Genomic DNA, 142494 nt, shown 5'->3' with positions numbered 1-142494 from the left:
ATAAACATCATTGGCTCCACGTGTCAGGTAGCTTTGTGTTTTTTTTTTGTTTTTTTTTTGACTAAAATGGCCGCCACCTCCCACAATGCAATGCCAAGCAAAGGCTGCGCCGCATTGTGGGAGGCGGCGGCCATTTAGGGCTAGCAGTCGCCACAGTGAATGTAAACGTTTCGGCACTCTAAAAGGCTGAGACACTACACAGCAATTTGCTTTTTTCCCCCACGTATTTCTATATTGAAACAGTATTTATTTTTAAACACAAAACGATCAAAATAAGGTAAACATAACGTCGTTCTAATTGCACGGATGAGATCACGGAGCCCGCCCCGAGTCAATACGCAGCAAACGAGGAGGGCCTCGCTTTGCCTGTCGACAACAACGCCGACACACGAGCGCACAAAGACAGCACAAACACATTTTCAATTTTTTTTTTATTTTCATTTTTTTAAGGAAAGTGAACCAAACACATCATAGATAGACGTGGGGATCCTTTCCTATTTATGCGATGTATGAAAAGCATTTGAGGGGGCTGCATGTGGCCTATTCACGCTTATCATCCTAAAATCTGACATTTTACATCCAAATAATGTGACTTTTGAGGTTGAATTAAGGCAAAAAAAAAAAAAAAAAAAAAAAGATAGCATCAGATTGTCATGTTTTGAGGAGATTTTCAACTTCAAAAAGTACATGAAATCCAATTAGATCAAGAATGAAACTATTTACTTCCCAAAACTTGTATGGACGTTTTGAAGTGGGGCAAATGCATGTGCGAGTGCTGCCACCTGGTGGCAGCTGTGACAAACAGCAACAGCATGCAGTTGCCAGCCGGTGGCAGCACCTTCCAGTCAAGGGGCTCACAAAGTACTTCTACTAAATAAAATTAGCATTCAGACTAAAATATGTACACTATAATATTTTTCTTTAAAGCGCGGTAAACATAGTTAATAAAGGTAAAGAAATCAAAGCAATTTGAGCAACAAAGTTTTACTCTTTATAGATTTATTTACATTTTTTTTTTTTCAAGGTGGAAGAATTAAATGCCTCACAGCAATAACCCAATTTTTGCTGGGGTCTGCGTAAAAGAAAAAGCCAGATAAAATTAGTCCACTAGCTTAATGGTAATACATAATGAGAAACACCATAGATGGGCTAACAAATAGCATCTATGTGGGGGTGTTATAACCTTTGAGCAACGTGTAGACAGAAAACATAATTCTATATAATATACAATATAGTATATAGTAATATAATATAATACTATACTATATTCTTTATCCTCTGAGAAGAATGACTATCATTTGGAATATGAGTGTTTTGAGTTACAAGGGTGGTCACAAAACAAATGAAACTCATAACTTATATCACTGTATAAGAATTCAAGCCTTGCAGAAATATCCTATTTTTTATCTTGTGCTGCAAAAGCGGATAAATGCATTTTTTGATGCTATTTCTGTGCGAGAGGTTATGTTTTTTTTTTTTTTTTAAACAATAATGTAAGAATTAAAGCATGGCTGAGACAAAAAAATAATAATCCCACCAAAATGAGAGCAATATCAAAGTTTTATTCTTAAAATGTAGTACACAGAGGAACAGTAGTACATTTTTTTTTAAAACAGAGAGAAGAGAAACAAACCAGGAGAATGTTAAGTTCCATCTTTGAAAAGTTCTGGTAAAAACGTAAAAAGAGTAACCTGAATTTTGCTTTTTTTTGTGTTCGGAGGGCACCGAGTTTTGCATCGCTGTCAGAGCAAATAAGTTGAAAAATACAACTTTTTGTGTGTGTTTGAAAATCTTAAAAGCGTAAAAAAATACAGCTGGGAATAGATGCGTATGGTGTGTGTGTGTGTGTGGGGAAACAAAAATCTGTAGTGTGGTGTTTTTTTTGTTTTGCTTATTGATGTCCATAAAAGAAATACAGCATTAAAAATTTACAATAAAAATCAGTAGGATGGCGCGAATCATATATATATATATATATATTAAAAAAAGAGACAGGAAGTGACGGACAAGCAGCACACAGCAAAGCGGAAGGAAGTTAAATAATAGATTTTTTTAAATATATATATATATATATTCATATCTCATAGATTCTCCACGTATATATGTATATATATATATTTGTTATATCGTAGGCCCTACCCACAGTGATTTTTGAAAGTGACACGAGGAGGAAGATGAGGTGTCCCGTACAAACTGCATATGAACACACATACTGTATAATTGTGTGTGTGTATATATATACATATATATATATATATATATATATATATATATATATATTCACGCACACGCACACCCGCCCCACACGCACTATTAAGAAAAGCGATGTGCTGAAGTCACGGGAGGAAACAATCAAAAAGGGGGAGGAGTAAAGTGAATGGTCGCATTAACATGTTGCCCGGCTCCTCCCACCCTTAATAATAATAATAATAATTAACAACAATAACAATAATAGTAATAATAATTTTGGTTGAAAAAAAATAGAAATTAACAGTCTTGATTGCATTTTTTTGGAGTCAACATATATATTAAATAACAAAAAACGAAGAAAAAGTTCCATTCAGACCCGCTTTTTGGGGCAAACATTGAAAATAAGAAAAAATCGATCACAAAAAGTAAGTGCATGTCTATGATGGCGCCATAGAGCTTCACTCGTTTTTGTCTTGTGGAAACAAAGAAGTGTTTTTTTTCTTTTTTAAAAAAAAAACAAAAAAACAACCTGGCAGACCAAATTAAATGGAAATCAAATGACAAAAAACAACAAAAATGGAGTTACGCACCCCCCCCCCCCCCCAAAGAAAAATACGCTTTGGACGTCCTGTCACAATCAAATGATTCCAAATATATATATATATATAAACGGCGTATATAACTCGGTACCAAATATAAACAAAAAGACGTCCACTTAGGTCCTCATAACGCATAATTAACACGGAAAAGTACTGCAGGTAGTTAGACGGAAAAAAAAAAAAAAAAAAAAAAAACGCACACGTGTTAAGAGTTTAAAAAAAAAAAAAAAAAAAAGAATGGCAAAGATTACCTGATAGTCCACAGAAGCCCCTTTTACACCGGCATTTTTCCGCCTTTTTTTTTTTGCCATGACCCAGCAATTCTTCCGCCTTGGGTGGTAGCATCAGAGCCGTAACAGAGGCGGGACAACACCAGGGTGTGAAGTCTGAAACCCGGCAGGTTTTTTTTTTTTGCTCAGTATTTTTATTTGTTGTCGAATTATCCGATTACGGGATGCCGTGTCGCTGCATCAAATTTCCGCTAGGCTCAGTGGAAAAGGTAGGTCTTCTGTTACGGCTCTGATGCCAATTTTTCAATGCAGGTTTGGTGTTGCTGGGAGTCAAGGTTTTCACTGTTTGAGTAACGTCATAAGAATTAAAGCAATACTGTAGGTCCAGTATGTGAAGTTTAATACCAGACACCTGTTGGCAAGGCAAAGGCAGATGCAACCAAATCTGCGTGAAAGAGTCTTGTCGGAGGTGAAGCTTGTTATGTTGAATAACACCATAAGAATTAAAGCCGTACTGTAGGTCCAGTGTTCAACAATGCCAGGACAAGAAAGTGAAGTTTAACACCCAACTTCTCCTAACCTATTTTTGCAAGACTCTTTCTAAAAGAGGCGACTGTTGTTGAAAAGGGAGGTTTTAATGATGAGACATCATAAGAATTAAAGCTGTATTCTAGGTCCAGTATTACATGATGTTAGGCCAGGGATGTTAAGTTTAACACTCAACTTCTCCTACCCTATTTTGCAAGACTGCGTGAAAGAGGTTAGTGTTGTCAGAAGTAAAGGTTTTGACAATGAGAAATCATATGAATTAAACCCGTACTGCTGTAGGTCTAGTATTCCATGATTTTTGCAAATAGGCTAGTGTTGATAGAGGTAAAGATTTTAATGACGACAGACAATAAGAATTAAAGCCATATTCCGCAATGCCGAAACAGGGGTGTGAAGTTTAACACTCAGTTTCTCCGACCCATTTTTTGATGATGACAGAAATCATAAGAATTAAAACCATGCTGTAGGTCCAGTATTTTGCGACGAAGCCGCGTGTAAGGGTATTATTCTGTGATGAAGTTTAACACCAGACACGCTTCTGCGTGAAAGGCAGAGACGGATAAACTTCAGATCTTCGGTTACAGCTCTGATTCACTTGAAGCTTCTTATGACGACAAACATAAGAATTAAAGCCTGGCTTTTTGCTGGGGATGGCGTGACAGGCAAAGGCAGACAAATGCTGGGTCTTCGTTTTTTTTTTGGGGTGGGATCTCTGCGTGAAAGAGGCTATAGTGTTGTAGAGAGGAGGTGAAGCGTCAGTTATACCATTGAAGCTTATTTTTTTGTCTTTCATGACGACAGACATCATAAGAATTAAAGCCTCGCTTGTTTTGTAGGTCCAGTATTCTGCGACAAAGCATTACAGCACCAAACGTCGTCATTTGGCATAAAAAACAAAACAACAAACGATTCAAGCTTTAAGTGAAGGTCAAATGCTTTTTTAAAGTGTTAGCGTGACGCGGCGATTGGTATAAAGCTAGCTAGAACAGCCCCCTCCCTCGCGCTTTACTTCTTATACTTTTAAATATTTTTTTTTCGTAAAATTCTTTATTTAATTAAAAAAAAAAATCAAATAAAGGTGTCTTTTCATTGAAGCGTATTCAGTAGTTTTCCTGCTCCATCTTGGTGTGCGGTCTGTTTGGCACGACGTCGTCACAGCCCTCATTTTTTATTTTTATTTTTATTAATTTATCTTATAAATATGGCTGAGATAACAGTCACCAAACAGTTTTTTTGGTTCCAAGATTTGCGCAGGGGAAAAAAAAAGAAAAACGGAATAATATAGAATTTTAGCGCAACTAAACGCCATCTACACAGCAAGTTAAAAAAAAGGAAAAAATTAACGATAAAAATTAGATCTGTGATAAGACCATAAAATCTTCTTAAATTAAATAATTACATTTTTTTTTACGTCCAAATGATTGGCCTAGCTAGCCCTCCCCACCTATTTAAAAGAAAACATACATACCCCCCCCCAAAAAACCTGATTTTTCTTTCATATAATCTTTCTCTGGTGGGCATTAACAATAATAATAATAATAATTAAATCTGTACATGGCGGGATTCCCACACGACCAAAGCTTTTTTTTTGTTGTCGTCTCTAATATCTTTGTCAAACTCGCGCAATTAAGCAACCTCAGGGTTTTGATAGCACTTTTGGAGTTGATTGTTTACCAGCTTACATATATTTAAAAAACAAAAACCATGAGGCTAGAACTCCTTGTCGTCCACCGGAGGGGCAGCACAAGCGCTGCCCCCGCGGGTCCAGGCGGCTCGGTCGTGGTCGGCGGAGGCGGAGTCGTCGCCCTCCAGCAGGTCGTCGCCCTCGTCGCCCTCGAAGTCATCGTCCCGGGGGAACTCCATGGCCTCCAGGCCCTCCTGGGTGGTCTGGTGCGAGTCGGCGCAGTCCACGCAGACGCCGTAGCGCCGCGAGCCGTGGCGGATGCCCACGCTGGCCGCCAGCATGAAGATCTTCTTGCAAACCATGCACTTGTACTTCTTGTCCTTCTTGTGCACCTGCCGGGACGGGTATGGACGGGGCGGGAAAAGGCGGGATGGACACCGTCAATCCAGTTTCCGTCCGACAATTTCAGTTTCTTTCGCCGCCTTCATTTGGAATGGTCTAAGTCATTAGCTGCTAAATGTTATGCTCGCTGGGTTTAGGCCTGGTACACACAAAGATTTTACAAATCTTAAAAGATTTTTTCATCTGTTACAGACACCACACAAGAAGATAAAGTTGGTCAAGAAGGGGCAAAATCAGGACAAAAACAGTCCAATTGTGTGTACAGGGCCTTGGCGTCCCCGCAATGTGTTTTACAGCAGACGTAAGCAGTTAGCATGGTTTATTAGCTGCGCTGATTAACTAGTTCCTAGCTGGGTTTCGGGTCCCCCGCAGCCGATCAACAGATGGGTGGGGAGCAGCTGGCTAGTTTAACGGCTTCCTTTTAACAACGTTTAAGCTTGTGTGGTTATTTAGATGCTGATTGCTATGCTCGCAAACTAGTTGTTAGCTAGGTTGCCGACCAACGTAACGGTTAGCACATCGGACATGGCGACCAGGAGCAAGGTAGCCTTAACTGCAGCATTTTTGCAGAGAGAGTTGGCAATCATCCACTTCTTTAGTCGCTAAATGCTATGCTCTACAGCTAATTTCCAGACTTAGGGCCCCTCAATGCAAACAGCTTTGTGCTCGGGAGTGCACGAGAGTCTGCGATCATCTGTTTCTTTGGTAGCTAAGTGCTATGCTCAGCAGCTAGGTTTAGGGTCCCCAGAAAATGTTTCAAGGCAGATTTTTGCATTTGGATCATTAGCCGCGCGCCAACTGCTGTGTTCGCCAACTAGATGCTACTAAAGATCTGATATTTCTTAGTGATGAATGCGTGTACTGACCAGGGAATGTCTCTTGACGTGCTCGCGACGGGTGAACAGCTTCCCGCAAATGTCGCAGCTGAAGGAGCGCACGCCCGAGTGGATGACCAGGTGCCTCTTGAGGGTGCGCCGGTGCTTGGCGATGTAGTTGCAGTGCGGACACTTCAGCTTGTTGATGGCCAGCAGCGGCGACTCGCCTGTGACGGGACAAGGAGGGGGCAAAACCGTCTTATTGGGGACCTTAAATCAGAACAATACGTTTTAAAGACGATCGATCAAAAAGTTGACATCGTGGTGGCTAGCAGGTAGTTGGCTTAACTACGGCATTTTTACGCAGAGTCTGATAGTCTGTCTCTTTAGCCGCAAAATGGTCAATTGCTAGCTGTGTTTGGGCTCTCCATAAGACGGTTTAAGGTCAAGTGACGCAAAGGTTTGTACAAACAACCCGGCGAACATCAGCTCACGAGCTTAACTGCTGCATTTCTGTGAAGTTTATGATCAGCTAGTTATTTAGATCCTGCTAGTTGTAGTTGGGTTTAGGGTCCCCACAATACGTTTCAAAGACGATCAACACGAGGGTTAGTTAGCCTAACTATAGTGTTTTATCTTGTACTTTAATCACTAAATGCTCATCAGCTAGTTGGTAGCAAGGTTTAGGGTCCCCAAAGTACATTATAAAGCCAATCAATGCAACACGGTGGCCAGGAGCTCGTTAGATGGACTTCAGTGTTTTAACAGTCAGCGATCATCTGCTTCTTTAGCCGTTAAAAGCTTACCAGCTAGTTGCTAGCTGGGTTTAAGGTCCCCTCAATGTTTAAATACCTTCCAATGTGAGGGTTTGCACATCCAAGATGGCGGCCAGCAGCTACTTAGCTTAGCAGCATCTTAGTAACAAGACTAATAAGCTAAAGAACTAGAACTAAAGAACTAGATTGTATTTCTTGAGCTGCTAAATGCTCTCCAGCTAGTTGCTAGCGGGGTTTAGGGTTCCGGAAATATGTTTCAAAGCCGATCAATGTGAGGGTTGACGCATCCAACATGGCGGCCAGCAGCTAGTAAGTTGCATTTTTATGGAGTTTCAGGTACCTGCTTTTACATGGTCAAAGGGGCACAAGAGAAGGACGACAGCTGCTCTGTGCGTTAATGTTTGAAAAATGAAAACTGCACTCTCCCCGTGCCCACCACTCTCCACCCTCAGATGCTAACGAGCTACTGCGGACAGATGGTTTTGAGCGTAAATTAGTAGCCTATTGATTTTGAAAGCGCTTCAAAATGGAGCACGCAGGGGGGGGGGGGAGTGAAGAGTCACGGCCTTTTGTTTGAACTCACAACAGTGCTGTCGTCAAGGCAGGTTGCTAAGTGGGGGAGGAAGTAATGGTTTGGGGTGGGGGGGGGCGGCGTTGATGAATCCCAGGTTACCTGAGTGTGTGCGTGTGTGTGGGCTCAGGCGCACACACTTTTTTTTTTATGCGTGCGTGTTCCTTTAAGAGGCTGCTTTGGCCAGCATGCTCATTTCAAGTGACAACGGGGCGGCACACCTTATTCCTAATTTAGCAACCATTTTACATACAACCACACCGTTGCCAAGGCGATGACCTGGTTCCAGTGTGACATAATTGGGAAGTCCTAATTTGTGTGCAACGCATTCGTGAATTTTGTAGAAAATTGTACAAAAACTTGGAACAAATACACGAGCCAAAACACTCCAGTTTGCCACAACTAAGGGACTTGATAATTTCTAGGTAGAATTAGCAAATTACTCCATTTTTTAAAATACTAAATCCTACCAAATACTGTCATAAAACCACACAGCTATGTATTTTTTTAAATTAAAATGTTTACATTCAAGTGTGACATCCAAACAGTCATATGAATTTGTTAATTTTGTAGAAAATTGTACAAAAACACGCAGCACATGCCAGCATGGTTTTTATATTTGCTTAACAGCAAAACACTTTTTTGATATTCTGAGCAGCTGTCGAAAAAAACAACGTACATTTGTTACTACTCATGGTTCATTTTTTCGTACAAACTTGTACTAAAATCTTGAGAACAGGCTCACAGGTGTGTCAGTTTATGAATTTTAACGGAGGCGGTGAGTAACCAATTTCCTAAATTCCCCCCAAAAATAAATAAACCTATCCAATAATATACTGTGAGCATTTGTGGGTTAAATATTGCGGTTTTATTGTTGTATTTAGAACTGAAAGGGGAGCACCAATTTGGCCCACGTACCCGAGGTTGCCCACCCCTGATTTACGGTCACGTGTGTGAAAAGTTGCATCTGTGAAGAATGAGAAACTGCGGTAATTCTTGGAGCTTACCATTCTCCCAGGATTCCCCTGGCTGGATGATGCTATACTGGATCTGATTGGCCAGCTCTGGGAAAAGGGGGCGTGGTTTGGGGATTTGAGGAGAGAAGCGAGAGGGAGACATAAAAAAAAAAGAAAAAAAAAAGGGGTGAGGTGAGAGGTTTGACGGAGGGGAGGCGGGTGGTTTTTTGTTTTGTTTTGGGTGCGTGTACACAACTAACCAGTCCACACACACACACACGGAACAATGCGAACTTCACTTACACAAACACACCCACGTATGAGGCTCTATTGTATGTAAAGTAGCGTCGCGGGGGAGGGGGAGGGAGTGGGGCACACCTGCGGGTGCTCGTGTCCGGTTCCTCCATGTTGAGCCCTTACATCCCATTAAGGACATGGCCGCCACGCTCCCTCGGTCAATATTTGGAAACGGCCCTGCCGAGTGGCTTTGAAGGGCCGGGCCGCCTTTCGACCAGAAGTCGCCGAGCCAAAACGACTCAGACCCACTTGGAGCCATTTCTCACAGAAATGAAATCACTCTTTAGCGCTAACTCGTCGCTAATTAAGTTCCAACGGCTCTTCTTTTTTTAAACCAATTGGTGACGTTACACCCCACAGATAAACACAGAAATAAAACAGGTTATACAATGGTACCCTTGACTTATAAATGACCTACGTTTTTTCCCCGAGATAAGTATAATAAATAAAAATACAAAAATGCTTCAGGCTGTTTCTTGGCACTTTACTGTCAAATTAAACACAAAACAAAGAGAATTATACAGTCTATTTAAAACAACCACATAGCTTTATTGTTGCGTAGCTTAATGCTAACAAACAATGCAACACGCCTTAGCCTGGCTAATGAAACTAGCATCGCTTTTGCGGTAGTGCTAACCCTTTAAGCAACATATGTGACGCAAACGGTGCAGCAACACACATAGACCAACCATACAAAAATATTAATAGGCATATTGTTTGGTGTCGGACCTTCTATGTTCAAATTCCTACTTTAGACAATCCTGTAGGCTGGAGGCACTTGGCGACTCCAACCACAGCCTTCACTTTCAACTGTCACACCAAATGGTCTACCTTCACCACCAGCTGCCTCCATGCTCTTATATGTGGACAAAAAGGCGGTACCCACACTAGGTACCCAGCTATTTTTATGGTGCGTTTACATAAGCGCGACATCGTAGAAACCTGGAAAGTTCAGAAAAACAAAACAAAGCAAAAAAACCCAAAACAAAACAAAAAAACAACGCTTGTTTTGCTTAACTAAGCTGCACCGAAAATAGCAAATTTCTGCGAATAATGAATGCTCCCCGAAAAGATTATTGCCTATATTATTAGTTTATTGCTTAACTAACTCACTGGTAGTCGTTTTCAAAGCAGAGCTCAACATATCGCCAGCCATTCGAGAGCATTTTTACTGAACTTTCAAGACCCACAGAGTATCGTGTTCTGTGAAAAACCTTTCACCAGATGAATGTTCTTTCCTAGCTTTTTCCGTTGTTAGTTATTAGCTGTACAAAAGGGGTTAGTTTACCAAAAACACTGACAATAATGTTTGCTTTTGTGACACCTCAAACAATAAACCGAAGACTGAGAATAGGATTTTGATGCCCCCCCCAGAAAAAAAATCATTAATGTGACGCTGACTCACCGCACGGCTTGACATGAACTTCAGTTGATTTGTTTTTTACGTCTGCATCATATTTTCTCAAGATTGCAGCACACTTTCTCCTACTTACCACGAGAGACATACTCTCTTTATACCGTACATATTCATACTCAGCTCGTGTGTGAGACGGTGACTAAACTTGTCCAACTTCCAGCTTGTTGGCATTTTTCTCCCTCATAATCGATGTGACAAGCCGAGATTCAACACCTGATCATCTTCTACTCAAAAGCTGTGCTCCTTTCAAATCCACAGTGATGCCGCCATCTACAGGGATTGGTCTACACACCTGAATTTTACAGACAAGCTGGGTGAGAACCTCTTTCATAGGCAGTGACTTAATGGTGGAAATAACATTGAAATGATTAATCTTAGTCTCAAGAAAATTGGATTTTGAACAGGGGTGTGTAGACTTTTCATATTCTCATAGTGTATAGGCCCTCCACTGCATTTTGATACCGTCGTGGATTCGGCACTTCATTCCGAGTGCAGGCAGGGTTTATTAGCATAGTCGAATTCCCACAAAATCAATTGCACGCCGCTTTATGCTTTTCACGGGGACGACGCGGAAGCCATGTGATGCGCGCAACAAAACCCGGCACTGTGTAGCGCTTAATCGGGCGGGCACGGCCGCCAGACTGCAAGGAGAAGCCGATCCACTTTGCTGATAAGAAACATCAAAAGTGCACACATTTTTTTTCCCCCAACAGAGCTGCAAAAGACGCTCTGAGACGGCAGCGAACGTATACCGTACGCTAGCCCTTGGGCGCAGGCCATTAGCGCGTGCGCGCCCCCTCCCCACCCCCCAAAGGCATCACTTGTGGAGCGCATTAGAGGAGCTGGAGGCACTAAGAGCATTGCAGCGCATTTAGGGGGAGGCCTGAGGGAGAGAACCCACCCCGGCCGCCCCCGCGCTTTCTTCATTATCCTGCATTAGGGAGGGAACCAAATGTCGTAAAAAACACGTCCCGCGCTTCCGTCACGGTGGAGGAGCGCCGCTTTAATGGCCGAAGGAGAGATTACGGCCGACGAGAAAGGACGGCAGATTAAAAGGTTATTCGAGGATACAACCAGGGTGGAATAAACATGCAGGGAAGAACACAAAAGAGGATTTTAAAATGGAGCCATGCGGATTTTTTTTAATTATTATTATTATTATTATTGTGGAAGGGCAAGAGTGTGTGGTGTGGGGTTGTGTGGCCTCGGCACCCACAAAGCGGGCGTTAACGTGGGTATAAACCCCCCCAACACACACACACACACACACACACAGCTCTGGAGCGATTAGCAGGGGGATCATCAGGAGGAAACGCCAGGGCAGGTTGAGCCTGCGCACACACTGGCCTGCTGGGAGGTGCTACGCCCGCACTCGAGCCTTTGAAACACACACACACACAAATCCATGCACATAAACACCCACACACAAACGCACTTTCACATACACACACACACACACACACACACAAAAAGACATTTCCACACACGTACAAACACACGTTTATACATGCAGTTACCCACATTTACACACACACACACACACACACACACACACACACACACAGACGCCCGCTTTAGTCAGAATCGATGACTTGATTTGCGACCGCACACAGCCAGCAAATTAATTTTCGTTGTGCGTCATTTTTCAACCTACAAATTTCCCTCTTGCCCCAGTTATGAAGCAGGGCAAATTGACCCGTTTTGAAATGATTTATAAAAAAAAAAAAAAAAAAAAAAAAAAAGAGAGAGAGAGAAAAACAATTTTCGCAAATTTAAAACCAAAAACTGGATTGCGAGTTTTGTATGGTGTGTTCATTTTTTTTGTTTCTTCTCACAATTATTATTAAACTTGATTGTAAACCCTCCCCAGCTTGTCTGTGAAATACCGCTGTAAAGTAAACCGCTGTAATGACTAACAGATCCCTGTAGATAGCGCCGTTGCATCGCTTCGGGCTTGAGAGCAGCACAGCTTTTGAGTAGAAGATAACGTAACAGGAGGGGTTAAAGGTGGCGAATCTCGGCTTGTCACGACGTTGACGAGGGAGAGAAATTCCAAGATGTTGGAAGTCAGACAAGTTTAGGCACCTCAACTAACGGAGTGGATGTATGGTACAAACAGTATATGCCTTGCGGTAGAAAAGATGACACAGTTTATGGAGTGGATGGTGAACGACTCGAGCCAGGCTTCTTAGCTGTATTTCTGTAACTAAATTATGTGGTTTTTTTGTTGTTTTCTAGTGTGAGGTGTCACAAAAAAAATGTCCCGTTTGACATGTTTCTTTTCACAAAAAGAGCGAATCTTCTTAGCTTCTTGGTCAGAAACCGGTGTTTTGGTGAAACCAACCCATGTTCTACTGCTGATTACTAAAGAACAGAAAAAGCTACAAACAAACTTTTTGTCTGGTCAAAGGAGAGGACTTACTCTTCGTTTTGGTAGGTTCAGTGCTTATATCGTCATAGAACACGGTATCGTGTGGTTCTTGAAAGAGCGAGTTTAACGTCGACTTTAGATATTTTGAACGTGCTCCAGGAGGTGTGAACATGTTGAAAATTTGCCCTGTGACAGCTTACGTACAGATGTTGCACACGTGCATGCGTGTAGAAGTGGCAATAAATCAAACGTGAAGGGTATTTAAAGTCTGCAGATGTGCGTCCTACCGGCGTTTTCCGAGAGCGACGAGAAGTCCTCTCGGGGGTAGGAGGCGGACGGCTGGATGAACATGCCCTCGTCGAAGCCTTCTTCGGGCTCGGGCGGGAAGTTGTAGACGAACCTCCGCGTGGTGGCCTGCTTTTTCCGGCGCCCGCTGCCAGCGATGGCGGCGTCGGGGGGCTCGCGCTTGATGGCCGCCCCCGTGCCCGGCTCGTTCCAGACGAAAACCTGCGCGCGGGCCTCATTGTTGTCGGCCGAGTCGGAGGAATTGTCGTTGTGGTGGGTCCAGCTCCCCGAAGGGGCGCCGGGGGGACCGGCCCCGACCTGCGTCACCTCTACGTCGCTGGACTCCTCCTTCACCCTGCCGGCGTCCTCCTCGGCGTCCTCCTCAGCCTCCTTTCCTTGGTTGTTGCTGGCTTTGATGGACAGCTTGGAGAGGATGCTGGTGGCCCAGAAGTTGCTGGGCTTGCGGTCGGGGCGCCCCCGCTGCCCCTCCTTGGCCACCGTTTGCCGCTTGTTGTAGTCCACCACCACCGAGTCGGGCGCCTCCTGCTTGATGCTGATGTTAAGCGCGTCTTTGATGAACGCCCGGCACGACTGCACCACCTCGGTCATCTGCAGGTAGCTGGCCACCGACATGACCTCGATGGCGTTCTGGCTGGTGAGCAGCAGGTTGCCCGAGTAGAGGAAGTCCAGGATGACCGAGAAACCCTGCACGGCGGCCACGTCCAGGTGAGTCACGGTGGCCCGGTCCTGCGCCTCACTCTGCGTCAGGCAGTAAAGGGTCTTGAAGTAGCGGCTGCCCGCCACCAGGATGTTCTTGTGGGCGCGGAACACCTGGCCCGACACCACGATGCTGACGTCGCACAGGATGCCGCTTTTGCGCTGCTTGTCCAGCTCCTGCAGCAGCTGGTAGCAGTACGAGTTCTCGTTGGGCTTGTTGCGGTAGTCGTCCTCCGAGGAGTTGGTGGACGGGCTGGCGTTGTCTGAGGGCCTCCCAGACTCCTTTGTGGAGACACACAAAACAACACAGTTACAAGAGGAACGAGGATTCCCAAAATTAACGGTGTGGATAGTGATGGGAGTCGAAAACCGGTTCTCTTTCAAAAACAGCGGCTTAAAGCACCTTGTTCTGAAAGCTAGACGCGCTCCGTGCTTAAACTTTGTTGGATCAGTTGGTCTTGAAAACACAAATATTTCATTTTCTCAGGCCCAATAGGAGTGGAACTGGACAATTTCCTAAGACACTCTGATATCTATAAAACTGCGTTAGGTTTTTAGGGTCTCTTGACAGACACTGAGAAGTTAGTGCGCAAGATGAATAATGTAAAGCCTGTTTGGTATACTGGCTTTGTTTTGACACATTTTTGTTATTTAAAGGATGTGCGGCGGGTAGCGGGGGTGCGCCTACTTTTCTTGTTGAAGGGGACGCGTGACTTTGCTGTAGGACATTTTGAGCACACCATGTGCAAAATAAAAGTACAATTGTGTGTTTATACAAATACGACATTTCCCTGGCGGTAACCTCATCTTCGCTACACACTCTGGCGTCGGCAAACACCCCAAGGTTCCTGACACGCCTGCCGGAGGGCGAGAAACTGGTCCAACAGGCTTCCAAAAGGGGAGCGGGGATACAAATGAGGTACAATGGAGGGATGGGCTGCCTGGCCTGGAATCCATTATCATGTTGTACTTCCAAGCCGAGATGTAGCGCAATAGAAATCCTCCTGAAGAGTTTCTGGCTTAGTTGATTGTTGAATAAGCAGTGTGGCTGCCATCTTTGTGGAATTTTCTAAAAAACATGGCACGAGCACTTCAAAGGCCTCTAAAATTCTCCAGGACAAATAAATTCAAGAAAAAAAAAAAAACACACTTGATGAATTAAGTACAGGACCAATTTTGCTGCCCACACATAAGGTTCCATTTGCACTATTTAAGTAGAGTTTTTAGGGCAAGTGAAACCGTTTGAAAAATCTGGGTAATTTTGACATGCCGAGTTGGAGAACCCCCACGGAATTTCGGCCCGTACCAGCTTATTGGTGGATATTTTTAACTGAAACTTGGAATCAAATCGGGGGGGAGGTTTCCCAGAGTAGCTGACAAAACAAAAAGGTCCAGGAGATAGGTTGAGAAATAATCAAGTTATCGGTTTTACTCTAATCTGAAGGTGTTTTTTGACCAGATTTTCTCTGCGCGATATCACACAAAGACATTCAGAAAAGCCTAAAATGTTTTTCCATGCACACATTTTTTTTTTTAGCATTGCTCATCTGTCTACCCTGGAATTTGCCTGAAGTGCGTCCCCGTCAGGATGGAAATGTCCACTAAATTTAATCGGAGAAACAAATTTCCAGGCGGTTTAATTCAGTACGTTTTTGGGAGTTCATGTTCGGAACCCCTAAATACATACATTTTCACCAGGATACACACAATTTATGACTTTTTGCAAGGGGGAAGCCCCCCAAAAGCAGCGATTTCTAATAATAATCTAATCAAATAAACCAATTTGCTGTGGTAAAGGAACAAATCTGAAAGATTTGGACTCCTGAGACCAAAACAACCACAAATGGCACGCTGGCGGCCATTTTCCCCAAAGCTGTGTGTGTGAGATACAAGTGAGCTCTGGAGCGAAAAAATCAAATAGATTCTTTCTTTCTGAACCACAGAAGTCAAGTATTCAGCCCAAAACACAGAGAAATGTCCTGGAACGCCGGCTTCCTCCTGGTGTTTTGGTTTACACTTTACCACGAGGCAGCTTCGACATTGACATTGTTTTTAGTCAATCATTTATTACCACGTCTGTGGGAAACTTCGGGGGGAAAAAAGGTAGTGGCACACCTCCTAGCCTGCTGTATAAGTTAACAACAGTGCAGAAGAGTGTAAACAATCAAAATGAGCCAGCAAAGTTGCACAGTGGTTAAGAAAGTTTGTGTAGTAACGCCATAGATTATTGCAATTATTGCAATTGAAGTCATTCAGGTGACTATCACTATCAAATTATTATTATTATTTTTTTTTTAAAAGCCTCCGCCTTTTGTTAGCGATGTAAAATAGAAACGGCGGAAGTGATTTCTACTAAATTATCTGGATGTGCATGACATGGTTCAAAATTTTGGTGGACTCGAGTTGTTTGGCAATTTGTTAATTACTTTGCAAAGCACACTACAATCACCTACGAAAAAAATGGTGTGAAATATGATGAAATGGAAACAAACAACTTAAAATTTACAACCCAAGCATTTTTGTTTGGTAACGCAAACTCACATCTATCCGCCACTATCTAGCATGATCGTTTGGCCTTGGCAGAGGTCTTCATGCTGCTGACCGGTCTCGTTGTTCCATCCAGCCATTTTGTTATGTGCTTATCTTGCTCAGGGTCACTGCGGGGGTTAGAGTCTAAGCCCCTCTATTGATATAAGTATCAGTGCCGATACTGTACTTCTGCACTCCAAAAAAATAAAAAAATAATGCTCCGATACACCTACATTCTGGGCATGTGGGGTCAAGTCGTGTGGAGATATTTTAAAGGGGAAATATTTTTCCAAACCAACTTTCTCTAGTATTTGGGATGTAATATTGTCTCTGTGGTGCCTCAGTGAACGTGTGAAATATTAATTAAAATCATCCACCCCATTGTTGAGTTCCGGATGTTTTTCTGCCCAGAGGTCTGAAATCAGGTCATTGGAAATTCTCGAGCTTGTTTACGTCACTGGCGAAGATCCCCGCCTACCTCTCCGCTCCCGAGCCAGCGCTGTCACCATAACAAACGTGCGCCCTCACAAGTGGCTCTTCTACACGGAGGCAAACATATGGACAAAGCGGATACAAAACTGGGTCAAACAGAAGTAGCTGTCAGAGGGGCCTTTTCTGGACATTCGTATGACAAAGCCAAGGTGTTTTTTTTTTTTTTTTTTTTTTTTTTTAAATGAAATTGACACTATGTTAGAGAGTCACTGTATGGGGGTCTAAATCAGTCAAATATGGGACCTCTAAGAAAAAACACAGATGACAACACTGTGTTACCAGACTGCAAATTGTGCTCTGCAAAATGAGCAGAGGATTTTAGAAAACAATTGGCAGTGAATCACTCAAAGTGAATTTTTGAAAAAAGAAAAATCTTTTCATTTTGTCATTATGGCGTGTTGTAGAATTTATTCCATTTTGCAATAAGCTTAACAAAATGTGGAAAAAGAGAAGCGCAGTGAATACTTTCTGGATACACTGGTCATTGTATCGTTTCCAAACCCCATTTAATGGTGTACTTTTGGAACCCTAAAACAAAGAGAAGACCTGGAGGAGGACCGTCCGAGGCTGGGTGACGGGGAGGGGAGCTGGCAGAATAGCTGACCTCCCCTGTAACAGCCCCCCCCCCACCCCCCCTACCATCCGCCCTCCTCACAAGGCAAAGAGCCAGCTAGGTACCAAATCAGTAAGCTGGAGGAGTATACATCCAGCACACATGCACTGATGGTGAGGTTGATACATACAAACTGCATCGAGAATGCACAGAAGGAGGCTACATTGTGAGTATTTTTTTTCCCCACAGCAAACTGCACAGCAGATGTCCTAATCCAGACTAATTCACATTGCTCCAGCATTTTTGCCCCCGCCCACCACCTTCGTAAACACACAGAAAGCACGCTGCCCACACACACACACACATCTACACAGCTGGGGTTTCAGCCGATTAAATCCATTTCTCTGAGGTCCCCACCCAGCCCCCACGCTCTGCACTGCAGCCCGGGCACACAGGATGGCATATAAAGGGGGGGGGGGGGGGGGGGAGTTTATCATCCATCCTTGGCCACACAGCTGGAGGGAGAGTGAGTGCAAGAGGGATGAGATGTGAGGGATTGAGAGAGAGCGAATGGGAACATGCTTTTGCAGGCTGGACGACACGCTCTGTATAATGGCTGAAAAGGAGGCTTATAATGGAGGAAAAGTTACAATGGAAAGATAAGAGATGGCTGATAGGCGAGAGACCTTGAGAGAAAATGTGGAGCAGAGGAGGAAGAGGAGGAGGAGGGCGGGTAGGCGAAGGAACGCGAGCGAGCGCCGAAGTCGGCGGGTCACCCCATTTTTTTAGTGGCCTTCACAATGGCCCGCGTTCTCCCCGAGGCTCATTGTCCACTCACTGTAGGCCTTTTGTGAAATCACTTCTTCTGCAGACTGCGCAAGACGGAGCCAGGGGGTGCGCCGAGGCGAGTCGGGCCAGGACGAGGGAGCGAGGAAGACGATGCGTACACATCAAAGTCGAGTTAACGTACAGCGGAACATCTACAAGTATAATTCAACCCTTCTAGCAGACTACAGAGTACAGTTGAACATGTGATGCCGAAGTCATACCATTCCGAATATGGACAATTTGCCTCTAAAGTCACACAAAATTGACACGAAACCTAGCAAATCTAGCGAGTAAATTCCAGTTAACGCTACATTAAAAAAAAAACGAGGGTCCATTTTCTTCGTTGCGAATCACTTTGCACCGTTGGCATTAAACACTTTGTTTTCTTATTTTCTGCAACCATCAATATAGAGCAGTTAGCTCCAACGTGTGCCTACACTAGTGGTGTGAGGGCTCCCTCTAGTGGTATGTGAAAGAATCACTGTACAAGTACAGTTCAGTTGTATTGAACTTTGAAGTTCAACACATTTGCAATTAATCCATAAGAACTGTTTTTTTTTTAACATTTTATTCAACTTTTATGTGCAATGAATTTTAACTGAATCATTGAGTACAGTTTTTTTTCATTTCCTATATTTAAATCGCAGTGTTAATGTACAAACTGTCCATAATGTTACAGTGGCTTACAATAATATTAAATATACTTTAAGAATAAAACCTCTGACTCATTATTGGTTTCAATTAACACATAGACCTACTACACTACTGTATTTTAATGTCAGTCATGAAGGTGATAGTTGGAGAGTTAAGTATTTTTTTGGGGTGGTAGTTCTGATAATAGTTTGTAGATGTAGACCGTGAGCCAAAAACAAGTTAAAATGTGACGTGAACCACATGGGAGGCAGACCAGAGTCCCAGAACAGACTGTAGGACCTAAAAAGGTTCCAGCGTACCTGAGGATTTGGAGATTCTGTTAATGATTAGCCAGCCCGCTCAAGTCCGTGCAGCTTTTTTTAGCTATTCGCACACAGCGAGACAACAGGCCAGGAAGGTAAGACGTAGTAGTTTTGGACTTTACGTGAGCACTAGATCCAGCTAGGGTTGCTGGTTCCTGGCGCACCCTTTCTCCAGATGTGCCACGTGGGAGCCACGACCTGGAAACAAAGCTGTTGTGGATGTGGCTATGTTTTATATCCCGAGTGGACGTCTCAAAGGAATCCCCAAGGAGTTTGATGCAGTCGTGCCTTAACTTACAAGTGCAACTCACAGGTTTTTGAGTTGTGATTTTTTTTTTTCCTTTGTGTTGTAAGGCAAAATTTGAGATAATAGCAGCACTTCTGATACACCGCTGGTGTAGTGAAGTGGAAAAGAAATGGAGCAATGATGGTACCGTGATGGCCTCGCATGTGGGCAAGGAGAGCCACAGTCGCCAAAGCAACAGTCCAACACACAAATACAAAATGAGAACACTCGCAAGGAGCTGCTGTAGGCCACAACCCACGGCCAGATGCTCACACACAGCCTAACTGCACCAGCCGACTCCAGCTCCTGATGTCACTCACTAGGCCACACCTCTTAAAGGAACGCATCCAACACACGCATACTACAGTACATACAGTAATTACACTTTACAAAACCAGTGTTGTGCTTTTATACAGCACAGCACTATTTTTCTCTATTAAAACATGTAACTACCGCAGTTTTAAAAAGTTACGGTTTCAAAACTACTAAAACTTACCATTAGCAGTATGAGCTGTTTTTTGTTGTTGTTGATATCACAATTACGAAGAGCGCCAGCTCTCAATCTTCAACAAATTCAAAGGAACGTTAATATATTAGGTACGTTAATATGAACGTTGGCGACAAGCTAGGAGAGTTAGCATTTCTACAATTGGTCAATCGCAGGGCACACAAACAACCATTCGCACTCACATTCACAACTACGGACAATTTAGAGTCATCAATTAACCTATTATGCACGTTTTTGGAATGTGGGAGGAAACTGGAGTACCCGGAAAAAAACAATGCTAGCACAGTTCTTGATTTTATTCAGAAAAATATTGTTTTTCATATTTTACTTTTACTAATGTATCTACAGAACACATTCATGGGGGAAAAGTCATTTACTCAAACATTTCAAAATAATAGATTTTAGAGCCATAACTGCAATACGGTGACACCGTGGAGTCATTACAGTACACTTGGTGGATTGTGTGACGCACAGGGCCAATGACGGTTACACAGCGCGAGAGCCACAACACAGATACACGCCTGTTGGTCCATGTCAAGACTGAACTGATAATGAAAAGGGTCTTTCGCAACCTGACTTTACGCTGAAATCAAGGGTATGTATCATACTGTCCAAATTTGATACTGGCCTACTGTAGAGTACCAGAAAGAGCTGGAACACAGGTGGACTAAAACAAACAAAGATGACCGTCAAGTGAAGGGGGACGAGGCGCTGACCAATGCATTGAGATAGGCCGCAACACAAATAAACCTCAAACCTAAACAAACCCCAGAGCCCCCCCACCAGACAAACACAACACGCTCTGAACAGTAATCGAGCACTGTTGCCGTGCAGAAATTAACCCCCACACCCCAACACACACTACAACGACCCCACCCAAAACTCCATGCAGTCTCATGACGGGACCCCTGAGGCCAGCAGTGGTGCCTCCCCAAAAAGTCATGTTTACTGTGGTCAACGCCCCCCCAACCAGCCGGTCCCCAGATACCAGAACAATACGTCTGTGTGCATTTGGCCCAAGGTGTGGGAGGGCCGTGCCGAGTGTCTCCCGACCTCCTAACAATGTCGTGCCAGAGACGAAGTACAAGTTGGGGTGGGGGGGCTGGCGTTGGGCACAGACCACAGTCACTACTTCAACAAGAATTCTCCCTCTGGCTGCAGCCCACCCCGTTTCAATGACCAGTGGCCCCCAATAAACATCCCGTCCGAGATATCTTGCCAGACAGCAAACCAAAACGGGGGACAGCCTTATCTTTGTTAAAGGTACAATAAAGGGGTGAAATGACCCCCCAATTTTCAGCCCTTGGGGATCACTTCAGATAGCTGCTCTTTGACCCAACCAGAGGGGTGGGGGCTTTTAAGAAGTCACATGCACCACAAAGGTGGGCTACCTTTTTTGATCTGAGGGCCAGACTAAACTTTGGTATTGGGGGCAAAATTTCTTTTTTTTACTATGTGGTAAAAATCCTCCCCCCCCCCAAAAAAGAAATGTGGGTTCTTCAACCTGTTAGGTCAAGTCCTGTACTGTCTGGTTTTGAGGGGCAGACAAAGGACGGCAGTCGCGGCACACACGTGGAGAAACTAAAACTGAAACTAAATTCCGAGTGGGGAATTTTTCTTTGTTTCTCCTGCGCACTGGAACTGCAGTTGTAAGGTCTCGTCTCTGTAGAAACAAACAAACAAACTAACCGACCAAAACAGGGACCAAAATGTCTGTTTACCACTAAACTGCAATTGTCATGCAGAAAGCTACCCAAAAAAAAAAAAAACCACTGAGGAACTGAAATTGAAAAATATTAATATTTCACTAATTAAAGTGCAATTTTTGGGCCAAATTATACGAAGACTGATTTGAAATTCGTACTCATTCCTGTCTTATGAGACAGTAGTTGTTCAAATTTATATCATTTTTTTTCGCTTAACAAATTTCTAAAAATATTGGGGAATCAAAACCAAAAAGCCTCATTTTTCCAGTCATTGCGGCGCAGTTTGTGCAAAATTATATTACATAAAAAACACTCTTGCATTACATTCTACCCATTACAGGCTTGTGTTATTTTTTTGCCTTTTTGGGGAGCTCTAAAAAGACAGAGGAACCAAAACCTTCAATAAAGCATTATTACACTGCATTTTTTGCACATAATACTACTAAAAAGGCTCTCTCGTCACATTTGTATCTTTTCAGCCTTATTTTGGTCTGCTCTTGATTAAAAATCCAGACACAAGACCACGCCAAGACAATTCCCAACAATCCCCTCTCCGAGGAGACCCACATTTATCCCAGCTGCCTCGCGTGCTGGCGGCTAATCGAGTTAGCTTTTCTCCAACGCTTTGCCGACTTCCAAAAACATAGCCGAGTATTAGCATCACTACTACACGGGATAGTAGGACACGACACGCCCGTGGTTTCGCGGCGTACGTGCGGGGGTTCTCGTTGCTGGGGAGAATCCGCTGTGCCGAGCCCCCATCCACTCCCTGCGCTCTCCTTCCCAATTAGACGTGTGTACAAGTTAGTGGATCACTTTAAGTCATTCTGATTAGCGATTGCGTGTGCCCAGGGAAGGAACTAAATGTGGTCGTCCAATCCTCTTCCGAGTCAAACGGGCCTCGTAAGTCCGCCGTGACAGCTCGCTCGGCCCCGTCGTCGGGAGAAATGCTCTTTGACACCGGATTAGGATCGTCCGCGGTGTTGGCGACACACTCCCTGTTTTTATGGCATCCCAGAACGCTGCGTTCAAATGTCGGCACCATAAAAAAATACAAATAAAATAAAATGCAGAAAAAAACACACACAGTCTGAACAGTCACGTAGCCATCAAATATTAGGTGTGTGATTTCAAAACCGAATCATAAAATATAGTCAACAACAACAAAACTGATATCATAAAACTCACGAAATTTCAAATCAATTTTCCTCAGTGAAATTAATTGAAATGCCATTAATCTATTCCAGGTACCAAAAAAACAAACAAACAAAAAACAAAACATTGCAACGTGTTTTGCTAAATAAAAATTGCAACATAAGCGAATGTAAAGAAATAAACTGGTGTTATGAAGTATTATTACTGTATGTACTGTAGTACCCGCGTGTTGATGTGAGCCTTTACGGGGCGCGGCCGAGTGAGTGCCATCAGAAGCTGACGTTGGGTAGTACAAATTGGGGCCTACTTCAGCTTCTGGGAATGTTTTCATTCTGTATTTGTGTTTGACGAACCCAATCCCACCCGCTTATTCGCAGTTTTTTTTCCCACAATTTTGTTTTCATGGTCCATTTTTTTGCACATTTTTGCTCTTCTCAGTGGGGCTCGGTCCCTGTTAGTTGTGCTTAAAACCATGCTAGTAGGTTTTGTGCGACTTTATAGGCACATTTTTTTGCTCCCGTAAAGTCAAATTCCAAACTCTAATACGCAATGGATGGACTATCGTCAACAACAAGACTGACAAAACAAAAATAATACGCAATAAACTTCAAAAACACCATGAACCCCAAACACTGCGGGAAACATATCCAGTATCACTTCATTGGTCTGACAATTATTATTTCCTACAAATAATGTCTCTTTGTTTGTCTATCTATGCCAGCAACACATAGTGACAGGCAGAACATTTACATGCGCTTCCACTAGATGTCAGAAGTTATTTGTGTATTCACAATGTCTATTCACTTTTTGTGACATTTTTGTTCGGTGGTGTGCCGTGATTTTTTTTCTAATAAAGTAAAATAAATGCCTTGCCTCAATAAAGGTTGGGAGATATTGGGTCACCGACGACATTTGTAATTTGACTGTATTTTGGGGGGACAAATGGAAACTCGAAACAACGTGGTTCTGGACGTGGCTCTGTCTTGTAAAAATGAACTCTAAAAGTCATGTCGCACTTAAATATAAGGGGTGCGATTTCAAATTATTGTCTCAGCATGCGGCGTATGAGCCTTAATCATAAGATCTGCCCCAAAGTGTAAACAGTAGGGCCCATTAATCCGCAAATATGTGGATGACGGGCAGGTCAGGTGATGCTGTGTCTTTCAATTGAGTGTCAAACTCGAGGCCCACATACCCGATCCGACCCACCACGTCATTTTAGACGTTTTTTTTTTTCTTCTATTCTTGGCTAGTACTGTTTTAACTTTTTAACTAACCATAAAAAATAAGTCAGCTTTTTAAGTAATTACGGGGTAATTTACGCAATATACCACGACAAACATCACATTTCCACCTATTTTAAAGGCTTGTTGTGATCGAGTGGTGACTCAAACCTTTTGTCTAAAACATCCAAAACCCTGTCAATCATCCCCAACAATGTCAAGTTTTCCACTAATTACAGTGCAATTTTGTGCAAAATGCGACTAAACGAGAGCAAAAGAGAACATGAATCTGTCCCCGTTTACTTTAAACATTTTCATTTTGTTCCCGTACTGCACTCAAAGTGAACCGAACCATGAACTTACAACAAGGTACATTCTGAACTAGCAACCCTAACTATGATGTGGCTTGCTGTTTGACACCCGTGTATTAGGGACATCCATTTCGCACTGCTCTCTCACCCCCCACCCTCTTTTTTTTCTTCGCTCTTGTCCAGTATGGATTTTTTTGGGGGGCGGGGGGGTCATTCTGGCACAATGCCTCTAATTTAGCTCCCAAAGGGAAGGAGGGAGAGGAGGAGGAGAAAGGTTGTGTAAAAACACCAGAGGTCACCAGGGAGCGCGAGCCTTGAGAGGCCGCTGCCGCACAGGAGGGCCTGAGAGGGGGTGGCTGGAGAAAGGTGCGGCTCCCCTTGTCACTGTGACCTCTGCCTTGATTACTATCATGCTGAGGCAACCCAAAAAAAAAAAAGAAAAAGGGGGCAGGGTGCGTTGTACAGTTCCAATGGAATAAGAATTCTTATATTTTAAGCAGGTGTGTGTAAACTTTTGCACTCAAGGGCCACATTTGATTTTTTTATTCCCCCCCAATGGACACATAGGCCAGGTCATTTGTAAAAGTGGTTAGGTTAAATTAGATTTTTTATATATATATATATACATATATATATATATATATATACATACATACATATATATATATACATACACACATATATATATATACATACACACACACATTGTATATGTGCATACAAAATATGTTAAATACTGTACTTACATACTTTTTTTTAGCATTTCGTTAATTTAATTTTTTTTTTAAATATGTTATTCAGTAAGATACAAAGAAGTATCTAAAATAGTTGTATTCTATTAACTAAATTAATGTAAAATAATTTTTCATAAATATCTACTAATTTTTTATTTTATCAATTTAATTATAATCAAACAATTAAGATTTTTTAAAATAAAGATATTTGCATTTTATTATTTATATGTTTATGTAAAATTATGTATTTTAAGATTTTTCATTGCACTAAAAAATAAACTTAATTCATATAATTTAGTTAAAACTATTTTAACAAATCTCATTTTAAATATATTTCGATAATTATAATCCAATTATTTAATAAATTCAAATTATATTTAATAAATTCATTTCAGCAACAGCTCTCATTTTGCAAAATAATGAAAATTGTACATTTCAATAAATCATACAATTTAACAAATTATTTATTAAGATAAATACTTTTGTAAACACATCTTAAAACACCAATTCTTGGGAAAAACACCTAAATGAATGCAACAAATATTCCAGGCCTTTTGGTCATGTAAATGTTTGGTGAGCCAGATTAAGGAACACAGCTTCGGGCCTCATGTGGCCCGCGGTCCACAAGTAGAGGACCAGTCTTAAAACAACTACTTACACAACAAACAAACAAAAAACTAGGAAGCACAAAGGTATCACAAAAGCCAATAGTTTAACCACATAGTCAGCTAAACTCGTAAGATTTTCAGCGTCTCCACCGAGAGGTTCCCCCTGTACACGAGCCTCCAATCCCGGCTACACGGCGAAGAAGCTACGGGCTAGTTTAGCATCGAGATAGCTCCTAAGCTAATTAGCCACGAAGCGAACAACGGGGGGGGGCTCATATTCGACATACAATTTTGGATAAAGTGACTAAAATGTCAACCGTAACAAGTGATAAACGTAGATAAAGTGGGTTTGTGTGGTTTAAAAGCCACCTACGTCAAGGTTTGACAACGGTGGAAGGGGTGGGGGTGCTACCGAAGCGGTTACCTGTTTGCTGGGGTCATTCCTGCCGTGGTCGGACGACAGGTGATGTCGGAGGAGCAGGGCCCGCTTGTAGCTCCGGCTGCCCTTGGCGAGCTCGTCGCCGCTCCGGGTGGCGACGTCGCGGCACCACGAGCACGACATGAGCCCCGTCTGCTGACAGAAGCGCAGCCACGGGAACTCGTGGAGCCACGACGCGTGGAAGAGCGAGTGCTTCTGGAGCAGCGTCTGCGGTCTCATCTCCACGCCGCATTTCCTGGGTCCTCCCGACTCGGCACAGTTTTCGCTGCCCGCTTCCTTGTAGCCATTCGCCGCCGAGTCGGCGACGCCGCCGCTGTTGCCGGCGGCCGCCCCCTCCGCGTCCTCTTCCTCCTCCGCCTCGGGCTCCGTGCTGTCGCTCACCGAGCCCGCGCCCTCCAGCCGCTTCCGCGTTGGTCCAGTCGCCCGCAGGTCCCCGTCGTCGTCTTGGTCCGGCCGGTTGCCGTTAAAATGTCGGTCCTGGCAGGCCAGGGCCTCCCAGCTGTTACCGTTCCCCGCGCCGCCGCCGGAGCTGGAGCCCCCGGAGCCCGTTAGCCCGGCTAGTCCACCGCCTCGGAACGCCAGCGACCTGCGGTTCCTCTCACCGGACATTTTCTTGCGCTTATGATAAACGTCTCAACAGGACTCCCCCCGCCACGGCAAAATGTTCTTTTTTTCCCTTCCGTCTCCTCGCCGTCTCCCACCCGCCGTCGTTGCTCGTCCTCCCTCCGCCGCTCTTTTATCGGTCGCCGGGCCCGCGGCCGGTGAGAGTGTGTCGGTTATGCGGAAATAAATCGCTCTTTTAAGCGCATAATGACATTTTCAGGGTTCTCGCTGCGTCCGCGCAGGCCCCGCAGAGGTCGAATGGCAACGACTTTCCTCCCCACAATGCACCTCGACTGGTGGTGGAGGAGGAGGAGGCGCAGGGGTGGAGAGGGAGGGGGCCGCTTCGAAGAGGGGGAGATGGGGGTGCTGTGGATCGCCAATGGGGGCTTTTGTGTGTGCAAGGCTGCACCCATTTTCCGCATGCTTCTCATATCTCTCCGTCTCTCTCGCGCTCTCTTTTTTATTTAGTTATCTTTTAACGCTTTCAGGCTCTGCTCCAAGCGCATGAATGTACTTTTAAGGCCCTTAAGTCCCTGTTGTCTGTGATTATATGATCACGTGACGTAATACTATTCTGGCGTAATTCTTGTGATTGCCTTATGAACATATTATTGTAAAATGAATATAATAATTCGTATTATTTTTATTTTCAGTTACATAAAAAAAAAAAAATATGCATAAAATACGTTTTTATAATAGAAAAATATGTTTGATTGAGTGTATTTGTATTATTGTGAGTATTCTTATTGATAAAATATCCACAAATATTATAAATACATAATGATATATAGATACTATAAAATAAGCATAGTTATCCATCAATTACATTATCACCAAAAATATTTATAAAAGTATTTAGAACAAATATTTATTTCCATATTTTGTAATAAAATATAGGCAGTATTTTTACTGTTTATTACAATACATTATTATTTGTATACATTAATAAAACATTCATAGTTATTAATACAATAATAATATTGTGTTAAATATGAAAATAAATTATGATCATAAGATTAATTAATTAAATTTCATATGATTAAACAAGCTATGTAATAATTTAGAGTAATATTCATTTTTGTATATTTTTTTGTCTATATGTTCATATTTATTTATTCATTATGAACAAATATTGTGTAAAAACATTTTATAATAAATATAAATGCACTGAAATATTTGCATTAAAAATATGATTTAAACAATGTGACTTATTGCTTGCCTTGGTCAGTCAACATCATGTAATATTATACTATAATATTGTTTTATTCAGATTCTGAAAACCAGTATTATTAAAATTGTGTATTTATTTTTATTGTTCATTTTTTAAAATTATATTAAGTGCACATAATGGTATGGTTTAAGGAAGAATTGTTTAAAAAAGCATTATACCGGTTTTTGTTTACCTCTACTAGAAATAATAATAATAAGAAGAAGAATAATAAATGATACGACGTGACAACTTTATTCAACTGATTCATCCTTCAAGTCCAGGAATTGTGTGCACCCTGTTGTGACTTGACGTCATACTTGGGCCCAACCGATGAATCGGCCAGCCAATTTACTTGGCCGATATTTTACATTTTCAAATCAGCAAAAATTGTCCAATTTTTATTTTACATATTAAAACATTCCCACATAAGACAAAGATGAAGACATTCAAACATCCATCCATCCATTTTCTGAGCCGCTTCTCCTCACTAGGGTCGCGGGCGTGCTGGAGCCTATCCCAGCTATCATCGGGCAGGAGGCGGGGTACACCCTGAACTGGTTGCCAGCCAATTGCAGGGCACATAGGAACAAACAACCATTCGCACTCACAGTCATGCCTACGGGCAATTTAGAGTCTCCAATTCATGCATATTTTTGGGATGTGGGAGGAAACCGGAGTGCCCGGAGAAAACCCACGCAGGCACGGGGAGAACATGCAAACTCCACACAGGTGGGGCCGGGGATTGAACCCGGGTCCTCAGAACTGTGAGGCTGACGCTCTAACCAGTCGCCCACCGTGCCGCACGACATTCAAACAAACATTAAAAAAAGTTTGGCAAAAATTATTTAAAAAATTAATAAATCGACCGATTTTTGCCAATTTTTCTCTCTGTTGTAGGGTTAAACAAATACTATAGGACGGCGTATTAGAAAACAGTCAAATGTTCTGCCTATATCATGTCTTTATTGTTGTCAGAGTTGAGGGACCAAAAAGGAAGTTATTTTATTTATTATATATATTTTTTTAATTCTTCGGCCGATTAATCGGTTATTGGAATTTTATCGGAATGTGCATCGGCCTAAAAAATCCATACCGGTCGGCCCCCACATTACACTATATTATATTGTTTTAATCTTTATTGAAGACTGTGAACAAGATAATAGAGTACAGGTACAGCAAGCATTCATCCCACAATGTTGTTGTCCTGCACAGTGTACAGTACAGAATGTCCACTTCAGCCTCCTTGCAGTTGTACGCAGGCCCGGCAAGCGGCAGTCATTCATGAGAACTTCCCTCTCTCTGTGTACTGTATGTGTGTGTGTGTGTGTGTGTGTGTGTGTGTATGCCATGCTTTGTGCATTTGTGATAGTTTGCATAGCCGGGTGTAAAGTTTCACTGGCGTCCAATTAAGGGCTTTGCAGACAGCGTGTGAACTGCGGCGGGGGAATAACCCGGCCTTAGATAACATTAAGGTGGCTGTTTGAGGATGTGTCACACTACCGTAACGGCTTGCGCGTGCATTGCTCCGGCATTGTTGGCTCACTCTTCCCGCTGGAATTAAAAATATGTAGCGCGTATTTAAATATTATAGGGCCAAGCGTGTGAGGACAGCCATGGAGCAGAAAATGGAATTTACGGCCATGTAGGAAAGCACCTAGCGGCTCAGTCAGTTGCAGAATATGAACAGTGCAATTAATACAATACATTTTCCATACACAGGTTAGCATATGGGGCTGTAATTAGTATGTCGCTAAAAGCAGAGTGGCGAACTACATGCATGAAAATGCGCAGAGAAGCTTGCAAACAAACAACTTTTTTTTTTTACTGTTCTGAAAAAGGCAACACCTTTCAGTTCACCATAACTACATGTCTTCAAAGCCAGAGTGGTTTTACTTTCTTCCAGTTTTATTGTAAACAGTAGTGTTTAGCTTCTCTTGATACGCGTACGAAAGTTATGAATGTAAATGGTTCCACTTTCGAGGTTCCTCTGTACATTTACAGGGTGCCCATAAAGTCTCTTGACAATTTAACACATTCATTAACAAAAGCAAACAAAAAATAAATAATACAAAATAAATTATATATATATATATATATATATATATATATATATATATATATATATATATATATATATATTTTTTTTTTTTTCTATGTTGACTTTGTGGACACACTGTATTTACATATTTGGAACATTTCTGTAACATGTTTTAAAAATAATTAAAAGTATATAGCCCATATAAAACATTATTGTACATGGGCTGTGTAATAATAATCATAATACATCTCATGTACAGTATTGTTATTCAATCTTAATAAGCTGTTTAAATTAGTCTCTGACATGTAATTGTTTTTAAACGTGACTATAATTATATGAATAAGAATAAAGTGGGATTAATTATTTAAACGTAATAAAATTAATAAAGAACATGAGTTTTGGACATGTACCTTTTTGAGTACTCAAGAACCCCGTACAAAGCATTACAAAAAAAACTGTGTTTTCCATCAATTATTATATTTAAATGTGTGTGACATGGTTCATCAAATTTTTTGTGTACAATAATGATACATGCCTCCACTTATTAATTCATAAACTGCTTAAAATAAGAATTGCGGCGTTATTTATTGACAGAAACACGTCAGAACTGGCTTGAAAAGTGCGCATGCGCAATGTTGACAGCATCGTCTTGACACCCACGTGCTCGCCTCTGTTTACACTTGTACGCGATGACGTCACATCACCAAGCCACGCCCCCACGCAGTGATTGGCAGCCAGTCAGCGACGAAAGGCAGAGACCAGGAAGAGAAGAAGAAGAACAAGAAGGAGACGAAGAAGAAGCGCTTCAGCTTCAAGAGCCAAAAAGTGTGTCCTGACAGGACGTAACTACAATTTCCCCCCCCCACCCGCAGAATCCTCGCTTTCACGGATTAATGGCGGACAACGAGAAAGGTAATTGACATCTTTTGAACGTCTCACTCGCGTTTTGGCTTGCTGTCGCTTTACAACAAACAAAAACAAAGACCCACATTTTAGCTTCATGCAAGCGAACTATCTCTGTTTGCGTCACAATTTTAACGTTAACACGTCAAACTCGACGAAAATGTGTTTATTTGTGCCTTTTAAATGCCCAAAATACATAACGCGGAAGTAGAAGCGTCCGCGTGTGAAGGAGGAACTCATTTGTCACCATTAACAACTACAAAAAAACTTAAAACAAAAAAATTAAAAATGCTTCCGAACCCGACTTGTACAACACGGTTTTATTTATTTGGGCGTGGTTTTTCTTGACTGTGTCCAATCTTTGAGTGGTCAAACAGGCGCGAGTGCGCATGTCAGTATTAAAAATAAATAAATTAAAAAAAAAAAAAAAAAAAAACAAGCAGGAAGTCAAGTGAGCTCAGGTGTGCTCAGTGTCTTTAATCTTATTTAATTACATTTTTCGTCGTGCATGTTTCTATTTGTCCATTTTGTTTCTATTTGTTGTTTATGTAACGTTTACCCATTTTTGTCACATGCACTGCTGTTATGTTTTGACGTTGTCGAATAAAGATTGGGGGGGAGCACAGGTATGCTGCATGTAATTTGTTTGTGTTTTAGTTCACCGTGTGCTCAGTACTTTAAGTTTCAAGTTTTCAATCAATTACTGTCAATCAACCAAAATCTTTATTTAACCAGTAAAAAAAAAAATATTGCGACCGAGATCTTTCTTTCAAGGGTGATCTGGACCAGAAGGTGGATCACAATTGATGTCATATCAACAATGAAATACATAAGTAAAAGAACACAGTATACATACAAGTAAAAGCAAAAGAACAGTATGATTACAAACAGAAAAAACTGTCAAGGGTTAATAAACTTATACAGTCTTACATGTTTCAGTACACTGTATGTTGTATGATGGGTATTTTGTGTCTCAACACACTGTGTTGGATATTTTGTGTGTTGGTAAACTTGACATTGCGTAACTTGTGTATTAGTACACTGTATGTTGAGTATTTTGTGTTTTACTACATTTAATATTGAGTATTTTGTGTCAGTGCACTGGTGTGAAACATGTTTTGGGAGCCTTATATGGTCCAATGAGAGTACCTCACACTAGGTACTATAAAAAGCCCAAAACGTACAAATGCTCGTATGAATAACTACTTAACGCTTTTCTTGCATTAGATTTTAAGAATGGACCTGAAATAAAAAAAGTTGATCAACTTCATTTTGGAGCTAAATGTATGCAGATATAAATGATGCTGCATTGTAGCCTAGTAATTGGAGATTTTGCTGAATTACCTTCTAGTTGTAGGTATGGGTGATGTTAGGATGACATTATCAGGCCTATAGTGCACAAGAGAGACAGAGAGAGAGAGAGAGAGAGACAGACGCTTTATCGTCATGGCAACAGACTCTCTCTCTCTCTCTCTCTCTCTCTAGTCAAAGTGTGGAAACGAAGATGCACCCCCCGGCTTTCAGCGTCCTCCGAATGCGATTGGCCACCCACTTCTCATAGGACGGGAGTTTGGTACAGTGGCATCCCCCCACTTCTTTTGTCCCGTGGTTTTGATTTTCGGGCCCGTCATGTGACACGCTATGTGGAAAATATTACGCTAATTGATTTGATGCTGCGACCCATCAGGCCCCTCAAACAGACGCTTGTTCCCGTAGAAGTGGAACACCACCCGCTACGTGAGGTTTCAAAACAACTTATTTAAAAGTAAAATAAGTCTTAAATAGTCATTTTAATGTTTTTAACTGTTATACAAATACAAAGAGATGTTAAACACTTAAAAACCCAAATCGTAATTGACCCCCGCCCCTGCACCGCACAGTTTAAAAAATAATAATTGCCACAAGATGGCGGTAAAGCATTTTTCTATTACACATGGTTCTGGCCAGAGCACAAAAACTGAGGTTAGGTTCCAAAATAAAATAAAATAAAATGCCAAACCACCAATCTGTAGGAATTTGCTGTACACGTTTTCGATACATTTTTCTGCTCATTTTCATGATAGTCGTTAGCCTTTATGCTATATCAGTTACATGCTATTTATATATTCCTGTTGTAGTGGGCAGCCAAAATGTATCCAATAGACAATCCGAATCACACACATTCTGAGGGCTGCAATGATTATTCGAATAACTCAAATAATTTTTAAAGTGCAATGTGCCTCCTGCAATTAATTGTAATTGTAATGCCTCCACAGGTGGCCGAGGATAGACAAAACTGCCGGTGCACTGTCAATTGCTTTATTCAACAATCGGTACCAATAATAATAACGTTCATATCCAAGCTTCTGTCTGCAGTTGCTTAACATTTAGATTGGCTAACGGTTAGCCAGTTAACAGCCAGCTGCTAATTTGCACGAGCAGCCAACTCCTCTCTCACTGGCAACTCACCAGGCCAGGCCACACCTTTTAAAGCCACACACGTTCAAAGTCGCATATACTACAGTGTATAATGTAAGGAGGGGAACTAAAGTGGCCAAAAATAATACCTGCACTTCAATAAATTATTGTTAAATGATACAAAATCAAATTCTATTACTCAAATAATTGAGTAATAGAATTTGCTAGAATAATGGATCCTAAAAAGATTTAATAGCCCCAACCCTAAACTCTACCCCTTAGAGAGCAACTTGTCATATTATTAGGGACGCCTCACATACACACACACATTCATGTTCATCTTAAGCACACACAATTCCCGCTTTAACCCCTCGGGCGTCCGTTCCGGCTGGCTAGCATTGCCGCCTCCCCAAAGTGGACCGACAGGCCCTGGCCGGGATTAGGCGAGCGCTAATCTGGGACACGTCAGATTACGCTTTTCACTTCGCGCAGCTCACGTGACACATAAAACAGGACCTCCCGAATAGAGGGATGGATGGATAGAGTAGATGAGAGTGGGAAGGAAGAAGGGTCACGCAATAACACCGCCGCACTACCGTGTCGGGACGAAAGGACGATGCGAAATAAGAACGTTACAGCCACATGTACGCAAACGAGCCGGGCTAAAATTGCAGCGGTCGGACAACATGGAGGCTCTGGAGGAGTACCGCTCGCCCTTCGACTTTGAGCGAGGTGTCGATGCCAGCTTCCTCCACCTGGCGCCCGCCTTCAGCGACACACCGACGCTGCCCAGCAGAGGTAAACGCCGGGACGCAGATGTTGGATGTGGGGCCATCGTGCTTGTCAGTTTGTCCGTGTTCCGTTGTTTGGTAGAACAACTGTACGGAGTTCATTGTAAATACAGTGCTAACTTGACTTACTTCTGTTTGTCTTTGAATTATCATGATGCACAAATTGCCAAATTCTTTACATTCTATTAAATTGTTATGAATGTATGTTTTTATAAAGTAAAATACTGTAGCATGCTCTTATTAAAAAAAAGTAAAATTTTTTTGTTAGTTTGTTGGGGTGCTGTAACAGATTAATGGCCTTGCCATTCATTTCAATAGGGAAAGTTGATTTGAGAGCCGAGTGATTTTTAGTTAAGAGCACGTTCATGGAACGAATTGTTCTTGCAAGTCAAGGTGACACTGTATTGCGTTACTTTATGTATTAGGAATGTGTACTGTTTCTGTATATCTGTCACTGAGGCCAATGCGATTCGTGTGTCCATACGCTGCCTACGACAAACGATTACAAGACGATTCACTCCGATTATGATCCGATTCACACAGTATTCACTGCAATTACGATGCAACTCCACTGAAATGATTCAATAGCGATGCCATACGATTCGATCTCATTATGATCTGATTGAATCCATTGCGAGGCGCTACAACACGATTCGCTATAGTTCAAATATGATTAGCTTCAGTTATGATCCAATTAATACGATTTGCGCTAATTACAATACTATGTTTCACTCCATTTAAGATGTGACTCACTCAGGTTACGAGGCGATACGACGCATTTGATTTTTACGATGTGATTAACTCCAAATACAATGCGATACAACGCTTCCTCCAGTTACAATACGATTCACTCCAGTTACGATTTGATTTACTTGGATTACGACGTGCTACAATGAGATTCAAATTACAATGCATTTCACTCTTAATACGATGCAATAATCACTAGTTACAATGCTACACAAAGGCATTCGCTCCAATTACGATACGATCCACTCAGATTATGATACAATACAATACGATTTACTCCAATTACGAAACAAGTCACTCCAATTGTGAGGTGATAAAATACGATACACTCGTTGCGGTACAATTCACTCCGATTATAATACGATTAAGATTTACTCCAAATACAATTCAATTATGACCGATGCATGCGATTTACTCCAATCATAGTACAATTCAATTCAATACAATTCATAGTACAAGATTACGATCCGATAAATTTGATTTACTCCAATTACGATGCAATTGACTCCGATTATAATGCACTCCAACTCCATTGCTATACAATAGACTTCAATTGAATACAATTCACTCCAAATTATTATCTGATACAATACGGTCGACGTGATATTATTTAATAATAATTTGTGCGATTTGTCTATTTTTTTAATTTTCTGCCAATTGATGGAACTCTTGGAGTCATACTGTCATTGTTTATGCTTTGTGGAAACAGTTCGGCAACGCTCTTTCTGTTCCACTTCCTGTCGCCTGAGTGTCCAAATGTGTTTGCCCATATCCAGTTCTCGCCTTGCCACTCCTCATTTCGATTGAGCGGAGCTGTCTCCATGCAGAAGACTCGCTTGGTATTATTGATGCGTTGCTGCTCCCGTAGCCATCAGTGTGTGCTCATGTGTCTATTTGGTGTACTTGAACTTACCGTCAAACGACAAGCATTGTTAGCGCCCGAGAATGCTATCCTTCCATTATCCTGGTCAACACCGAGCAGGACAGCCCTCAAGCGCCACCTGTTGGCAAATATTTCCACCAGTACTGCGTACCTGAAGTATATTCGTCGCACTTTCAGGCTCGCAGCTGGATCTGGATCCGGTGGCCGAAGTGGGACAGGACGCGGCGATGGGCGTCGGACCCCCGTCGCCAACCCCTATGATGACTGAGGAGGAACGCCAGGAGCTGCAAGTGGAGTTGTTGAGGGTTAGCCGTCATTTTGTGCTACTGCTACGTCGGGTTGCTCAATTCCACTCCAAATATGATGCGATACAATACGATTCACTCCAATTAAGATCAAATATGATTCGCTTCAATTACTATGTGATATCATTCACTCATGCACTAAACAATAATGGATAAACACTCTTTGTTTACTCTTCGCCTCCACACTGCTAACGCTAGAGCACATTTGTTCCCTTCGCTCAGTCAGACGTTACGTTCGCTCGCTGTGTTAAAGGACAACACGCCCAATCAAAACTAATCAACGCTCATGGCGGGCGCGCAGGTGGAGGATGAGATCCAGACGCTGTCTCAGGTTCTGGCGGTGAAGGAGACGCAGCTGGCCGACATCAAACGGAAGCTGGGGGTGACGCCGCTCAACGAGCTCAAGCAGAACTTCACCAAATCTTGGCAGGAAGTCACCACCTCATCGGCGTACGTACCGCACTTCCTCTTTACGTCCACTTATTTTGTTCCCCTAAAGCAGGCCAGGAAGTGAGCGTCCGTCCGTCCGTTTGAAAATGAAAACTTTGATTGCTCTTCTCTGTCTCCCCTCGGCAGGTACAAGAGGACATCGGAGACGCTGTCGCACGCCGGCCTCAAGGCCACGGCGGCCTTGTCCAACGTGAGCGCGGCCATCAGCCGCAAGCTGGAAGACGTCAGGTGAGCCGCGAGCCGAGCGGACGCCGCGTTCGGGCCGCCGCTTGGTTTGCGGTCGTCGAGCCGACCGGGAATTTTGACCGCGTGAGCGTTGGCGTGGTCCTGCCGGTCCCACAGCGCTTGTGATTTATCAAAACTTAACACGGTCATGCCGCACTGCCCTCACGGAAGAGCGTGTTTTTTCACGCTTTTGTACATACGACTACTAACTCAACCAGTGTCCACGGTCGTCTATTAACTCAAGGGCAAATGTGGCAAGGTTTGGGGATCAATATGAAACGTTACCGGTATGCTGACAATTTGTCAAGTAAAAGTGGAAACCCACCAACCAACTAACTAGACTGGCTGACCAACCAACTAAACTGCCAACATCTGACCATCAAAGTCAATCAACTCACTAGACTTGACCAACCAATTAAACTGCCAAACAACCGACTTAACTTGACTAACTACACAGCTGACTGAAAAACTAGAGCGACCGACCAACCGACTAGACTGGCCGACTAAACTGCTGACTGAGGATGAACTAGTATGCCCAACTAACTAAACTGCCGACTGACTAACTAGATCGATAGTCCATTTACTTCATTCAACCAAAAGGGAAATTCACTGGACTGACCAACCAATAAACTAAAGTGCTGACTGACGAACAAGACCAACGAACTAACTAAACAGCTGATCGACGAGATCGATACAGTTCAGATATTTTATTCATCCTCAGCTAAGCGAAATTCAGTAAACTGACCGATGGATCAACAAACTAAATTGCTAACTTAAACTGACCGACCGACAAAGTAAACAGCCAACTTCCGACCAACCAACGAACTCGACTGACTGACCGACTAAAGTGCCAACTGACTGACTTGACTCGATTGATTAACTTCAGTGTTGACTAATGAACGAGAGCAACTAAACTGCAGACTGCCACCCGACAAAGTCCACCGACATTTTTTTTTCTTAACGCGAGCCATCTATGGGAGAAAGGCATTTATTTGTCTTGAGCCCACGGCGACTAATTGCGCTTCGGTGTCTATTAATTAGCCGGATGGCTTCTACTCGTCGTTAATTGTTAAACCAAACCACTCGGACTCTCGCTAATTGTTTCCGGCTTAATCCGGCAAACAGAACCCGCTAACCATGAGACTCAAGACCCCCCCCCCCCCCTTCCTCCCCAACTGAGAATGCTAATCCAACTTCTCCGCTGTCATCCTTCCTCTGTGGATTAGCGACAAGCAAACGAGATTAGCCAGCCGCCGCCTCAAAGTTGACGATTACTCTGAAATACGACCTCATGCAGGGGGGGTACTGGGTTTCTGGGCGGGTTTTTGTGGGCATGTTTTTTGTGTTTTTTACTTGAGTAGTGGCAGCAGGTCAGTAATACTTGCAATACTTGAGTTAAACCCCCCACCCCGAAAACAGGATGTGCGTGTGTGCGCGTGGAGTAACAGTGTGCTGACTACCATTCTGATATGACAACTAATCCCCCCCACCAACTGCGCCCCTCCCTTTTTTGTTAACGCTGCCGACTAGCAAGCGCTCTTTGCAGCACTCGGCTAGCATGCCTGTCATGAGGTAAGGCCGCCATCTTGTGTCCAACTGATCTGTTTCCTTTTGTTTACTAAACTTTATTTTTTGTCATGTATGTAAGCTACTTTTTAAAATGTTTCTGCTGGGTTTTACCAACAACAACAACAAAAGTTTCTCAATTTAGTAGAAAGTTGTACAAAAATGTTAACTTTTTCATAATTTGACTTTATTTTTGCTGGTAGAAATTGCATTTCATTGTGATACTAATTTACACAATTGAGTAGGAAATTGTAAAAAAAAAAAAAAAAAATTATTATTATTATTTCCCTTTATTTGCTTGGAGAAATTATATGATCCATAGTGTCACTGTCATTTTTATCTATTTTACTATCCTCAATCGCTTAAATTTTTACATATTTTAAAAATGGATTATGATTGTAAATTTGGCTGCGTTCCATTTCACTTTTATTACAGTTCCTTTTACACCAAAAAATGTCACCACTGTTTTTTTACCTAAAAGATTTGTTTTGGGCGAAAATAACTATTGTTTAAAAAAATAAATAAATGCATGAAAAATGTTATTGAAATTCAAGCATTTTTTCATTGTTTTTTTTTGGGGGGGGGGGGTACATTTTTATTTTACTGTCCTATAGTTTTTGTTCATATATAGTTTTCTTTTACACCAAAAATGTCACACTTACTAATTCCAGCTACTACAAAATTGTACTAAATTCAAGCTGCAATGATGATTTGCTGAATTATTATATATTTTTTTCTCTTTCAGGAATGCTCCCTCCTTCAAGACCTTTGAGGAGAAAGTGGGGTCATGGAAGGTAAAAAAAAAAAAAAAAAAAAAGCTGATGTCCACCAGGATACGCGGTGGTGGTGGTCTACTTAAAAATCTTCCTCTCTGTTTCAGAACAAGATGAGTCAATCGGAGATGGACGCCGGCGAGCAGATTAACGTTCCAGATGCGGAGCCTCAGCACCAGGACACGCCCACCACCCTTGACACGCCCTTGCACTAACCCCCTGAGCACCAACCCTTTGACCCCCCCCCCCCTCCAAACATATCTTCAAAGGTGTCGGTATCCTGAATTCATTAGAACCTCGCAACCTCCTGACATCGCTTTATGCGGCACGCGCTCACTCAGCTTCACTTAACACAAACGCACGTTGTTCTTGTTCTATAGCTTCATCATGTTAACATTTTGTTTTTGTCATGTTTGGGGCCAAATCCGCTTTATTTATAATAGTCTAACACACACACACACACACACTCAAGGTAGTGAAGCCAAAGTGAACATTTGAACAAAGTTGGTGACTGCTGCTTCGTTACTAACTGTAAGCCATAATAAAAAAAGGCTGTTACACTGCCCGAGTTTCAAAATACAATACACTCTTTACTCAGTGCGCTTTAAGATATTTTTTAATATAAATCTCTCACGTTATCATGGATTTTGTTGTTGAATTAATAAATATATTAAACTGCTCAACAGTTGTTTTTAATTAACTTCAAAGCAGAAAAAAAATGGCCAAAAACGTACATTTGTTCGTAAAGTTATAAAACATGGAAAATTCACTTTTTTTAAATGAATTAAAATTTGTTAATTTGCTAATAATATAAAAGCAAACATAAGTATCATAATGATATTGAGTGAATTGGGGGAAAATGCATATTAGCTGCATTTCCCGATTTGAACACCAGATGGAGGCAAAGAACAGAAGCTGCCGTAACCTGGAAAGTTGGCCACAACGTACATCCACCGCAGTTGTTCGCCTCATAATTGCCAGTTATGATCCTCAATGTCCTAATAATTATCAAGCTGTGTCACTCTATAAGTCTAGTTATATCCAGGAATTATGTTTCCAGAGTGCTTTGATAAGCAAATGCTGATGCAAAACCGTAACATTTTAAGCTTACATGACAATGTAGCTACATTATTTTACAGTTTGATCGATGAACTGCTGTTAAAATCAATAAATTGCATCCGCAAAGATGAAGTTTGGTATCGTCTATTTTCTGGAAGGGACGATATTGAAGTTTGAAGACTTTCGGTTGGGTCTGTTTCCGAGATGGAGCGATATCGACAATAACGACGACAAACTTCGGCCTGTCGTATTTCCTGGAGGCATCCATACGACCTGACCTTTAACCTCACTCGGATCCCAGCTAACCGGAGAGAACTGATTGAAGGCCAATCGTATACACATTTATTCACACTCAAGATTTAGTCTGCAAATTCTGTTTAAGGCGATGACTGATGAAGAACTTTTTCTTTACTGGAGAGGGAACTATTGACAACAGCCTTCAATAGAACGCCGGTCGCCTCAATTTCATTGCAGCCATCGTGCAATAGTAACAGAGGTAAAAATGTGGTCTCATCTATTGCCTCTTGGCTGCGATATCAACAATAAAGACAGTACTTTGGTGTAGTCTATTTCCTGGAGGGAATGACAGACTGGTCGTGTCTATTTTCTGGAGAGCGGAACATTGAGGCATAGGACTGCGCTCCCGTATTTCCTGGACTCGGCGATAGACAATAATTTACTCCACGTGTGTGAGGAAAGCCAACTTCCCCCGAGTCAGAAACGTACTGACTCATCAAAAGGAAAATACCGTAAATAAAAACAAGCATGTCTTACCCGCTCGTTTTTTTTTTTTTTTTTTAAATATAAAAGTGGCTTCCCCTTTCCAAAGCTAGTTTTTCTTTCTTTATTTTTAAGACTTCGCCGTTTTACAAGGCTCCCGGATCCGGCCATATGCAGAAGTGTTTCTTCTTCTTCGATTTTGTGAGATCACGTGTGATCACGCGAGATTCCGAAATCGGCGGCAAAACAGAATCTATGTGTGCGCTTGTCTTTCTTGCAAATAGTGATCTATAATCATCCTAATCTAACACGTTTTATGTGTGTAGTGTTGTCAAAGAAACACACTGGAGACACCACTTTTAACAAACAGCTGCCAGTAAAGAAACCAAACTTTCTTTTTTTTATTTTGTTAAAATCTCCACAGCTGTGACGTCACGTGGATTTAAAAAAAACTAAACAAAAAAATTGTACAAACAGCAAACAACAACAGCACCAGAACCAACGGAAGTGTCAGTAAACACATTTATACAGGTATAATACTATATATATATATATATATATATATATATAAAGAAAAGATACAAAGTAAAGGTATGACAGGAATTAACAGTCAGTGTACGGATTCATCTTTATATTTAATCTGATCATGATAATAAAAAAAAAAAAACAACCTGGGTGCAATAGAGTACTATTTGAGATATATCATATATACTCTGATATATACATGTTTTGTTTATAAGTGCTTTAAGTGGAGCGGTTCATAAAAACGAATCAAGAAAAGCTTGGAAATGACTCCTGCTAGCTTAGCTTTGACGCGCATAAAGATTTATGTCGATTTGTGTCCGTAGGAATATATGTTCTTTTTTAAATCACGCAAGTGGTCATGCTCTTGTGGTCCAAATGCAAAACATAATAATAAAATAATACAGGAAAAAGAGCATAAAGCTATGCTAAGCAGCTAAAGTTGCACACTGTTGAGCCAAATGTGGGAATGTTGTCAATTTTCTTCACTAATAGCAAAAAAGACTAGATATGATTTTAGTTTTTTTTTTCAAATTAACATACACAAATGCTAACTGCTGCACTAGCTTCTTACCTAAATTATTCAACCCACAGTAAAATAAAAATGTAAAATTTCAAAGCGGCTTTATTTTTTTTACGTGAATTTAACGCAAGCATAGCTGCCACAATTGTCTTTATGCCAAGATTGATAGCACTATCTATTCACGTTTAAAATAATTGCTAAACCGCCACTGTTAGCTTGAAACATCTTAATTCTGACTTGATGGCAACTAAAGAAAAAGCTATGAAGAATCATTTTTCACGTTTATGTCCTAAAGTAAAATATAGGCAACTGGAGTTGTTAGTGTATAGCCTGTTACAGCCTTAGCGCTAGCCTTGCGAACGCCGAGTCTTTGTTTTGACGAAAACTCATCAAAATGTCACCAATTCACGTTTTATGTCCCCCAAATAAAAAAATAAAAAACACACACACAATTCTCTCTATGCTAACCTATGATAGCATAATGTTTACAAATGCTTGTTTTTAGGGATGGAAACCAGTACAAATGGAAATGGGGAAAGATTTGGTAAATGATGTTTATGTCTTACCTAAAAATAAAAAAAAATAAAAACGTATCTATGCTATGCTAACCTATTCTCACATTTTGTTAGCTCATGTTTGTTTTGAAGGATGGAAACAAAAGATTTTGGAACACGAAGTTTATGCTTTACCAATAAATGAACAAAATAACAATTCTGTCTATGCTAAGCTAAACTAGCAAATTTGCTGATTATTGTTTTCAAGGGACGAAAATGGAAGATTTATGACCTACATACTGACAAATGAACAAAATGTTTCTATGGTATGCTAAGCTAACCTACTCTAATAATATTTGTTTTGCAGGATGGAAGCAAGATTTCGTACTACATTGAACTTTGACTTATTTTTGTGATTTCATCTGGGGAAAAAAATGCTATTTGTTGATGTTTTTCATTTACAAAATGTTAGCAACTGTACGAAAGTGATTTGGTTGTAAATAAAAAAATCTTCACTTGGCAAAGATTTTCGAAAGATTCTGTGTGACACTGCTCTTGAATCCAGAACATGGACGACACCAAGTTATTTTTTTTTTTAACTCATTTCAACGTATTATCATGCACATGCGACATAGGCAATTCTTATGAAAGAATTGAAATTGTTAGCGTATTTACACCACATGTGTGTGTGTGTTGAATTCTTGAGGTCGTGATTGTAGAGTTAACCAATGAGATCGTCCCGGTTGCATATTCACAAGCTGCAAACAAACAAACAAATGTCCGACGTTACGGCGCTATCGTCCTTCACGGCCGCGCTTTTAAAGCGGACGATCTGATTGGCTGTTTCACATGCTGTGAGGCTTTCTGTGATTTGTCCAACAACCCCGCCACCCTCCTACCCCCCCAAAAAAAAACTAAATCACCGCATCATGACACGGACATCAGAATTATGTACAAGCCCTTGTCCAGAAGGGTAAACAAACAAAAAAAAAAACTGGAAGTCAATTTAAAAATAAGAAACAACAAACGGCATCGTAGATAACAACACAGAAAAAAAAGTCGCAAAGTCTTTCAAAAGAAAAAAAAAAGAAAAATCTCAACCCGGAAACATTCCCTCTGCTTCCCAGAGACTTGCAATCCAGAAGTTCAATCAAGGCACATTCGGGAATCTGGTATTTACGTTAGCTAACATTGCTAACGTTAATGCGGGAATAGCCACAAGCCCCACCTCCAAGCTGTTTGGCAACGTGGTTGCCATGGAGACAAGCATAGATAGCTTAAATCTATAACTTCCTGTTGTACACGCCATTGACCATCCGATGAATAAATGCAGTACAAAAAACAAACACACAAAAAAATTAGCATATTTTTGAACCAAGAATCTGAAATTTGAAATCCCAATAAAATCTGTCAGAAATTTTCATTCAGGATCTAGAGCAATATGAAAAGTTGGACTAATCGTGTCATAACACTTTGCGTTCAATTTCGTTGTTTTTGACTCGATTGTTACAAAAAGATTTAGAATACGGATCCAAATCAACACACCGGATTTCCGAGATCGTAAATAAAATGTCAAAAAGTGGGAGAAAAAAATGTGCGCGCACCTTGTCTTCAGATCCTCACCAAAATTGAACGGCTTCACGCTAGGAACTACTGTCAAATGTGGTCAAAATCAGTTAGGTAGTTTTAGTGTAGTCCTGCGAGCTAACTAATGAACAACAACAACAACAAAATCTATTGGGCATTTGACTGAAATATTTTCTGCAAATAAAATAGGCTGGGAATTCGGAAACCTTGTTGGTGACGAAGATAATGTTTTAATCGATGCCCTAATTTTCGTAAAACTAGCATGACAGTAAAGGCCTGCTGACGAGCTAGTCTTGAGATTTCGTACACTCATTTGGAGAATATGAAAACCCAGCGCGTTTAGCTAACATGAGCTACATTAAATTTGCTTCACCCTTCCGCTGAGTCTGATCAAAATCACAAATCAACCAACAAAATGTTAAAACAAATTATCGTGTGCACATCTTTGTTCGGATGCTCACCAAAATTGAATGGCTTCACAATAGAAAAGAACGTCACCCTACCGTAAAATGTTGTAAAAATCGGTTAGGTAGTTTTCGCGTAACCCTGTAAGCTAGCTAGCAACCAGCAAACTAGCGATTGGGCATTTGACTGCAATTGAATGTAACTTAACTAAGGAGAATGTTTTTCTTTTTTTTTTTTTTTAAACTTCTCTCTGAAAATTCTAAACTCCTGCTTCGACAAAAACAAACAAACAAAAAAAGTCAATCAAAACGATACATTTCGAACTTGGCGGAGGTAACGCCAAGCTGGGTACACTCGTTAGATTTTGAGTCAGGTGTTTTTTATTTTCATGTTCTACAGCAACAACAATTCGTACAAGATGGCAGCCAATGGCGGGAATAGCACCTCCATCTTAACAAGATGGCGTACGGTTGTTTTTACAGTCCAAGTATGTGAATTGGATTTGAGCTGCTAGCTGGTTAGTTGGTAACATAGCACCGTGGCCCGGTTTCAGCCCACCAACGTTTAACCGGGGCCACCTTTAAGCTGTCAATCAAGCTAGCAAGAACATGAAAACAAAAACAACAAATATTAAAATAGGATACAGTATATATTTTTATGGAAAGCATCAAAATCAAAAAACAAAATGTTAAATTTGTTTTAATCATTTTTGTTAAATCCCAACATTTGTTGATAAATAGATGTCTCTCAAACAATACTGCAGCTAATATTTTTTTTTGGACAGAATTGCACGGAAGAAGCATAACGATTTTTACTATTGTTATTTAACGGAAGCGACTTTAAAGGCCGGCGTCGGACAGGTCGTGCTTAAGGAGGTCGTAAACAAGCAAACCGTACGACAAATACTTATACGTTAGCGACATTTTCATGGCAAGCAAAACAAAAAAAGCGAAAATAAGATTAAAAAGTGGCGAGGAAAAAAAATCTATCAGTATTAGTAACGTCGCAAAAAAAGTAGAAATCTATGAAGGTTTTTGGGGCTTTACGATGTTTTCCCGTCAACTAGCAACAATGGAAAACAAAATACAGTGTAATCCAAATAATGATAAACATTTAACGATTAAAGCAAGCTAAAACAGTGACCTAATCAGTTAAGTGCTTTTTACACCTAGCTAGGAAACTTCCAAAGTTCTTCCCGTTTGTTACATCTACATGTAGTCATAAAATGGAAGCGACATTTAGGCACGGACAAAAATTTACCAAGTGCTCCGTTTAAGTGCCTCGCTTTTGATTTGAGGCCCTCCTCTTTGCTTAGCATGCTAGCATCAAAATGTGTAAAAAAAAAAATAAGAAGAAAAAAGATTTTTCAGAGGAGGGCTGGGGTACTTTTTACAGGAAGTTGTTATTTTTTTGCTTTTTCGGCGGTCTGTCTTGGTTTCACCGAAGAAGAAACATCAACAAGTGTAAACATGGCACTGTAACAAAACGCTAACAAACAAAAAAGTTTTTGGTTGCAAAGTTTTCATGCGAGATTAACGAAAAAGTCGAAAAATGACCGAATGGTTTTAACTTTTCATTCAATACCTGATAAAACAAAGGAGGGAAAAAAAAAAACATTCAGTCCAAGTTTGTTGTCCAAAATGTTCCCTCGGGGCGATAAACTTTTTTTCTTGGAAAAATGTTAGAAAATGAAAAACAAGCGATGAAGACAGTGAAGCTTTCACAATGACCCTCGACGCTGTTCTCCGACATTTGCTGAGAAATTCGAGCACAGAGGTTTGTTCAAAAAATGTTTCTTCGCTACGACACTGCGTTTTAAAAAGCCGAACTTCCCGAAAAATAATTCTCCCAAAAATGGTTGAAAAGGGGAAAAAAAAGATGAAGACAACATAGCAACGCTTCTCCATTTGTTTCCTGACTTTTTTCTTAAAATGCTAGTCGAGAAATTTGTTCCTTCGAATAATTTCCAAACCCCCAAAAATTGGTCTTTTTGGACGTTTCTTTGCTTGAACGTTGAACTTTACAGAACATATAAAGGATGCGATGCTGGCAATAAACGTATGTTTTTGAAAAATTCTGAAAAACATAAAACAGGAGATGACGTCACCTTGTTCTTCCACGTTGTTCCCCAATTTTTCTTCAAAATGCTCGCAAAAGTTTGTTTTACTGTTGGATAGTTTCGGACAAAACAAAAGGTCTTTCTGGGATTTTTCTTGGTTTCGTTGAAAAAAGGCGGACATGATGCTGGCGATAAACATTTGAAATGTCAAAAAAGGAAATAAGAAAATGAAGCTGTGTCGTTGCTCCGGATCCATTTTTGACAAGAGTCAAAACATTACACAAAACATTCCAAAAGTAAAACAAGAGATGAAGAAGATGAAGCGGGCGATGACGACGTTTACGTTGTTCCCGGACTTTTCCTTGAGATGCTAGCGCAGAAGTTTGTTTGTTCTTCTGGAAAATTTCCCAAAAAACAAAAAAGCCGAACTTTACAAAACGTTCAAAATGTAAAACAAGAGATGAATGAGACAAAAATGTCGCAACGTTCCTCTACTTTGTTCCCTACTTTCCCCTAAAAAAAAAAAAAGTTCTTTACTTCTGATCATTTCCGACAAAACAATAGTTTAGAACTTTACAAAGACGTGAAGACCAAGTGGCTCCCCAATTTTTCCTGTAAATTCTAGCAAATAAGTTTTGTTTGGATCATTTTTGGGACATTTCTTCACTAGGACGTTCTGTTTAAAAAAAAGTAATTGTACGATGGATCTTCTTGGGAAAATCCTTAAAAAAAACGTAAAACCAGATGAAGACATCATGATGTTCCTCCGTGCTCAAAAATGCTAGCAAAGACGTTTGTTCTTCTTTTCCATCACTTTCCGTTTTTTTTCTTCGCTGGGAAGTTCGGTTTAAAAACTTTACAAAACCATAGAAAGCAACGTTGAAAACAACAACTAAAGAAACAAACGAACCCCATAAATGTGTCTATTTTTCTTCACAGTTTTTGTAGCTGCACTTTCCCGAAAAGAGGGAATGACGGGGAACGTCCTCAGTTGGCGCCACCTGCTGGAACGGAGGGATGTTGGCATTTGGGGCGGAGCGGGAGCTTGATGAACAGTTGCGATTTTGATCTGAAGAGAGAACGCATGCAGAACGAGGCTCCTCGCCCCATTTTGGCAGGCGGGTCCCGACGTCGATCTAGTCGGTGAATCTCTGGCAGGCCTTCTTCCAGCGGCAGGCGGTGCACCACATGTCGCGATTCTCCATCCCGTACACTTTGCGGCACTTCTTGCCTTCGCCGCGCACTTTACGGCTGCGGGAAAACAACAAGAAAAGATTACTTGTGATATTTTTGTCATGTTTTATTTTTGAGTGGCGAAAGGTTTGTGGACGGTACCCGAGGGTGGCCGTGGCTCTGGGCGGCGACGAGAGGACGGCGATGGTTTGGGAACGCTGCTCGGCGAAGCCCTGACTCTTGCTGGGCGACACCTGCAGGGGGCGCACATGCTCAACATCACAGTGAAACACAAAATGCAGCAACAGTTCATCCTAACATTTGAATGCTGTTGCCGTTTGTGAAAGTGTTTCTGTCGGTGTTGAAGTGTGTGTGTTGGTGGTGGTGTGTGTCTGTCTGTCTATCTGTCAGTGTGTTGGTCGTAGTGTGTGTGTGTGTGTGTGTGTGTTTCCTGACCGTGTTGCCGGTGAAGGTGATGGGCGGCGACTGCCAGGAGATGCTGAAACCCGAGCCGTTGGTGGGCGTGAAGCTGTACGAGGCCGCCAGGTTGGCGGCGCCGTTCGACGGGATGGACACCGGGGCCGTGGCCTGAGGGCGGCGTTCACGCGGTCAAAATGTGGCACAAATAAAAATGTAGCAAGGTGGGGGGGGTTCGGGTGGGGCATCCTAACCTGGTAGGCGTGGTCGGCGTGGACGAGGTAGAGCGCGCTCGGTGCAGAGCGGCTGAGTGGCGTGGCGCTGCCGGAGTGAGGCATCTTGGTGCAGGGCGGCGGCGGGGGCAGGGGTGGTGGCCCCTGGGCATCCGACTGGGGCGGCGGCAGAGGCAGAGGCGGGGTCAGGACGGAGGGCGACACGGGCGACTGGCTGCTCAGGCCCTCGGCCACCGCGTCCGTGTTGAGCTTGATCTCTGTGTAGTAGAAGTCCTCCTCGCCGTCGCTACAGTCGGAGTCACAGTTCCGGCTAGAACAGGAAGTGAAAAAACAAAAAGTGAGCAAACAGGAAATTATCTCCCCAAACAGGAAGCGGGTACGTACCCCAGGTGGATGGTGCGGATGTGCCTCTGGATACCGGCGGCGGTGCTCAGGACTTTGCCGCAGTTCTTCCACAGGCACTTGAACATCACCTTCATGGAGTTCTGCACAAACATAATGCAATGTAACCCAGTAAGCACCGCAAGCTAGCTAGTTAGCTAAGTGGCTAGGCTAATATTAGCAAATCGCTTGTTTGAAAGATGAAATGGTCGATGGGACTTTAGTGACTAACTTGTTTAGTTTAGTGCTTTTAGTTGTTAACCTCATTGTTAGCATGTTGCGCGGCTAACATGCTAGCAAAGGCTGAACAGGTAAATCAATCAAGCAACATAGCATACAGTCTATGACACTTAAACTACGTCTTAAAGTTAATTTGAACTCAAACTGCTTTCGTTTTCTAACTGGTTACCTCATTATTGTCATTAGCATGATGTCTGGTTAACACAGCCTACCACGGCAAAGCCGCTTACTTGTTTATTCGCAAAGTGTCACGATGACTTAAAGCTAACTTAAACAAAAATATATTTTTTAGACAGCTGTTTACTTTTTTAGCTGGTTAGCTGAGCAATGTTGTTAGCATGTTGCGCTGCTAACGTGGCTAACACAGCCATCAATCCTTGCCCACCTTGCGCTTGCGCGGTATGGGCTCGTCGAAGAGCAGGCTGCTGCCGTCCGTCTCCTCCAGGCTGGGGTCCTCGGGCCCCGCGTTAGCGGGTACCCCACCGGGCACCCGGAAGGGCTTGAAACTGTCGGCCGAGAGGGGCGGCGACGGCGTGGACGGGTTGGACTGGTCGCTGGGCGCCGACCAACTCCAGTAGCCGCCCGACGAGCTGTTGCTGGACGGAGTGAAGGGACCCGCCGAGCCGTTCTCCTTCCACGAGCTGCTCAGGCCCTCTGAAGGGCGAGGAAAACATATTTTTTCTCTGCTGTTTTGGTCAGCAACACAACATTGCGGTGCAACCACATCAGAGTCTACCTGAACGCTAATTGACACTAATGTAACGTAAGATAATACTGCGCAGAGATCTTGTTTACAACATGCCGTAGTACGCCATACTCGTGAGATGGTTTACTTCTGTTGTGCTTGCTTGAGACCGCTCGGTAGGTGCTACTGTTTCGGTTAGCAAAGGTTAACTTACCGCTGACTTTGACGGGCGGACTCCTGACCAGCGGGCTGGTGGAGAGGCTGGTGAGAACCATGGCTGCCGTCACCTTGTCCATGTCCACTTCCTCCTCCGACCGCCTGTGGAAAAAAAAAAAAACATTATTAAAGTAAATTAGCAGCTAAAATGCTAACACGCTAACTGGCTAAACTGTCAATCAAATAAATGTATTGTTCCATATTTGGACGTGTCCCTGATATGGATAACCGAATGACACGGTTAGCCTCTGAAGACTAGCTCGTTTAGCATTTATGCTAGCTGGAATTACGCACATGTTCCGCTCGTAAACAAGCTATTTCGGGACCTCCGGGGGACTGCGCGGGATTTTTATTGTGAGTTAGCCGAGATGGTTGGTTGCACACACGCACGTGAAAGACATTCATCAGAGTTGATTCTGCGATCCTTTAGGCACGTTGTCGTTAATTACGCACTCGGATGCCGACTCCCGCCGCTCGTTCATCACGTCTTAACTGCGAGTCGACTAATGAGCGCGTCACGCCGTTATGATCGCTCGCTGCTGGCGTGGCGACGGGCGGTCACGTGACGGCGTCCCCCAAGGTAACCAGGAAGTGGAGGAGGTTTGTGTGTAAAGGTACTCAGCAGTTTGATTGATGTGTGGTGTGTAATGACATCATCGTCAACAGCGCAGGCATCTTCATCAATTACGTGACAGCTATAAAAAAATAAAATAATCAATGACATGGCAGCTAATGGACGTCTTTGTTGGACTTTTCCTTCCTCTCCTTTCATCGCCTCCCTTCCCCCCTCGATATTCTCCTTTGTTTGTCTCCTCCTCTCCTTCTGCCGCCTCGTCCTCTAGACAGACTTTGCAATTGTGGTTCACTATTCACGTGTGCTTACTTTTGGACTCTTTCTGTCATGCTCAAACATGCCATTAGACGGCGCCAAAGCCCGGGCTAATGAGAACGTCGTCATTGGTGTCAATGAAGTACATTATTAAAAGTGTTTTGGGATCAGAGTTTGGGGTAGTTATTTTTTGGGGGGGTATTCACTTGCAAATAGTGGGGGGGGTTTACCTTTTTCTCTCCATTCCTCCCCCCTTTTTTTTCTATTACCTCATCTGTACTCTCCCCTTTTGTCTCCTATTCCTTTTTCCTCTCCTCGTTTTGTCTCCCCTCTTGCCCTTCTACACCCTTCCTTGTTTCCTCTTCTCTTACCTCCTTTACTCTCTTCCTCTCCTCGTCCTAACTCTTCTCTACCTTTCCCCTTACTCCCCTCCTCTCCTCCTTTCCCCACATCTCCTCCTCGCTTATGTCCTCCATACTCTCCTCCTATTCTCATATGGGCAACTTCCTTACCTCCTTCCTTTATTCCTCCCTTTGCTTCCTCCTCTACTCTTGTCTTCCCCTCCTCCTTTCTACAACTCCTCTTTTGGTCTCTTCTCTCCTTCGTTTTACCTCCTCTCCTCACGTCTCCCTCTTTCTTATGTCGTCTATATTCTCCCCTTTTCGTCTCATCTCTCACCGCCGCTCCTCCTCTTGTCTGCTTTCTTGCGTCCTCTACTGTCCTCCCTTTCTCCTCCACTCCTCCTTTTCTTGTACGTCCTCTTCTCTTATGTCCTCGATACTCTCCCCTATTTGTTTCCTTTTCTCTTACCTCCCCTATACTCCTTTTGCCTCCTTCCCTCTTACCTACTCTCTACTTCACACCTCACATCTCTTTTGCTACACCTCAAAACAAGCACATTTTTTTTAAAAATAAAACAATGGAGCCAGTATGAACTGACATGATAAGATTGGTAACTTTGTCTCTTTTTTGTCTCACCTCTTCAGACCTTTGCCATTGTCACTCGTACACTTCAACATATGAGAAAACAACATTGAAAGAAGGTTCTGGATGGGACACAGATGTGTGTGTGTTGCATTTCAAGCAAAACACGTGCGAGTGTAACGACCATAAGGAGGAAAATGTGTTTTTTCTCTTTGTTTTCCGAGTGGATGTTTAACACTTCTTGCGTGTGTGTTTGCTGCACGTTCACGTCACGTATCACGGTCCCATTTTTGCCCCTCGGCGACACAACACAAGCTCAAGTGTCAAGGATGCATTCAAGGTTAGAAAGAAACGATAAGATTGGATGGCGGTGTGGAAAGGGGGGCATGATTCGGGGGTAATTTACACCAGTTGCACACCCAGATGGCCGCCACTGAAGTGAGTCACTTTATGACACACGCATGCACAAACACACACACGCACACACACGCACAACCACACATTCACACACACACACACACACACGCACACATGCACACACCTCTGCGTTTAATACAGTTGAAAACCAGCAACACAATGTCCTAAGCTGTCATAGACTTTGCTAACCATTGGAAAATTGATATTTAATACAGAGTACAGATTCAATTTTAACAATTTAAAAATAATAATAAATTGTGCTTGAGGAACTCTGCCTAGCAACAAGTGACCCCGCAAATTAAATTATTTGACCAGTGACTTAAAAATGAGGATCTAACATGGGAAGCTTTGAAAGAAATACTGATAATTATTATTATTATTTTTTAATTAAATAGAGTAGGGAACTACTCTGAAATTAATGTGTATGTATAAACATATCATATCTTTATATTGATGGAGAAATGTTCCTGCTATCTAAAAAAGTAAGATTGTGCTTGAGAAATTCTGCCCAGCAACAAGAGACCACCCACGTTGACGAGTGACTTAAAAATGAGGAAAATAACGTGGGAAGCTTCTATTTTATGTTTTGAAATGTATATTTAATACAGTGTAAGGAATTAATTTTGATATTAAAGTTCAATATGTTCCTGACAAATCTCACTGTTCTTTTTCTATTTAAAAATAAATGTGGTTGAGGAACTCCCAAGCAACAAGTGACCATGCGAAGCTATCTGAGCAAATCTGTTATTGGTTTCGTTTCGCGCGCAGTTTTTTGGCGTTTACATTGTAAAGGTTCCCCACATACCCTCAGCAGCATTTCTCTGTGGTACGCTAGCGTAGGGTGGAGCCAAACACACTGCTGGCCATTGATTGGTCGACTTGAGAATTGTCACTTGTATGTTGACAGGAATCCTTCTGAATTGTATAATTGCAAACCACACTAAAGTGTACCACTGGGTGGAAACTGGCTAAGCCCTGGTATTTAGCTACCCCTTAGAAAAACAAAATGGAACATTCCTGATGTGCCCCCCCCCAAACTGGCTCCAACTATACTTAGCAAGGTCAGTCTTGGTGCATGCAAACAGGCAGAAAAAGAAATCCAGGTGTCTTTGGTTTCCAAGTCGGCCTCACGGTGATCAATCATCGGTAATGAAGGCCACTGAACGCCGTGCTGGATTACAGGAATTCCCCGCCGTCCCTCAAACGGGAAGCGCCGCTCACGCCTACGGTTGTCGGGCCCGACTGTCTTCCCCGTATCTCGCCAACATTCCCTCCCACGCGGCCCAGCCTCTTCTTCAGCCGTGGTGGTGTGTTACGACTGTGGTGGGCGGGCCAATGTACGCGCGAGGGGGTCTACGTGTTTATTACAGCCACTGAACTGTGACGCCTATTTCCTGTGCTTTACAGGGTGATTGAAAAGGAACTCCCTATTTTTAAATAATCCATTCCAGCCTCCCCACATAAAAAAATACAGAAATGTTTGAAATGTGTTTTTCCAAAAATAGGACTATAATATTTTACCTTACAAAGAAAAAACATACAGTAATGACATAACTAAATGTTAAAAAACACTTTTTGCCACATTTGTTTTTGTTGTTGCTTCACTTCAATGGACATTCTACTGCTCCTTCTGGTATGTGCACATTGGCCACCTGGGGGCAGTAGCGGATTTTCACGGTCGGGCTAGGTCCCTATCGCCCGTGAATAGCAGGAGTCCACTGACTGTCAACGGAGACGGTCTCAGTTGCTCACTAAAGCCGTAATATGAGTCGTTCTTCGCAGAGGATAAAGAATAGCTGCATGTGAGTATTGTTTGATCACCAGTCTATGTGTGTTGCTGGACTGTTTGTTTTGAAATATCTGTTGCTTATGGGGTTACGACACAGCGACACACATGCTACCGGTTAGCCTGTCTATGGAGTTTCCCATTATGTGTTAGCATTAATCTCGCGGACGTTAAGTTGTGTGGTTGTTTTAAATACAAAATGTGCCACCCTCTTTGTTTTATGATTAGTTTGACAAACCTCAACCGGGACTGCCAATAAAAAGCTTGAAGTCTGTTTTCTAAGAAATTTTCACTATCTGCCAAACTGCTGCTTGTTGTGATGCGAGTTGAGTTCACATTAGTCGGGTCACTCGTATCTCAAGGAACCAATGTGCATTAGTTATTTTAAACACAAAAACTAAAGAAGATTATTTAGTATTTCACAATAGGGAAGTTACTACATAGAATGTACATCTCATCTTCCCAGTGCGTATGTTTTGACAACATTAAAAATCACCCACGTAAGCTAACGCGCTAATGCAAGGCTACCGGAATAATCGTTGCCATTTTCCACATTGATACCGAAAGGTTGCGTCTGTTGGACTTCCTGTGAGGAAGTGTGTCAAATGCTGGCTCGGTGGACAAGCATGGGGGTGCGCGGCAAGTTTTAAACAGGTGCTGCCAGCAGCTGCGGGCTGAAGTTTGCGTCACACGTGGATGTGAGCGAGCGTGTTTCCGCCGTCGGAGGTAATATCGGGGCCGAACCGAGTCAGATCATTGCATGAAATGATCCCAAAGTTTGGACGTGCTTTCTTTCACGCACTCTTTCCTCCTGACTCGGGCTTACTGCTAAATGAGTCTGCAGTGACATTAGTCTAACATTGTACAGTTTAAAAATCTGCAGTACAGTGAAGCACAAAAAGTTAACCGTCATATGATGAGGGACGACTGTACTGGGCTGTGAACTTTAACCTCACTTCTCCCGTATAAAGTATTTTACACTAATGATCTGATCACGAGATGCCATGTTTGCGATAATAGCCCACTTTTTTTTTTTTACCAACATTTGGTTTGTGCGTAAAAGAAACAGGCGGATGAATAAAGGGTCTTTGTATTCGAATCATTTGGACCAGATCGGCATATTTCCGGAGGGCACATCTGTTCTAGAAGACACATAACAATGAAAAACTCGTCCCATGATCGCAGTCATAACATATGCACTGGCCCGGAGCCACGGGTAACGTTCCACAACGTCCTCGTGAGTGCTAACTAGTGCTCCAACGTTCAGAGTTTCCCATTCATGGACTTTAATGGAGGTAAACAAAACTGATGCTGATTTGGTCATTACACTGCATTGAATATTAAAGGACATTCCTATGAAAAGACTATGTAAACAACACTTTGTGGTTCTATTAGACGTAACACTCGGCTCCAGTGAGAGCAACAGGGTGTGGTGTACATTAGCTGGGCGCCTCGCCAAAGACCCTGCGACTGTGTGTGTGTGTGTGTGTGTGTGTGTGAGATCGCTTGCCAAATGAGCGCTACTGCTGGCCAACAGCTACGCCGAAGCAAATCAACAGAAAGTGTGTCACATGCACATTAGCCTCGCGTTTGTCCCGTATCTGCTTCTCACAGTGGACATGTTGGGCTTGATACGACAAAAAAATAAATCAATAAAATAAAGATGTCAGCCGTCTCCTTGTGTTAGCTTATTTAGCTACACGAGAGGGCAAAACACCCGAAAGTGGCAAACTTCCAAAGTCTTTTCCGACATGGCTTCTTGAGACTTTTTTGTGGGTCTGCTCGTGATAGACACGCCGACCAAAATTCTGGGGGGCCTGAATTTTGAAAAAAGAGAATTCTGGGAAAAAAGAACAAATCTTTGTTGTTTTTGATCATCGCGTCACATTTTTTTCCATCGCGCGTGACACTGCGGCCGATTTTTACGAACGGATGACATATATTGTAGCGTCACAATGAAGCGTATGTGTTTGCAAAAATATGCTCGCGTATGTTCTTGTAAGTGCCAGGGATAGCAAATGTACAATGTGTGTGACAGTTTGATGCACAGTGCTGTATATGGGTCCTTTTTTTTTCTTGCACGCACAAAGTCACTGACACACACATAGAGGAACCCCCTTGGGCTAGCCAGATAAGGGGGAAATGATCATCTGCTCTCTCGGCTGCGCTTTACCTTGAGATGATTGACACACACACACACACGGCTACTGAAGTGCGTGTGCTTGCGTGTGCCCTACATTTCCACGGTAAATTGGGGTGCCTTCATGTGACCTCCTATGGGGCAAATAAAGACATGTGGACACGTGGATGTCCTATATGTAGCGTGTTGGATGTCTTACTTGGCGGCTTGCCTCTGGCATAACCGCGCACACACACACACACACACACACACATACACATTAAGTATATACACACAATGCTCTAATTGCTAGAGGACTCTGCATCTTTTTGCATAATTGTCAAAAAAAAATAACATTTAAAAATGTACCGGCATTACCAGATAAGTATTAACCCTTTATTGCTCAGTGACTGTTTTTTGTCAATGTCTTTATGTCTCCAAAGTGTTCTCTGTCAATTGACTTGTTTGTTGTCGTACTAGAGCGGCTCCAACTACCGGAGACAAATTCTTGGCAAAATAAGGTTGATTCTGATTCTGATGAGAGGGTCTCCTCTTTGTCCACTGGAGCAGCAGGTGATGAGGAAAAACAAGCAAGCGTTGTAGAAATTTCTCGTGGACGCCATTTCGGACGACGCGGCTATTTCGCATCGAACAAAGGCAGAGGTGATGACAATCACGCCGACCTTTAGCGCAGATCATCAGTAAATAATTCCCCCCCGCCACCATCAGCGCCATACTCCCGCTAATACCGTAAACTGGCTTTCATTTCGGATGAGGCACGCTCGATCTATACGATGCGGCAGCAAGCTAAACAAAGAGAAGAGGCTCAGTGAAGCGAGTAAATGAAGAGGCTCAACGTGCTCGGCTCCCGAGGTAAATATGAGAGGAAGTGCGCCTCCCCACTCTCACTTTATATCGTCCTTTGTCCTCGATGGCTTGATGTTAAGGAATGACCGGCAAAGAAGAAGCAAAGACACGAACGGGAGGCTTACGCCATCAAAACGGACTGAAAGTCAGCTGAAAAATGATGTTGCAGTATATGAGTGCCAGGCCAGTAGTTGCTTAATTTGCATTTGCACCAACGTGTGAGTCGTTTACAGTTTTTGGAGCCGAAAATGCGTCTCGAAAGACTGCACGTTCTTGCTAATGACACATTGTTTTTTAACAAAATAAAAGGCAGATTTTGGACAGACGGATCTGTTGCGTATCTAACCATTGGTCGACACCTTTAAAGTAAAGTAAGTAGTCTTTTTGTCTGTTCGCTTAAAAGAGGTTTTCCTGAGCAATGTGTATATTTGATCTATTACATACGTCAAGTTCGAAACTCAACTTTGTGTTTTAGAACCAACATTTGGGTGAAAAATCTGAAGGCTGAGCAAACATTGTACCTTGCGCGCAGTTTGTCTCACTTACGCTCTACGTTAGAGACATCGGACGAAATATTGCAGTACCACCAGGTAGCTGCGGGCGCAGTGTTGAGAAAACTCTCATCGATTTCAGTCAGTGATGAAAACCTGATTTAAAAAAAAAAAACATCATCCTCACTGAAAACTACTCGTGTGTCATATTTGGGGGAAGATTTGGACGAATCAGTGAGCCTTGGCTTAGCTACACGTATAACCGGGGGTGACCAATGCAGCTGCTCACTGCGATGGGCTTTAGCCGCCACAACCTGCCGATTAAGGCGGTGAGCACACGCTCACACGCTCACACACACACGCAACCTTTTATCACTGCCGCTCTCAATTTTAAACACCTCGGCTGTACGTTAATCGTGGCGACGCACACACAAGTCCAGCCGCTCAACTCCCAGGAGGACCATCGCAGTCCTGGAGGAGGGGACCCCGTTCGCAATTACACTTCCTGATGTGTGTGTGTGTTTGCTGAAGGCGCTGACCGCGGTGATGGAGCTGATGGAGGGCGCTATAAAATGGCCTATCAGCGGCTTCCGTCGCCTCCCGGCAGGACAAAGATCCGCGAGCCGCCACGTCCACATCTACTGTACCTAAAGGCCTTTGACTTAGTCCCTCCATTAGTGACACCCCCTCCACCTTGCCCCTCTCGTTTGAGTCCCGGTTTATGTGCTGTTGTTAACCTTTACTCCTCTGCAAATCCTCCACTCGGATGTGTTATTTGTCCCGCCCATTGTGAGGCCTTTCAGCACGGCGAATTAGGTAAACAACAATCTCCGAGCTAGCTATGCTAACCACTTTTTCGAGTTTGCGAAAGACGGCATTTTTTTCCATCTTTGGACCAAGTTTCCGGCCAAACGAAAATAGGACGTTGCCTGTGCGTAAAGGTACAGGAACAAGGACCAGATGCGAATATTGACAATCAATTCAGGTGAAATAAATCAGGTTCCAGCTGGAGAAAAAAATCCCCCCAAAAACCTTGATTTGAATGCCTACATTTTTTTAATAATAATAATAATTTTCAAAACATAAATCACTAATTTGAATAATGCTTTAAAAAAATCTATTCAAATTATAAATCGGTGATTTTATTTCAAAGCCGTATTGCACATCCCTACGATCAAGGCATGTCGTGTTCTGCGTTAAAGGAAATAGTAGCTAAATTCTTCGTCTATCGCCTGGTTTACATGGAGCCTTGTAATCCGATTAGAATCGGGTTAGAAGCTCAAACTAGATCAAAAATGCTCCATATAAACACCTCAATCGGAATAAACAAGCCAAATCCAAATATGTGGTGGAATGTTCCTTTTGCCAAACCGATCCGAAGGCATGTCTACGGTTTAATCGGAATTGCCAGGCTGCGTCCGGTCTGCGCATTACCCGTTTTGACGTAAATGCGCATTGACGGCATCGTGTACGCACTTGAAAATATGGCGGCTTCAAAACAGCTGGTCTGCGATGGAGATCTAGTTTACAACTACGTGTAACTTGTTTTTATCAAGCTGTTATCAAAACAATCGCAACTACTGCGACTGACCTCCACCGTGATTAATCGATCACGTCACATCTACGGTTGACGAGAGATCTTCAATCGGAATGACGAAAAAGGTCTTCGTGTAAACCCGGTTTATGTCCCTGATGCAACAATTCAGCAGCATACCTCCGTGAAAAAGCGTTCGCGATGACACAATTAATCATTCCGATTGAGACGTTTGTATAGATAATTACAAGCGAGCGCGCCGGGGGTGACGCATGCACGGCGACGCATGCAAATGAGCATGTATCATATTAACCGCCGCTTTATCGTATGCAAGGCAAGTGGCGATGTCAGCCGTGATTGCACGTCGTCACATGTACGGCGCTGGTACACGAGACAGGACATAGAAAGCGAGGGAGGGAGAGAAAGAGAGCGAGTGAGAGAGGGAGAGAGCAGAGATGGAGAAGATTGAATCAAGGAGAGGGCGAACGGCAGGCAGATGGAGAGGGTGAAAGATGTTGTTAGGAAGCGAGGAACAATGGAGGACCACGAGGACGGACAGCGAAAACGACATACGGGCGAGATGGAACAAGCGCGACGAGGGTTGTTGTTCTTTGTTTGGCCGACAACCTGCAAAAATAGGCGGTTGCCACCCAACACACTCTCATCTACACGACGGGTGCAACCGGCTACTGCGACTTACGAGTTTTCCCAGTTACGAGCAGTCGCTTGGTCGATCTTTTGCTTTGTGTTGCGAGATCAATTTGAGTTTACTTCAGATACGCTGCAGGGCTGCGGGCTAACTTTTTTTACTAGGAGCACATTGGTCCCCAACGTCCAATTTTAGGCTAGCATGCTGACAAAATAGCGCGGGATCACAGTATTGTAATTACAGTTTTTATTTTTGAAATGTTTGGGTCAACAAAAACAACTTTTTTTTTTTTCCATTGAACGCACTCTGCAGGTGCATTAGTAATCTTGAAAAGAAAATACAGCAGGCCCCTCGCTATTTGCGGGGAATGTGGGCCGGGCCAACCACAAATAGTGAAAATCTATGAATAATTGAAGCTCATTATATTTGCCAGGAAAAAGCATTTCCCCACCGAATTTCCCCCCTGGAAAAAAATAAACATATATAAGCGGGGGATAGGGTCAAAATACAAAAAAAGACCCGAATAAGCTCGACATTTCCGTGAAAAACGTGGGATAGGTTCCCCCTAAAAAATGCACAAATAGGTGAAACCGCAAACGCTGATGCGCAAATATGCAGAAGCCCACTGTAACAATTGAATTAAAAAATATGTATATAGTACAACAGTAAAATGTATTCTTTCTCCGAAAATGAGTAGCTGCTTCTCCGCATAAAAAAAAAAAAAAAACACCTTCTGTAAGTCTCAACTAAAACGAAAGTATAAACAATTAAATATGGCGTAGATATGTGACATTAGAGGTGTATAGATCATTAACTATTGTTTAAATAAGCTGCATTAGCGGCGTGTCCATTATTAATAAGCACAATATTGCAGACGGGTGGCCGGTGGAGTCACGTGGACGTTACACGCACTTCAACCAATTGCTGGCGCACACTTAACGAGATGTAGATACAGAATTGCTTCTTGCCTGTGTTAGCCTTTATTAGGAAGACTGCTGTTTCCTACTAAATACATTACAACAGAACCTCTACAATTGAGAACATGACCCCAAATTTGGGGGAAATAATATTAATATGCCACGTTGTACAAAAAGTTAGATTTTGAACATCAGCATCTTTTTGCGGCATTAGCGTGTTCTGCCGTGGACATTTTTATTTTTTAACAGGAATCCGACCTTTGACTTCCACCAATGAATATATTCATCAAGTGCTTTTTTCCCCAATGGTGACGAGGTGTGGGAGACGTTTGTCAGTGAAATTCATTTTTATTTTTTTTTTTTTTAATAAACCACTCTCATGACTAACAGATCTCTGTAGATGGCTTTGGATTTGAGATGAGCACCGCTTTTGCGCTGAAGACAAAGATTAGGTGGCGAATGGGCTGGTGAACAAAGAGAGTCTCCTCTTTCTTTTGGTGGGCTCGGTGCTTAAATTGTCACAGAACACAATGTTCAGCGAGTCTTGAAAGGTCAGTCAAAATGCTCTCAAATGGCTCGCGATATGGGGAACTGTGCTTGGAAAACAGCTGCCAGTGAATGAGTTAAGAATGTTAAAAAGCCTACATTCCCTTCCTCACGTGTCACGTTTTGATGCTTATCAATGTTTTGAATAGTAACAGTGATTAACTACTTGCTAAGAAGAAGAAAGCACACTCACGTACTGTGAGTGTTTTTCATGCAACTATTCGCTGTAATTATGACTTGACTGCAGCATTAGCGTAGATTAGCGACAGACTCCATCATGTGCAGCTCTGGTCGTAAAGTGGAGAAAAAAGGAAAGAAATGATCTCCGTTGCTAACTGCAAACGGCGGAGTTCTGTTTCTAGAAAGAAAATAACAGAGGCCTCTTTTACGGGCCGAGAGGGAGCGAGCGATGGTAAACACATCCATTTTGGGCTCCCGGCCTGTCAGAGCTAACGCACACGCACACACACACACACACACGCACGTACACCCACACACAAAGAAACACAAAGTTGGGATGTGAGCCCTTGGTTTTGGCAGGACATCCCACCCCCGCCTGATCCAAACCCCGCAAACGACTCTGCACAGACCGTGTCCTGATCCAAGCGGAGTCGAGCTCAGCGAGCGCAGCCTGAATCAAAACAATAACAAGCCCGTCGGCTGCTGATTAGGTCACCGAGGGCCCGTGTTGTTTACGCCGCAGCCTGAACGACCGGGACAAAAAAAAAGTGAAGAAGATTAAGTTCAGAAAAAGAAAACTATAGCAATTACAGAAAAACCGAACACCGGGAGAAAAGTAAAACACAAACACGGCGATGACGCAATCGGTGCTGTTGGCCACTGCTCACGCCCAAACACTCACACGCAGACGTGCCAACTTTACGCGCCGGCCCACCAGACCCCGCCTCTGAAAGGCATATGCTTGTACACAGTCACAACAACACGTATACTATTTTCTGTGAGTCTTTCAAATATGCTGACTACGTGTTTAAAAAGTGTTTTTACACAATACATTTAAATGTGTTAAAGCTTATTCCAGATTTTCACCCAGAGTGGGTGGGCCCGGAATGTCTCCCGAAACGAAGGTTCGCCGTATCCCTCTGTCCGCATACGAGGTGCAGCGTCGGTGAACCTGCTCAGCCTGGAGATAAGAGGACTTAACCTCCCCCTCGCGTTCGCCTTCGGTCGCAGGTAAAGGCGGCGAGGCTAATGACGCACATCTGCCGTGAACAATAGGGCGAGGAACAATGGAAGGGAAGCGCTATTAGCCATTTACGGCCATCGAAGCAATTATTTGATATAAAGCGTTTACAGGTGAAAGGAAAATACAAATAATACGGTCATTGAGGTCCGGTTGTTGCTTGCGTAATACCTTTGTTCAACGTAGAAGCATATTTTCTATATTTTCTGAAGAAATCAACACTTTACTAAGAGTAGTCAGCGTACAACGGTGGACAAATATTGTCCCCTCAAAATAACTCCATACACAAGCTGTTGGCAACAAAAGTGAACACAGCCCATAGTGTATTTTCTTCTGTGCTGTCCCATAAAAAGATGGAATCAAATATTTTGAAAAATGTGACGCTTGTAATCTCATTTGTTTTTCTCCATCACAAAGGGTAAATGTGAAAATAGGTTTGCAACGATGAATGGAATAACTTGAATAAAAAAAGTTGCCACTATGGCGGAGAGACATGAAGAAAGAGTTCTGAAAAGACCCCGCCCCTTTAAAGCCATACACACTCAAAGCCACAGATACGACAGTAGTATCTGAGGACGGCAACCCTAAATGGCCAAAAATTATGCCTGTGCCTCACGTGCATGTTATTGTGCAAAATCGATTTTTGGCCAATAATTTGATTAACAGATGGAATAACCGGTAGAATATCCATCCCTCCATCCATTTTCTGTACCGCTTCTCCTCAATATGAGATTCTGAACATATTTAATAGCTGCAGCCCGAGTTAATAGTAAAACGTAAAAACAACAAAACAGTTCAGTCATTCCTTTTGACGCCCGCTCAACAGGGTTAGAAATTTTGCGTGACGTTTTTTTGTTTTCAAAGATTTTGGTCAAATTCCAAAGCGCACGAACTCGTGGGTATTTGACGTTATGAGACGTCAGTCTTGGTTTCTTAGTTACGTCGCTACATCTGGCCGAGCGCTCGAGCTAGTTCACGAACCCAGCAGATGACAGATTAGCTTTTAAATTTCCTGCCCGAGCTCTTATTTACAGTGCTGCTAGGCTGCCCGCTCACAAGGAAAAGACGCCAAAGACACCCAAGGCGGCCTCTTATTGGATTGCCACGTACAAGCATATTCTCGCTCATGTCTTCTTGGGGAAAGATTGATGGAGATCAGAGGCAGAGCAGATGCGTATTTCATGTCGAGTCTAACAAATGGCAAACTTTCAATAAATTGCTCGCCAGAACATCTGTTGCATGCTTTTAACTCCACGTCTGCGTTATTAACTAGACGGCGTGGATGGGAAGCCGCTTTTTAAAACCTTGATGAAATTACGCTTTAGAAAAACATGTAACCCATCGACGCTCACCCGATTGTTCACTTAGGCGAAATTAAACACCACCGCCGCCGCAGAGTTAAACGCATTAGCGTCTCTTTGCTTGCCAAAGGACATTGGCCGCATCTGTAGAAGCAGACGGCAAATGAAAACGAGAGTCTGATGTTCTCGATTCGGAAGACGAGCGCTCGATTTGGAATACGGAAATCCATCGTCACGGGAGTTACGCTGCAGAACCATCTGCATCGGTTTAAGCCTTAAACTATGCCTCCCATAAACTGTTATCCCATTGAAACTTATTTAAAATATTTGTTATACACATTGTAAATGTATTTCACTATAAAAGAAGACAGAAAAGGGGGAACTGCGATATATCATTAAGATCTTTCTTAACTTTGTTAGTGGTTAACTAACGCTGGATTTAAGATCATGGTTTAACTGAGATCATTCCGATTTTTTGTTCTCAAGTGGCACAAATGTGATGTGCATCATTATATACATAAATAGACGGAATCGGATATATTCAGACTGGAATCGGGCTTTCTGCAAACGCGGTACGTATCAAATATCTCAATACGAATAGAGGCGGCGTAAATGAAAAAGTGGGAATATGGCAGCTAACCATACTGAAATGGGAACCAAAAGAGGACGCGCCAACAAACTCAAAACTTTACAACTTTTGTTTGAACTTCAAGGGACCACTCTATTAAGACAACTAAGATGTGTTCATGTGTCTTAAAACAAACAAAATGAGGGTAAATCAAAGTGAAGGACACTTCCATATTTTCTCCTCTGACAACAATCTCTCAACAAAAAATGAAGAAAATACGCTTGAACTTTATGTCAAGCTAAGCAAACAAAACATTAACATTTATGTAATCTCATATACCAATTTCATTTGGAAGATGCTATGCAAATAAATAAACGAACGTAGCTAACGTAGAAAAGAAGTTGTCGAGTCGCACCCGACTCCAAGAAGCGATCTGGCTAATGACGGACATTAGCACGACCCCGGCGCTAACGTGCCCGCACCGGGGGTTACCCGGCAGCCCGCCCTACTCGGCTGCGATAAAATTAATGACGAGGAGCGGCGCTCCGATTAAAAAGTGGCCCTCAATGATGACACCCCGACGCCGCGCGCGTAATTAGTACATCGCCAGTGATAATTAATACAGGCCGCCAGGCGGACGCCCGTCAATAATTCAACGATATTCACAAAACAGACAGGTCGGATGAGGCTTCAAAATGAATGCCTGTAATTAGAAGACTTTCAGCGAGAACAAAGACGACCTGGTATGTGAAGATAAAACCTTGAAGTAACGCCTACGTGACACAGTTTTTGTTAAAAAAAAGACATCATTTGCAGTTTTCATTTTCATGTCGTTTTAACTGAAAATTCTGTTTTAAAAGCGCCCTTTCCCCATTCATTTTCACAAAACCGCTATAAGTGAAAACCAATGAAAAAAACTTTCATTTTCATAGCACCGTTATAACTGCAAAATCAATTTCAAAAAGTTATTTCCATTGTTTATTTACACAACACCGTGTAAACTGAAACATGATTAAAACTTGTTTTTGTTGTCAATTTACGTGACACAGTTTTGACTGAAAAGACTGTTTTTAACTGAAATATGAAAAAAAATAAAATAGCTCCGCCGGTTGTTTAGAGGACACCGTTTTTAACAGAAATATGATTTTCAAAAATGTGTTTCCGCTGTTCCTGTACAGGACACCGTTGAACATGCCATTTGTTTGCACAAGACTGTTTCTGACCAAAAACTATGAAACAAATGTCTTCTTCTGTGTTAGTCAGCATTTTTATTTATGTATTTGCGAATATGCGAAATTCTGTCCCCACGGCTGCAACATAGCCTTATTTTGTCAGGGGGGAAAAAAAAAAAAATTAAGTCAGAAAGTGCCATAGTCTAAAACTAACGTACGCTAACGCAGTAGTGAGGACATAAAAAAAAAAACAATCAAATGAAAAACAGGAAGTGCAGCGAAAACCTGAGCGTGCCTTCTTCTGCTGCGTTGCCAGGTCTTCCTACTTCGCAAATTTGCTCTTTGCATGCTGTTGGTAACCTCCAAATGTCGCATGTCGGTACTGTCGCAAACTGAGGGCCTCTGTACATGAAACTTTAAACACAAAACTGTTCCGAATTTTACTAGGCCGTTGTTGTGTCAATACAAAACGTTTGTCCAACAAGCATAAATAAAGTCTCCAAATTCCACGCAAATGCAAAGTAACCGACTGACTTGAAAATTCATTCCGATTGACGCGTTCGGGTCAGGTCAAAGTCCTCCCGGCGGATTGACGACGGGAGGGGGCTGCTACGTCCAGCGCCTCATTAGCGCACTTGTTTTGGCCACAAAGCACGAAAGGAGCAGCCGTCAATTAGGACCGGCTCGTGTAAATATAAATGCGCGCCTGTCGATAGAATCAATTAGAGCCTTTCCTCTGGGCGCGGCACTTTGAGTCGTCGGTCCATTACAGCCCGCGACTATGGATTAGCGCGAGGGGGCCGGTATCACGTCAACGCAGGCCCGATGTACTATGCATTATAGATAGCGAGCAGGCAACGATGACACACAGAGCCTCCCTCACAGACACAAGTAGGACAAATTAGCATATCGGTGATGTTTTTCCCTTGGATTGATTTACGGATTGATTCATAACGCCGCTGCTGACAGGATGCCAAAATAGCGGCAATGAAAGAGCAGGTCAGCTCATCTCTTAAGAACCAGCATCATGTTTATATAGAGCCACAATAATGCTAAATCGATTTTGGAAAGCGTGAAAACCGTGAAATTGTCACAATTAGTGCACGGCACGTTGCCGGGGGGGGGGGGGGGGGGGATATACGTGCCAGGGCGGTGAAGTAAATTTAACGCAGAGGCAGAGATGCGCACGGTCCAGCACGACCGATCTCAAGCCAAGCGTCGACAAATCCGGGCTCTCTGACATTCAACGCGCTTGATTAAAAGAGGCCATTTGCACATAGATTTCAACTCCCGATTCCATTCCGGCAGCATCACGGGTGGTCTCTGTCGCAAGACGCCGCAACCGATTCCGACATGTCCGTGTGGCTCAGTGTCAATCTCACGGCGCACAATCAAAAACGTGTACGGTGATCCCCTGCTATTCGAACCCAGCTGCAAAGAGCAAAAATCAACACGAAACTGACTCCCCTCCTGAAAAGATAATTGCCCATAGATGCAACAAGATGGTGTCAAAACACTACTTTTGTCTAAATAAAGCCCCTCAACTCACTTCAACATAAGACGGCGCTAAAGTAGGAAGGTACCGATACTAGTGCCGATACTCGCACGATTCATAAAAACAGCTTTTCATCACAAACTATAGTTTGACTTCACAACTATAAAAAAAAAAAACGTAAAACGCAGCTGTGACAAAGTGCCGCACATAATAAAGATCGACCATAAAATATAAAACAATGAAATAATAATCATCAAAATAAAATGAATAGTGTTATATTTGAGTGAAACCTTTGCCACTTCAATTAAAGTTAGTGTTTTTGAACAATGTTTTACTACAATAAAAAATGTTTATTAAAATTGTAAGACAATGGTATTATCAAGTGTCGGTACTTACTCAAATGTAAAAAATAAATAAATCAATCAATAAAATAAAAAGTGGTATCGGTGCAACCCTACGCCACAACAATAACTGTCTCCATGAAGCTCCTCAACTCACCTCAGCATGGTTCCTTGGCACAAAGATGCCGGCATATCCATAATTGTGTATCAATGAAGCTCCTGAATTTACTTCAACATAGTTCCTTGGCCACCAGCATAGGGCGCTAAAGCAATACTTTTATTGCTTTGGTCAAAATATATTTGGTGCAAACACGAATTTGTGCATGCTGAACCACGACAATGTGCGGTTTTAATGTATAGACTAAATTAAAATAATATAAAAATGGGATTATAATTTGATAACTACATTATCTGTTGAAACTATTCATTTAGGCAATTATCAAAATGTGATGAGTAAGAAAGTACAAAGTATTTATACCTGATAAATGGATCGAACTAAACAAGATATTTTTCGTAGCTACATTTATTGAAAGGAGCTGGAAAATGCGGTTACGGGCAAAATCTGACTTTGTCTCTTCAGAATTCCCCGACAGTGAATATTTAAAGGCTTCGGTTTCAACGACTATAACCCAGAGCGTTTTGGCTCCGGACTTTATGCTCCATGCTGACTATTTTGGACACCGCGGGGGCGATAAATCTTCATCCTCAACGAAGGGATCCGAGGCCAGCGATCTGGCGGCGTAGCTAACGACCGTTGTGGTTTTCCAGCCTTGAACCAAAACAGTTCCGCAGAGCCATCATTTAAATGTCTTTTTCGGCCAGGCACTTGTGCCTGGCAGAGGTCCCCAAAGATGGAGGATGCCAAATTATACAATATTTAAGTCATCTACAAAGACTGCCTCGAGGAAAACTTTCACGCGCATCGCACGACACAAGAGGCGCTTTTGTCTGACGCGTCGATTATTTCCTGACACAGAAAGGTCTAATTTTTTTGATCCCGTTATACTCGCTGGCGTTACGGTGAGGCGCTAAAGGCGGGAACGTAGGAATATGATTATACAACAATGCATAGGCCGCTTCAGTGAAATGCGATCATGACGCTCTAATTTTAGAGCCTTTCCACCGGTTGCGCGGAATTAATTTGGGGATTCGACTGATCTTGGTGTCCTGAGATGATTGCGGACGAGAAACTCAAGCTGCGGGATGTGGATGAAGCTATGCGGATGAATTCCTTGAAAATTCACAGGCACACTTTATCCCTAAACTAGTTTAGCTTGTCAACTAAAAATGCCACTGAAGAAAGCATGCTAATCTAACGAGGCTAGCAACAGCAAGTTACAGGAGCATTGTTGTTACACAACTCTCCAGTTGCTGCATATAAATGAAAACCACATTTTGGTTATTTTTATTTTTTTATTTTTTTACCACTCAGATGGTATTGGATGTCGGAAAAGTTAACTGTGGAGTAAATAGTTGCGGGGCGGAAGAAAAACAAGCTTGTCACTTAATCAGATAATTAAACGTGGAGGCTTGGAGATAAAAATCGCTATGAGAAAAACAGTTTTCTTAGGCTGGCTATAGCTGGCTTTTACCCAGCGTTCTGTGTGAAAGGTAGCGACACAGAATGGAGGGATGGAAGTCAACCGGTAAATATCCTGGCTTCTGAGGTAGTAGCAGAGGCGGATCTGCTGTTTCGTCTCTCTGATGCATTAATTTTCCAGTCAGTATGAAAGGTACCAGAAGTCGTCAGTCAGTTTTTTTTTTCTCCCGCAGTTTGCTGTTCTGTGTGAAAAGTACTAACGCGGAATAAAGTGAACCTGCATATTTTTTCACTTCTGAGGTTAGCACCATGGCAGCCGTGGGAAATGGAATAGCGGAAAACCGAGACCACAGTGTGAAATTTAACACCAGAAACTTCTTCTTCCAGACAATGCCCTGCTGTGGTGGGCTCTCTGTGTGAAAGGCACAGGTGAATAAACCGACTCTACCATTACCTCTCCGTGTGAAAAAGGGCTACCTCAGTGTAGTCGGCAAGTCCAGTTATTTCCCAACAACTACCCAAAATCTTGTTTTTGAAGAACAATCGGAGATTAATCATTCACTTCCCCTTTCTCGCAATTAGACGCCACAATGCTATTTGTCAAAAAGCTAAAGCCCTCGCTACCCCCGCTCAGCTCTGGTTACAATTGGCTGCTTCCCACGTGTTGGAAAAACACAGTCAGCCCCTTTGCCTCGGAGCAAGGTGGTGGAAGGTAAAAAAAAAAAAAAAGGAAAAAAAGGACCCTGGTAAATGTGTTGTAAACAAATCAGAAATCTGCCACAATGAGCAATTTTCGCACTGCACCTTTCGTACAAATATTTCTGGACGGCGCTTGGGAGTTGGGTCAATGCGGGAAAACAGATCAATCAAAAGGGACGGAAGGAGCCTATTAATTGATTAGGCTGAGGTAGCTGCGGTTTGCCTTGGCGTTTTTTGTACAGTTTTTACGCTATATTTTTCTTTGTATGGGTCAGCTGCTTTTGAATGATCATTATTCAAAGTAACCTAGTTAAGCATTCAATGATACGTTTTAAATTTTAAAAATATATAATATAGGAATCAGGGTTAAAAAATATATGCTTTGGGCACTTGCAAACTGCCCCGAGTTGCGGCCGAGTAGACATTTTAATTCTGTCGAAATTTATTTTGTTAAGTGGCCGTCAAATTGTTGTATGTCGGTGTTAGCTTGTTAAACATTGTGACTTTATGCTACCAAATGAGGCTTAATTACTATACGTGGTGCGCGCAACCTTAGCGTGCAAAGCTAACAACGCTAGCTATGTACTCCCTTTGCCCATGTTTGTACGGCCTTTTGTATGATCGTCATTCCCATTTCCAAGTAACCTGGATGAACATAGTAATTTAAAACATATCAAAAAAAAGACTTTTTAATTGTTGTGAAAACTACACCGTTGTTAGCTCGTTAATCAAAATGGTGAATTGATGCTACAAAATGAAGCCTAGTTACTATCTGTGGGGGTAGCAAGCTTAGCACATTACGCTAACAAGGCTAGCTACGTGTTCTTGGTCACGCCGTGAAATTCAATGTTATAGTTTCCAGTTTTTGGATATACTGTGGTAATTAATTCGGTGTAAAAAATTGTGCTTGGGGCACCTGAGCTAGTGACCCAAGTTAGCAGGAGAAGTTTAAAGTTGTTTTTTCTTGGCATTATTTCCTTGTATCACATTAAAATGATGGATGTCACCTTCAACGGCTGGGCATCCATGCCCTCTTTCAGCCTGAAATTTCTCAAACCGCCGTCTGTCATTTTTCAACGCAGGCGAGGCATTCGGGTACTTGAGCGTCTCTTTTACCGCGGAAAAGCGCAAGATGTCTAGCGTGTGGCTAACAACGGAGCTGAAGGGCTAGACATTTCCTCGCTAAATCACCAGCGAGAAAGTTTTGGGAGAGTCCAATTAACAACCTCAAGGTCAGGATTCTCGAGGGAGCCAGTGTCGAAAAAAAAGAAACGAAAAAGAAAAAAAAATCCCCCGGCATTTTTTTTTTTTCCTTTCTTGTTAACAACCCCCATTTCGTCCCCTTAACCGCCACTGCCTCACTTGCCTCCATTATAGATAAATGTGACTGTATGGTCGCAGGTGTGCAAAGGACGTTGAGCCGCGGCTCTTTAATCTTGAAGCAATCATGGCCGCGCTCGGGGTTCTATTCAGTGCTCGGGCAGACTTTTTTTTTTTTTTTTTTTTTTGCAATTTGGATCTTTTAGCATTTACGGCGGCGGGGCTTTGAAGTGCTGGAGTCTTGAAAATAATGACATGTCAAGTGGTAGAAAATTGCTGCGCTTTATTTAGGATATTAAAACGTCACCATGACTTTAAGAAGACGATTAATGAGGAATGCATAACGTACACGACATCATCGAGTGGCGCAGTGCTACGCTAATCGGCACTAAAGACGTCGTCACAACACGACATTATACATTATATCTTTTATACTGCTCAGGAAACTCATTTACAACTTGTTTACATGTTCCTCATACGTCCTCATAACGCAAGATCATCTTTAAAACAAATGGCAAGACTCCGTAAGAGAGTGTGTATGCCTCAGTAGGTGCTGCTGTTTTGGTTAGCAATAGAGTGATCACATTATGGAGTGATCACATGCGTCAAGACCTAATTGACACAAAATACGCCGTTTCCACCCAACGTAAGGTTGTTTTTACACCCATACGGCAAGACTCCACCTTTGAGACTTTTTACACGCTCCAGTAGGTGCTCCGGTTTTAGTGAGCAACAAACACAACATTGTGGAGCAACCACACATCAGGGGTCCACCGGAACGCTAATCCTTCGCGAAAGACGGCGACTGTAGGTGCTGCTGTTTTTGTTCGCAAATGGCCTCAGTACTTAACCATGTATGCGAGTGTGTAATAGTCCATGAAGTTATGTAATGTAGCAGGAAAAGGGAGGGTTTTTTTTTTCAAGGTGGATGAAACACCAGGCGACTAATCGAGGCACAGCCTTTATTGGAGGGACCACGCTACGATGACATCATCATTTCAGCACGCAGACTGGCCGCGAGGAGCACACGATGATGAAAGTGGATGTCACGCCGTTGCTTCAGTCTGCGGTGACACAACTATGTCATAAACCTTCGCTGAACTTTGCTTGTATGAACTCCCCCCGGGTGGAAAATCACACTCGCTGTCAACTCGCGTAAACACACACACACACACACAGACACACACACACACACACAACCAATGATAATTCTTTTTAAGTTTGGGATATACTTTTGGCGCGGCACGGTGGCCGACTGGTTAGGGCGTCAGCCTCACAGTTCTGAGGACCCGGGTTCAATCCCTGGCCCCGCCTGTGTGGAGTTTGCATGTTCTCCCCGTGTCTGTGTGGGTTTTCTCCGGGCACTCCGGTTTCCTCCCACATCCCAAAAAACATGCATTAATTGGAGACTCTACATTGCCCGTCGGCATGACTGTGAGTGCGAATGGTTGTTTGTTTCTATGTGCCCTGCAATTGGCTGGCAACCAGTTCAGGGTGTACCCCGCCTCCTGCCCGATGACAGCTGGGATAGGCTCCAGCACGCCCGCGACCCTAGTGAGGAGAAGCGGCTCAGAAAATGGATGGATGGATATACTTTTGCCCTCATGGTAAGTAATTATGGCTAACAATTGTGCTTGGGGCATTTGTGCTAGTGCCCTGAGTTATTCAGAGAAGTTGACAGTTTTCTTTGTTCTGTTTCCCCAAAACACAAAAGTAATCGGATAACTTTTATTTTCACTTTGTCAAAATGTTGTTTGTCTTCGAAAAGGTAACTACAGTTAAACAATGCACTTGGGGTACCTACACAAGAGCCCTGCGAGGTTAATATATATATATATATATATATATATATATATATATATATATATATATATATATATTTGTTTTTTTTTTTAAACTTATTTTTGATCTTTTAAAAGGTAATTACAGTAAAACAATCAAAAATCACATGTACTTGTATTAGCCATACAATAGTACTATGCTGTTGTTAGCTTGTTATGCTACCAAGACCTAGTTACCAACTGCGGGGTTAGCAAGCTAAGCTAACGAGGCTCACTGAATTTAATGATACGTACATGAAGTGCTGATAAAGGTCTGAGGCAATCCGCATACATGTCATTTTTACTGCGTATTTTGATCTTTAAAAATGTAATTATGGTGAAGTGATGCATCTGGGGCACCTGCACAAGTGCCCCGAGTTATCCCGAGAAGTTGACAAGGAAACGTTTTGTTTGTTTCAAAACCCAAATCAGGGCCTACCTGGCGTGGGGGACGTCAATACTGGAGGAGACCACCTTGCGCTTCTGCTCCAGCAGGGACACGGATCGACAGGCGTCCACTCGTTTGCCGTTTGTCTCACGGTGGTCGCCATCCGCCGCCGCCGCCTCGGTGCCGTCCGTCTTGTGCCCGTCTGGGCCGCCGTTAATGGAGCTCTGAGTGGGGGAAGACGCAGTCAGGACGCACCAAAGGCTTCTTTCTCAAGTGCCCGTCAGGCTTGTAGACATTTAAAGCCAAATAGACATCAATTATTCTCACTCACATTTAAATGTTATATATACACGATTGGCAGCGCCATGCATTGTAAATGATGGGCTGTGTACAGTATTTCGTGTTTTGTGTACACTCGTGTCATATTGCTAACATGAAAATAAACGGAAACGGAGGGAAAATGAAGGAACAATGAAGGAACTGGAATATACCAGTATCATAATTCATGAGGCGATTCATTGATTGTCAAGAATTCCGTTTGCTAAAATAAAACAGAACATTGAAGATTGACACTGCGCCGAAATATGGGAAAACAAAAAACTGTCATTAAAAAAACTGCACCGTAGGAATTGAATTAAAACGTGTTGCACATAAAAGTTATATACAAATATAAATTAAAAAATGTCTGAAAATAATGATTTCTAAATGATTAAATGCAAATGTATTGTACTTAAAATGGATGACATACAGTTACGACATGTTCTCATTTCACTTTGGTGAAGATGGACAACTACAATATTTTCTTATTTCTCCGATGATATACAGTTACGACATTTTTTGACGATTGATTTCTGTGACGACGGACAATCACGCATTTTCTCATTGCTTAGTTTTGTTTTTGTGATGGTGGAAAGTTACGACATTTTCCCTTTTTTCCTTCGGCGACGGTCAACAGTTCCGTCATTTTCTCGTTTTTCTGCTGTAAATTCTGTTTTGAAATTTTGGGCTAACATCGCCAAACTTCTCTTTACACTTGAAGAAACCGTCAAGAGTTTAACTTTGAATGAGTGTGGCTCAATCTGAATGTTCTGAACTCTTGTTTCCCACCCTTTTTTGGTTGAATTTTACTATACCGGCGTTCTCATCACACTGGTTGGTTTCTTTTTACACTTGTGTGACCATCAAGAATGTCACTTTAAATGGGTGTGACTTTCTCTGAATGTTCTGAACTCCTGTTTCCAATCCATCTTTTTTTTCCCCCTGTATAGTTAATGAAACATTCCAATGAGGTGTGGCAAGCGAAACAAGCTGCTGTCAATGAAAGCTCAATAAGCAAAAGCATCCGTTCCAGCATCCGACCAATCAGCGCAGCCGACACTGGCCTGCTCCGGAACAAAGACGATCTCCCGCCACCATTCCCCAAAGTGACGCTTCTTTTGTCATGGTGCCAAATAATCACAAACACACCAGTCAACAAGTGGCTATGAACACACACACACACACTCACACTCCCTGGTTTGTTTGGCAGCGCGGGCACTGTGCCAAGCGCTCAGATTCCTCAGAGGATGCCACCCGCTGCCGACCTGGGGGTGCCCGCTTTGTTGGCCCGTGCAGCTGCGCCAATCGGGTGGCCAGCGTACCCTTACAACCAACAATCCCTCCATGTTTAAAATAGCAACCAACTCACACGCACACAAAACAACATGAGGCCCGCGCACACACACACACACACGCCTCTTCTTCATTTTACAGCTTGTTTTCGACCTCGGAGGGACACTTGTGACCATTGTGCAGTGCTAACCACTTTTATGGAAGCTAAACACATACACACACACAAGCTATTTCGCTTCTTGAGGTTACAAACCTAAACACACATTACGCTAAAATTGAACAATTTGTCGTTTTACGTAAAAACAGGCCTAATAATTATGCCAAACTACCATATTTGGAAGACTTCAGCTCAGCGAGCATCGAAAGGAGTGTGATGACAACCATAGAACAGGAACTGGAACTTGAATGAATCACTTAACTCACGACAAAGCGACCGGCTGCACAAATTAACTTTTGCCATAAATACACAAACTATATTTGACTGTATATATTTATGGTATGTATTATTCTTATTTAATAAATTAAATTAAATAATACAAAATAAGGTTAGCACATGCTATCGGAAACAGGGCAATGATACACACTCCATAACATATTAGTACTCGTACTACACCACTAGGGGACAGTATTGCTACATGCCTTCAAAGGATGAGAAGTTAATTTTTGTTTTATTGAACTTTTTAAATGTAAAACAGTTGAGAATGTTCAATTCTAAAAAAAACTACTACCTTCGTCTGTAAAAACAAAATTTTCCATTGGGGCAGCTACGATCGAGGCGCTTTAAACTCTGCCAAGCAACAAGTGATATAAACGCTAACAAGAGACCGAAAATGGTAGTTCCAACTTTTCAGGTATTTTAAAAGAATGCATCACGCGTTTGTCCATTCGTAACATGCGGCGGTGGTTGCATGTACATTTTGAATGAGGAGATGAACTTATTTTTTTTAACTTGTACAACAGTGAACAATGTTAAAATGTGATGTGAACAAGGCAAGCTTAAAATAATGTCCCGTGTTGGGTATTGTTTACATCATGCCATGGGACAAATTATATCAACAAAACACAATCTACATGCTTTATGAAGACAAATGGGTCGCTATTTTGTGCTAAATAGGATCCTTGAAACAAAATCAATTGTTAAAAAGGTCACCAAAACCACAACGTGAGTGGTTTCACTTTGTTTTTGTTATTAGTTATATTAGTATTTATTCCTTATTACACTTGTATAACGATTAAGAATGTTAAAATGTGACGTAAACCATGTCAAAATATAAGCAAGTCATGACTAAAACAATGTATTGTGTTGATTATTGTTTACATCATGCCATGTGACAAAAGAAACATGGGTGCCATTTCATGTTAAATAGGGTGATTAAAATCGAGCAACTGGCTGCATTTGTCCTTAAAACTTGTCAAAATGCAATCATGACATCCTTAAAGTGACAATGTCCTGTGTTGGGCATTGCTTGCATCATGCCATGTGACAAAAACCAACACCACAATACAGACATTCTCTGTTTATGAAACAAAACATGCACTATTTTATGTTAAATGGGATGATAAAAATCGGTATGGGTTGCAATGGTCACGAAAACTAGTCAAAAGGTGAACAAGACATTCTTTAAAAATAATGTCCTGTGTTTGGTACAGTTTACATCATGCCATGTGACCAAAAAAAAAAAAAAAAAACTATTCAGAAAGATGAATGTGTCGCCATTTAATGCTAAATGGGAAGTTTAAAATGGGAAAAAAATCGTTGCAAATTGAACGGAAATGTGTGAAAGTGAAGGCCACCAGGGGTCCAAATGATGGCTTGTTTGTTCGCCTCTGCTCAGCCGCCCACTAGTACACATAAACACCGCGCAGGCCCCGCAGTCGAGCCCTTTGTCCCACATTGGATAATGTCTCCAAAATGTCATGACAGCCCGCCTTTTTCCACGTCCTGTGTTTGCACTATGTTGTTAATCACGCCCCGGTTGCTTCCAGTGAACGCGCCCCGCGGTGGAAGCGCATATAACGGCCACAATAATACCCCGGCGGCCGCCCCCCTTCTCCACCACCTCCTGCTTCCACGCACCTTCAAGCTGGACTTGAGCGGCCCCTTCGCGTGGTTCAAGCCGGCGGCGGCTATCTCCTCCTCGGCGAACTCCTTCAGGCTGCCGTCCGGCATGAGCACAGTGTAGACGCTGCTGGTGTTTCCTCCGCCGCTTCCGCCGCGCCGGGCCCCCGCGGCCGCCGCGTCCCCGCCGCCGCTCTCCTGCTTGACGGCCTGGACCACCCCGGTCACCGGGGCGCCGTCGCCGGTCGGGCTCGGCGCGTACACTCGGCTGCCGAGGATGGAGCGCTTCACCAGGCGCCGGGTGTGCATTTCTACGCGGGTGTCCGAAGCGAATTTACCCGTGGGGAGGGATTTTTATTTATTTATATTTTTTTTTTACAGCATGAAGCGGCTCGGCTGGTAAACAACGTCAAGGAGCGGCAGCCCTGACAAAACGTCCGGAAGCGGGAACATACTCGACGGGCTGCACTCTCGAACGGACGCCGTCGTCTTCGTCGACTTCCACGGAAGGCGCAAGGCAAACAATTCTCTCCGCGTCCCAAACCGGCTGCCAATCTTCCTCCTCCTCCAGTTTTTTTCCTCCCCTCGACCTGTTTGTTTTCGCTGCCTGCCTCGCTAGCTGAGAGAGAGGTCGGCGAGAAAACGCGGAGCTTCCGGCGCCATCATGTCACCCGTTCACGATTGAACAAAATGGCGGCTGGCTGGTCGAACAACCTTCTTCTCGTCGACGAATTCGTTTCAAATCGTCGAGTTAAACTCTTCCACTCGACGCCATTCGCTGTCGTACATTCGTATGCGGTGAAATGGGTTGAAAACACAAGATTTTGTGGGCTCCGCGTCCAGTTGGGGCTGACTCCAGTCCTGACTCGGCTCCAGCCTTAACCGGCGGAATGCTGCCCGTAAACATGTGCGGTCCCGCGGTCGAGACGCTCCGCCATTGGCCACCGGAGCACACGCCTCCACAAGCCCCCACCCGCACACCGCTCCCTTCTCTCCCCGCCCCTCGCGGTCCTCCTCCCGGCTTGCTCTCTCGCCTTCTGTCAGGCCCGCTCCATTCAAAACAATGACGCAAGGAAGGAGAGGAAGTGAGGGAGGGAAGGAAGGAGGGAGAAAGGGGTGAAAATGGAGAAGACAGACACACTTTATGCTTTAACCCAGTTTGTAGACGTGTAGCCTACTTTTTGTGTGTCATGGGATTTACCAAATTACCACTTAATGATCTTGAGATGGCAGCACAAAAAACGGCAGTCTCTTGTTTTTGTGAATGTAAACAAATCAGACTATTCATGATGGTTTCATTCTATTAAAGTACAAATTTCCATTTTCACATTTTTTTTCCCTGTGGCGCTTATCCTCAGCTAGTAGTACTCTTTCTGAATTGTACTAAAGATGCCACAAGATAGGGCCAAAGCCCTGGCTAAATAGGAAAGTAGTAATTAGCGTCAGGAAGTTGGTTGAAATGTCAAAGTAAATTAAAAATGACAGGCATTGAGGCTATCAATTTAATAATCAGTATTTATGGTGAGTGTGATGTATTTTATTTACATTTTTGAGTTTTGTCTTGTTAGAGAAATATTGACTGTAAACTTTTAATATAGAGTGAACCCCTCGCATATTCGCTGTTCGGCATATGCAAATCCGTAGATTTTTATGCCTAAACTTATCATCTTCACGGTTTTTGTGCTCAGGCCAAAGCCATGTCTAATATCAAATATTGCTTTGGGGCCAGGACACTGTTCAATTGAGGGAGAAGCTTCATTTAATAATGCCATAGCCTCGTCTAATAGAAAAAAAGTGCTTTGTCGCCATGTTGTGACATCTATAGACAATTACAAACTTTTGTAGGTGGGTGTCAATTACTCATGTATTTACGACGCGAATAGCCAGGGTTCACTTTACATGTCTGATTTTGAAAAAGAAAAAAAAAAGGGGGGGGGGGAGCATATTCTGTCTTTTAAACCTCATATTTTCCCTACCTCTTCTTCCCTCATCTCATCTCATACTTTCTCCCATTTCCAATTAGAACTTTAACATCATGCTAATTTCCTCCTAACGAGCTAAAGCCATACAAGGCTAACAAATGGCCCAATTAATGTCAAATGCAACATTTTTTTTAAAAATTCTTCTCCCCCACTTTTTTTACTGTAATGCTGATAAATTTCCCCCGCCAGGCGGCCTGGTGTCATCAAATATTTATGGTGTGGAGGGGCGAGTTGACAGATGTGCTGCTAACTGCCACACCAGAATGTGGGAAGGACATCGGCGAGATGCGGGAAGCTTGTAAGGCCGACAAATGGAATCGTTAGAGAGGGGAGGGAGCAAGTAGTTCCTTTACCAGAAGACAAATGAGTATTTTTGGGGGTGTGCATCCATCCACGTGGCAGTAAAACATTTCAATGTGGCCCATAATTTCCTCCAGGCTTCTATATAACTTTCTGTGGATGTGTGAGTGTGTGTCAGTAGGTGTGTAGCAATGACATTCGAATACAGTCATGACACTCCGCTCTTCGGGTTTTGCGCTTCAGAATTCAACCAAACATTTGGGGGGCGGGGGGCTAATGTTTTACAACACTGCAAAAAAAGAAGTTGGACACCCATGAATTCATACCAGCTATTTCAAACCAACATTTCAGGAAAATAAAATACAAAAGAAATAAAAAATAATAATGATCGTAGAAAGTTTCATCATCTAATGTCCCACTATGGAATTTGGACTTTGGAATGTGACCAAAAGTCTTGGGAAAAATACGTTATTAAGTCGTAGAAAATGTGTGCTTTCAGGCCACGCATGTCTAAGATCTAAATTCACACTTAGGAATTTGACCCCAAATTTTGGTAAAAATCATGATCCAAAAGTCGCGCTTCGGAATTCAACACAAAATTTGGGCAATTTTCGATAACTTTGTAGAACCTGCAAAATTCACACTGCGGACAAAACTTGGAGTTCGATCATGCAAGATCTGGAGTTGAACTGACCTGAATTTGCAGTTCTTCAGACTTAGAAATCCGACCAATACATTTGGGAAAAGTTTGCTGCTAAAGACATACAAAACTTCAGAATTCAAATACCAACACTTGCTGGCCACTTTATCAATATGACAGCAGTCCGTTTAGGTTGAAAATGTTTTTATTTATTTAAACAGCCACAAGTCTAATAATAAAACAAACAAAAAAAACACACACACACATACAAACGGGGATTGCTTGATATTTACACAAAACATCGTCACAACAAAAGTGTAATTAGATTTTTAAATAAAAGTACCACAAAAATAAAACGTACCAACACACTGTACCAATTTTTTTTCCTGACAATTGATTGGCTACTAGCTCGAAGCAAGGTGACTAGCCATTGGACGACACCGTTTGCACGTGTCCATCAGTGCTTTTCCAATTTCAAAAAATGGACAAATATACATAAACACACAATATTTCTGCGGGGGAAGCTGGGTTAAAATAGTGCTCTGTATTAAGTATTGTTGTGCTACTATACATTTAAGCATTAAGATATTGAAATTGTGCAGAGGAAACAGAAAATACTGTACCATGATAAAGGCCTTGTGCCGAGACGCCATCAAGGAAGTGAAGACGATATAATGTACCCCAAGATCGCGTACAAATCGCCTGCTTTGATAATGATAAGAATCATGTTTGAATTTGTCATCACGTCCACACTAGATGAAGTCGTTAATAAGTCAAGGTAACACGTACCGAACGTTTTCCGTCTATAAAAGCGCTAGAAACCTCGGGGAAAACTCCAAAAGAATTTTCTTCTGGCAGGCAGGCACACGTTCACATTGGCACGTTGTTGTAAATAAATAGCAAATTCACAAGAAAATGTCCACGTGGGACAGCAAACTTGGTAAAGGCTATGACGCTACTGAAGCGCTGTCCCCATTATCTGCGGGACCTAGATTACATTTGCTAGCATGTAGCCATGTAGCATCGTGACATAAGGGTTCATGCTCGATTTGCAAGTAAAATCTTTGCGTGGTTGGTGACGAGGGTGGGCTCCTAATGGCTGTTGTGTTGGGTGGCTCCTTGAAGTTTGTGCATACAGTGGGTCCTTCAAGTCAAATTTTAGGGTGGACCCAAATTGGTGGGAAGGGAGGGTCCTTGAAGGGTGCCAACCCTGAATGGCAACTCTTAAAATGGCAAATTTTAAGGTGGACCCAAGTCGGTGGGAAGGGTGGGTCCTCAAAGGTTGGCGTATGGGATGGTTTCTCGAAGGGTGCCAACTCAAAAGTAAGGGTGGTCTTCAAGGGGTGGCACAAAGGTTGGCTCTCGAAGGATACTGCCCCTGAAATGGAACAAAACTCAAATTTTGTGTCTTTGAAGATTAGCGCGTCGGGTCGGCCCCCGAAGGTGCAAAGTGTGCGGCCCCCTAAGTGGGGACACGACTCGAGACTTTGAATCTTGAACGCATGAATGCAGATGCTCTTGATATGAAACTACCAAATGTCTGGTCACAGGTTTGTGTTCTTATCCGAATGGCATGCCGAAACCTTTTCCAAAGTCCTTTCTAAATCTGTAATCGTCTCTGGAACATTCCAATTTTCTTCAAGATTTTTCATGCGTCACCTTTGAAATGCAGCATGTGTGGAGTGATATGTCATCCAGAGGTATTTGCGACGACCAGGTGGGTATTAGTACCAATGACATTCACCCTAAGTGTCTCCAGACACGCCCACTAGTCTACAAGAGGATGATGATGATGATGATGATGATGATAAATGACGATAGGTTGCTCAAAGACGAGACATTTCCCGACCCAGACCCAACTCCCCCACGCTCTCGTAGTCGGGTTCCGAACCGTCCGCCCCGATCCCCTCCTTGCGCTCCTCGTTCGAGCTGCCGCCAGTCTTTGGGATCCGGATGCTCTCGTAGCCCGGGTCGGCGCCATCCCCCGCCGGCTGGGCGTAGACGTCCCTCACGCTGGCGTACAGGTCCCCAGAAGACCCGGCCGGGATCAGACCTTTGAGCTCGGCAATGCTGCTGTAGTCGTGCTCCTTGTCCTCACAGGTCACGCTGCCGTCCCCCGTGGTTGTTCTGTCCACAGAGGAGTACTCGCAAGTCTGGAACACAAAGCTTGGCCGTTAGCAGGTGAGGAACCATATTTGGTGACTCAGTTTTTTAGCTGGTGAGGAACCTTATTTGGCAACTTAGCAGGTGAAGAACCATATTTGGTAGAGTTTGCAGGTGAGGAACCATATTTCATGACCTAGCTGGTTAGCAAGTAGTGAACCATATTGGTGACAAAGCTGATTAGCTGCTGAGAAACCATATTTTGTGACTTAGCCATTTATCAACCCTATTTGCCAACCACGCAAGTTAGCGGGTGAGGAACCATACATTATATTGGTGACTTAGCCAGTTAGTCTCCACCAAGAAGTGTAACTCAATACTTTTTTTCCATAAAGTTTAACCCGGTTAAAATGTGCAAAACGCCTAAACAAAAGACGGGCGGATCCGGCGGACCCCTGGTGGGTTCCCCTGCCTCGGAGCGTACTATCTGATCTTTTGTCATCTTTCATTGTTTGGTGCTCGCCTTGAGCAAAGTGCTTCCGTCTGGGGAAAAGTGAGAACAGCTTGTGTTTGGGGAATCAGGGAGCGTTTTCTGACAGGACCTCGTTGGGGCTCTCCGGAGACGGCGGGGAGTGAAGCTATGTGAAAGGAGCGCAAAGCGCACGTTTAGAACAATCCTCAGGCTACAAAGTCTCTCAGGAACCCACTCCGTCAGGCGGAAATCGCTAATTTACCGACTAGTTCCTATACTTTCTTCCATCAAAGTTCGGATGAGTGATGGAAACGGCGGATCAGGATGTGATGATGGACGTCGGCACGGTTAATCGCCGTTTTAGGAAAGACGACATGAGAGCTGGTGGTCATCCATCACTGCATCTTCAGGCAGAGTATTAATCAATACGCTTATGGACACGATTACTTTTATGGATCTGGCATACAATCCTAAAGGCTTTTCCATTTGGCTTTAATTGGCCTGTCAATTAGGCAGGGGGACCCGATCCGCCACGCCCTGTACCCCTGAGGTGCAAGTGCCATTATCAAATGTTTTGCTCTTCTAATCAACCATAAAAACAATCACCCATACCATTTAGCAGGCATATATGGTAACATAGCCAGTTAGCAGACAAGGAAACGTATTTGGTAGAATTTATCAGCTAGCATGGGAGGTAACTGCTAGAGATGAATATCCAGTTAGCGGACAAATAATCGTACTTAGAAACATGGGGACAAGGAACCATGTTTGGTAACATCAAACTTAAGTGGTTAAAGAACCACATTTGGGAAGTCTTAACCCGTCAAGGAACCATATTTGGTCCATAACTATTCAGCGGACGTGGAATCACATTGGGCAATTTAGCTCTATATTGGGCAAAAAAACATATTTGGTGTCTGTAACAAGCGGACATTGAACCATTTTTGGCAACTTAGCGCTACGTTGGGCAAGGAATTATATTTGGACACTTTGCTCTTTATTGCAGATGGGTCAGGGAACCGTATTTGGCAACGGAACCCTATTTGGCAAACTAGCATGATAAGGCATGCGTATGTATGTGTGTACATAGATTATGGTCTAGGATTATGGCATGTTTCTTATATGTATTTAGGAGACACATAGAGGTGTGAATAACACTAATCCGATTCAATTTAGCTGCCGGGACAAGTCATCAGGTGTCAGTCCTGATGACCACAACGCTGAGACTCATTATCTCCACTTCCTGTTTTGCTCGTAGCATAGCATAACAATAAAGCCAGTATCAGCATAACACGCCTTGTTGTGTATTGGAGGCAGGGACCGTGACGGTTGGAGGTCCCGGGAGCCCGTCAGGTGGGTCCAACTCACTTCCTAAAGGCCCGTGGGCGAGGTTTGCGTCTCGTACAGACGCTGGGCGACCAGTTGCGCCGTTTGTTTATGTTCGATAGCGACTGTGCGAACGTGCGTGCTTTTACTGTAACGCCGCCTGAGGACATTTACATACAGCGCGGCCATGCCGGCACGTAAGCCGAGGACGCGCCATCATCCATCATGGCACCGGAATAACTGTCACGAGGCCCAATAGCAGGTGGCTCTCTCCACACACACACACACACACACACACACACAGACACGCACACACAAGACAAATCACGTCCTGGTCGTATACGAGTGTAAACTGCGGGGAGCCGAAACCACTCAGGGTTAATCTTCAATTAGCCCCCAGGGGGTCTACATGCACAATATATGCAAACATACATTTACGTACACTATCTACGTGTGTGTGTGCGTGTACGTGTTTGCATGGGGGGGTGGGGAGGAAGAGCCAAAATTTCTGCTGACTGGACGAGTGGACAAGTCGAGGGTCCTCAATATTAGGTACACCTGAACAAAGAGCTGCATGAGCAAACCGGTCGTTTAAATGACAACGTGCGTGCGTTAAGTGGGAACCGTACGTGGTGACATAGCAATCAGAAACCACATGAGTAACTCAGCCATTTATTGGGCAAGGAACCATATCTGGTTACTCAGGGAACCATATTTAGTAACATCATTAATTGGGTAAGGAACCGTATTTGGACAAGTAGCTGTGAAAGGAGGCTCGTGGAGGAGGGAAAAGGGAACGGCGGTGAACAGGAAGCATCTGGCAGGAGCTTTATTTGAATTTCAACTGCTGACTTTCTGAGTTTTACGGCCACGTGGGCGCAGCGGGGCCGTAAAACACGGCACCGACACGTTGTCACCTTGTAAAGTGCTAACGGCCGACGCCGACCCACCTTCCCGTTGTGCAGCTCCGGCCCGGCGTGCCCGTTCATCAGCATGGGCTGGTTGTCGTTTTCATCCAGAACCTTCTCCGGTAGCGGCGGCGGCATATCCTCAGGTTCTTCCTTGGCCCCGGGAGACGGAACTCCGCCGACTTCGGAACGCCGCTTGGCCTCCAGGTCCGCGCTGAAGCGGCTCTTCTTGTTGCGGTCCACCGAGGCGTACTCGGGCGTCCCGGGGCTGCCCGCGGGAACGCCCGCGTGGCCGTTGACGAGGGGCGGAGGAGGAGGGGGGGCGTGCTTGGGAGACAGGCTGGCGGTACCGTTGGGGAGGCGCAGCTTCTTCGGGGGGTCTTTGAGATCCTTGACTGTCTCGTAGAGCGAGTCCTCCACGCTGACGTCTCGAGACGCTGTCGACATGTCTTTCACAACCTGGATCCAAAGGAAAAATGGTGGTAAAATGTTACTGATGACCATTTTGCCAGAAATGTGATCAACACTTTGTTTTTTGTATTTAAAAAGAATATTTTGAAATATCTTTCAAATAATAATATAATAATAATAATAATATCTTAAATATTTTAACATATTAAAAAAAAAAATTAACATACAAGCATAAATGAAAATAATAAACAAAAATTTAAAAAAGACTCAAAAGTTTGTGTATATTGAAAATGTTATTTATTTATTTATATGTATAACGATTTGTCATCACTGACCTATTGGTGCAGTCTCCCAACACTTTAAAATATTATACAAAAAAAATGTAATTACAAAAATTATACTAGATATATATGTACTGTATATATTTTTAGAGATTAGAAAAAAATATTGTATTTGTTAAATATTTTATAATGAATAATAGAACATATAGCCTATGTATCGGTAAAGTGTATGCATTTGTGGTCGTGTGCAGTGACCTCATAGGTGCTGTCCCCCGAGGTCGGGGGGACGGCGTCCCTGACCAGGGAGCTGCTGGGCGGGATGCTGGGCAGCTCGCGGCCCCGCGGACACTTGGAGGACCTGTTCTCCGATTGGCTGGAAGCCATCTCCTCTGACGGCTGAGGGCTGCTGGCTTGTGTGTCTGTGAGGACTTCACAAACGCACAACACAGTCAGCTACGAGCTTCCCGATTGGTTTAGAACGAGGCGATGTGACGTACTTGTACCGCTGGTAAAAGGTCCGTTGCGAGAGCCGCTGACGCAAACGTCCGTCACCGGACTGTCGGCCGATTGGCTGATGGTCTCTTTATCCGATGTCTGAAAAGGACACGGACATCTTTACCTTAAGTGTCAGTCATATTTAAACGATTTCGGAAAACAAACAAAAACAAAAAAAGAGGGTCACGAAGGCACGTCAATGGACGAAGCTCTCCACTACCTTGAAAAAAACCACGTTGGTTGCAAGTGTAGAAGTGTGTGATTTTAACATTTTTAACATCCATCCATCCATTCATTTTCTGAGCCGTGCTGGAGCCAATCCCGGCTATCTTCGGGCAGGAGGCGGGCTACACCCTGAACTGGTCGCCAGCCAATCGCAGGGCACATATAAACACCTACAGGCAATTGAGAGTCTTCAATAAACCTACCATGCATGTTTTTGGGATGCGGGAGGAAACCGGAGTTCCCGGAGAAAACCCACCCAGGCACGGGGAAAACATGCAAACTCCACACAGGCGGGGCCGGGATTTGAACACCGGTCCTCAGAACTGTGAGGCAGAGGCTCTAACCAGTCGTCCACCGTGTCGCCTGCATTTTTAACAATAACGTCCAAGCCAGCGGAAAAAGCCACCAGGCTACTACCTCTTCGGTAGCTTAGCAACAATCGCCAATATGGACATTAACGTTCCTTAGATTTTACTCTGCTAGGTTCTGTGTAAAAGGTAAAGCCGGAAGGATAACTGCCAGGTCATCTGTGCCGTTGCGGCTGCGATGCGGCAATTTTGCAAAAGTGGCTGACGGGAACACACGAGTCTGCGGAGGACAAAATCAACAACCCTGAAGCTCAAGGGCAGTGACATGAAGGCTCTTGTTTTCCGCGGCGGAGTCTCTAACCAAACAGATGAGACGCGTCAGCCTCTGTAGAGTTAAAAAGGAATAAAAACAACACGTCCTCCTCCTCTTCATCAGCGAGAAACGCACCCACGTGACTCATAAGGAGTTCACAGGAGGACGACGGTCTTTTTTTTGGGGGTTTTTTTTTTTTTTTTTTTTTTGCTCCTTGTTGTTTACCTTCTACAGAGGGACAGATGCACAGACAGCCTGGGTCAATAGCGACACTCAGTGGACGCAAACAGTCATAGCAGCTCCACGCTCGATGATGTCATCTTTTAACGCCAGCCACACATGAATGGCTTCTTTTTGGTGATTCAAACAATTAATTATGAAGTAGGTAACTGTCCATGTCAAGTGATGAGTATAAGTGTGTATTTCAATATAATGTTACTATGCAGTTGTGCTCACAAGTTTACATACCCTGACAGAATTGGTCAAATATTGGAAATCTTTTGAGAAATATAACTTATGACTGATGGGAGAGCACCATTTTTTTTATATAACGTTTTCTTGAAAGAATGGTACCTACCCACTTCACAAATTCTTATCGGCACAACTGTAAATTTCTACAATTCAAGTTATTATACAAAAATAAGTAAAGTACTACATATTCAATTATTTACATTCTACTATTGTATAATACTTATGGAATTAATAATATTTCAAACTGACAGTGCAGAAAATGCACAAACCTAAATTGGTCCGTAAACTGTCAGAAAATCGGCAAAAATGTTGTTAATTGTTTCCCAAAGCAATTTTTATTTAACACAAAGATAATCAGTCTGCTTTTATGGAGGACTACAGAAATCAAGGATTTGGACAATTGTAAGTAAAACAATGTCCCTAAAAGATTAATCGATTGCCAAAATACCTGTTGATTAATTTGACAATCGATTAATTGTCATTAATCGATTAATTGTTGCACCTTTAGTAATCATATGATTATTTATTTTCTTTTCACAATAATTGAACTCAATAACCCCCCAAAAATTATGTATTCATACTGCAATTTTTACTTATTTACAACACTTTTAACGTATTTTAAAAGATAATTGAATAATGTAAGAACTTAAAGAATAATGTAATTGAATGAAAGATAAATTAAATAAATGACCACGTGCGTGTGTGTGTATACACACCGCATCCATGAGGTCCACCCGGTCTCCTGCTGGATGCCCAGTGGCTGCTTTCTTCTGTCTGCGAGGACAGAGGACAAAACTGAGCATTTTTATCAGAATTGTCATACTGGGTGTCAATAGATGGTGTATGTGTAGCTAATGTGCCCAATCTTTGAATATGAATTCATCAGAAGGTAGCAGGTGACTGTTATGACTACATCTCCCATCATGCGTTGCGCTCAGGCACTTACCCACGGCAGCTTGTGCACAGCAGCAGTAAAACAGACACCAGCACCAGGGCGGCCAGGGCGCTGAGGGCGACCACCGGGACCAGATGCGCGCCGCACAGCCAGGCCGCCGCCCGGCCCCCCGCCCCGACCACGGCGGCCTCCGGCCCCCACCACACGCCAGTCAGCAGCGGCGCCATGACGCATCACACCAGGGCAGGAGAGGACATCGGACAGGCGCCAGCTACGCACAAAACAACAGCTTGATCACCTTTTTTTTTTTTCTCCACTGTTAAAAAATGAAAATAAAATTGTTAAAGTAGTAAATATAAATACATATATTTGTTCTTCCAGATGGAAATATTGGAGTTTTCATTGGACAATGGTGATATTCCAGTAATATGAACAAAACTAATAAGATCATATTCGACATAGTAGGGATGACTATACCTCAGTACAGTGATTTCCAACCTTTATGGAGCCAAGGCGCATATTTTACTATTGTAAAATCTCACGGCACATCAACAAACAAAAATGTCCAAAAAAGTGGATACAATAATTACTGTATGTAATTCCTGCCATCTAATAGAAGAGCATTTGTTTGTTCTGTCTGTCACTATGCCTCACTGGCATAAACAGACGAACAAAGATACATTATTTCTTGTAAATGAAGAATTTTTTGAGCAATTTCCGTAAAATTGTGTAATTTCCCACGGCACACTAATGTGCCCCGGCACACTGGTTGGGCATCACTGCCTTAGTATGTGTTTATTATTTATAATTATCCAATTCATATTTTAATTTGTTTACAAAAAAATCAACGTTTATCTATTTTGTAGCAGATTATCCCAAAGCTATAATTGATATTTTGAAAAATTAACCTCAAATTAGCAAATCATTAGTATTCTAATAAAATGCCTTTTATATATATTTGTTTTGTTTACAACTAAATCAAAATTGTTATATTTTGTAAAGCAGTAGCAGGGCTACATATTCTATTTGAAATAAAATATTATTATAGTATTCTAATCAATTTTACCAGACAATACCATAGTTGATTAATTTTCAGAAATCCATTTTTTTTCTGCCTTTTTAACGAGGTAACTACAAAGAAAAATATTTTGAATAATAAATGATTGTTATTCAATGTTTATTTAAATAATTTATTTTTGTAATTTATATTTCACCCCCTACATTCATTTTATATTAATACACAGTAACAAAGTAAAACACATATTTTTCAATATCAAATAAAAATAAAAACACAAGGACTTTTTTTATTCTCCCTCCTTCATATATTCAATTGACCTGAAAATATATGCATCTATTATCCTTTTTTCATAACATTAATTCCATGTGGTGGCTTATTTTTAAATAAACACACGCAGAACCTGCAACGTCTACAAATCATTCTTGTCGCTATATCATTATGGGGAACAAAGTGTTGCATCATTATGCACCAGGTGGCAGCAGAGAGCAGCTGTGAGCCTGCAGCACTCGAGTCCAAACCAACTGTCTCGTGCTGCAGCGACCCTGCTGCAGCACGATCGTCAACAGATCGAAGAAGAACCAGGCTAAAGGCCTGAAATGTTTCTCTTAAGAAACCACTAATGCTAACATGTAGCCACCTAGCATCGCCGAGAAAGTGCAAGGTGTGTGGAACGTGTGACACAAACAGGAAGTGTACAAACTAATGTACCCCAATTCGAGACCCCAATTTATCATCCAATATACCTCAGTTTTGGACGCCAAGGTACAATACAATGAACCCCAATTTTGTACCTCAAGGTACGATCTCATGTACCCTAATTTTGGAAGCCAAGGTACAATATAAAGAACATCAATTTTGGACCCATAGGTACAATCTCGTCTACCCCAATTTTGGACCCCAAGGTACACTCTTCGGTACCCCAATATTGGACCAAATGCAGAACCTTTGAGGGTACCACGCTAATAAAAATACATTGTACTCCGAAATATTGTTATTGTTGAAAGAGTAGGGAACAAACGTGATCGTATTACACGTTAATAATAAGCTACTGAGCTATTGATTGGAGAGTCTCGTGTGTATCTGGTGTCGGAAAAATGACAGTCTGCTGCGGCACTGTGTCGCCATGGCAACACTCGATTCTACCCATTTTGGATTAAGTTGCAGGTGGCGTGCGCGTTCAGCAAATAGAGTTTTGATTACTTAACAGCAGATGGGGAAAGGTGTGCTATTCGAGGGGAGGCTTCTATTGGCTGCGATATTACATCGAGCGGAACACCAGTTTAAAGCTAAAACTAAATTCCGGATGGCAAACTAAAACTAAAGAACTAAATACAGGAGACCCTTGTTCTTATTCCAACTGATGCGTTCAAAGTGGCGTGGTTTTTGCAGCTACTAGCTGTAATATTTTGAATTGGGTGTCCTCAGTCTCCTCTTGGATAAAAATGCCTTTCCTCACCATGACTAAGAACTAAATCCAGGATACGTTCAGTGCGGCGTGGTTTCGGCAGTTCCCCGCCGAGCCAATCTGCCGCCGCAGAACAAATCCACACACACGCTGGTAGCCATCTTGTGCCTTGACCCCTGAAGGCCATTTGGCGGGTGGGGGCGGGTCGGAATAGAGACAACGCCGGCAAACGTAAACAACACACATGTTGAGTTGGCCCGGGAACATGTGTTGCCATGGCAACCCCGCCCCGGGAGCGGCTCTAATGATTTCAGCGTGACAAATGGATGTGTCCTGCCGAAACAAGGAAACGGGATAACTGCATAATTTAGCAAGCCCTCGCCTTCACGCTCGTGTTACACTTACAGATACAAGTAACGGATCAATAAATTTGTCAATTGGAAGACTAGACTAGACCCCTTGAATGATTAATTATTCATCTTAGCCATACATTTGGGGAAAACTGTCAGTTTTCTGGGATGAGTTTGGAATAACAAAAATGGACATACTCCGTAGTCACACTTCCGAATGGCGGACAATAATCGGACAAACTCAATATTGTCAGGCTCAAAAATTATATTGTATCGCACCAAAAATATAGGACGAACACCATATTTTCCTGATACAAAAGTGTGGTACGCCAACTCACTCAAGTGGGATGAGGGGGCATAAAAAAATAAATCACTGCACAAGTACAGTTCAGTCATATTTAACGTTGTAGTACAGTATTTCTATATTTAGGCACCACTGCATTTTAATGGCGGTCACGATGGTAGTGCTTGGGAGCGCTCAGTATTTTTTTGTTGTGTAAAAGGTTTGAGAACAACTGATGCAGTTCATCTCATACTTGCAGTTCCACAAGCTGCCCCCGGGGACTGTACAACCCAAACAAGTCCACATTTACCGCAGCTGCAGCACACAGCGAGTGGACTAACTTTGGCAGGGCGCGGGTGCAAAAATAAAGATGCAAAAATAGAATGCATTTCCTCTTTTTTTTTACTTATGTGAGCTCGACGATCCAATGTCACTTTTGTCTGCTCGACTTTCAGTTCCGTACGTACATCATAAAATAAAAAGAGGAAGTGTCAAACTAATATCTGCAATCAAAGGACGGCGCAGAAAAAAAACAAAATGCCGAGTCATCGTTGCAACATTGCAATGGAAGAGGGCGCTGTTTCGTACTTATGCAACTCAATAAAAGGTACCAGTGTTGACAAAGAGCAAAAGTGCGAAGATACTAGTGTAGTACTACAATGGTACCTCAACGTACGAGTGCGCCAACTGTCAAGTTTTTCAAGATAAGAGCCGTCGCTCCGTCAATATTTTGACTTGCGTTGCGAGCAAAAATTGGAGTTGCGAGCACTGAATGGTGGCTAACTACTTGCTTCAAGACGTTTCTCGACAATCCCAGTTGCAGTTTAAACAAAACAAAACAAAAAAACAGACATACATAACAATGCTCACAAGTATATATAATTTATACTCTGTGAAAAATTACTAATTAAGATTGCTTGTACTAATACTAACATTTTCGGAATACCGTAAAATACCCTTGCACACTTTGAAAATAGCCCTGTATGCAAATCACCAAGTTGAATTCACCCGCCATTTTCCAATAAAGGACAGAAACACGGGTAGAAAATTAAAAAAACTGGGGAAATGTTTGTTTGCAGTGCTACGAAGAACACTTAATGTAAAAAGACCTACCGGCCAAGCACACGAAAATGTTGACCGCGTCGCATTTTATTCATGCCTTCACATCATTCAACACGTCCTCCGAAGCAGATGCTAAAATATGGAAGCCTGCAAGGGGCCTCAATCGACGCACAACAGATGGGGCTCGGGGTGTGCGTGGACAGGCCAACGTACGCGTGTGCGTGTGTGTGTGTGTGTGTGTGTGTGGGGATGACAATCCTCCGACAGCAATCTTCCGATTTCCAGTTAAGTCCGCTCCAGTGAGTTGTGGGGGATGATTGCAGCGGTCGGATAAAGCTGCGCCTTCGTTTTCAAATGTGTTTGTTTTTGTTTTTTTGTTTTTACGCCATGTGACCTCGCCCTGCGGCTTTTCTTTTCTTTTAGAAGGGGATAATTGCTCTACCACACGTGAGACAATAGGAATCAAAATGGAGCATTGTGTCAATTTAAAACAGCTGTCACTGACTTTGATGTGTAAAAAAAAAAAAAGGTGGCATACGGTTACATTAAAATAAAATTAGAGAAAAATCAACAGTAAAATGTAAAAAAATTGTGTTTCTTCTTTCTATTCTGGTATTTTTTATTTTCAATTCTAATTGTACATAACACCGATAATTTTTTTTTTTTATGACTTGATGACACGTGGAAGGTCCCGTCAGAGACATAAAAGCTACGACGGGAGGCAGATCAGGCTGCGATGCAAAGTGCATCCAGCAGGGGGTCAAGGGGGGGGGCATGATTGGATCAACTTTTTTTTTTTTTTTTTTTTTTTTTTTAAGCTGCTTGAAAAAGTCATGTGTAATCCAGCCATGACTGATTTCCTTGAAAGCGTGGGAGGATAAATCTTGCAATTTGTGTGAGATTGCTGCAGTGCGAGGACACCGTCCAACTGTCGGGCCCCATCAGGAAAACGACGCCCCAGGGGATGCTCCGGTTTGCAGATGGACGCCCTCAAAAAGGCCCCGTGAGGAACGACAGGAATGCAGCAGCAGTGGAGGAGAAACATCAATCTTTGAGGTTTTTCTTGAAAGATTACAGTAAACATGCTAATTCATCAAGAAGGTATGTTCCCCACAAACCTCATGTCAGGATGTCGAACAAGGTCACAGAGAAACGCTACCCAGAAGTCAGAAGAACAATTTGGGGGGGGGGGGGGGAAAGGCTGAGTAGCAAAAACCTCAAGTCAAAGCCAATCAGAAGCATGAAGAAAGTCACTTCCGGAAAAGACACTGTAACAACAACTGCAAATCGAGGGGACTTTTTTTTGAAAATAATTAAAAGCAACACGGTGAAGTCAACATATGTTTTTGATTTGAACGTAAACAAAATCTCTAGCAGCAGGTGGTGCTTATAAACTTCACCATAAAAGGGATTTAGATAAAGTCAAGCTAATAAAACATGAGAAATCATGATTTTGTCGAGAAAATATAGCCCAAAAATCTCCATGGCGACGTCATCGTCAGACCGGTGCTGTGTCTGTGCATCGTCGAGCAGCTGTCGCCGCGGGTTACAGGGTTGCTAGGGGGATGCAAGAGGAGGCCGGCATCATCATCAACCTCATGTGCCGCTTCGCATCCTAATCTCTTCTTTTCGCGCTTTTGTGCCGCATCCCTGTGAATAGGCGTTTGTCCCGCCCTGGCGGTGAAGGAATGCTGCCTCTTTGGGCCGCGCCAAGCCCCGCTGGCGCAATTAGTCGTGGTAAACATCAAAGAAAAAAATGGAAAAAGATTCCCAATGGCTGTTATTATGGGCCCCACTGTAACGGCGAAATTAACCGAAAATGACCATTTCGAACCGAAATGGCAGACTTCCCGTGCCTTTTCGGACATGGCTTCTTAAGGCTTTTTTTTGCGTCTACTCATGATAGACCTGTCTCCCGAATTCCAGGTTGGGAAGCGAAACCGCCTTCGGGGTCCTGAATTTTCAAATATTTCTGAGGGGCCTGCGGGATGCCTGGTAAACGGCAAAAATGGCCACTTCAAACCAAAACGGTAGACTTCCCGTGTGTTTTCGGACATGGCTTCTTGAGACGTTTTTGTGCATCTACTTGACATTTCTACCAAATTCCATGTTGTCAAGGGAAACTGGCTTTCGGGGGCTGAATTTTCAAACATTTCCTGGTTAAAAAGGAAAGGGCACTCAGTGACGAACTGTTAGGTTAGCTTTTCATAAGTGTATCAGTATTGGCGATCCCTGCCCCGTATTTACTGGATCGATAGATACTAAATGTTGTTCAGTTGCTCAATGAACCTGTTATTTACTTAACATAATCCCAGCCTGTTCTCCGGTTGCAGCCATGTAATGGAATTACGGACGTGAGCGTTAAGCACAGGTTTGTAGCCTGTAATAATGTTAGGATTACTTCACGATTAATGCGCTCGACCGTTTTTATAGGCTTAGCATTTAGCGGCTAGTGAATGCTTTGGCAAGGACGCTGCTAACATGGCCGATAATCACCGCAGCAGACGTATAATTGCACAAGCCGGGCTTTCGCTGGTATAATCGGTTCTAATGAGCGACCGTGTCGAGAATGTGACGTATTATTTTGACGCATTTATTTTTTTTAAGTACGGTTGCGTGTAAAAATAGATAGATTTGCGTTGAGTCTGTGAAATAGGTTTCATTAGCTGTCTGTCAATGGAAAGCTCGCCACATGCTAAAAGGCAGCTAACCCGCCAAAGCGAAAGTAGCCCAAAAACAGGAAGTGAGCCTTTTCGTTTACTTACACTGCTACTGCATGTGCTCTTGCTTAGCGACCAGCCGTCAAAGTTGCGGTGTCGCTTCGTTTTGAAATGTAGCGGTCTGACCCATTTGTGGACCCCCGACCCGCCCCCCACGAACACCCCTCCTCCTTGGTTTTGGTAATCCCCCAGCGACCCAGAAAGTCCTTTCTAGAGCAGGTGGTAATGTGGGCTGGAGGCCTAGCTATACAACAATGGCGTCAGCAGGGGTTTAGCATCACATTGTACATTATTAAAAACCTCCCCGATAATACGAAGTGTAGTAACTAGGGATTTTTTACGCAACACCAGTTATAAATCAAAATTGGTTAAAGTATGTCGTTTTGCCTGTTAGTTTGGCAACTTTTGGAGACTGAATGCGCTGACACTTGAAAGCAACAATTGCGGCCCAAAACTTCCAGGTTGTCAGTAAACATTACGCGCAAATTACCGCGCAAAATGTCATGTATTTAAAGAAAATAACACCAAAGATTTACAGGGCTGTTGTAAAAGGTTAAAAGGTGTTCACTAGTAGTTCATGATATTTTATGCCTAAATACGGCAACATTTGAAAACAACAATGTATGGCGGACCAAAACATCCTGTTTGTCGGTAAACATATAACGCAAACTAGCCCAAGGAATACCCTGTATTGAAGGTTTTACGAAGCTTTAAAAAAAAAAAGTTAAAATGTCTCACTCCAGTTTGTCAGTAAACGCGCGGTGCAAATTACCCTGCAGAATGTCATGTATTAAAATGTAAAAAAAAAAAAAAAAAAAACACACAGTTGGTATGGTAGCATCTACTGTGGAGTCCTCACTATATGTGAAACAAACATTCAAAATACATTTCTATATTATATCGTCCATACGTCAAACTTTTTAAAAACTTATCTGTTGATCGTTGACCTTTTATTACCTTTTGACCATTCGTTAAAAAAAACAGCAAAGAGTTAAAGGGCCTTTAAAAAAAAAACGTTTCTTTGAATGTCCGTTTTTTTTTTTTTTTTTTTTTTAAATCCACATCGGTGTCATGCCGCTCTGAATGCTAAAAACGCAAATCTGCCAACGAGGCTTTAGCGTCGGATTGGATGCGAGACGGCGTCACAGAACATCAGCGACAAATGTGACGCGAGGTTCCCGGAACAGCGCTGCTATTGTTCGGAGAACCCGGCCGGCGCTGCGGTCGCGATGCGGTGGGTGTTTTGCGATTGTCTGCGGGTTACAATCACTCCATTGCTTCTGTTTAGTGGACAAATGAAGGGAGTGAACAGCTGGAAACAACTGGGAACGTCTGTTGGCGTGAGAGTGTGTGTGTGTGTGCGTTTGTGCTACACAAAGTCATTAGCGGTGTTCCTTTCAGTGTACAGTGGGTTTAACGACCCGGCAAGGCCGCACTAAGTGATGAGTGCGGCGGCTGTGAGACACTATTGATCTTTGTGATCGTACACTACAACGTGTGCGTGCGTGCGTGTGTGTGTGTGTGTGTGTAGCTGGGGGTGCGGTAGTGTATGCGGAGCTGTGACAATTTAATTTCTGGACATGGGCAGAATTATTGGGCTAGGGGTGTCGCTAGCAGCATTTATTTTTATTTTTATTTTTTTTAATCGAGTACTCTACGGCTTAGCCCTCGTGTAAAAATTGATTATGCATTATTAAACAACAACACCAAATGGATGCAAATTTGCATGTGAGGCACAAGTGTTATTTTTGTCCACTTAGGGTCGTCATCCCCACGTTCTATACATTATAGTATCTGTGACTTTGAACGTGTGTGGCTTTCAAATGACATTTGTGCCAGTGAATGAAGGTGTCATTGGCTAATTAGGACGTGACCGACAGAACTTGTACAATTAATTTATTATAGTTTTGGGTATCATGGTAAATCAAACTAAAGAAAACAAATTTTAAAAAAAATCAACGAAAAACTCAAATGCTTCGCAATTTAGCATCTTTCTTATGAATGTGGTTCAAATCTCATGAGTCCCTCTTGGAAGGGCACATGGAAACAGCGAAAACCACAGTAAAACAGCCGCTTCGAACCTAATTGGCCGACTTCTTGTGTCTTTTCAGGCATGGCTTCTTGAGACTTTTTCGTGCGTCTACTCATGATAGAATTGCCTACCAGATTTCATGTTGTTAAGTGAAACGGGCTCTGGGGGCTGAATTTATAAAAAAAAAAAAAAAAAAAAAAAAAAAGAAAAACGCTGGTTGTCTTTATTGCCACAAGGCCATGTGCTTGCGTGTGTGTTAGAGATTGTGTGTATGTATGGGAGGAAAGCCGTGTTGGAATTCCCCCTCCGTCTCTTCCTGCGTTTAGCATACAAAAGCGGCGAAGGAAGTGAATATAGTAGCGAGCATTTATTGTGAGCCCGCCCGACAAGGCAGACGTTTTCTCATTTACTCAAATCAAAAGGAACAATGAGGCAGAACCGCCGCCGACGAGTGAAAAGCAACGAGCGGGGGAAGAAAGTGTCACGGGTCAAAGCGAAGCATAAGCGTTGTTAAATAAAGCCTCCAAGCTGGTAATTAACGCAAGCAAATTATTATTTCAAGCATGATTTTAGTCCATTATGAATCCTTTTAATTAGGGCCAGAGCATGCGGCGTCAAGGGATCTTTTGAAAATTCAGCCCCCAAAGTCTGTTTCACTTGGCGACATGAAATTTGGTAGGCAGCTCTATCATAAGTAGACCCACCAACAAAAAGTTTCAGGAATTCAGGCCTGGAAAGATACACGAGGTCAGCCATTTTGGTTCAAAGCGGCCATCTTGGTAGCACCCGAATTGGCAATTTTATGGGTTCCCTCAAAGACTTGCTTATTATAGAGATATTATCCGATTGCTACCAAATTGGAACTCTGGATACTAAACAGGTGGACAAAACTAAATTACAAAAGGAGTTTATTTCTTTGTCTTTGTTGATGAGGTTAAATCGAAGGGTTTTCGCCCCTCGCGCGTTAGCATAGCGTGGTGACGAAGTCGATGACTCGCTGTAAAACACAAAACTCTTTAACAATTGAACTCCATAGGGTCAAGGTTTCAATCCCGATCACGTCCGGATGAAACTTGTTCGACGGCTACCCAATCTCAAGAGGTTTCCGAAGCGATCGAGCGGCTTCGCCTTCCTATAAAACCTAAAACAGAAGGCATCTTTGTGTCCATGCGGCCAGGTGTGGGGAATCACGTTTTACAGGAAAACGGCTCTTTATGGATTCTTTATAACTGGAAACCAATGAGGGCTTTCGATGGAACAAAGAAATGTTTGTGTCGGTGGTGACACGCTTCCAATCGCATTAAGACACTTGGGATTTTGCTCTGTAGACGGTTGTGGCGACTTTCCCCTCTCTCTCTCTCTCTGGGGGACATGCCGACTCAGCAGGATGCCTCCCAAAATGAACCAATCGTTTTATTTCCTGTCTGCTGAGATTCCTTCAAGCAGCAGGGCGCTCTTTTTGTTTCTTTTGAAGGCAGCACGAGGTTACGGCTATCAAACCCCTTGCTCAACTCGTACTGGCCTCGATTTCTTTCGCGACATCATTTTTTAACCTCTGCCAAGGGTAAAGAGGCCTTCTTTGAAGGATTATGGGGGATTATGCAACGATTAAGCAGCCCATTTCCGCGAACTCCCGTAGCTAGTTTTTCTTTTTGCCGTTTTAAGGCACCGTGGGGCACCAGATATCAAACGGCGGTCTATTTGTGACGTCTGATGTCGGTCTCCATAAACCAGAGAGCATGCCGCTAACTAACAAAAGTTTACAAACAAACGCAAATTTGGTATTCCACCATTTTGTCACTTTTTGACATTTTCGGTAACGATTCTAGCGGTTTAACAGTTTTATTATTACATCGTTGTTCCTGAGGTCTGCACTACTTTTAGTCAATCTTCTGCCCAAAATGACCGGAACGTTCTGCTCAAAAAAAACAAAAAAACAAACACAACTCAGCTCATTCATCCCACGATCGTCGTTGAAAAAGTTAGTAAGGGATTACTGCAGATGATCGCCGCACCTGTACACTGGCAACATCTATTTTACATGAAGCAGAAACGAGCAAACCGATATTTGCATTGGATCCCATTATATTATTGTCCACTTGACTTACTTTCATCGGCATCAAAAAACAAAACGGAGCCGTTGAAGTACTGTACACTTCCTGCCATTTTTCCACCCACTCGCCCCTTTGATCACAGAGCTTACTTTGACGGGAGTGCACGTCTTTAACTTTTTTTTTTTTTTTAATTCTATGAGCGTTGATGGAAGCTATTATCCGGGTGAGAAGGGGCGGGTAAAATGATCAAATGTCTCCATTTTCCGATCGAGATTAGACGTGGGCCTGATTGCCAAGTGTTCAGACAGCGGCGACGTGCAAAATGAGGAAGATAAACAGAAAGTGTCGAGAGTGGATGAGAACGCAAGAGTACATCGAAAGAGAGGACAACAAAGAGTCGCTTGTTGAGGAAGGCGAGAGGCCTTCCACTTCCTGGATGCTTGATCCCTGATGTTATTCTTAGACTCCCGGGAGCGTGGAAGCTTAACGGACTGGGAAAGTTTGCGCTGTCCCCGTTTTCTTGACTTGACTTTTTCGAAAATGTTTGTGTCAGGAACGAGGCGTTCAAGAGCAACCGGACAATTTGACATGCTCACTGACCACATGGCAACGTTCCCAAACTCCCCTCTCGCTCTCTCTCTCTCTCTCTCAGCGTATTACTCGAAGATGGATTTCTTTTCCTATTATGACGGCTTGTAAGAGGATTTTGACAAGCGCTTAAGCTGCATATTTATTACACTTTGGATTATTTCCAGTCTTTCTGTATCGATTTTACTCTAGGAGCAGAGTTCGCCTTGTTGCCAGGTTCCAATTTAGGAAATATTTGTTGTTACACCTACGTTCTTCGACCTAGGTTGGTTACATCGTCGCAGTTATGAAGACATCGTTACGCCTACGTTATTAGGCCTGCGATGTTACGCCCACATTGTTACGGCTACGCCGCTACGCCTATGACGTTACGCCCACGTAGTAATGCTAACGTTAGCGCTAGGTTGCTACGCCTACATTGTTATGCCCCAAGTTGCCCAACGCAATTTGACAGAATTTCAAATGATCGATGTACTGATTATTTTTTGACGAACTCTTCACAATGTACGTAGTATAACTCAGAGTACAAATTGACATAGTCTCGTGCCATGTCTATGAGAACATTGAATTCACACTGTAGCAGCCATATTGCTTATGTTATATTTTTTGATTAACCCCTTTAATTCCTTGCTCATTATGGCGTATTTTGGGCCTTTTTGTATTTCTACTTCTCGGCAATATATCCATCCCGTTAACCACGCGGGCCAGGTGTGTTTTATGTGTTTCGCCTGGGAGCACAAAGGCCAGGTGGGTCACTATAGATCTGCCCGTATACAAACCACGTGTCGGAATACTCGGCATGCCGTCGACAGTCGACATTCCCGAGATGTCTGAGCTTCATCCACGTTCCAAAATATGCACTCCCAGACCGGGGCAGTAAAAGGCTCTTAACTAGTTTTTTTTGCCTTTTCTTTTGGCTGAGGTTCAGTTCAACAGAGCCGGCGTGATTGACGGCACCGCTGAGTGCGCCCGAGGAGGCGGCGAGGCGGAACGTTCCGTCTCCTCGTTACGCCGGCGGTGCTGATGCAGCGCTGACATTCGCGCCGCAGAGACGCCGCGGTGCTCCACCGTCACCCGAGGGGAGCGTGCTCAGCTCCCGCACTACTTTGTGAAGCGCCGCAAAGTTGTTTAAAGGGGACGGACTACAGAAAATGGATGTTTTAACGGCTCGTGTACAAAGCGTTGCGTGCCCATCAAGTGAGAAATTAAACAACCAAGAACATGCTTACTTCTCTGCCTGTTTCCCAAAATATCTCCTTGTGACATCACACCTAGTTTCTCCGCCCATGACTTGGAAGCTAGGCTGGGGAAAGATCTGCCATTTTCAAGCAAGGGCACTGGACTACGTGGAAGCGCATGTCCAAGCCAATTAGCATTAGCTCCCGATAACGCCACATACTGACATTTTTGTCAAAGAGTAATCAAATATTTGCCCTAACTTTGGCGTTTTTGTAAGATGACAATTTCAAGTATTCAACCAACCTATCATCAGTAGTTTTTGTAAACATTTAAACACTTTTTTTTAAAAAAATTTAATTAACCTTATGTACAGGTTTTGTATACATAGGTGACCAAACTTGTGTTTTTGTGAAAGTTTTGACATTTTTTTTCTTTATTGAACCTAATGTTTGTGTTTTTGTACTTGATAAAAGCAATATCGAGCCTTCAACAAACCACATTTTTGTGCTTTTGTAAATATTGAAGACAATTCGAGCATTCAACACACTAAAGTTTGGTGTTTTTTGTAAATGCATGTATGTACGTATGCATTTTGTAAATACATTTTGCTGTCTTGAATAAACCTAACGTGTTTTTTGTGAACGTTTTTGTACATTTTTGTCTTTAACGAACATCGTGTTTTTTTGTCTTAGCAATCATCGACGACAATTTCATGTCTGTACGATATCGAGCAACTTTTAGGGTAGGGTGCATTTTCATTCCGTCGTCGACCTTGGCGTGATTCATCCACTGAAGAACAGCAAGGCGGGAAGCCGTCTCTGTTTTCCGCGTCGCGATGACTCCTGCCGCAGAAGAGGGACTCTTGATTTCCCACAAGAGCGTCCCCGGAGCAATCTCTGCTAATCGCATCGGGCGCGTTCGCTCGCCGTGAACACACAGTGCAAGTCTGAATGGAAACGTGCGTGTTCAAAGGCACGGCGGCGGCACGAATGTGGACAGTATACATCGGGGGGAACGGGTCTGGCTTTAATAGCGTCGCGCTGTCAACACAAAACCCGCGTGACGGGGCGTTTGAAGTTTCAGCTCGCCGCGCATCAACCTGCAATCACCGCGGCTGTTTAACACACGAGGTCAGCTCGGTTTATCTTTACGGCCGGGAGCGCTTCCCGATGGGACCGAGGTTTGTTGCGGGTGCAAATGGGATGTGGCCAAACGCTTGCCAAGTGGACTTTCCACCGCGTGCTCCAAACGACCAATCAATTCTCAGAAGGTCAGCTGCTCCGGCGATGAAGATCAATATCCTCTCGTTATTATTACAACTTTTTATCTTCCTCATCACTCATGCTTGACATCTATTTAGCGTTCTCTCAGTGAGGTCGGCTGATTGAAATTGTGCTTTTTGTTTCTCACGTTTTCCCACATTTTTCACATGTCGCTGTCCTGTGTGAACACGGAGTGGGAGAGGCCCCAAATGGACCGGCAAATTTGCAATCTTCGCAAGTGCTAACAAAAGGTAGGGCTGCACGAACAACAGCCCATGTAGACGTGGTGTGAACAGGTATTTTCCGGCCTAGAGCATTGCCACTGTTCCTCATACTGACGGTCCTGGCAATGTAGTCAGCCAAAAAGCATGTTTTTAACTGCGGTACTGTAGTTTTAGAAAATCAAGCTTAACGTTGCTCTTTACTTGCATCTGTTCCTGTCGATATTGTTATGAGTATTGTACTATTTGATCTTTTTAATTTCTTCTTTTAATAGAGCTTATGTGCATCATTGCTGCTACATTAAAATCATACAGCCAATAAACCTGTAAGAGAGATGTGCAGCTAACTGCGCTACACGAAACAGCGAGGGATTACTGTACACAAAAATTGTCACGTGAAATTTCAGATGGGTGGTGGACCGCACATGGACTACATCACACTACACAACAACAACAACAAATTGAACTTCCTACTGATTAGCATCAGCTGGCGTTGGCAAGGCTGCAGAGTGGTGAAACGAGACGATGACAGCTTTTTATGGCAAACTGGTTCCAACGAAGGAAGCCCATACCTGAGGCAGGCGCCACGTTGGGTTCCCTTGAGAGAGGGGTATTGTTTTACATGTAAATGAAAAGGGGCCAATAAATCTTCCGGGCGCTTCCCGTAAGATGGGTCATTGCCAAACAAACACTGCGCTGTTAGCCTAGCGACAACAGAGGATGAGGCGCTTTGCTTGTTTAAAGCTTAAGATGGGTGCAAAAGTGTGTGTGTGAAAGTATAAGTGTGTGCGTGTGTGTGTGTGTGTGTGTGTGTGTGTGTGGTCGGGTCAAAGACATCTTGACAAGGTAGTGATGTTTCTGAGGCAGATTATCCTTGCCTAAAACACTTTCATCCACAAAATGGTAACAGGAAGTACCATAAAGGCAGCTTTGTTGGGTGGTGTGAAAGGGGCCTCGAGTTTCTGTATCAGAGACGTAAAAGAAGCTCCAGGACGGATCTGTCCTTGCCTTTCAGACAGAGCTCACCAAATTGGGACTTTAACCTGTTTGCGTGCGCTGCCACGTAGGACCCCGTCCCGCTTCTGAAGCCAGGAAATTCGGCGGTCAACTTGAACTGAAGTGTTCCGTGTCGGTACCTTTCACACAGAGCAGTGACCCAGGAAAAGTCGGCTCAGACGGGGAGTGTAAAAGGAGCGCGTCAGAAGTGACAAGTATTTTCCTACACCCGAAGTCCTGTTGCTGATGCTACCTCGGAAGCCAGGAAAATTGAGGGTCGACTTCATATTCCGCGCTGCTACCTTTCGACACAAAACAGATCAAACAGGAGAATGCCTGGGGAAAAGGCCAATTTGCAGTGTGAAAAGAGCTTGGGTTACCACAAAATTGGCATTATTACAGAGATGGAACAGAAGATCCTGCATCTATCAGCCTGTGCCTTTCACAAAGGACGTTGTGGGATTTCACGCAGCGATGCGGCTACCCGCAATCAGATAATTAGCACCGAGGTCTGCTTCGATGGGCAGTGTAAGAGTGTCTTGTGAGAAACTTAAGCAGGTAGTAACTAGCTGTACCGCCAACTGCTTTGCATAATTGATCGGAACGAATAATGAAAGGGCAGACGCCTGCTCCAATGAAGTCAACAACCCTGCAGGAAGGCCACAAATTGAGGAAATGCATATTTGCCAAACCAAAATCATTGCTGTGTGGAACATTCTTGGAAGCCTTCGCTCCCTCTCAACATGCAACAGCTGCAATAATAACCGATCGTCTATTCCCGTGCCAACATGCTCCGGATTCCCTCCAGCTGCCGTCCTGCCACATTCCCTGCCGTGCCGTCAGTCTGACGATTCCCAAAACGTGGACATTTGCGCCAATCGTGTGCGGTTTGACGAGCACAAGGACACTCATTGCAAGCGCGAGCGAGGACGACAAAGTGCAAATTGTGCATTTGTTTTTTTTTGGTGAGGCTGCTGCAGGGAAGATGTGCTGCCAAGTGGCAGCGAGGGGGGGGGGGGGGGGGGGGGGGGGGAGGTGTCTCCATGCGTAGGAAAAACATGGGGATGACTTCAAGACATCCTATTCAAAGAAACAAAAAAATAAACAAAAAATTATTCTGAAAGTGCATTCAAAACATTCCACGCTCACCAACCACAATATTAGGCACACCTTCACTGCGGTGACAGCATCCGTGCTGACTCGGTCCAGATGAAAAATCACAGGTTGGTAATGACACCATACTGTTATCATCAGTGTTGCAGGTGTACCTAATGAAGTGTCAAAGTGACAGGTTCCCCACCCACGTACGTCCAAATGTCAACACGCGCATGGTGGGTTCAATGTCACTGTAATTGACAGGTCCGTTTGCAGTCATAATGAGGAAACGGGCAACAAGTCACCAGGCCGGGCTCGCGTCGCTTTAACAATAACACGTTTCCACACCGCAGGAGCGCCGAACGCACACGGCCATACAACTTGAAGTGAAATACAGAAATAAATGTCAATAAAAGAACGCGTCGCGGTTGTTACCTCGCGAGGGTCTTCCACGAAGGAGCTTCCCCAATGCGTCGTATCGCGCCGTTACACGTCCCCCCCGTTGTCGTGTTGTCGTGTCCCGGTTTAAAATTGACGTGTTGTCGTATGAGGGCTGCGGCTGTCCTCAAACTGCGTACATTTCTCCAGTGGAAGCGAGAGTCGCCGTCGCCGTCGCCGTCGCCGCCGGTACAACTGCCTCCTGCCTCCTCCGCCGCCGCCGAGTGAGTTCCACCGCTGCCCCGCCAACAGCGCGCTGCCTCGGCCCGGGAGCCAAGCAGCCAATGATAGGGGCCTTGGTGGCGCAACGCATTGTGGGTAACGAAGTCTTGAGCCCAAAAGCGCCTCAAACCAGAAACGCTTGCGTTTGAGTCATTTGCACGTATTTTTTTCTCTCTTATATGAACGTGTTTAAGTTTAAGATAATTGCTATAATTTGCATTTAAGATATGCAAAAGTTTATTTTAATAATTAATGATCATTAATTCTCATGTTCTAATTGCATTAGTATAATTAGTTTCATTGGAATTAATTAAGAAATAATTTAATCAAATACATGAAAAAATCCAATGCAACATGTCATGTAAAATTGTTTACTTAAATAATAAATGAAAATGAAATGTTATTTTAATGATGAATCGACTGAGTGGTCTCTGCAACATTTGCACAATCGACATGGTCCCAGATTATCGCACTACTTGTCACTTTGAACTGCATACACTCCTTGAAGTCTCGGCGCCCTTTGCACGATGGTCATTGCACTGGACTATTGCGAGATTACTCATTCGAACTGCTCTAAGTACTAGAGGACTCTGCATCTTTTTGCACAATTGTCAAAAAGCAAAAAAAATATTTGTAACGACATTACCAGATTACTGACAACCTTTTATTGCTCAGTGACGGTTTTTCTCAATGTCTTTATGTCTCAAAAGCGTTCTCTGTCAATTGACTTGTCTGTTGTCGTACTAGAGCGGCTCCAACTACCGGAGACAAATTCCTTGTGTGTTTTTTTGGACATACTTGGCAAAATAAAGATGATTCTTATTCTAAAATATATGAAATACAAAATGCTCAAGTATAAGTAACAGATGCTGGGTGCTACCAGAACCTGACATTGTGGCGGGCGAGTGCAAAGTGTGTTTGGCTCTAGTTTTGAATGCAGTTTCAAGTTTGGCAGTTGAGGAAACTGCAAAGGCCAATACATTCCATTCCCATTCCAACTGTAACAATTTGCTCTCTCAATTCTCATTTATAGCATATGTCTAGAAGAAAACTCCCGGTGGTTTCTGCAGCTGAGTCCATTTTGCGGTCTGGAGACGGAGAAGTCACAACGAGTTTTCACTTCCTCGCCACAGAGTGTTTTCGAGGGCGTGTGATGAACCAGCGTGTTGTTATCGTGCCTCCGGACTCCTTCCTGAAACACAAATGTGACCGCCGCCTGTGACAGTTGGACAGTGGAGCCAAATGCTGGCTAAATTTAGACGCAGACTCAAGCATTTCCTCGACGTGGGCACGCACACACACACACACAAAGTACTGTAGATGCTTATTTGAGTCATTTTTAGGGCTGGGACTGTAAGAGAGTGGCGACAATGTGGAACAATCGATGCTCAAGGGGGGGTGGATGACCTCAAAGAATGGAGAGGCTATCGTTTACATGCAGCACCTCTTCCATCAGGGACTCTGCCGCGGCACAAATGCTATATTTACACCATATATTGTCTCGAGAAACACGACCACACCACCAAAGTTCTGATCAGCCGCGCCCCCCGAAGAGTCAGAACATACGTGCGTTCGATTGACACAAAATGCGGCGTGTGTGTTTATCATGACGGCACGGACGAAGATCGACGAAGACCGTATGCTGGGAAATGCACAGGTAGTCAGTCAGTTCGCCGTGAAACGTGTTCGGAAATATTTGCATCCGGCACCAGCGTGTCCAGTTGACACGAAATCCGGCAAACGTTTATCAGGATGAAACGCACAGGTTGTCGGCCATTTGAAATGATTTGCCATGAAACGTGTTCGAAAATGTTTGCATCCGGCACTGGTGCGTCCAATTGACACAAAATCCGGCACACGTATTCGTCATAACAGAACGGAGGAAAATCAATAAAGAACCTATGCTGTAAAATGCACTGGTCGTCAGCCATTTTGATGATTCAACATGAAATGTTATCAGAAAATATTTGCATCCGGCACCTGTGTGTCTGATTGTCACGAAATCTGGCACGTATGTTCATTATGACAGTATTGTATTGTCCTTTTTAAAGTCCCTGACATGCTTCAAATCATTTTCATTTGTTAAGTGCTTATTACAGGAAGCTGAAGCTTGTCAATTTGATTACAAGCACCCCCTTTATTGACTTAACCCCCCCCCACGCTCGCTTTGCTAACGTTATTCTTCCATTTGTCACATGATCGGGTGCAAGTGATGGCGTAAGAGCGACACATGCCACACAAATTGCGGCACATTTCAACAAGATGATCACCTGGGCGTTATTATGGCCTTCAAAGCGGCTTTTGTCCTGGGAGCGAGTTCAAGTATTTGCAGCGGCACAAAGTGTCGACACCACCCTCCTCAAACAGCCGTTTGGGGAATTCAAACTAGAAATATGCGCCTGATAAACAAGAAAAGAAAAGGCTACTGGGCCACTGCAAGAAAATTAAAGTCATGTGTCATTCAACTTAAAACAGAGGTTGAAATGATTACATAACGTTTGTGCTCGAAGGCAACATCTGATTTTCAAAAGGGAAACATGGGCCAGGTCATTTGTAGATGTGAATAAAATGGCAAAATGTAAGATATTTCAAATAGCTTAATTACATTATAAAATAATAATGTATTTTAACTTTTTGTTATTATGTATTGGCAATTGAATTATAACAAATGAATGAATGATTTGATTAAATGAAACCAAAACCCTATATATGTACAACACTTTATTCAATTATAATAATCAATTCATATAATAACAATATTCATTCTCATTTTACTTATGTAATATATAATTAAATAACATTTATTAAACCAATTATTCAATACAATAAACAATGTTACAAGTGTATGTAAAATCATTTATTTTAATGATAAAATGCTAATAAATTCTCATTTACATGTTAGTATTTACAATTAGTTTGATTATAATTAATAAACAATTTAATGACATAAATGTTAACTGTGCATGCAGTTTATTTTCATTTTTCATCATTTATGATGGATACATCAACCAGTTATTTAATGGTGATACATGAAAAACGAACACCTAAAAATACTTTTGATTAAGTGATTTTAGGGGAAAGACTTCTTAATTAAGGATTCAAACAGTCTACGTGTGTACTTTAGATGTACTAATATTAGCATAAATATCATTTTTTTAATTATTTTTTTTATTTTTAAAAACAATCTACTCTGTGCTGCTTTACACACTACACTCCTTTTATGCCTGGATCTCCTGCAGAGATCACTAAATGATGGTTATCTTATCATAAACACACAAAAATAATAAAATACACACGAAAATAAATCTTATTTTGGGATACTAATTTGAGCCCGTATTTTCATAAAAAATAATAAAGACATTACAATAATAGTCCCTATTTATGACCACTGACTAACCCTTTGCTTGTCATTTGGCTCCCTCTGGTGGCTGATTTTACAAAGCACGCCAAGAAGCGAGTCTCTCTCCCCTGGAGGTGAAAGGTGAAAACAAACATGGCGGCCCCCGGTAAAGCGTCCGTTGTGCTGAAGGCGGTAAAGAAAATCGCCGTCCACTTTTGTCCCTTCGAGGCCAACGTCCGCTCAACGCGGTAAGACGTGATTGATGCATTTGGTGCGTTTTGTGTCGCGCCTCATAAATCGGAAATGACAGCTTTTCGGGTTTCTCCAGCATGTTGCTACCAAAGCCATTTCTGATGACTCGTTGCCACTTTTGTAAGTGCATACGCAAGTACAAAGATTGTTGTATCCTTTTTAAATACCCAGACGTTTTACCTGTCTAACTAAGTGCTAACTATTGTGCGTAATTGACTTTTGCTACACCTGACTGATATCCTAATAAAAGGCAGGTTTGCTTAAATGTGCCACTATCGCTCCGGACTTTTGTATGGTATCTGAACTGTGTCTTGTTCGCCTCCTCTAGGGAATTCCTGGTGTTGGTGGGCTCGGAGAAGGCCAGATCGACCAATTTAAACTGCGAGGTGATATCCATGGTGAAACACGACAAGTCGGAACCTCGAGTGGATGTCACATATGGTAAGTGTCGCTAATTAATTAGCGGTGAAAATAGGTGACAACTGTCAGTTAACGTATGGTGGGTGATGCAGTGAGCCCTGACTTGAAAAGCGATTTTTTTGCTTTTTTTTTTTTTTTTTTCTCAAGTAAATACCTATCGATGCCACAAGATGGCGGAAAAGTACAACTTTCGTCTACGTGAAGCTCCTCGACTCACCGCAACAAAGTTTCGATGACTGACAATCTACATAGACATTAAGAAAAAAAATGTTTTAGCAAGCACAATATATATATTTTTTTTCTTTTAATATTGTGACAATATGTTGAAAATGACTTTGGCGATTATGCTATTAGTTTAAAGAGGAAAGCGACAACTTTTTGCACAGTTTGAACATCAACACTGCGATTTTAAATATAAGGAAATAGAAAAACGTGTACTTAATGTGTGATTCATTATAATGTATCGTTAAATAAGTAATAATTATAATGTAAGATAAATAAGATTAAGTTTAAGATTAAATTCAAATGTATTGTACTTAAGTTAAATAAAACTGAGCTGTAATTGAATTTGTATCTCCCTTCCTTTTTTGTGCCATCGGTAAAGATATGTGCATTCATTCTAACATGGTTGGTTGTATTTCATATTTTTAAATGAGAGTCTATAATTTCTGATGGAAAACAGTTTTTCAAGAAAACTTCCGTTTGACTCACATTCCGCTGTACTTACTAGTGCCGCACGACGTCTTGTTATTAGTAATTTCATGACGAAAACAACATGCATCTCTGCCATAGGTCAACAGCGGCTCGACATCCTATTGTGTGCGCACTGCTTGACTTTTACTCACACTTAACTTTGTCCGGCCATTGTGTCATTGTGCTGACGTGATCCTCCGCTTTTTTGTCTTCCTCCTCAGTGGACGGCGAGAGGCTGCTGATGAAGGGCGCCAATCTGACCAGCAGGGAGATGCTCAGCGCCTTCCAGGCCCGATGCATGACCAAGGACCCCCAGGCCAAGGCTGCAGCCAAATAACAGATATAAATATATAGATACTCTGTGTACATAACTGGATAATTTATAATAAAATGTGTATTATTTGATTAATTTTTTTTCTTTTGTCAACCGTGTGGGCTCAAACTGATTCCCCCCCCCCTATGAAATGTTCATCTGTCATGTAGCATAATATGCCTTAAAAAAAAAAAAAAAGGAATTTATTCCAATAATTTGGGGAGGACGTTTCGCAAGCAGTGACCTTTAATACATATGTTTTTTTTTGTGGTTTTTTTAAACACTGAGGGAAAAAATGACAAACAAAAATTACTACCTTTCACCCAGTCACGCCCACTAGTTCTTTATGAACTTAAAATAAGCGTTGACTGTATTGTTGGCTTAAAATAAATTAGCCTAACTTCATTTTTTGTGTTTAATAAATGTATGCAACGGGTTGACAATAAAACATTGAGGCTGTAATGTTTTTTTTAAAGTGTTTTTCTTAAGCTTGCATACAGCAAACTCGGGCTGGGCGATTCATTGATTGTATTGATGAATAAAAGTTTTTTTGTTTCTTTGTCAGCCATTTTTTTTTTTTTGGGGGGGGGGGGTGCAGCTCATTTGATGAAAGAAAAAAAAGTTCAACAAGAACTATTGAAATGTTAATTTAATAAGCATTGTGTTTATATATGTTTTGACAATGTCTTTTTTTTCAAGAGGAAAACACTTATTTTCACATTATCTGTAAATAAAAGTGTTTTGTGGATGTTGATGTACATTTGAGGGAAAAAAAACTTGAAAGCTTATCCAAGAATGGGGGTGGGGGGGCGGTAATGACTAACCTTGCTTTGACTATGGTCATTGTTTTTTTTTTTTTATGAGCGAAGGAAAGGGCAATTAAAATTAAAAAAAATTGTGAAAAACATCGACACTATTAAGAGCAGCTATTTAGCCTAGCCTTACATCACATTACATATTTTGAACAGAGCAGTCAAGATATACATTTGTAGCACAGTACGACTTTGTTAAATATGTTAAAATTACACCAATAATTAAATGCAAATGTTGACTTTTTTTTTTTTTTACTTTTAAGGAGGCTAATCAAAGATGCTAGTAACTAGCTAAAAGAAGCAAGGGGCGAGAGCTCGCTACTTCCTATTTTACGCCGTAAATGTGATTGGTCAATACGCCGAGGGTACGTGGAGACACAAAGTTTTTAAGTTTTGATTTTTGTTCTTTCTATTCAACATGTTTGAAACATTTGTATATTGCTGTGACAAAAAAAATGTGTGTGTATATGTAGTCATACTATGTATTTTGTAAGCTGCCATTGAACAACCCTGTCAAAATACACATTCTACCTTTATTAAATATGTTAAAATGACTCTTATCACTCATTTTAAATCAAAATTAATGTGCTGACGTTTCTTCACTATTTAGTAAGGCTAGCCAAAGATGCTAGTAGCTAGCCAAGAGAAGCCCAAGGGGCGGGCTCTCAAGCCGGCCCCCTTCTATGCCATAACGTGTTCCGATTGGTCCATCAGACCTTCATAAATACCGGCAGCGTTCACTCCAGCATCAGAATTGGAAGCTTACAAACAAGTTGGAGCATCAACTTAAAAAAACAACTTTTGCAGCCATGGTTGAGAAGTTTGTCGGGACGTGGAAAATGGTATCCAGCGAGAACTTTGACGACTACATGAAAGCAATTGGTAGGATTGCGTTATCAACTTTCACTTAACTGTAAAATTTATAACATACAGGTTGCGCACGGAATCCCTTAAGCCGGGGATGTCAAACTCATTTTTGTCACAGGTCACATGGTAGTTACGGTTTCCCGCAGAGGGCCGTTATGACTGTGAAACCATAAAAATCTTTAATCACCTCATCATTTTTGAAATTGTTTTGTCCTGTTCGGCTGTAACAGCGGAATCACCTCATCGTATTATTACGCCCGAAATTTATAAACTAGTTTTGGAATCAGAAATCAAGGGTAATGGGTTTTTCAACTATTGTTCATATTTGGTGACACCAAAATGCTTGCAATATCTCAATGTTATTTACGAAATATGATAATTTTAAATCTCGGTTGCAGATTTTAACAAGTCATGGAAGTTGACACACATGATTTGCCTTCGCGGGCCACATAAAATCATGTGGCGGGCCGGATCTGGCCCCCGGGCCTGGAGTTTGACAACTGTGCCCTAAGGGGAAATTTTTATTTATTTATTTATTTTTTTTCTCCCTTCCACACACACCCCAAATGTTCCCGTGTTAATTACGACGCAATTGTGCGCAGGCGTCGGCTTCGCCGTCCGGCAGGTGGGCAACCGCACCAAGCCCAGCTTGGTCGTGACGGTGGACGACCAAGGCACCGTCAGCATGAAGACGCAGAGCACGTTCAAGACGTCCGAGATCAAATTCAAGCTCAACGAGCCCTTCGAGGAGACCACCGCCGACGACAGGAAAACGCGGGTTCGCATCCCACACACCCTCTTTTCTTTTCTCTCTCTCGTTCTCTTCCCACCGTGCATCCACTCATCCACACGGCATCTCTTGTGTGTGCAGACCGTGTTCAGCCTGGAAAATGGCAAACTTGTGCAGAAACAGTGCTGGGACGGCAAAGAGACGAGCATCGAGAGGGAAGTGACAGACGGCAAATTAATAGCGGTGAGGCGTTTATCTTCCGCATCACATTTGAGCGTTAATCTCGGGTGTGCTTGGGCTAAAAAAGAAAAAAAGTTTATGGTACAAATATTTTAATGACGTGGCTCTCAAAACGTCTCATTATATTACACTTTTGTATACATGTAAAGACATACTGCATCGTAAAAATGGATATGTTCTGCAATTTTGATATGCGCTAATTAAAACAAATTTGAATTGTGATCATTATTATGCAATGATCCTCTAAAATATATAAATAAACCATTGAAGCACACGCATAATGACAAAAAACACATTTGTATTTGATTTCTCTTTGTTCGGGTCAGTAAAATTACAATTGTACGTCATAAAAATGTGTGTATGTGTGTGTATATATATATATACGCAATAATTAACAATGTTCCTAAGAAGTTAATAAACATTGGATCCCATTACCTAACACTGTAAAAAAAAATACGCATTTTTAATACGCTTTTTTTGTAAACAACAACAATATTAATATTTTTAGCAAAATTGTATTAGTATTTTTAGACATTATGATTTCATCAAGGTATGCAGGTGTACCTAATATTGTGATCCCTGAGCTCATTGTTTTCGTGGCTTGTTTTTTTTTTTTTTTTTTGAATGCCGTGTTCCCGCAGAGGTGCATCATGGGAGATGTGGTGGCGGTGAGGACATACGTGAAGGAGGCGTGATGCGCATGCGTGGCTCGGGAAGAACACGCCGGACCCCCGACAGGCTCAGTTTCATGAGCGTCAACATTTTTTTCTTTTCTTTTGGGTGTGTGGCCCTCAAATCCTTCAAATTGTGGGCAACAAATGTGTGGATTTGAATAAAGCTGATTTGTCAAAATGGCCTATTTATTCCTGGTAACCATCGCCTCTAATAGAGCCAAAATGGCTTCCTGCCTTTGATTCGTTGCGCTTAATCCAGGGACGTTTCGGCAGGGTTTAAAACAACAAAAGACTGGAAAGGTCATCCCGGTTGATGTATGATTCCTTCTGGCAGCAGGAATGTCCACTCCAGAGCATCACGCAGGGAGAGCAGCGAGGAAGTATCTTTTTTTTTTTGTTTTTTTTTTATAAATCCAGCAGGTCAAACATTTCCCACTGCACATGTAGTGCAAGCTGGACAAATTCCCACTCCATCCCTCTTGGCGAACGCTCAAGTAGATCGTTTCACAGGCGGCCTTCTCCAGAGTCGTCGCTCTGATTGGTCCTAATGAGCAAAACAGATGAGGACATGGAAGGGCTTGAACTTACTATATATATATATATATATATATATATATATATATATTGATTCCAGAAAAATGATCGGGTCACTAAGATGTATTTTACGTGCTCTCCATCCTGAAACAAATAAAAAAAAAAAACAGAATTGTGTCATTTGAGCAATGCAGTACAGATCCATACTAAACTGACATTCAACTATCCGTATGATTCCTCACTGACTGTACGTTTGTAGCGCTTCGCACGACCCGCAAGCCGGCATGTGAAAAGTTCACATCTGCTCGGTGTTGACTCGCAGGTGCAGAGGGAGACCGAGACCAGACCTCCTGCCGGGAGTCCCGTCGTTCCGGAATGATTTCAAGGCGGCAGCCCGGAGGGGAGCCATGCGGGAAAACGTTCCATACGGCAGGGCGCGCGGGCGTACCTAATGTTTTGCCTGGTGTTTTTCCTTCCCACATCTTACTTCACCTTTATCGTATGTATTCCCACCGCCGCCTCGGGCAGGCAGGGAACTTTCTGGGAAGTTTCAGCGCGCAAACGGGGAAGCTGCACAGGAAGCGGCGCGATAGCGAGAAGGCCATTCGAGCGCTCGGCCGCTCGCGGCTGCCGAGTGTCGTGCGGGTCAACCTCGCCGCGGTTTGCGGACGTGTACGCGCTCCGTCCTGAGATCAAACTCCAAAGTGGGTCACTCGATGTATGCAGTACAAACGCAGCCGTAAATGTACGAGCACGCATCGATGGCACTTAAAAGTTGAACAATGCTCCATCCTAAAATGAAAATGGGAATCGGGTCACATGAACCATGGAGTGTAAATCTAGCCAAGGATTGACGAGCTTGCATCAAACTCAACTATGCCGTATGATTCCTGACTAACGTGTCTTTTGTGCGTATCTGTATGCATTCCATCCTGACGCAAAAATGGGAATTTGAACTCTGTACAGCAGTGGAAATGCAGCCTTCTCAGATTAAGTAGCAGTCACATACTGTACCATGCACGCCTAATGAAAGTGTATTTTGTGCGTGTGTGTGTGTGCGCTCCCTCCAGACAGAGATGAGGTTGTTTTGGTTTGAAAGGCTGTCGGCGGGTCACGTCCTCGGCACAACATCTGGAAAGCTCCACTTGACTGGGAACGTGGACGCCCTTCCCCTGCTTGTCCTCAAGTTCACGGCTCAACTTTGACGAGACGTTCAAGAACAATACGGCACTTTGACCTTTCACGGCCTAAAACAAGAGCCAAGACAGAATGCAACTTTTTTTTTTTTTTGGTGTGATTTCCTACTAAATCCTATTAAGAACACAAAGAAAAAGACAGAGGGGCTCAATCTTTTGCTAGGAATTTTGCAACAAGAACAAATTAGAGCAACGTTTTTTTTCTTTTTTATGATTGCCTCGCAAATTCTTGGAAAACACGTTGTAGTGTGTATAATTATGTCTAACTTTTTGTAATATTTCCAAATAAAACATTGCTGATAATTTAGACACTACATACATATATATATATATATATATATATATATATATATATATATATATATATATATATTTTAAATAGGAAAATATCTAAATATGAAAAATATGAGTTAAAAAAATACAAATACATGATTAAAAACAATAATTTAAAAATGCTCATAAATTACTGTAAATTTAGAAATAAACAATATATATTAATATATAAAAATAGTTCTAAAATTTAAATGAATAATAATACCTCTACTACTACTACTACTACTACTACTACAAATAATAATAATACAGTATACACACAATAATATAGAAAACATTATTGAATTAATGGAAAATATATTTTAACAAAGTAGTAAAAAAATTGAAAATAATTGCCTAAAATTACAGCAATAACAATAGAATAAATAAATGCATGAATATATTTGAAAACTAATTTTGCAAATAAAAGAAACATCAACTTTGCCCAACTGGCATTTGTTTCAACACTTCCGCGCTGCACGCCTGTTTATTGTCTTCTTGTGTCCTCTCCTTTAATTCATGGCAATCAAACTCCAACAGCAAATCCCTCCCTAAGCTGCAATATGAGCAAAAGCCCACAAAGTCCCCCCGTTTTTCCCATCATCCCACCGGGAGTTCCTGTCCCAAACTCAGTTTAGAAGGACCCCCGCCCCACTGTGGGCCAGCATACAGGACGATGGAAATCTTTAGAGTGAGGCTACACAAACAAATGCAACACAATGGCCTCCAGGCCCAGACTCACTACTATTGGGTTTGTGCAAGAAAAAAACAGACGTTAGTCAGCAGGATGTGTGTGTTATTTTGTATTTTTTTTTTGCCGCGTCTTCACAATTTTTCGAACATGTGACCTGTAATCTGGAGTGCCTGACAACAGAACAAATGTGTATTATTGTGTAAATGTTATGCTAGCCAGACGCCTCGGTGCGGAACTCTTTGGAGCGTGCGGAGATGTTTATTTGTTGTTATTGTATGGACACAGCATGAAGGGAAGGGAACATCCGACAGGAAAAAGCTTCAGTCACTTTATAAAAAAAAAAAAAAAAAAAAAAAAAAAAAAAAATACATTTCCCCCCCCAACTTCTTAAACCAAGAAACTGGTAAAGTTCTGATGCAGCGAGTTTCTAATGCTAATTGAATGGAGTTCTTTGTTATTACAACAGCATTATTTCCCATACAGTCTGTTTTGGTACTCCACTTCTGTCACCAAAAATGTCAATCAGAAAGCTATATTTTTCCGATTGCAACGTTCTGTCACAAAAGTACGGTACGGGATGCATCAGTTGTGCGCAATATTTGGAAACAGAAGTGTAAAAAAAAAATAATAAAATGTGGATCCTACTTCTTAAACCAAGAAATTGGTGTTGTTTCGATAGAGTTCTAAAGCGGTTTTATTTAATTCAACTTGTGTTTTATCATTATGAATATTAGCGAGATTAAATTTAATTATTTTCGACTGCCTAACAGGCGGGGTGTGCAGAGGATGTCTTGTTTTAGTACCCCACTTCTGTGATCAAACATGGTTCGCTAACAGCTACATAAGTTTGTTAGTCAGGACAATTTCAGGGCTTTACATTTGCTATGATGGGAAAAGAAACTGTAAAAAAGTGGATCCCTACTTCCTTGGTGTCCGAAGTAGGGGTCCACTTTTTTTTTTTTTCAATCTGTGAAATGGTGATGAGCTGAGCTGCCAATGCTAATTTAATCCTTTAAAGGGCACAGAAGATTTCAATCGTTGATTAGACTTTCTGCCTCATTGTGAGGCATACACAGGATGTCTAATTTGGTACCCTACTTCTGTCACCAAAAAGGATCCCTACCAGTTAAAAGGCTACATTAGCTTGTTTGCCAGTTTGTTTTCAACAAAGCCTTCTGCCTTTTTTGTTATCATGTTAAATTCTACTCCAACAAAAAAAATCCGAAAGCAGTTTCCTCTCCAGGGATGCCGCTAGCTCACAGTTTCTGTTTGGAACATGAAACTTCTCCGATGTGGTCACATTTTCCCCCTCTCCCGTCCACCTGTCCGGGTAAACCAAGCACACTTTCCAACTACAGACAGCTCTTCGACCTTGACCCGTGACGCTGTTACCGAACAAACAATAGGCCGCCAGGATGGTTGACCTCATGCATACGTTTTTTTTTTTTTTTTTTTGGGGAGATGACGTCCGCACATTTCGGAGATAACGGACAGCCCCAGAAGCCATTAAGACACAGGATAAGCGATTGGTCAGTCCTGTAAACAAGCCTTTGAACGGCCCTCGTAAAAGCTCTTAGGCTTATCATCGTCGTCGAGGGTTCAGAGAGTCGAGTGGGGAAGCCGGAGACGACGCCCGTGTGAAAGTCGGCGGGACGCTGTCCGGCTGCTCGGCGGTCAGGCACAGCTGCGGGTTGAAACAGCAAACACTTCTTTGGGGTGTTTGTAGGTCGAGAGACAGACGGACAGAAAGACAGTTTGACCGACCGGCAGTCCACTCCAAAAAATAAAATAAATAAAAGATTATGGAGTAAGGAATGGGAGAATGAATTCCAAACACAGCCAATCACCCCTTTTATCTCGGCATGACATCTCAGGATTAATTTGGGACGGTAAAGAATTCGGACACGGGGTAAATCCCACACGTCACAGTGATTGACCATCACATGACCACCTCGCTCTCGGGACGGGATGTCAGTGACCCTCCTTTTGTCCCACATTCTTTCCCCACCGAATTCCTTGAACCCTAGCCTGCTACAGCCTCAACGTGGTGTACGCTTGCACAAGGAAAGCAAGAAAGCAGCCTGGAATAAAGCCAAAGAATTCCCCTCGTTCGCGCACGAGGCCAATTCCAAATGATCCCGAACATCTAAGACTTAAAATGCTTTGCCCAAAACCAGAAATGAATGCTGTTCCTTTGGGACAATTTTGGGGGGGAGGTGCCGTTTCTTCTGTTTCGCTTTTACTTTGGTAGGTTTCCACTTCCTGTTATCTGGTTTGGTCCGACTCTCAGCCAGCACGGACCAACTTTTTGCGACTCAAGATGTTTGAGTCCGTGGATGGAAATAAGATGGCTGCGTTAGCTGCCATATACTTGTCACTTTGATTGGGGTATTCTGGGACTAATGTCGTGCATTTGAGCCCATCTCCAAGCTCTGAGTGAAGACTTAGACTGCTACATTAGCTTCTCATGGTGGCCGCTAACTGGCCAGTTGTGACCAACTTTTTGTGAACAAAAGGACTAAGATTTTGGCTCGCCTATGACTGTCGTGGAAGAAGACGGAATAAATGGATGGGAGTGAAAATATAGACTGCTATGTTAGCTTCTCGCCAGCTGCCATACTTCTGCTTGCACCTGTATGCCATTAAAAACGTTAAAATGTTACTCGGAGGACTTTATGAAAACGGACTTCACCCCCATAGGGGGGAAAAAAAAAAGTTCCCCAGGCCTTGCTCTAAGCCAACACGTGTTGGTTACATAACACTGAATGTCAAAAAAAAGCCTTCAAGGACTGAAATTTGTAGTCAAAAAGAGACCCCGGTGGAGACAAAATAGAGACGTTTCCGAGCAACGCGGATGATTTTGTGTCCTTGTTCCCTTTAGTGTACGTCTGCAAGTGCGACAGACTCCATAGACAAAGCAATCTGTTTCTACGATGACCTTTTTTAGGACGATGTGAATGCTCCAAAATGGCCTCACACAACAAACACAAAAGTCCAAAAGGGAAAACCTTTGCGCTCAATGACAAATGCTTTTTGTCCCATGCAGCCACTCTAATTTCACGCTTTGTCTGCTTCTGAGGGTTTGAAGAGTGTTGCATACAAACTATTAGCCGTGGTTGTTGTTTTGTTTTTTGTTTTTTCCCCTCGGTCCAGTCGTGTGACTGTGAGTCACTACGGACGGAGCAACTGACAAATTGACAGACCAACCGGTCGACCAACTGAGCGACCGACAACCAACTGATCGAGAGAGAGACTGATTGACCGACTGACTAACTCAGACCCGCCTACAGACGGACCTGGTTTGTGTTTACTCAAGACGCAACATTTGACGTTTCAATGGAAATCCTTTTGCTAAGGACAACACAACGTGTTGTGCAGGTACATATGGAACCTGGGAAGCCAAAATCCATTGCTCTCCTCCTCTGGGTGAACTTTGGCACCTTGCGCCACACCGACACTACTAAGCCCCCCCCCCCCCCCCCTCCTATGACCCCCTACCAAAAACCTATCTGTACTGTAATCCCTGCAGGTCTACCGTGTTCTACGTAGGTCAGCGTTTGCCGGATGCCAGAATTACGCTCATCGGCGTCTGCCTCACTGCCTCCATTCACCGGGGCACCGGGCACAATCCTTTTTACAACTGGCATACCGAACACTTAAATGCAACACAAGCCCAGTCAGCATATGCACAGAAAGAGAGGAGGGGCAGGGGGGACAGAAATGGGCAGAGTTGAAACATATTGAGCATGATGAATAAATAAAAGAATGTATGTACTGTACACGACTCTGCGGGAAAGTAATTTGTCTGATGTTATCACTACGTTGGCTTTAGCGGGCCACTGCTGGCCTCTAGTGGCGACAACAGATAGCTCACGCAAACGGTCAATGGTTTCAAAAGCCAAATACTAATTTACATGAATCCATTGATATTTATTGTAGTTAAATAAAATTCAATACATTTTACTGTCAAATATTTACTAAAATAATATTTCAGAGACTGTTTTACCTACCATTGTCGATAAAATGTGAGGTACACCTGTAGTTTCCACAATGCCATATAATTTTGTGTCTTGGCGATAATTATTATACATTATTATTATTAGTAGTATTACTATTAACCGCTATATAGTGTGCTGAGAACGCATTAGTAGATGTTAAAGTAGTATAACCCCCTCTAGTAAGGAACGCGTTTAGCTAGCTAGCTAGCAATGCTAATCGAGGAAGAGTACCAATGAAGGAACCAAAAGTTTGGAGTATTTTATCACAAGTGATAAATGTCGACGTATACGAATACAGAAGAACAAAATAAAGCTCCAAGTTACATCAGTGCAAGTGGCGTTCAACCCAGGAAGTGGACTCACGGGGCTCCGGGAGGCGTTCACCGGTCACAGTCTCAGACGTCGGGCGTGACCCGAGGTGACCTCGGGTGCCGCCCGCCTGACGCGAATGTCAATCAAACCTGTTCTCCAAATTTCCAGCCGGTTTAGAGCATTTTGACTGAGCTTTCAAGATCCAAATAATATCAGGTTTTGTGACAACATAAGCACTGAACCCTCAAATATTTATTGATTTATTTTATTTTATTATTATTATTATTATTTACATATCTTGTCGGTGCCACCTTTTGTTGTTGCATTGCAATAGTTACAGTCTACAGCCAGCAGAGGGCGCTTCCACTGAAATGAAAATGTACTTTCACTTCTCCAAATCAAAATTGCGTCGCTCATTTTTTCCCATTGGAGTGCAGTAAGTCCTTAAACACTTTTTTTTGTTCCCATTTATAAATGAAGTCACCTGGTTAAAAAAAAAAAAAAAAAGTATTGACTCGAGAATGAGACCCATTTCACCCGGATTGTATGAGTTAACCCAGTAAATAACAAGTAATTAAGTCTGCTAGATATAATGAAGTAAATAATAATGAATTATAACATTGTAGTTTTCATGGGTCTCAATTGGCCAAAAGTGCCTTCGATAGAGCCAAAGGGAACAATTTGATGAAAACAGTATATGATTGATATTTAAAATAAAGAAAGAAAGTTGAAGTTGGAAATGACAAAACGAGACAGGTTTCATTACACACACTTTACATATATATATATATATGTATGTGTACATGGATATTTCTTCTGAAAATCACGTGACTTCCCGAAAAGCGCGCGCGAAGACGCGCCTCTCGACGCATGCCGATTACGTCACGCGTAGAGAGGCGCGTCTTCCGGTTTGCTGTCATTTGCCGTTCGGCCGTGGAGGAGGAGGAGTCGTCGTCACTTTGTGGACGAAAAGGAGCAAGACATGGCGAAGCTGAACTTGTTTGTCCTGTTTGTCGCGGCTGCGCAAATCCACAGCGTGACGCCCGGTAAGTGCACTTTGTCCACAACTTGATGATCCCGATCGTGTTCCGATGATTGGTGTCGACGCTCTTGACTTTGCCGGAAGCAACACTTGGACCGCTCAGTCCAAAGTTCTTGCAACTGGTTTCACTTGGCAAAGCTGCCATTGGAATATTCGCTTCACGGAGGCGACATTTCAATATATTTTTTAAAACCCTCGAATTTATTACAATTCGTAATAATTCAATCTATGTAAAAAGGGAAAACAAATGTATTTAATGTAATTGTAACTAACATATTTATTGGCCAATGGAAGAAGTTCATTTGCTTATTTCTCATTTCAATATTTCATTAACACTTTTAACTTTCAGTGCTTCACACGCTCAAGTTTTTCACGACAGCATCGTCTCAAATTCCAAACATCCCAGCCTACTCGGAGGTCGGTTATGTTGACGACGTTCCGATTTCGCGCTACGACAGCAAGAGCAGGAAAACAAAACCCAAACAGGACTGGATGAACAAAATCACAGCAGATGATCCTCACTACTGGGAGAGAGAGACACAGATCAGTATTGGTGGTGAGCAGGTCAACAAAGGCAACATCGAAATTGTCAAAGAGCGCTTCAACCAAACTGGAGGTTTGTTGACGTTCAGCTTTCCACAATTCAAATAGATTTCATGTGCTCGTACACGTTCTTCCTCCTCATAAACACGTTTCCTTCTCTCTCGACATGGTGTCACTCTTCAACGTCATTCTCTCAGGTGTTCACATGATCCAGGTGATGTTCGGCTGCGAATGGGACGACGAGACCGATGAGGTTGATGGTTGGGAATACAACAGTTACGATGGAGAAGCCTTCATCTCGTTGGAGGTGAAGACAATGAGATGGATCGCAGCTCACCCACAAGCTTTCGTCACCAAACTCAAGTGGGACCGGGACGAACATTTGAATCAAAACCTGAAGCACTACTTCACTGAGATTTGTCCTTCTGACTTGAAGAAGCATTTGACCAATGGGAGGGACTTCCTGATGAGAACAGGTGCAGTCACCTCATGTTAGCACGCCCCCTACAGGAACTTTACTGGCATTACAAGCTGCACTCTTTCCTCGTTCGCTCCTTTCCTCTCACACATTCTCGCCAGCTTTCCATTTTTTCTCTCGTTTTCTCCATCTTTTTTCTCAATCTTTCAACAACTCACACATGCTCTCCTTTTTCTACTCACATGTTCCCCATGATTCTTTCCATCTTTTGTTCTCTCCATCTTTTCACCCTCTCACACAATCTCTCTTTTCAATCTGTCATTGATTGTCTCCATACTTTCTCCTCACGCCCCCTTCAACTTGTTTTCTTTCCATATTTCCTCCTCTTACACATTCTTCCCATATTTGTTCCTCTCACACATCTAGCTATTTTTCATCTTCTCACACATTCTCTCTCTTTGGTCCTTTGCTACATTCTCTCAATCTTTTATCCTTTTCACACCTACACCGACTTTTTTCTCCTCTTACATATTCTGCCATCTTTGTTCCTCTCACAAATTCTCTTTTGTCCTCTCACACGTTCTCCCCATCTTTTCCTCCTCTCCCACACTCTCTCTCTCCATCTCTGCCCCTCTCTCACCTCGTGCCCACGTCTTCCTCGGCCCGCAGAGCTTCCCACGGTGTCTCTCCTGCAGAAGACGCCGTCCTCTCCGGTCACCTGCCACGCGACGGGTTTCTACCCCAGCGTGGCCGCCCTGTTTTGGAGGAAGGACGGCGAGGAGCTCCACGAGGACGCGGAGACGGGAGAGACCCTCCGCAACCACGACGGAACCTTCCAGATGACGGCCGACCTGAAAGCGGAGGTGACCGATGAAACCGAAGGCCGCTACGAATGCGTGTTCCAGCTGTCCGGCGTGGAGGACGACATCGTCGTCAAGCTGGAGAGAAGAAGCATCCGGAGCAACGCGCGCATCCGAGGTGACCGACGCTCAGATCGTCGCGCGTCGGAACGATCGCTCACACGTTTTCTTCTTTCTTCTCACTCTGCGAAGAGGAAGAAAAGAGGAAGATGGCGCTGGGCGTCGCTGTCCCGCTGGCGGTCCTCGCTCTGGCGGCGGCGGCGGTCGCGGTCCTCGTCAAGCTTTACAAAAGCAGACGAGGTGAGGGACGCCCACGTTCGCTCTGTCGGGAAGATTTGTGCCCATCGTGACCTTTGTGTCTCTGTTTTCTTTGCAGCCAAATACGATCCAGCTTGTAAGTCAAACGACTTCTGTTTCCTTTGAGCCGCGGTCGGCAAAGCGGTCGTGCGAAGGTCTGATGCGGACCTTTGCTACAAAAGTGCGCACGAGGAGTCGCAAATAGTCAGCTGTGGAACGACGGACACGTGAATGTCGACGTCGCTATCGTTGTGGGAAAAAGGACTCGCTCCCTAAGGCGGAGAAAACCCGAAACCGAATGGAAGTCAATTTAGATTTGGTGGAAAATGTACGACTTAGTTCACTCGTGTTCCTTGGCCCTCAACGGCGAAGCGTGCCAAAGCCGCACTCGGGTTCATTCGATTCCGAGGGAGCCGCTCCCGAACGTCCGGTTTGAACCCTACGATTGAAGCTCCTCCCAACGCTTCGACAAAGTTCCTTGGCCCCGAGATGCCACCGGGTGGCGCCAAACCTCTATTTTAATATTAGATATGGTTTTGGGCTGAGCGCAAAGACAGCGAATAACAGAAGCTAGCTTCCCCTCAATCAATATTCCCCAACATCCGAATTCCTGAATGTGGAATTGTAAATATGCGGCTATTAACTGTACGATTCCAAAGAAATTCCCCACCACACTCTCGTAGTCAGGAAGTAGAAGATTTGTCCCAACCGCAGCTCAAAGTACGAGTGAAGATGGATTCAAGAGGCCTTCGTGGAGCAAATGTCCTTCCTTCCACAGTCGGACTTGTTTTCATTCACATCTTTTTTTTCATTCATCGCAGCCGTCGACGCCGATTCCGAGCCCGCCTCCGAGCCCGCCGCCCCGACGCCCGCTTCCGAGTGAGACGCAGCCGCCGTCGCACGGTGAGTTCGCCGACGTGGACTCCGCTCGTGTTCTCGGGACTCTTTCCAGGTGCGTTCACGTGCTCTTCTTCGTGCAGGTGTCGGAACACGAGAGAGACGTCTCCATCGAGCGCTTTCTCATCACGCTTGGGATTTGTTCTTCCCGCAGACAATTTGTGCAATTATGATGTTTCTGTTAAGTCACAGTTTTTGCTGGCTTTGGTGTCTTGGGTGAGACTCGTTTGAGTCGATGGGGTTGCTTTCTTCTGTCCGTTAAGTTTGTCAGAAATCGGCGCAGTCACACACTGAGAGGATTTCTTCTTTCGTTGTATCAAGCACTTGAATAGCTACGATGAATTGATATCACAATGTGTCGATGGCTGGTTTGCCTCGCACTCCTTTTATCAGTCCAAAATGATTTTATAATCCTGTTATGGATTCACTTCAACAAACAACTCTGTCAATTTGTACTTTGCTCAGAATGTGACAATGTTGTTGATTGCATTTGTTTTTGGAACTTGAGATCGAGATTTGGACCAATAAACGGATGATCGTAAAGATGTGTCGTTCTGAATTTGACCATTTTTAGGAGGCTTTTCTTGCCCTCCCGGAACATACTACGTGTTTCGTGTTGATGAAAGTCAGCAGTCGCATGCCCGAAATCCGGTCCAACCCGTTGTCGTCGGTGCCGTGGCTCGCTGACAAACAATTGTGCGTCTCGCAGCACCAAACTTGAACTTTCACTTTCTGTTGGAAGCGTTTGGGCGCGCCTCATAAAAACAAGCAAAGACAAAAAGATTCGTTTTGGCCGTTCCACACGAAAATGCACACATTTTTTTTCACCCTCTAACATACTATTGTTCAAATATATTGTACATGTTTTTGTTTTTGACGTCATTATTTGTATTTATTTATCACAGTGTCTTTTTTTTTTTTACACTGGTACTACGTTAGAAAACTTAAAATAAGGACAAAATACAATACAAAATCATGAACTTCCAAGGGTAAAATCAAGCCATTTATTTGTACATTTTAAACACATGCAAAAATCATTTGTATCACCTGAGTAAAGAAAGTCATTCACAAAGTCATTTCTTCCATGCAAATAATAGAAATACATGGATTCAGTTTTATACATACAAATCCCATTTCGCACATCCATCCATCCATTTTCTGAGCCGCTTCTCCTCACTAGGGTCGCGGGCGTGCTGGAGCCTATCCCAGCTGTCATCGGGCAGGAGGCGGGGGGGTACACCCTGAACTGGTTGCCAGCCAATCGCAGGGCACATACAAACAAACAACCATTCGCACTCACAGTCATGCCTACGGGCAATTTAGAGTCTCCAATTCATGCATGTTTTTGGGATGTGGGAGGAAACCGGAGTGCCCGGAGAAAACCCACGCAGGCATGGGGAGAACATGCAAACTCCACACAGGCGGGGCCGGGGATTGAACCCCGCACCTCAGAACTGTGAGGCTGACGCTCTAACCAGTCGGCCACCGTGCCGCCCATTTCGCACATGAACTCCAAATCTTTTTGGCCTTCTTATTTTGGCAGGTACTGCAATTCAATATAAATCCTTGTGAAATACTGGGGGAAAAAAAGCGGCTTTGTGATTGAAGGCCCTCGCACGTGATATACTGATGTCATGCTCATACATAGACTTATTTGTGCACCGTTATGTTGTGTAACCTCACCTCAGTATTAAAATCTTCTGATAATCACGTAAGTGTGAAAACTGCATGTCAGCCGCGAAACAGGATGTTTTGTCCCAAGAAGAGATCATGCTGTGACCTTGGATCCACCCTGCTCGAGCTTTAAACACCGCCCTGAACACCGTATATAATCTCGCACTGAACGCTGAGAAAGCGCACGTTTGAGCACATTTTGGGCAGCTGCAGCCTTTGCCTGTAGAACATTTGTACCCAGAATATTCTGCAATAAAAGATCTTAAAGAAGTTCATTTCCAGTCTCTGATTCGAACATTCTCATCATCCGAAATTCAACGAACACGCGAAGGACTGGCGGAGAGATACCGTCCTTCAACAATCGGTGACCCCGAACGTGATTTCGGGGGCTGAGGTGTTGGGCGACGAGACAGAACATCGGGCCCACACGAATAAAGGTAAGAGGACATTTATCCTCCCAATTGATCTTCTGTCTGTCGACTGATACAAGGCAAGAATTGATGTTCCATTGGAATCTAAATTGAATGCTTGACTGGATGAACTTGAAATAACATCATTTGGTATATAAGGTTGACTTGTTTCATGTTACAGTGAAATCCTAAAGTCCGTAAATCCTTATATAGGAAATTCTGTACAAAATACCGGTGAAACAAGTAACAAGGAGATAAGAGAATAAGAAGAATAAGTATCGAGTGGTTTTGATAAATTGAGGTTCGAGTACTTTTGTTGAAGAGAAAACCACTTTTGCGAAATGAAGGCTCGGACGGACGCTTTTGTTTGGCTATTAAGCAAGTGTCTTTGAAGTGAGAAATAAAGGTATATTGTGGATCCACAAAAAATAAGTACTTAAGAAGAAAAACCAGCTGAAAAAATGGAAGGGGAATTCAATCGAGAATCGGAATGGTTCGACTTGCGTGTCATTCCAGACCGTGGTCAAAAAATACTGTTAAGAGAGCAAGTAAAGAATGCATGTGATGTATGTGTGGGAGGATTGTCTGTAAAAAAGAAGAACTTTATAAATGGATGGATGAATGCTGTGAAGATGGCTGCTTTCCTGCATTATCGACTGCTGCTTGTTTAGTTTCACTGATGAAGGAAGTCGAGAGAGTGTGTTCCAAAAGAAAAAAACAGTTCGAGAAGGAAAGCGAGAAGACGAGTAAATTGTCCTCGAATGCTGGCAATGGGATGTGCATGAAAACAGTCAAGAAAAGAAATCAAATACAGTGGGGTGGGTGTGACTCAGCCGTTGTGGCAAATTGGAAATAAATGAGACAAAAGGGCCAGGGAACCCATTCACGGAGTCACCATACGCAGATGCGAGACAGACACTGCAAAACATACAAGCCCCTATTTGATCTGTAAATAGAGGAACTCTAGATGTGGATCGGAATGGCAGTACTGACTCGGTGGGATCGAAAGAACGTGAGCCCCCCGATTCAGCACGCAGCGGAAAATTTGGCCGCAGGCGTAACAGCCTCAGTTAAAATGCTCGAGGAAAGACTGGTTAAACCAAAAGTTCAACCAAATAGACTTCAATAGACACCCTGAAGTGCCACAAAAGCTAAGAGAGCAGCTTTTAGCGCGTGCCTCCCGTTTTGAGAGAACTGTCAACGCTGAAATAACAGAACAGCTGCGACGTGATAATGCGGAACCAGATGAAATATTCAGACGAAGGGAACAGGAGATAGCAACAGAAGGGACTTCCCCATGCGGTAGGTAGGTAGCAAACACTTATCACATCGCACATTTGCAAAATCAGGTGGCTGACTTAAAGTGCCAAGTGCAGACTTTGTCAGGAGCACTCCCGGACTCCCTGTTATACAACAGACACAAGAAAATAGAAGTTTTGCTGTATCCACTCCACTGCGACCAATGACACGCTCTCAAACTGTTGTCCAAAGCTCCAATGCTGGCCAAGGTTGATCCGGCTACTGGAGCCACTGCCATGTTTTATGAACCTCTTTCTCCTTCTGATCTCAGTGTTTTGATGCAGAAACTTCCGCCAATGCAGAATGGAGGAGAGAACCGGCTGAGATCGGTACAAAGGGCTGTCACAGGACAAATTTGAACAGCAGGAGACATGCGCGCATTGCTGACACATGCGTGTCCTCTCTCCCAACTGGAAACACTGATGGAGACTTCTGGTCTGATCAGTATAACGGACAATGAGGCACTCACAAGAGAGTATTACTTAACATTGTTCACTGCACTAAACGCGTTGTTTCCCATCCCTGATCTAGTCATCTCCGACTTAGTATTTGCTCCTAGAACAGATGAGGAAGCAGCGGCATATATTGACCGCGCTCTTGTCGAATATTCTTCAAACACAGGCCATTTGCCGACTGACTCTGCTCTGTATTCTCAAGTATTTCGAGCAGCAGTGCTGAAGGGCGTTCCCAAGTCTGTGGTGCAAGCCATGGAGGCGAATCCGGACCTTCCCGGAGCGCATCATGCTCGCTGGTTGTCACATCTGACACACCACCTGAGGAGACATGCAAAAGAAAAAGAGTCAAAGCATGAGAAACACACAACCACCGAATCGCAATGAGCTATCATGCAACTACAAAGTAAGTACTATTAAAATCACACCTGTGGCTTCCGTTGGGGCCTCGCTACCTAACGTTGTTTCTGAGTGCATGATGTATCAAACAGGGCCATTCATAAGGTCGAGGTGCTCCGTTTGCTGGCAGAAATCAATGCTTCAACTGTGGTCGTAACGGACACTGGGCAACAGACTGCCGAGCGCAGTTCCCAGAGGAACAAGGGGGCCCGCCGCCTAGAGGATTCAACAGGCGTGGTTATGGCCAGCAACGAGGAAGAGGATACGGACAGCAACAGCAGCAGGATACGACTCAACAATATCCGCCGCAGCAGCGGCAGTCTTACCGTCAAGTGCCGAACCAATAGCACCTGCCACCGTCTGGGGGCCAGTATTCGCAATGACGGGGCCCCCGAATCCACATGCCACGGTCTGCAGGAACCAATGATCGGACTGACGGTAGGAGCAACTATTTGACCTTTTATGGTCGATACGGGAGCCAGACATTCAACCGTTATAACATTACCACCTGAAAGGTCCCTTACTGCAAAAGGCATTTCACTCGTTGGATTCCGGGGTGAAGAAACCATCCTGCACATGACTACACCCGTACATACGCAGTGTTTTACACAAACTCTTTTACACTCGTTTGTGTATGCGCCCAATTGCCCTGTCAACCTGTTGGGGAGGGGTCTTCTCATCAAAACAGCTCCAACGATACCGTGCAGCCCGGGTGGACTGATATTACAGTTTCCTGATGGACACATCTACTGTTGTTCCGGTGACGACACATCAAACATCTACATGCAGGACTCAGAGCGACAACTACCAAGCATGACGTGTGCCACCGCCGACATCTACTGGGCGAAAATGGACACTGACTCACCCGGACGGACGGAAGCAGAGACCTTTTGGACTCAGTGGTCGCCGTGGGTTCGTCACCTCAGACCCTATGATATGGTTTCTGATTGCATGCATTGCACTCTGTACTATGACAGGACGGGAGATGAGGTGTACAGCGAGGCTTTCCAAAATGTAGAAGGCAACATCTGGGAACTACAAATGGGTGACCTGTTCGTGGGAAAACCAGATCCCACTGTGCCACCATGTCATCCTCATGTGTCCCTGATGGTATCACCACAGCATACCGCAAAGGATTTGGGTCCGTTCGTCCTAAGCTGCACACGGGCCATTGATTGGCAGCCAACTTCTCACGACACATTGCTATTTTCTCGGTCTCTCGATGCATACTGGATACAGTCAGCATCGTATACACCAACATCAACCCTGGAGCACTGCTTGTTGGACAGACATCATGGACGAGAAACAACTGACAGTGAATTCGCCAATCCTATGGTACAATCTTTGCCTCTACATCTGCGGTCTACAGAGCCGACAGACGTGGGATTCTGTCAAGTACAGCCGGTGAAATTCAAAATGAAGCCGGATCCTATTTGGATACCACAGTATCCAATGAAGGAAGCAGGTCGAATTGGCATTACAGAAACCATTGAAGGCTTGCTAAAAGCAGGAGTATTGTGCAAAATACGTGAGTCAGAGTATAATACACCCATTCTACCAGTTGAAAAGAAAAATACTGGAAAATTCCGAATGGTACATGAACTTTGGGCAATAAATGTATTTGGAGAAAAGGAGGGAAATGTATACGACCTCAGAAGCAATTCAAACTGTTGATAAGCGAAGCTCATGGAGCATGCCATGTAGGCGTGGAAGAAACACTGAGACGACTCCGCACCTGGTGGCATCCTTTCATGAGAGCAATTGTTAAAAATCAACTACAGGATTGCAGTGTCTGTAGCAGATATAACAGCATGCCTACCACGAAACCACCCCAGGGAACTCACGATCCGGACGTGACGGCACCTGGCTTCGGTGGTTTCGATGGATTTTACAGACATGATGAAAAGCGTGTCCGGTTCCGGGTATCTACTAGTGATAGTGGATTCCTTCTCCGCTTGGCCTGAAGCCTATCCCTGCAAAACCGAAACGGCAAACGTAGTGGTTAAACATTTGATTCGCCATTCATTATATTCCATCTCATGGGTTCCCAAGTAAAATAAGGTCTGATAATGGGAGCCATTTTGAAAACAAACATTTGCAGGAAGTAGAAAAAGCCCTGGGACTGAAACACACATTTGGTTCAGTATATCACCCACAGTCCCAAGGACAAGTAGAAAGAAGGAATCGGAACATGAAGGAAAAATTGGCCAAAGCTTTAGCTACTTCAAATCTCAATTGGCTACAAGCCCTTCCTTTGGCTTTGATGAATGTACGAATGTCACTCAATTCAGCCAAAGGCTGGACTCCATTTGAATGTCAAACTAACAGACCGTTTCCGGCTCCAACAGCTCCACTGGAGACAACAGATGTTTCCGGCCCTCCGGAGCTCAAACAACTAACGCTTGCTTTTTCGCAACGAACTGCAAAACAACCCGACGCTCCTTTGGGACTGCATGAAAGTGAATTTGTATGGTTGAAAGTAACCAAAAGAAAGTGGTCTGAACCCAGGTGGACAGGTCCTCATAAAGTGACGGAGAGAACATCGTCTGCTGTCCGTCCGCCTACAAGGAAAGGGGGAGACGTGGTACCGCCTCACCTCTACACGACCAGCAAAGACCCCGTCCCGACAGATCATCATTGCCGCAAGTACTGACTGCACGTCAACGCCAGACCAGATACCATCCCGGTGACGACATCACTCATCAAAGGTTGAGATCGCGGTACACGGGCAGAATAATCCCGGTGACTCAACCTAGGACCGGGTAGTCTAACTAACCCCAGGTCCTGAAGAAGCTGACAGCGCTCTCGAGCAACGATCGTGAAAAAACACCACCCAACAATGGCCCGCAAGTGGGACAATGTTTCAATTTGTTGTTACATCACAGCCCTTTTTATTGTATTAACTCTCTTGCCTGTCTGGTATTTTGGATGCCTCTCGATGCGCCCTCAAACCTAACAACAATACAGAGAAGTAAGCGAAAACTCAATTCAGGTCACTCAACTGTACCTATATCCCAGTCTGTTCCCTGGATTTTAGAATGGACGTACAACCATTCGATAACTTTAACAGTGCCACCAAACACCTGTACTGCCGTTGAAATGCCAATTAGATCTCTAAAAGGGTTCAGAAACACCGTTCAGATAACGGGGGAGGGCTGGAGAGGATATTGGTGGTATATGACAGGAAACGTGCTAGATTTAAGATGGGATTCTTTAAGAACCCCTCAACAAGGTAACTATTCTATTTAACATATCCTGGTGTCGGACTCTTTCGAGTCCGAAAGGGGGATTGAAGGCCCTCGCACGTGATATAATGATGTCACGCTCATACATGGACTTATTTGTGCACTGTTATGTTGTGTAACCTAACCTCAGTATTAAAATGTTGTGATAATCACGTAAGTGTGAAAACTGCATGTCAGCCGCGAAACAGGATGTTTTGTCCCAAGAAGAGATCATGCTGTGACCTTGGATCCACCCTGCTCGAGCTTTAAACACCGCCCTGAACACCGTATATAATCTCGCACTGAACGCTGAGAAAGCGCACGTTTGAGCACATTTTGGGCAGCTGCAGCCTTTGCCTGTAGAACATTTGTACCCAGAATATTCTGCAATAAAAGATCTTAAAGAAGTTCATTTCCAGTCTCTGATTCGGACCCCAACATTCTCATCATCCGAAATTCAACGAACACGCGAAGGACTGGCGGAGAGAAGCCATCCTTCAACAAGGCTTATTCCACTATATAGTACTAGAATAAACTGTACAACACTATACTGAATTCAACTATATACTATATTACACTACTGTCGCACAATACACTAGTCGACACTATATTACGGGACACTAGTATGACACAGTGCGGCATTGTATTGCGCAATCCTCCACGACTTGCGCATCAACATAGCACAAATGTCACATTTTGTAACTCCTTGACCAGATCGAGTGCACATGTGTTCCGTGTATGTGCGCACGCGTGTCGTTCGTTGTATGTTTCGTCGGAAAGTGGGCTGGCGCGGTCACGTGATTTCCCCGAAAGCGTCGCTGTTTCAGCACAAGCTTCCAAAAACACTCGCGCTGCTTCTCGTCTCCAATTTCGCACACTCGACTTCATTTGAGCGACACAACAACGCCACGCGAGTCAATTCTTGTCGCCCAATGATGAGGAAAGCGAAAGTGACGTCATCGGCACAGGTAAAGAAGGCGGGTCTTCCGGTTTGCTGTCATTTGCCGTTCGGCCGTCGACGAGGAGGCGTCGTCGTCGCTTTGTGGACGAAAAGGAGCAAAACATGGCGAAGCTGAACTTGTGTGTCTTGTTTGTCGCGGCTGCGCAAATCCACAGCGTGACGCCCGGTAAGTGCACTTTGTCCACAACTTGATGATCCCGATCGTGTTCCGATGATTGGTGTCGACGCTCTTGACTTTGCCGGAAGCAACACTTGGACCGCTCAGTCCGAAGTTCTTGCAACTGGTTTCACTTGGCAAAGCTGCCATTGGAATATTCGCCTCACGGAGGCGGCATTTCAATATATGTGGGAAAAAAATACAAATCAAATCTCATTTCTTGAAATAACGACAAACAAAATCTGTGTCAAAAAAAAAAAGTATCCTTTCGTAGATCATAATTCTAACATATTTATTGTAAGAAGTTCCTTTATATTTCTCATTTGGATATTTCATGAACAGAGTTACAACTTAAGTTTACAAAATATATCGTCCACATTTATTGACGAATCTGTTATTAAGGACTAATCAATTTATTTAGCAAGGGCATGATAATTGTAACATGATACGGAAGTAGTGAAAATTAAATCAAATGAATTATGAGCGTCTGTTGTCGAATCCATTGAGAAGTTTGTGTGTAAGAATACGTTTAAATAAATATTAAAGTATTTAAATGACCACAAAAGAAAATGGAATGTTTTGTATCTTTTGATTTTATTTTTTTTCCCTACAAAAGACGTTCAAATGTTTCAACTGAAGACAAAATCATTTGAAAGAGGAAGAGTGCAAGATTTTGGGCCATCAAACAAAAAAGTAAGATCAACCTTTTTGTTTGTTTTTTCTTTCAGTGCTTCACACGCTCAAGTATTTCACGACAGCATCGTCTCAAATTCCAAACATCCCAGACTTCTTGTTGGTCGGTTATGTTGACGACGTTCCGACTTCGCGCTACGACAGCAAGAGCAGGAAAACAAAACCCAAACAGGACTGGATGAACAAAATCACAGCAGATGATCCTCACTACTGGGAGAGAATCACACAGAACAATATTGGTTTTGAGCAGGTCTCCAAAATCGACATCGAAATTGTCAAAGAGCGCTTCAACCAAACTGGAGGTTTGTTGACGTTCAGCTTTCCACAATTCAAATAGATTTCATGTGCTCGTACACGTTCTTCCTCCTCATAAACACGTTTCCTTCTCTCTCGACATGGTGTCACTCTTCAACGTCATTCTCTCAGGTGTTCACATGGTCCAGGTGATGTACGGCTGCGAATGGGACGACGAGACCGATGAGGTTGATGGTTGGCAACACGTCAGTTACGATGGAGAAGCCTTCATCTCGTTGGAGGTGAAGACAATGAGATGGATCGCAGCTCACCCACAAGCTTTCGTCACCAAACTCAATTGGGACCGGAACGAACTTAGGAATCAAAACCTGAAGCACTACTTCACTGAGATTTGTCCTTCTTACTTGAAGAAGTATTTGACCAATGGGAGGGACTTCCTGATGAGAACAGGTGCAGTCACCTCATGTTAGCACGCCCCCTACAGGACCTTTCCTGGCATTACAAGCTGCACTCTTTCCTCATTGGCTCCTTTCCTCTCTCACACATTCATCTTCTTTTGTTCTTTCCATCTTTTCTCACACGTTTTCTCCATATTTTGTTCTCTCCATCTTTTCACCCTCTCACACGATCTCTCTTTTCAATCTGTCATTGATTGTCTCCATACTTTCTCCTCACGCGCTCCCTTCAACTTGTTTTCTTTCCATATTTCCTCCTCTTACACATTCTTCCCATATTTGTTCCTCTCACACATCATCTCGCTATTTTTCATCCTCTCACACATTCTCTCTCAAACTTTTATCCTTTTCACACCTACACCGACCTTTTTCTCGTCTTACATATTCTGCCATCTTTTGTCCTCTCACGTTCTCCCCATCTTTTCCTCCTCTCCCACACTCTCTCCGTCTCTCACCTGGTGTCCACGTCTCCCTCGGCCCGCAGAGCTTCCCACCGTGTCTCTCCTCCAGAAGACGCCGTCCTCTCCGGTCACCTGCCACGCGACGGGTTTCTACCCCATCGTGGCCGCCCTGTTTTGGAGGAAGGACGGCGAGGAGCTCCACGAGGACGTGGAGACGGGAGAGACCCTCCGCAACCACGACGGAACCTTCCAGATGACGGCCGACCTGAAAGCGGAGGTGACCGATGAAGCCGAGGGCCGCTACGAATGCGTGTTCCAGCTGTCCGGCGTGGCGGACGACATCGTCGTCAAGCTGGAGAGAAGAAGCATCCGGAGCAACGCGCGCATCCGAGGTGACCGACGCTCAGATCGTCGCGCGTCGGAACGATCGCTCACACGTTTTCTTCTTTCTTCTCAGTCTGCGAAGAGGAAGAAACGAGGAAGATGGCGCTGGCCGTCGCTGTCCCGCTGGCGGTCCTCGCTCTGGCGGCGGCGGCGGTCGCGGTCCTCGTCAAGCTTTACAAAAGCAGACGAGGTGAGGGACGCCGACGTTCGCTCTGTCGGGAAGATTTGTGCCCATCGTGACCTTTGTGTCTCTGTTTTCTTTGCAGCCAAATACGATCCAGCTTGTAAGTCAAACGACTTCTGTTTCCTTTGAGCCGCGGTCGGCAAAGCGGTCGTGCGAAGGTCTGATGCGGACCTTTGCTACAAAAGTGCGCACGAGGAGTCGCAAATAGTCAGCCGTGGAACGACGGACACGTGAATGTCGACGTCGCTATCGTTGTGGGAAAAAGGACTCGCTCCCTAAGGCGGAGAAAACCTGAAACCGAATGGAAGTCAATTTAGATTTGGTGGAAAATGTACGACTTAGTTCACTCGTGTTCCTTGGCCCTCAACGGCGAAGCGTGCCAAAGCCGCACTCGGGTTCATTCGATTGAAGCTCCTCCCCTCGCTTCGACAAAGTTCCTCGGCCCCGAGATGCCACCGGGTGGCGCCAAACCTCTATGTTAATATTAGATATGGTTTGGGGCTGAGCGCAAAGACAGCGAATAACAGAAGCTAGCTTCCCCTCAATCAATATTCCCCAACATCCGAATTCCTGAATGTGGAATTGGAAATATGCGGCTATGAACTGTACGATTCCAAAGAAATTCCCCACCACACTCTCGTAGTCAGGAAGTAGAAGATTTGTCCCAACCGCAGCTCAAAGTACGAGTGAAGATGGATTCAAGAGGCCTTCGTGGAGCAAATGTCCTTCCTTCCAGTCGGACTTGTTTTCATTCACATCTTTTTTTTCATTCATCGCAGCCGTCGACGCCGATTCCGAGCCCGCCTCCGAGCCCGCCGCCCCGACGCCCGCTTCCGAGTGAGACGCAGCCGCCGTCGCACGGTGAGTTCGCCGACGCGGACTCCGCTCGTGTTCTCGGGACTCTTTCCAGGTGCGTTCACGTGCTCTTCTTCGTGCAGGTGTCGGAACACAAGAGAGACGTCTCCATCGAGCGCTTTCTCATCACGCTCGGGTTTGAAAACAGAGATGGGATTTGTTCTTCCCGCAGACAATTTGTGCAATGAAGATGTTTCTGTTACGTCACAGTTTTTGCTGGCTTTGGTGTCTCGGGTGAGACTCGTTTGAGTTGATGGGGTTGCTTTCCTCTGTCCGTTAAGTTTGTCAGAAATCGGCGCAGTCACACACTGAGAGGATTTCTTCTTTCGTTGTATCAAGCACTTGAATAGCTACGATGAATTGATATCACAACGTGTCGATTGCTGGTTTGCCTCGCACTCCTTTTATCAGTCCAACATGATTTTATAATCCTGTTATGGATTCACTTCAACAAACAACTGTCAATTTGTACGTTGCTCAGAATGTGACAATGTTGTTGATTGCATTTGTTTTTGGAACTTGAGATCGAGATTTGGACCAATAAACGGATGATCGTAAAGATGTGTCGTTCTGAATTTGACCATTTTTAGGAGGCTTTTCTTGCCCTCCCGGAACATACCACGTGTTTCGTGTTTATGAAAGTCAGCAGTCGCATGCCCGAAAGCCGGTCCAACCCGTTCTCGTCGGTGCCGTGGCTCGCTGACAAACAATTGTGTGACTCGCAGCACCAAACTTGAACTTTCACTTTCTGTTGGAAGCGTTTGGGCGCGCCTCATAAAAACAAGCAAGGACAAAAAGATGAGTTTTGGCCGTTCCACACGAAAATGCACACGTTTTTTTTCACCCTCTAACATACTATTGTTCAAATATATTGTACATGTTTTTGTTTTTGACGTCATTATTTGTATTTATTTATCACAGTGTCTTTTTTTAAAAATTTTTACACTGGTACTACGTTAGAAAACTTAAAATAAGGACAAACTACAATACAAAATCATGAACTTCCAAGGGTAAAATCAAGCCATTTATTTGTACATTTTAAACACATGCAAAAATCATTTGTATCACCTGAGTAAAGAAAGTCATTCACAAAGTCATTTCTTCCATGCAAATAATAGAAATACATGGATTCAGTTTTATACATACAAATCCCATTTCGCACATGAACTCCAAATCTTTTTGGCCTTCTTGTTTTGATAATTCAATATAAATCCTTGTGAAATACTGGGGAAAAAAAGCGGCTTTGTGATTGACAAATTTGCATTGATAAACATTGCTAATAACATGAGGAGATTCATCACATGCTCGTGTCATGATACAGAATTTTTATTGAAATCTTCCTACATCCTTTCATAGTTTCACAGTGAGTGTTCGTAAACAAAACTTTGGACCAAGGTAGCCGATATCCAATCCATAATTTGTCGGAAGATCACTCATCTGAAACAATGGACACGTTTGATTGATAGCGCTTGTGTCTTGCTGGCAGTTCGGGCAACCGCGGCGCCCGCCAGGCGGCGTCCTCGCCAGTTCGCGTTTCGCCAACGAAGAAGAACGCAAACAAGATGGAGACGGTGCCCGTCGCAGTCAAGATACGTCATTCGTTTCGCTAAACAATTAAATTGGGACAAGTACATAACCGCACCGAAGGTAGATACACGTCGAAAAGGGAACACTTTGTCGTCGTCACCGTTTTGGACGATTTATTCACCGCAAAGCTCTCTCGTCAGCGAGAATGCGGAAGTGAGCAAGCTAAAGCTAAGCTAGTGCTATCTAGCGACGTCATAATTTGTTGTTATAGCGTCGTTGAATAAATATTTATGAATAATAAATAAATAAAAAAAACCACAATATTCGTATCGAAACGTGTATGCTGCGAACAAAAAAAAAAAAAAAACAGGCACGAAGGTTAGCGACACGAAGCACAGAGCCCGGTAAAGTGTTGTTGTTATTGTTGTGGAGGGGAAACAAAATGTGCAAAGTCCAAATGCTGCGAGCTTTGGTGAATCAGCGACTAAACGCTGCCGTTGAAGAAATATTTGTGGCGTTTGAAACAACGATGGCGGAGTACGAGGAGGAACTGTGTCGATCCAAACAGGAGATCGAGCGACAGCGCCGACTGCTGGACGCTGTTTGCAAGCCTCGAGACTCCATCCATCCATCCATCCATTCTCTACCGCTTATCCGGGTCGGGTCGCGGGGGCAGTAGCTTCAGCAGGGACGCCCAGACTACCCTCTCCCCAGCCACTTCATCCAGCTCTTCCGGGGGGATCCCGAGGCGTTCCCAGGCCAGCCGAAGGATGTAGTCTCTCCAGCGCGTCCTGGGTCGTCCCCGGGGTCTCCTCCCGGTGGGACATGCCCGGAACACCTCACCAGGGAGGCGTCCGGGAGGCATCCGAATCAGATGCCCCAGCCACCTCATCTGGCTCCTCTCAATGCGGAGGAGTAGCGGCTCTACTCTGAGATCCTCCCGGATGACCGAGCTTCTCACCCTATCTCTAAGGGAGAGCCCGGACACCCTGCGGAGGAAACTCATTTCGGCCGCTTGTATCCGGGATCTTGTTCTTTCGGTCACGACCCACAGCTCATGACCATAGGTGAGGGTAGGAACGAAGATCGACCGGTAAATTGAGAGCTTCGCCTTTCGGCTTAGCTCTTTCTTTACCACAACGGACCGATACAAAGTCCGCATCACTGCAGACGCTGCACCGATCCGCCTGTCGATCTCCCGTTCCATTCTTCCCTCACTCGTGAACAAGACCCCAAGATACTTGAATTCCTCCACTTGGGGCAGGATCTCATCCCCGACCTGGAGATGGCATGCCACCCTTTCCCGACTGAGGACCATGGTCTCAGATTTGGAGGTGCTGATTCTCATCCCAGCCGCTTCACACTCGGCTGCGAACTGCTCCAATGAGAGTTGGAGGTCACGGCTTGATGAAGCCAACAGAACCACATCATCTGCAAAAAGCAGAGATGCAATACTGAGGCCACCAAACCGGACCCCCTCTACGCCTCGGCTGCGCCGAGAAATTCTGTCCATAAAAGTTATGAACAGAATCGGCGACAAAGGGCAGCCTTGGCGGAGTCCAACCCTCACCGGGAACGAGTTCGACTTACTGCCGGATATGCGGACCAAACTCTGACTCCGGTCGTACAGGGACCGAACAGCCCGTATCAGGGGGTTCGGTACCCCATACTCCCGAAGCACTCTCCACAGGACTCCCCGAGGGACACGGTCGAACGCCTTCTCCAAGTCCACAAAACACATGTAGACTGGTTGGGCGAACTCCCATGCACCCTCGAGGACCCTGCCGAGGGTGTAGAGCTGGTCCACTGTTCCACGGCCAGGACGAAAACCACACTGCTCCTCCTGAATCTGAGATTCGACTTCCCGACGGACCCTCCTCTCCAGCACCCCTGAATAGACCTTACCAGGGAGGCTGAGCAGTGTGATCCCCCTGTAGTTGGAACACACCCTCCGGTCCCCCTTCTTAAAAAGGGGGACCACCACCCCAGTCTGCCAATCCAGAGGCACTGTCCCCGATGTCCACGCGATGTTGCAGAGGCGTGTCAACCAGGACAGCCCCACAACATCCAGAGCCTTTAGGAACTCCGGGCGAATCTCATCCACCCCCGGGGCCCTGCCACCGAGGAGCTTTTTAACTACCTCGGTGACCTCAAACCCAGAGATAGGAGAGCCCGCCTCAGAGAACTCACACTCTGCTTCCCCATGGGAAGGCGTGTCGGTGGAATTGAGGAGGTCTTCGAAGTATTCTCCCCACCGACTCACAACGTCCCGAGTCGAGGTCAGCAGCGCCCCATCCCCACTATACACAGTGTTGGTGGTGCACTGCTTTCCTCTCCTGAGACGTCGGATGGTGGACCAGAATTTCCTCGAAGCCGTCCGGAAGTCTTTCTCCATGGCCTCACCGAACTCCTCCCATGCCCGGGTTTTTGCTTCAGCGACCACCAGAGCTGCATTCCGCTTGGCCAGCCGGTACCCATCAGCTGCCTCAGGAGTCCCACAGGCCAAAAAGGCCCGATAGGACTCCTTCTTCAGCTTGACGGCATCCCTCACCGTTGGTGTCCACCAACGGGTTCGCGGATTGCCGCCACGACAGGCACCGACCACCTTACGGCCACAGCTCCGGTCGGCCGCCTCAGCAATGGAGGCGCGGAACATGGTCCACTCGGACTCGATGTCCCCCGCCTCCCCCGGAACATGAGCAAAGTTCTGTCGGAGGTGGGAGTTGAAACTCCTTCTGACAGGGGATTCTGCCAGACGTTCCCAGCAGACCCTCACAATACGTTTGGGCCTGCCACGTCGGACCGGCATCTTCCCCCACCATCGGAGCCAACTCACCACCAGGTGGTGATCAGTTGACAGCTCCGCCCCTCTCTTCACCCGAGTGTCCAAGACATGCGGCCGCAAGTCCGATGACACGACCACAAAGTCGATCATCGAACTGCGACCTAGGGTGTCCTGGTGCCAAGTGCACGTGTGGACACCCTTATGCTTGAACATGGTGTTCGTTATGGACAATCCGTGACGAGCACAGAAGTCCAATAACAGAACACCGCTCGGGTTCTGATCGGGGGGGCCGTTCCTCCCAATCGCGCCCTTCCAGGTCTCACTGTCATTGCCCACGTGAGCATTGAAGTCCCCCAACAGAACAATGGAGTCCCCAGCGGGAGCGCTCTCCAGCACCCCCTCCAAGGACTCCAAAAAGGGTGGGTACTCTGAACTGCTGTTTGGTGCATAGGCACAAACAACAGTCAGGACCCGTCCCCCCACCCGAAGGCGGAGGGAGGCTACCCTCTCGTCCACCGGGGTGAACCCCAACGTACAGGCGCCGAGCCGGGGGGCAATAAGTATACCCACACCTGCTCGGCGCCTCTCACCATGGGCAACTCCAGAGTGGAAGAGAGTCCAACCCCTCTCGAGAGGACTGGTACCAGAGCCCCAGGTGTGTGTGGAGGCGACTCCGACTATATCGAGTCGGAACTTCTCGACCTCACACACCAGCTCGGGCTCCTTCCCTGCCAGAGAGGTGACATTCCACGTCCCTAGAGCCAGCTTCTGTAGCCGGGGATCGGATCGCCAAGGTCCCCGCCTTCGGCCACCGCCCGGCTCACACTGCACCCGACCCCTATGGCCCCTCCCACAGGTGGTGAGCCCATGGGAAGGGGGACCCACGTTACCCTTTCGGGCTGTGCCCGGCCGGACCCCATGGGTGCAGGCCCGGCCACCAGGCGCTCGCCTTCGAGCCCCACCACCAGGCCTGGCTCCAGCGGGGGGCCCCGGTGGCCCGCGTCCGGGCAAGGGAAAACGAAGTCCATTGTTTGTCGTCATCATTAGGGGTCTTTGAGCCGTGCTTTGTCTGGTCCCTCACCTAGGACCTGTTTGTCATGGGTGACCCTGCCAGGGGCATAAAGCCCCAGACAACTTAGCTCCTAGGATCACTGGGACACACAAACCCCTCCACCACGACAAGGTGACGGCTCAAGGAGGGGTCTCTTAATAGCTCGAGACTCTTAATAGCTCATTATACCATAGTTACTCTATATTTATTGTTCATGCCGACTTCCATATATCTGTCACTTTTTGAATCATAACCTCTGCAGGGGTGTCAATAGCTGTTTCGTATTATTCATTACCACTCTCTCATATCATACTCACCGTCAGTGTCACGCTAAGGTACTTACTACCATATCAGGTGAACTCCTTCGATAGTATTGTGTTAGACATTCCGACATTGGTCCTACTCTGTATCCCCCCAGTCATGCATGCGCAGTGTCTTCCTCAGCTCTCCTCCATCCAACTTCCTGTGATGAACCTGCATAAACTAGCAACCTCCAATATCAGTATAGTGTTGAATCAAAGTTCAGAATTGGACTACTAACCTCCCGTTCGGATACATCACGCATCAATGTGTCCACTTAACCCGGGCACCCTTCTTCGATAGCTGTCTGCGGTTCGCCGGCCGTAGATGTTACGGGTGGGATGCATTCCAGCCAAGTTCCTAGAGGCTCCTCGCCCAGCAAATACACAACAACAGGAATACAAACCACCATCCACATTTAAACAGGTCATCTCCCCGTTGCAGAGGCCCAGCTGACGAGTCCTGTAAACAAGTCCTTGAATAAATTAATCACACCTCTGCAAAAGATGTTCCTGCCGGGACTCCAGAATTCCTGCCTTCATATCCTAGAGAAGGGCCAAGTCGACAATGGTCACCAAACATTGATATGATTTCCATAAATAACGAATCACATGTTAACACTGATGATTCATTGTTAACACGTTTCCCAACAGCGGCAATGTCAATAGACCAAGAATCACATAAGAATCGGCGTTAAGTCAGCACTCCCATAACCTGCAATAAATCCATTTGTGTGCTTACCCAATCCGCGGATCTAAATTTGTAATTCGCGAGCTATGAAACTTGTGCAGCCTCCTGAGGCTTTTTGTTTTTAACGCAATTAATATCCCACTTCCCTCGTTCCTGTTTGGGCAAAAACCGCCTCCTCCCCTGCCATCACGTAACTCGTATTTGAAAGTTGATCGGTTTGAACTCACTATTACAATCGCTACACGTGGTTTTCCTCCTCAGTACCGCGATATTCCTGCGAGATTGATGATTTAAAAATAGCTCTGGTACCGACTGATTTCTTATTATTACTCCCCGGGTGTACAAGAAACGGCTTGCTACACCCACGTCACTGCGCATGATCTTCCCCTGATTCCTCTACCAGTCTGCAGGTATCCTTCATTGCTTTTTGCCTAATTTCCAATATCACATCTGCCAAATCCTCAAATCAAGTCACCCTCTTCCACGTCAGACCAGATTCATTCGTCGATCAAT

At 43.5% G+C, this 142494-nt stretch overlaps 8 protein-coding genes and 3 long non-coding RNA genes across 22 annotated transcripts; 6 read left to right on the top strand and 5 right to left on the bottom strand.

Annotated features, from left to right (window-relative positions):
* Positions 1 to 1542: 1542 nt before the first annotated feature.
* Positions 1543 to 27348, bottom strand: zbtb10 (zinc finger and BTB domain containing 10). 3 transcript variants are annotated; one of them, XM_061759602.1, is made up of 5 exons: positions 26113 to 27286; positions 13085 to 14081; positions 8764 to 8820; positions 6461 to 6636; positions 1543 to 5584 (listed from the first exon to the last, which is right to left on the bottom strand). In XM_061759602.1, exons 1-5 carry the CDS (start codon positions 26734 to 26736, stop codon positions 5279 to 5281), a joined length of 2160 nt encoding a protein of 719 aa, XP_061615586.1. In that variant the 5' UTR covers positions 26737 to 27286; the 3' UTR covers positions 1543 to 5278. The 3 variants fall into 3 exon arrangements, with proteins under 3 accessions (XP_061615586.1, XP_061615587.1, XP_061615588.1); XM_061759604.1 differs by lacking the exon at positions 1543 to 5584 and adding an exon at positions 5595 to 5733 and having other exon boundaries at positions 26113 to 27348; XM_061759603.1 differs by lacking the exon at positions 8764 to 8820 and having other exon boundaries at positions 26113 to 27285.
* Positions 27349 to 30724: 3376 nt separating this feature from the next.
* Positions 30725 to 40209, top strand: tpd52 (tumor protein D52). Of its 5 annotated transcripts, none has more exons than XM_061760889.1 (7): positions 30725 to 30890; positions 35877 to 36004; positions 36306 to 36454; positions 36581 to 36682; positions 38210 to 38251; positions 38991 to 39039; positions 39126 to 40209. In XM_061760889.1, exons 1-7 carry the CDS (start codon positions 30872 to 30874, stop codon positions 39231 to 39233), a joined length of 597 nt encoding a protein of 198 aa, XP_061616873.1. In that variant the 5' UTR covers positions 30725 to 30871; the 3' UTR covers positions 39234 to 40209. The 5 variants fall into 5 exon arrangements, with proteins under 5 accessions (XP_061616873.1, XP_061616874.1, XP_061616870.1 ...); XM_061760886.1 differs by lacking the exon at positions 30725 to 30890 and adding an exon at positions 33176 to 34076; XM_061760890.1 differs by lacking the exon at positions 38210 to 38251 and having other exon boundaries at positions 30729 to 30890.
* Positions 40210 to 41183: 974 nt separating this feature from the next.
* Positions 41184 to 76710, bottom strand: znf704 (zinc finger protein 704). Its single transcript, XM_061760883.1, has 9 exons — positions 76345 to 76710; positions 72708 to 72880; positions 49731 to 49834; positions 49217 to 49485; positions 48595 to 48695; positions 48232 to 48520; positions 48017 to 48148; positions 47723 to 47814; positions 41184 to 47638 (listed from the first exon to the last, which is right to left on the bottom strand). The coding sequence occupies exons 1-9, from the start codon at positions 76633 to 76635 to the stop codon at positions 47524 to 47526; spliced, it is 1566 nt and encodes a 521-aa protein (XP_061616867.1). The 5' UTR covers positions 76636 to 76710; the 3' UTR covers positions 41184 to 47523.
* LOC133471400 (uncharacterized) lies at positions 76487 to 77653 on the top strand. Its single transcript, XR_009786210.1, has 2 exons — positions 76487 to 76627; positions 76708 to 77653. It is a non-coding gene; the product is annotated as an uncharacterized LOC133471400 (long non-coding RNA).
* Positions 77654 to 79435: 1782 nt separating this feature from the next.
* pag1 (phosphoprotein membrane anchor with glycosphingolipid microdomains 1) lies at positions 79436 to 104437 on the bottom strand. The gene is made up of 7 exons (XM_061760884.1): positions 104157 to 104437; positions 87508 to 87727; positions 87278 to 87335; positions 85247 to 85343; positions 85005 to 85177; positions 84100 to 84516; positions 79436 to 81401 (listed from the first exon to the last, which is right to left on the bottom strand). Exons 2-7 carry the CDS (start codon positions 87681 to 87683, stop codon positions 81075 to 81077), a joined length of 1248 nt encoding a protein of 415 aa, XP_061616868.1. The 5' UTR covers positions 87684 to 87727; positions 104157 to 104437; the 3' UTR covers positions 79436 to 81074.
* A 301-nt stretch (positions 104438 to 104738) lies between these two features.
* LOC133471190 (uncharacterized) lies at positions 104739 to 109368 on the bottom strand. Its single transcript, XR_009786145.1, has 2 exons — positions 109239 to 109368; positions 104739 to 105573 (listed from the first exon to the last, which is right to left on the bottom strand). It is a non-coding gene; the product is annotated as an uncharacterized LOC133471190 (long non-coding RNA).
* On the top strand, positions 107837 to 109491 carry mrpl53 (mitochondrial ribosomal protein L53). Its single transcript, XM_061760491.1, has 3 exons — positions 107837 to 107969; positions 108302 to 108414; positions 109308 to 109491. The coding sequence occupies exons 1-3, from the start codon at positions 107875 to 107877 to the stop codon at positions 109421 to 109423; spliced, it is 324 nt and encodes a 107-aa protein (XP_061616475.1). The 5' UTR covers positions 107837 to 107874; the 3' UTR covers positions 109424 to 109491.
* A 1443-nt stretch (positions 109492 to 110934) lies between these two features.
* fabp4a (fatty acid binding protein 4a) lies at positions 110935 to 112900 on the top strand. The gene is made up of 4 exons (XM_061760490.1): positions 110935 to 111093; positions 111681 to 111856; positions 111950 to 112051; positions 112690 to 112900. Exons 1-4 carry the CDS (start codon positions 111021 to 111023, stop codon positions 112741 to 112743), a joined length of 405 nt encoding a protein of 134 aa, XP_061616474.1. The 5' UTR covers positions 110935 to 111020; the 3' UTR covers positions 112744 to 112900.
* LOC133471189 (uncharacterized) lies at positions 112534 to 119890 on the bottom strand. Its single transcript, XR_009786144.1, has 2 exons — positions 119781 to 119890; positions 112534 to 114503 (listed from the first exon to the last, which is right to left on the bottom strand). It is a non-coding gene; the product is annotated as an uncharacterized LOC133471189 (long non-coding RNA).
* A 772-nt stretch (positions 119891 to 120662) lies between these two features.
* Positions 120663 to 132072, top strand: LOC133470776 (H-2 class I histocompatibility antigen, Q9 alpha chain-like). Of its 4 annotated transcripts, XM_061759561.1 has the most exons (8): positions 120663 to 120814; positions 121160 to 121426; positions 121551 to 121829; positions 122441 to 122749; positions 122824 to 122931; positions 123008 to 123025; positions 123750 to 123831; positions 123909 to 124368. In XM_061759561.1, the coding sequence occupies exons 1-7, from the start codon at positions 120751 to 120753 to the stop codon at positions 123809 to 123811; spliced, it is 1107 nt and encodes a 368-aa protein (XP_061615545.1). In that variant the 5' UTR covers positions 120663 to 120750; the 3' UTR covers positions 123812 to 123831; positions 123909 to 124368. The 4 variants fall into 4 exon arrangements, with proteins under 4 accessions (XP_061615545.1, XP_061615547.1, XP_061615546.1 ...); XM_061759563.1 differs by lacking the exons at positions 122824 to 122931; positions 123008 to 123025; XM_061759562.1 differs by lacking the exons at positions 120663 to 120814; positions 121160 to 121426; positions 121551 to 121829; ... (1 more) ...; positions 122824 to 122931; positions 123008 to 123025 and adding exons at positions 128152 to 129587; positions 130568 to 132072 and having other exon boundaries at positions 123032 to 123831; positions 123909 to 128066.
* Positions 132073 to 132206: 134 nt separating this feature from the next.
* LOC133470777 (major histocompatibility complex class I-related gene protein-like) lies at positions 132207 to 136187 on the top strand. 3 transcript variants are annotated; one of them, XM_061759565.1, is made up of 8 exons: positions 132207 to 132410; positions 133130 to 133396; positions 133521 to 133799; positions 134289 to 134597; positions 134672 to 134779; positions 134856 to 134873; positions 135553 to 135634; positions 135712 to 136187. In XM_061759565.1, the coding sequence occupies exons 1-7, from the start codon at positions 132347 to 132349 to the stop codon at positions 135612 to 135614; spliced, it is 1107 nt and encodes a 368-aa protein (XP_061615549.1). In that variant the 5' UTR covers positions 132207 to 132346; the 3' UTR covers positions 135615 to 135634; positions 135712 to 136187. The 3 variants fall into 3 exon arrangements, with proteins under 3 accessions (XP_061615549.1, XP_061615548.1, XP_061615550.1); XM_061759564.1 differs by having other exon boundaries at positions 134663 to 134779; XM_061759566.1 differs by lacking the exons at positions 134672 to 134779; positions 134856 to 134873.
* The last annotated feature ends 6307 nt before the right edge of the window (positions 136188 to 142494 follow it).

Source organism: Phyllopteryx taeniolatus, chromosome 21, assembly GCF_024500385.1.
Source record: "Phyllopteryx taeniolatus isolate TA_2022b chromosome 21, UOR_Ptae_1.2, whole genome shotgun sequence".
Classification (NCBI taxonomy): Eukaryota; Metazoa; Chordata; class Actinopteri; order Syngnathiformes; family Syngnathidae; genus Phyllopteryx; species Phyllopteryx taeniolatus.
This window is presented reverse-complemented; position numbering and strand designations above follow the sequence as displayed.

Excerpts from the sequence above, each read along its gene's own strand:
- zbtb10 (XM_061759602.1), bottom strand. The coding sequence starts at position 26,736 with ATGTCCGGTGAGAGGAACCGCAGGTCGCTGGCGTTCCGAGGCGGTGGA. Across the intron at positions 8,821-13,084 it reads GTCGCTCTCGGAAAACGCCG|AGCTGGCCAATCAGATCCAG; the intron begins GTAGGACGCACA and ends CCCTTTTCCCAG. Across the intron at positions 5,585-6,460 it reads ACGTCAAGAGACATTCCCTG|GTGCACAAGAAGGACAAGAA; the intron begins GTCAGTACACGC and ends CCGTCCCGGCAG.
- tpd52 (XM_061760886.1), top strand. The coding sequence starts at position 33,827 with ATGAGAGTGGGAAGGAAGAAGGGTCACGCAATAACACCGCCGCACTAC. Across the intron at positions 36,683-38,209 it reads CGCAAGCTGGAAGACGTCAG|CAAGCGCTCTTTGCAGCACT; the intron begins GTGAGCCGCGAG and ends GCTGCCGACTAG. Across the intron at positions 38,252-38,990 it reads GCTAGCATGCCTGTCATGAG|GAATGCTCCCTCCTTCAAGA; the intron begins GTAAGGCCGCCA and ends TTTCTCTTTCAG.
- znf704 (XM_061760883.1), bottom strand. The coding sequence starts at position 76,635 with ATGCACACCCGGCGCCTGGTGAAGCGCTCCATCCTCGGCAGCCGAGTG. Across the intron at positions 48,696-49,216 it reads CCATACCGCGCAAGCGCAAG|AACTCCATGAAGGTGATGTT; the intron begins GTGGGCAAGGAT and ends ATGTTTGTGCAG. Across the intron at positions 48,149-48,231 it reads ACGCCGACCACGCCTACCAG|GCCACGGCCCCGGTGTCCAT; the intron begins GTTAGGATGCCC and ends CGCCGCCCTCAG.
- pag1 (XM_061760884.1), bottom strand. The coding sequence starts at position 87,683 with ATGGCGCCGCTGCTGACTGGCGTGTGGTGGGGGCCGGAGGCCGCCGTG. Across the intron at positions 85,178-85,246 it reads ACCTTTTACCAGCGGTACAA|TCCTCACAGACACACAAGCC; the intron begins GTACGTCACATC and ends GCGTTTGTGAAG. Across the intron at positions 81,402-84,099 it reads CGGAGCTGCACAACGGGAAG|ACTTGCGAGTACTCCTCTGT; the intron begins GTGGGTCGGCGT and ends TTTGTGTTCCAG.
- mrpl53 (XM_061760491.1), top strand. The coding sequence starts at position 107,875 with ATGGCGGCCCCCGGTAAAGCGTCCGTTGTGCTGAAGGCGGTAAAGAAA. Across the intron at positions 107,970-108,301 it reads GCCAACGTCCGCTCAACGCG|GGAATTCCTGGTGTTGGTGG; the intron begins GTAAGACGTGAT and ends CGCCTCCTCTAG. Across the intron at positions 108,415-109,307 it reads TCGAGTGGATGTCACATATG|TGGACGGCGAGAGGCTGCTG; the intron begins GTAAGTGTCGCT and ends CTTCCTCCTCAG.
- fabp4a (XM_061760490.1), top strand. The coding sequence starts at position 111,021 with ATGGTTGAGAAGTTTGTCGGGACGTGGAAAATGGTATCCAGCGAGAAC. Across the intron at positions 111,094-111,680 it reads CGACTACATGAAAGCAATTG|GCGTCGGCTTCGCCGTCCGG; the intron begins GTAGGATTGCGT and ends AATTGTGCGCAG. Across the intron at positions 111,857-111,949 it reads CCGACGACAGGAAAACGCGG|ACCGTGTTCAGCCTGGAAAA; the intron begins GTTCGCATCCCA and ends TTGTGTGTGCAG.
- LOC133470776 (XM_061759559.1), top strand. The coding sequence starts at position 128,522 with ATGGTCGATACGGGAGCCAGACATTCAACCGTTATAACATTACCACCT.
- LOC133470777 (XM_061759564.1), top strand. The coding sequence starts at position 132,347 with ATGGCGAAGCTGAACTTGTGTGTCTTGTTTGTCGCGGCTGCGCAAATC. Across the intron at positions 132,411-133,129 it reads AATCCACAGCGTGACGCCCG|TGCTTCACACGCTCAAGTAT; the intron begins GTAAGTGCACTT and ends TTTTTCTTTCAG. Across the intron at positions 133,397-133,520 it reads GCGCTTCAACCAAACTGGAG|GTGTTCACATGGTCCAGGTG; the intron begins GTTTGTTGACGT and ends TCATTCTCTCAG.